This window comes from Ochotona curzoniae, unplaced genomic scaffold (genome assembly GCF_017591425.1).
Source record: "Ochotona curzoniae isolate NIBS_2020 unplaced genomic scaffold, NIBS_Ocur_1.0 scaffold_1852, whole genome shotgun sequence".
In the NCBI taxonomy this organism is placed as follows: Eukaryota; Metazoa; Chordata; class Mammalia; order Lagomorpha; family Ochotonidae; genus Ochotona; species Ochotona curzoniae.
Genome location: NW_024467087.1, coordinates 36,875,957 through 36,996,920, shown reverse-complemented (window position 1 = coordinate 36,996,920; position 120,964 = coordinate 36,875,957). Strand labels below are relative to the sequence as shown.

At 42.1% G+C, this 120,964-nt stretch overlaps 2 protein-coding genes and 2 pseudogenes across 2 annotated transcripts; 2 read left to right on the top strand and 2 right to left on the bottom strand.

The window, feature by feature from the left end:
• Positions 1-46,478: 46,478 nt before the first annotated feature.
• XKRX (XK related X-linked) lies at positions 46,479-61,570 on the bottom strand. The gene is made up of 3 exons (XM_040999908.1): positions 59,836-61,570; positions 53,981-54,249; positions 46,479-48,080 (listed from the first exon to the last, which is right to left on the bottom strand). Exons 1-3 carry the CDS (start codon positions 60,168-60,170, stop codon positions 47,335-47,337), a joined length of 1,350 nt encoding a protein of 449 aa, XP_040855842.1. The 5' UTR covers positions 60,171-61,570; the 3' UTR covers positions 46,479-47,334.
• Positions 61,571-65,844: 4,274 nt separating this feature from the next.
• On the bottom strand, positions 65,845-67,447 carry LOC121169085 (annotated as a pseudogene).
• Positions 67,448-82,806: 15,359 nt separating this feature from the next.
• Positions 82,807-83,280, top strand: LOC121169084 (annotated as a pseudogene).
• Positions 83,281-91,236: 7,956 nt separating this feature from the next.
• ARL13A (ADP ribosylation factor like GTPase 13A) lies at positions 91,237-106,872 on the top strand. Its single transcript, XM_040999966.1, has 10 exons — positions 91,237-91,339; positions 93,255-93,327; positions 93,758-93,828; positions 98,970-99,219; positions 100,049-100,154; positions 100,537-100,724; positions 102,047-102,134; positions 102,229-102,301; positions 104,056-104,142; positions 106,692-106,872. The coding sequence occupies exons 2-10, from the start codon at positions 93,269-93,271 to the stop codon at positions 106,829-106,831; spliced, it is 1,062 nt and encodes a 353-aa protein (XP_040855900.1). The 5' UTR covers positions 91,237-91,339; positions 93,255-93,268; the 3' UTR covers positions 106,832-106,872.
• Positions 106,873-120,964: the final 14,092 nt, after the last annotated feature.

Below are 120,964 nucleotides of genomic sequence, written 5' to 3'. Positions count from 1 at the left end.
GTTACAGAAGATGCTTGGAAGTGGACTTTCCAAGGAGCTGTCAAATCTGCTCCTTGCCTCTGGGACTTCAACCACCTAGCTTAGAAGTTTCAATGTAGCAGTGCCCCTAGCACAGGACTCCAGCTGGTGGATGGCAGCTATAGGGAGAGCTTGGCTAGCTGCAGACATGTGGAAACAAAGGTCAAATAGGATAAAGGCAAAAGTAACAAGTATAAAATGTGAGGGTCTTCAAAAACTTAATAGGCAATGTGTATTCCAAAAAAAAAAAAATCTATGTAGGGATCTCAATATTTTAACAACAAAATAGATTAATCTTCTAATTTCATTTTCCATGAAGCTTGTAAAATACTCTCATACACTTTGATTCAAAATAATCAGGGCAGAACACTTAAAACTAGAGAGGTAATTGTCTTCCATTATGATGGACTGGCTATAATTATGTATTCAATTCTGGGCCCTGGTTTTTACATCCCTTTTCTGAGGTGGTGAAACATCCAGAGCAATGCACAGAGCATTTACATGCAACTTGAAGAATAATTTTAAGGAATGAATATGTATCTGCTCACTACCCAGGTAAGCTCCTCCATTACCACATCCCTCTTTTCCCCTACCAGTTACAGCAATTATCATGAAAGTTTGGTAATCATCACTTGCTTTTTTTTCTATAGTTTTATAAATTTTAAGTGCATCTCTAAGCAACAAATTGTCTAGCTTTTCCTATTTTTTTGAGCTTTTTATAAATGGCATGTACCTGTACATATGTGTGCTTGTGTAAATTTCTTCTTCCAGCATTGGATTTTTCAGATTCATACACATTGTTATGTAGTAGTAGGTCATTTACACTGCTATATGCTCTTACACTGAATATATGCTTATTCATTCTACTGTTGACAGATATGATGGTGGAGCAATGTTAATGGAATGACACACATATGTTACCAATTCATTAAACTAGGGCCCAGCACTGAGTTCAGTGGTTAAGCTATTGCTTAGGATACTTGCATTTCACCCTTATCAGATTGCCTGAATCTCATCTGTTGGAACCACGTCTGTTGATGAACTCTCTGAATGCTTACAACAGGCAAGGCTGGACTAGGCCTTAGGAGCAGGAACCAGGAGCCAAGAACTATCTAGGTATCGCACATGGATGACAGGTGCCCAAGTATTTGGGACATCATCTGTTGCCTCTCAGGTACATTAGCAGGGAGCTTGATCAAAGCGAGAGGAGCTGGGACTTGATTTAGGTACTCTGGAACAGGCTACAGGTGGCCCAAGCAGTGGCTTACTTGCTACACCACAACACCTGCTCACACTTGAATGTCTTTTATTTCAACTATTGGTCATTTAATTTTCACTTCTGAGATGAACATATTTTAGATTTGGGCCCTTGTTCCTGGCATTTTATTTTCTCTTCCTGGCAGATTCTCAGGATTTTCTTTGTAATCCGATACTAGTTCTTTATTAATTACAATTCTAGCTTTTCTGTTAGCTCATTTAATAGCATTTTCTGGTAAATGGAAGTTTTACATTTTAGTGTTCTCTGATTATCAGCTTTTAAAATATATAATTTATACATTTTTAGTGTGTTTCTTAAGGAATCTGTCACTATTCAGAGATGAGGATACTTTCTTCTAAAAATCTTATATTTTTGCCTTTCACATTTAATATTTTGAATCCACCTGGAGTTGCTTTTTTATGTATACTGTAAGCTAGGGATTCCATTTACTATTGCTACATATGGAAAACAAATTATTCCAGTACCAATTTTGAAATGTACACCACTTTCTTCTCTAATCTAGAATGTGAGCCTCTAGCCTATATTGACTGTTTGTATACATGTCACCTCCCTATGCTTTTCTGTCATGCCACTGCCTTCTTTACTGTGATTTTATAATACGTTTTGCCATCTAATAAGTAAGAATTTCCCCATTTATTTCTTCAAGAGCACATTGGCTGTTTTTGACCTTTGTAATTTCATGTCAATTTTGCAATCGACCTCCTACATTTTCTTTGCTTCAGATATTGCTAAGCACTAGATATATTTATATGGGATTATAAATTATGTATTTTATTTTAAATTACTACTATAATATGAAGATAGAACTGGGTTTTGCATACTAAATTTTGTATCCAGAAACTGCTGAATTCTTGTTCTAATCTTGGTTTTATTGCTTCCTTCCTGATTTGTATATCCTTTGCTTCTTATTGACTCTACTCTCACTGTAACTTCTAACACAATGTTTAACAAAGGTCAAAACAGTGATACTGTGTTTAAATCCCAATCTCAAAGAAGATTCTTTCAATTTACCCTGAAGTGGAATATTTGTTGTAAGTTTTTGTAGCTATTCAGCTATGTAATTTTTTCTCATTTTACTTTAGACATAAAAGAGTATTTAACAAGAGAAAAGAACTTGCAGCACATTTTAAGTTTATTGAAGTATAATTATGCACAATAATGTTTATTGTAAGTACAATTCAGTGTACAGCACATTTGTATTCATTTTAAAAAGCTACATTTTATTTATTTTTATTGGAAAGTCAGATTTATAAAGAGAAGGAGAGGCAGAGAAAGATCTTCCATACACTAGATCACTCCCCAAGTGGCTCCAATGGCCAGAGCTGAGCCAGTCCAGAGCCAGGAGCCAGGAGCCAGGAGGTTCTTCTGTGTCTTCCACATTGGTACAGGATCCCAAGGTTTTGAGCCATCATCTGCTGCTTTCCCAGGCCGCCAACAGAAGCTGGAAGGGAAGTAGAGCAGCCAGGACACGAACCAATGCCCATATGGGATTCCAGCACTTATAAGGCGAGGACTTAACCACCTGGCTACCGTACTGGGCTCATTAAAAATCTTTTAAACATCAGAAAACTCATAAAAATAACATTTTCACTAGCTGTCTTAACATGCCTACAACTTATTATTATGATACTGTGCAATGGGCACAGAGGAGGTAGGAGTTTTCCTAGAAGCTGTTCCTATACCCTAGCACCTAGCAATCCGTTAACCACACATGGAAACGGTAGAATAATATATATTTTCCTAAATCCAAACTAGATATAGTACAGGTTCAGCTTCTTCTAAGCTCTGTTCCAGAAGTGCTCATAATCATTCCACTATCACCTCATGGGAGGGGAAATGGAAAGTCGGAGTGGAAAGAAACAATCATCTTAGATCTTTCTCCCTTTCTCTCCTCTCTATAAATCTGCCTCTCCAATAAAAAGGAATAATAATTATAAATAAAGATTTTTTAAAAGTCACCTTAATTCCTTGGTATGAAAGTATTTTGAAAACTGCACAAAAGCACTTGACATGCTCAGGGCCACACACACCTTAGAAATAAAACTGAAGTCTTTCTGTGGGAGGGTGACCAGGATGGCATAATGACTCGAAAGCAACTTATATTAGGCAGAGCTGAAGAATTTAAAGAATTTGATCAGGAGAAGAGATTAATTGAGGATGAAAATTTATCTTAATGTTTCAGAGCAGGTTTAGATCATTTTCTATGTAGATCCAAAAAGGCAAGCTAGGAATGAAGGGTCTAGAATCAAGAAACAGAATAGGGTAAGGACGTATTTAAAACTGACAGAGAAACACTAGCCAGGGTGAAGCAGAGAGGGCACATTCCAAGAAATATGAAAGGACAGACTAATGGCAGAGGGGTACATGGTGACTAATGAACATGGGAAAGCAGCGAACATAATGGAGTGGTGTTGCCACATACCACAATGGCGGTCAGTGAGCAGTGAACTGAGCTCCACTGGTGACCAAAGCTCCACTGGCAGCCAGAGCTCCACCAGCAGCCATGTGGGAAGGGGAATTCACCAAGAGATCAGCAGATGAACTCAGGCAATGAACTGCAGGTCCTGCTGATTTGTTTAGTTTTACCAGGAGCAGAGACACAGCAGCAAACCTCAAACAAGTAGTGTAGGAACAGGGTGGATTGCACAGCCCAGATCCCCACCAGAGCTACATGGGGCAATATTTTGTGTAGGAAGGCAAAGGTTATGGGACAGGACAGTGCATGCACTAAGCTGGGAGCAAACTCATTTCTAGCTTAGTGCTTTGCACCGACATGGCACCCTAACAGGCAGATCAACAACTCCATCAATGATCAGGTGTCATTTTATATAGTGTTGCAAAAGCTTTGATAATGCAGGGATAATAGTGAGCTGTGCATAAACGAAGCTTAGAGCAAATTCACTTGCAGCTCAATGCATTCCACTGGTCCCACAAGGAAAATAATATTGACGTTGACAGACCTAACAGCGAATAGCTTCCTGCAAAATCAGCACCAGCAATAACCTCATTATTTGGGACTCCTGATGTCTCCATTATCCTGAGAACTGTTCCAACTGGGAGTGGGAGAAAGGTTGTATAGACAATGGTGCAGCTACTACACAAGATCACAGGCAGTGGAAAGTGGTGACCCAGGGGTTGGGGTTACGGAGATCATGGTGGAAATCTAACAGAAGAACCCAGATCTGAAAGTCGTTGGAGGGAATGTCACAAGTGACCACAAACAGCTGTGTGCCAAATGGCATAAGTATAATTGAACCATAGACCTGAGGGTGACACAGCTTAGAGACCTGTTCTAAGGAGAAGAATCTGCTACCCAGAAGTACAATGACCAAAAGCAAAAGAAGAGACAAAGGCACAATAAATACGACTGAAGACACCCCTGCAAAGAAGCAAAAGCCTTCACCAACCTCAGTGATAACTGAAGAACTCATTGGAAAGATGAGGGATAAAGAATTCAAAACACTTACTATTAAGCTTCTTATCAACAGCGAGAATCATATACAAGAGTTCAAGGAGTTTAAGGAATCTGCCACACAGGAAATTGCAACACTGAAACAAAATCAAGAAGAATTATTAGAAATGAAGGACACAATGGAGCAAATTAAAAATTCAATGGAAAGTCTCAATAATAGAGTGAATGATTCAAGGCAGAAGAAAGAAGTGGAATTGGAAGATACTTCTTGTCACATTGGGGAAATAATCAAAAAGCTGGAAGCAGAGTTGGGTCAAGCCAAAAGAACTATTCAAGAATTAAGAGACACTATTAAAAGGCCAAATATAAGAGTTATGGAAGTTCCAGAAGGTGCAGAAAGAGAAGCTGGTTGAGAAAATATATTTACTGAAATAAAGAAAAATTTCCCTAATATGGAGAAAGAATTGGGAACCAGCATCCAGGAGGGGCAGAGAACTCCCAACAGGGGTGACACATGATAATCATGTTCTCTTTAGTTGAACAATAGGAAGGATCTTTAATGTGCTTGAGAAAAAAAATTAATTGATATATGAGGATTGGCAATCAGACGCATACCTAACCTCTCACAGGAAGCTACAGGCCAGAAGAGAATGGAACAACAGATTCTAAAGAGAAAATATTGTCAGCCCAGAATAAAATACCCAGCAAAACTTTCCTTTGTCTTTGAAAATGAAATAAAATTCATTCACAGCAAAGAAAATCTTAAAAAATACATCTCTTCCACACCTGCCCTACGAATTGTACTTAAAGATGTTCTCTTTGATAGAGGGGAGGAATTAGCACCCACCAAAACCAAAGGCAAATGTGAAGAACATTCCAGTAAAATAACAACAGAAGACTAAGTCAAAAAATGAACAACTCACTGCTAAATGACAGGAACAAATTACTACCCATTCATATTAACCCTGAATGTAAATGGATTAAACTCATCAATCAAATGGCATAGATTAGTAGACCAGATCAAAAGAAACAAAGCCCATCTATCTGCTGCCTACAGGAGACATATTTCACCAACTAAGAACAGCAGAAACCATGTCTCATAGGTTTTTATGGTTTTTTTTTTATTATATTCTCATTTCTTCAAAACAGTGTATTTTACTCATATTAAGTTCCTTACTGACTTATAGGTCATGGAGTAGCACCATTTTCTTCAAGAAGTTTCTTGAGTTTTTTCATTTCTTCAGTGACACAATAATCATTCGATAGCATGCTATTTAACAACATGGAACTGTAAATTTCTATTTTCTTTCCTGTTGTTGATTTTGTTTTGTGGCTTCTCATTTAAGGGCATGTATGGTAACTATGTAATGGAGACTATCATATCCAGAAGTAAGGATACAAAGCAGTATGCATCTGTACTTCCAGATCAAAGATAGACTCCCAATGAACTTTTAAAATATATCTTGACATAGCATGCTGGCTTCTCTGCCATTGTCAATGCCCACAATGATGGACTTAAGACTGCTTATGAAGAACTATGCTATTGTAATAATATACAGGAATCAGTGTGTGGGAAGAGGGATATGGGGAGGGAGCGAAGGGAAATCTCAGAGCCTATGGAAGTGTATCATAAAGTCATCATCATCATCATCAAAATGGAGAGAATTTTTAAAAAGGAATGAGGACTCTAAAATGACCATAGTTTAGTCAATTTCCAAAGAAACAACAAAGTGATGAGTTTGTTTTTACTTGAGATCATCAGAAAACTGACAACCCCTTTCCAACTATTTTATAGGGAAAATGTCAGCACCAAATGTATGGTTAGCTAAATTTATTTTGAGGGTCCTCTAACCTTGCTATGCTATGATTCCTAAGAAAATGATCTACGTAGATGAAAATATGTATTGGCCAATGGACCATATGTATCATCTTGACTGGATCCTGAATCTGTAGATAGAGATACTTCCACTATTGGAGAACTAGGGAATCAACTGGTAAATTGATGGGGGCAGAATCTGGGCTAAGATAGTCAAATAATTTTAATGGAATGTTGGTATGAAGCTGCAGCAGAAGGATCAGTTGACTCTTCAAAATCAGAGTAAACCAGCTAATTCAACTAAAATTCCCATGCCTCAAATCAGGGACTCCTCACTTAGGCAAGTATTGATCCCTCTTTAAAAAAAATTTTTTTACCATGAGTTTCTAGAGTTTTTTTTTCTTCAGGTGGCTCTAGACACCATAATAGCCCCCTCCACCCTACATTGTTTCATAGGACTATCTTACTGTTTGCATTTCCCAGGCTTATAGATTACTTGAGATGGGTTAAATCTGAGGTTCACTGCTTCCTGGAGATCTCTGGGGGAGTATTTAAATACCATTACAAACATATCCACAGTCATAACACAGTCTGCTCTCTTTTGGACATACTTCCTGTAGACCGTTGATCTCACCCAAAGTGGGTGGATTCTGGTAAGCTGTAAACACAATGCCCTTCCCTGACGTGTGTATTATGTCTTCTTCCTCATCTTTTGTGTTCATCACCATGTGTCCCTGACTTACCTTAACAGTTTCAACTCTCACACACCTTTTCCAGGAATTAATAAGTAACAGACGATGTTGAATTACTTAGCAGTTTAAACATGTCCTCAGGACACCAGAAAAACATTCTTTGAGGAACTTTTTAAACCCTTTGATGGTTGGTATTTTAACAACAAACAATTAAGAAAGCATTATGGGTGAAAATGGTACTTTGTTGCATTTACTGTTTATAGCCTTTTTAAAAACTGAATCAATAGAGGATGGTGTTGAGAAAAATCTCTTTTTGGAGCTTAGATATTTTGAAGGTATCATTCTGGTATCGATCACAGTGTTCAAATCTGAAGCATGACATAATGATAAAAGAGACTGGTACATGAGGAACTAGTTGAAGTAAATTCTCTTCACTATATTAGAACAGATCCAGACTTCACCAAAGTAACTCTGTTAAAGACAACGTGGTATGTTGGCATTAGATTTGCCCCAGGAACCCAAATTGCTACTCACTGCTGTCTTCATGAAGTTTAAACCTCTGTTTGTTCATTTATAACTTAGTGTCCTGGTTCCTCACTGGTTCCACCTGGTTCAGAGTAGCCTATATTTACCGGCAGAATGAAGGGAGTTGGTGGGGAAGAGACAGTAAGGCAATATGGAAAGATTAATTTGAAAGGCACAGGAAAGAGAGACAGAAACAGAGAGAGGTATTCCATCTGCTGGTTCATTCCCCAAATGCCCATAACATTCAGGATTCCCATGTAAGTGCAAACAATCCAAATACTTGGGTTATCCTCCACTGCCTTCCAGGTGCATTAGCAGGAAGCTGAATAGGAAGCACAGAATAGCAGGGTCTCTAACCAAGCATTCCAATATGGGATGCAGGATGCTTAACCTACTACACCACAAATCCCATGCCTCGGATAGTGGTTAGAAACATGTATCCCACCCACATTTGAAGTCTGACTTACTATAGTAATCCACAAAAGGTATTGTGATAATTGAGCTAAGATATGTAAAACTATTAAAACAGTACATGACATATCAAAAGAACTCCATCAAGGTTTACTACAGTAAGAATAATGATCCCTAGAATACACAAAGGACCTGAACCAAATGAGATCTTTTGCCATTGAAAAGGGGAGCCAAACCTATAGATTAGAGACTATAATTATGTAAACTTTGTAAAATTTTGAAAACATTGTCACCCCCTTACATTTGACACTTTCATATCATTTTTCTCTAGAGTTCAGTAGGTAACTGTTAAAATTTGTATGCTTCAATGGCAATATAAAGTGGATAGGGTGACGAGACTCTTCTCACACTACAGCTAGGCTTCTGGGGACACTGGAAATGTAAAGAAAGCAAGTTGTGCCCCTAAGGTTCCAAGGGATAAAGGAGGCTGGGGACTCACTAGGGGCTCATGTGGCTCCCTGTCCTCCCTGCTTTACTCACAGCACTATGGTGAATATCAACTGAGCAAATGTATGTAGTGGTGCTCATTCAGCTGTGAAGTGTTACGGCAACCTCATTTAAATAGCAGTGAGTGTGTTTGTGCTGTGATTGCTACACAGGAAGTCTTCACTCCAGTTTATAGGATTGAATCATCTCAGGAACAATATGCAGGTTTTGCCCTTTAAGACTGTTCAAGTTCTGCCCTAAAGATAAAAATAAACAAAATATTTTATATGAAAGGCAGAATTACAGAGATAAGGAAACACACATGCACACACACAGAGAATGAGACAGAGAGAGAGAGAGAGAGAGAGAGAGAGAGAGAGAGAGAGATCATAAATCCACTGATTCACTCTCCAAATGGCTGCAGCAGCCTGGAGTTAAGTCAACCCATAGACGGGAAAGCCAGGAGCTTCTTCTCAGTCTCCCATGTAGATGCAGAGGCCCAAGGACTTGAGCCATCCTCCATTGCTTTCCCAGGTCATAAGCAGGAAATTGGATCAGAAATGGAGCAGCCAAAATACAAAATGCGGTGCAAGCAGTGACTTATACTACTATACCACAACACTAGTCCCTAAACTTATCTTTAAATACATTTTCCACTACCTTTTTGAAGTTGCCTCATATGCATGGGTCTAATTTAACACAAATACTCTTACAGATTGAAGAAGCGGGCAGGTGGAAGGCCAAGACACTGACTACTGAGAATACAAGCTGCAGTGTTGGCTTTGAATAAAGAGAATGGAAACTAGCAGTTGTTTAAAAGGGAGAAAACAGACTCCTCTCCTTGGATCTGCAGAGAGGAATACAATTTAGTCAATATTGCAATTTTTGTTTTAGTGAGGCCAGCTGCAGATTTCTCACACTTAAAACTGTAAAATAACAAGTTTGTATTGTTGGGGCCAGCATGCAAGTGTATAGGCTAATCCTCCACCTGTGGCACCAGAGTCCCAAATGGGTGCTGACTTAAGTTCCAGTTGCTCCACTTCTGATCCAGCTCCTTGTTAATGGCTTGGGAGGACAGCAGAGGATGGCTCAAGTGCTTGGACTCTTTTTTTTAATTTCATTTTATGACACAGTTCCATAGGCTCTGGATTCCCTGATCCGCTCCCCAAACCCTCCCCCCATATTGATTTCCTCCATATTATTACAGCAGTGCAGTTCATAACCAGTCATAATTCCATCATCGTGGGCATGGACCATGCAGGGGGTCCAGCATCTTATTGTCCTCTTGCACCCACATGGAAGCCCCAGAAGAATCTCCTGGCTTCCAGTTTCGAACCAGCCCACTTCTGGCCCTTGAGCCATTTGAGGAGGAAACTAGTGGATGAAAGATCTCTCTTTCTGGGCCCGGCGCGGTGGCGCAAGTGGTTAAGTCCTCACCTTGCACGCCCGGGATCCCATATGGGCGCCGGTTCTATCCCGGCAGCCCCGCTTCCCTTCCAGCTCCCTGCCTGTGGCCCGGGAAAGCAGTTGAGGACGGCCCAAAGCTTTGGGACCCTGCACCCGTGTGGGAGACCCGGAAGAGGCTCCTGGCTTCGGATCGTTGGGCTCACTTGGGGAGTGAATCATCGGACGGAAGATCTTCCTCTCTGTATATCCGCCTTTCCAATGAAAAAATAATAAAAATAAATCTTTAAAGAAAAAAAGATCTCTCTTTCTCTCTAAAATAAATAAATTCATTTTTATTTAAGCCACCACATCTGTGGTAATTTGTTACAAAAGAAAGTTAATTCAGATGGTAAGAAAGACCTTTCCTGGTTAAGGAAATGAACAGACATTTTTCAAAAGAACAGATTCAAATGGCTGACAGACATTTGAAATGATGCTCAGGCTCCCTAGCCAACCAGGAAGATACAAATCAAAACCACACTGAGGTACCACCTAACTATACTGAGTTTGGCCCACATTCAGAACTTTACAAACGACACTTGCTGGCGTGAATGTGGAGAGAAAGGTACCCTCCTTCGCTGCTAGTGGGAGTGCAGGCTACAACCACTATGGAAATCAGTATGGAGTGTGTTTGGATAATTACAAATAAGCCTGCCATTTGACCCAGCTATCCTGCTCCTAGGAATATATCCAAAGGAAATGAAAATTGCATATGAGAAGGGGATCTGTAATCCTACATTTACAGCAGCACAATCTACAATAGCAAAGACATGGAAACAATCCAGATGCCTGTCCAATCAGGAGTGGTTAAAGAAACTCTGGTACATCTACTTCATGGAATATTATTCAGCCATTAAGAAAAAATGGAATGATACCATGTGCAACTAGATGGTCCCAATTAGAGACCACTAGGCTAAGTGAAATAAGTCAATCCCAAAAGGACAAATGCCTATGTTCTCTCTAACATAGGAAGCCATCATGAAAATTTTAAGTTCAGTTACTCTTTCCATACTGTTTTTGCTGCATTCCATGTGTTTTAATGTTTTTGTTTTATTTTCATTTCCTCTAAATACTTTCTTTTCTATTTTCAAATTCATCGCTGGCTCATGGATCACACAGTGGCATCCTTTTATCCAAGAGGCTTTTGTGTTTTCTTTTTGTCATCCATGCACTGGTTATTCAGTGGCACACTTTTCAACTCCATGGTGCTGTAATTTGTTGTTACTGTTACTGTCTTAACTTCATACCTCTGGTTGACCTAGTTTCATGGCTCCTCATTTAAGGGAATGTATAGTGATAGCGTAGTAGAGACTATCATATCCAGATGTGAAGATACAATGCAATATACATCCCGACTTCCAAATCAAACATGGGCTCTCAATGAAACTGTTGGGCATATCTAGACAATGGGGTGCTGGACTGTCTTGCATTGTCTGTACCAACAATGTCGGGCATGCTTAAATAAGAGACTGATGAAATCATGACTCCTTATGAAGGACTATACTATTTAATAATATGGGGAAAATCAGTCGGAGGGTGGGAATTGGTGGGTTGGGGAGGTAAATCCCAGATCCTATGGAATTGTACCATAAAATTCAAAATAAAAAATAAATAAATAAAGCCTGACGTGGAAAAAAAAAAGAGGAAAGACCAATCATATTTACTAGCTGCACTTCCTGTTCTGCCTGGGAAACAATATAAAGCCATAAGCTTTCAGAGCTAAAAGTCACCATTTGATATTCCTATCATTACCCTAGCACATGCTTGAAGTAAACAAGCTAGATCTATTTTGGCTGCAAGCATACATTATCTACTCTTACTACAAGGAAATGCAACCAGTTCTTAAACATCTTTATTGCTTTAGAAGGATTCAGTTTGTGTTTACGAGAGGGACTTCTCCGAGAACAGAACGCAGATATTTGCCTTCCCTTCTAGAGAGTAAAAGATGAGAACACTAGACTTCTGATAATACATTCTTGTTGTAGTCAAGAAAAAGATTTTTGTCTCTTGAGGATTTGAACTCTGGTTTGAAGCTCTTGACAAGGAAAATGCTTAGTATGAAAAAGGCTATGAATAGACTTCAAAATTTTATTTATACAACAAATAAGCTTCTTTTCAAATTCCCATTTTTCTGCAAACACTTTGAAATGTTCTCATATATAACCACAATCCTTTGGTATCTGGCTTCTTTCTTTTAGCATAAAACTTTCAAGGTTCATTGATAAATCTCATTGTATATGTTGAGATTTTATTTCTTTTCCTTGCTGAATAATATTCCATATTGTGGATATACCATTTTTCTTTACAAATTTATCCACTGATCAAATATAGTTAGGCTGCTTCCACCTTTCACAGCTGCTTCCATGAACAGAGCTGCTATTAACATTTTACTTGCTTTTATTTGAACATTTCTAAAAGATTTATTTACTTTTATTGGAAAGTCAGATATACAGAGAAGAGGAGAGACAGAGAGGAAGATCTTCTGTCCAATGGTTCACTCCCCAAGAGGCCGCAAAGGCTGGAGGAGCCAATCTGAAGCCAGGAGTCAGGAACCTCTTCCAGGTCTCCCATGCGGGTGCAGGGTCCCAAAACGTTGGGCCGTCCTCCACTGCCTTCCCAGGCCACAGGCAGGGAGCTGGAAGGGAAGCGGGGCTGCCGGGATTAGAACTGGTGACCATATGAGATCTCAGAGCGTTCAAGACGAGGACTTTAACCACTATGCTGTCATGCCAGGCCCTTGAACACTTTTTTTTTAATCCATTAGATATATACCCAGGAATGAAACTGCTGATCACAGTAATTCTATGTTTCACTTATTGGGAGAGCCATATGAAGTTCTGAGCTCTTGGTGTTGTTCTGGTCCAGACCTGGCTATTAAGGGTCTTTGAAAGTGAATCAAAGGATGAATCATCTCTTTCTCCTTCTGTCATCATGATTTTCAAATACATAAATGCATCTTTTAAAAAATACTGTATTACTATTTAACCATAGGAGCTTTACATTTTTCTGTAGATTCGTTTCTCATTTTCTATGTTTATTATTGTCTGACACTTTGAAGGATATTTTAATTTCAGATGTGTCTATTTTCCAAATATGATTCCATTAATATATTTATTTTGCATCAGAAACTTAGTTCAGTCCTTTTTAATTCTTTCATCATGACCATTCTTTTGGACTTTACAATTTGAAAATTAATGAAGTTAATGGACCCTATTCTAAAAAATATTACTTAATTTTAATTAAATAATACTTTTCAAAATATTTTCTAAGTTTAGTGCAAAAGGAGAATATGAAAAGACTGTGGTCTAGGTATGACATGGGCATATCTCTTGAGGAGCCCAGTTCTGTGGACTCATAGACTCACGTGACATTTGAACAAGATCATCAACTGATTTATGGGCACCTTAATTTGAGATTAATTGCTTTAAAAGGTGTGCAATCTACAAGGGTCTAAAGGTACACTGACTTCAACGGAAAAAAAAGTTTGGAATTGATTCTATGAAATGGTCTAATAAAAGTTCTTCCTTCATTCAAAAAAGATTTGTCTAAGAAACAGTTTTTTTAAAATCAACTTTCCTACTTCCCCTTGCTTTAATCTTCTCAAATTACGAGCAATCCCCCATTTTTTTTATTATAGGAAAAACCCAGTTTGAGTTAGATAAACATCAAAGGTTCTGGCTGGAGTTCTCTTTTGATCTTTAAGGCAATATGAAAATAAGCAATAAAAAAAAATCCCCAAAGACTGTTTACATTTCCAATTGTCTTAGCACCTGTCAGTTCACCCCTCTACTTTAAGGTAGGTCAGAACTTCAAAGTGAGCAAGTCTTACTTACTTACTTATTTATTTATTTATTTATTTTTATTGGATGCCAGGGAAACTGAGAGAGACAGTTTTCTGACCTGTTCGTTTACTCCCAACTGCTCACAATATCCAGAGCTGGGCCAACCTAAAGCTGGAATCCAAAAACTCAGTTGAAGTCTTCTACATGGTGGCAGGACTTGAGCCATCCTTATTGCCTCTCAGTTGTACACTATCAGGAATTGAGTTTGATAGTGGAGTGGTGACTCAAACCCAGATACTCCAATATAAAATCTGGGTGCTTTTAGAAATTATTTATTTATCTGAAAGGCAGAGTGTCAGATGGGCAGGAGAGGAGAAAACAGAAAGAGAAATCTTATGGTGTTCTCATCTGAAAACAGGAGCTCCATGCTGATCTCCCGTGTCAGTGGCAAAGCCCTGGGTACTTGTGCCATCATTGCTCCTTCCCAGGATCCAATATGAGAAAGCTGGATAGAAAGCAGAGTAGCCAGCCCTTGAACCCTAATATTGTGATATGGAAGGTGGACATCCCAAGTGACAGTTTAAGCTGTTGTATCACTGCCCCAATGTGTCTTAACTGCTATGCCAAATCTCTCTCCTGGCTTCCCAACCGGACCCCCCACAACTTCTGAGGAACAAAATATAGCCATTGCTCTGAGTTAAATCATTCATATTTAGAAATCGCAGTTGGACATCAACTCTGTTTCATCAACTGAGCCAGTTGATCTAAGAGTATCTTTTGCCTGCCTAAGAGGCTGGAGAGACCACAAATGATGGATACTCTTTGAGTAAAGATTGAAAATGTGTATCTGTATGGAAAAAGATCCCTCTTCAGTTGCTGCCATCATCTGGCTTCCTGGTAGTACAAGTAGAAGAAAAACAGATAACTTTGGGAGGAAGGAGTAATGTAATTTTATTGTTTTATAATTGGTCTCTTAGATAAGAGAAGTTCATTCAAAGGGGAAAGAAAATGATTTCAGAGTTTGAGATAAGCTCCACTCTTTTGGGAAAAATGTGGATTCACTGGACTTTGCAGAGACTGAATCAGAGAACAAAGCATGCACTCATTTAATGTTCATTCAACAAACAGTTATGAAATATTTACTCTTGAACAGGTACTGTCTTTGGGGCTGATGATATAGAAGTAATAAGATAGGCAGGCTTCCTGTCTGTGAAATTTATATCCTGGGGCAGTTAGGTAAGAATAAGTAAAAAGAAGCAAATTTTTAGGTATGAAGCAAGTAGGGGCTATTTTAAATAGAGTGATTAGTGCGGACCTCATCGAGCAAGTAACATAGGCAATGACATTTTTATAGTGAGAAGAGAATAATTATGTTTCTTTGGCTTCTGGACAGAAGGACTGCCATGAAGAGAAGACCTAAGGTGAAAGTCAGCTTGGTGTACTGAAAGAGCAGCAGGAAGGCCAATACTACAGGTTGAACTGTGCCCCATAAAAATGAATATGTTAAAGGAATAACCCCAATACCCTAGAATGTGTAAAATGTACACTTATTTGGAAACAGGGTCATTGTAGATGTAAGTAGTGAAGACAATGTCTTGCTGGAATAAGGTGGGATTATAATGCAATATGAAGGGACTTCAAAAGATTCGTGGAAAGTGGAATTCAAAGATAAGATTATTTTGATTGCAAAAACATGAGGTCCAACATTTTGGCACATCAGGTTAAGCTGTTCCCCAAAATTCTGGCATCCCATATCAGCGTGTTGGTTTGCCTCACTTCTGACACAATTCCCTGAAGCAGTGGACTTGAGAATGACTCAAGTACTTGGGCCCCTGCCATCTGTGTGGAAGACCTGGATGGAATTCTAGACTCTTTGCTTCAACCTAATTCAGATCTAATTGCTATGGTCATATGGGGAATGAACCAGCAAAGGGAAGACCTCTTTCTGTCACTCTGTCTTTCAAATAAATAAAGCAGATCTCTTAAAAGTTTAAATATGTGCATATTGTTTTACATAATGTGCATTTCCTACAAGCTATTAGAGTACTTCTCTTACATTTGGATTTCAAAATCTCTTGTATCCCCCCACCCACAAAAAAACCCTTTCAATACAATTTTTCTCTGAGCATTTTGAAGTGCCCTTGCATAACTGACATCCTTATGTAAAGGAAGAAGTTCAAATATAAGCACACAAGGAAACACCCAGACAGAGATGAAGGTCAGGATCAGGGTGGCGCTTCTACAACCCGAATGAATGCTTGTGATTTCCAATAAGCAGCAAAAGCTAGGGGGCAGGCATACAGGATTTTCTTCCTCATAGCCCTCAGAGGCATGAGATAACTCATTTCTGTTATTTGAACTACTAAGTTTGTGATACATTGCTATGGCAGCATAACAAAGTAATACACTCAGGATTACTGGAGACAAGTGAAAGTAGATGGGAGGAGAAGCCCCAGGGAAGTACGTAGGCCATGGAATGTGGGAATTCCAAATGGCACCTTCACTGTTATTTCATAACACCTACCTCAGATTTTGTATTCTAATCAGACACCCGAACAATATTTCCAGCCATTCAATATACTTCAAACACAAGTCATTTCACCAATGAAATATTTTTTAAAAGATTTATTTGTATTTGAAAGGTAGATTTACAGAGAAAAAATTCTATCCTTTGGTTTACTCCCTAAGTGGTCATAACAGCTGGAGACAACCCAATCCAGAGTCAGGAAACTCTTCAGGGACTCCCATGCAGATGCAGGGTCCTAAGGTTTTGGGCCATTCTCTACTGCTTTCCCAGGTCATAAGCAGGGAGCTGGGTGGGAAGTGGAGCAGCTAGAGTATGAATTGGCGCGCATATGGGATGCTGGAGTTTGGAGGTGGAGGATTAGCCAAGTGAGTCATTATGTCAGGCTCCTGTTTCTTTTTTGAATGATTTTTTTTATTTGAAAGACAGAGAGGTAAATAGAGGGAGGGAAACAGACACACACACACACACACACACACACACACACACACACACACACACACACACAGATTAATTTTATGTCGGTTGGTTCCCACAATGGTTTCAACAGTTAGGGCTGACCAGTCCAAAGCTGCAAAACAGGAGCTTCCTCCTGGTCTTCCACATAGGTTCAGTGGCCCAAGAACTATTGCCATTTTTCCCCCAGGCCATTAGCAGAGAGCTGAATTGAATGTGGAGCAGCCAGGATGAACTGATGATCAAAAGAGATGCTGGCGTCACAGGTGGTGAATTAAATCACTACCCATTCACATCTGCCCCGAAATAGTATTTCTTATAACTCTTACACTAATTCATGTACTCTATAGTGTTACATTTCTTAAAATTCAGGTTTAATGAATAGAATTCGGGTGGGGGTGGAGTTCTCCGCACTTTAGCCGAAAAATAACACTTCTTTTTTTTTTATCTGAATATATGCAACAAATCAATCTCACTAGACAACTGTTTTATTTATTGGTGATATGTTTCTCCATCACACATTGAAGGTATTTTTACATGACATTGTAGCTCTTGCCAGAACTTAAAGAGATGGCTTATTTAGGAGGCCAGCATGGCAGCATTGTGTGGCAATTCTCTACCTGCAGTGACAGCGTGCTACATGGGCACTGATTCTAGTCATGGCTACTCCACTTCCCATCCAGCTCTCCATTTTTGCTCTGGAAAAGCAGTGAAGGATAACCAAGGTCCCTGGGCCCCTGTATCCATGTGGGAGACCCAGAAGAAGCTCTTGGCTATTGCTTTCAGACCAGCCCAGCTCTGGCAGTTGTGGCCAGTGGGGAGTGAACCAGCAGATGGGCTTTCTTGCTCTTTCCCTCTTTCTATCTCTATAACTCTTTCATGTAAAATAAATAAATAATTTTTTAAGAAAAGATGGCTTATTCCTATCACTATTTCAAAATTGTGGCAATTACTGTACTTTCAGCTGAATCCTTAATCAAGAAGTTCATATGCTGTTACTAAAATGTCTGCACTAGTGACTGAATCAATACACTTAATGTAATCCCCACCAAAATTCAAAATGGGATTTTTCATAGAAATAGAGGAAGCAACCTTAAAATTCATATGCTACTAAAAAAATTCCAAATAGCCAAAACAACCTTGAGCAAAAAGAACAAAGCCTGGAGATATTACACTACTTAATTTTGAAAGATAGTATAAAGCTAATAATAAAAATAGCATAGTTATGACATAAAATAGACATATAGACTAATGGAACATATTAGAGATCCCAAAGTTAAATCACATTTTAATTGACCTTTGAAAAACTGTCAGGACACAAGGGAAAGGGATAGTGTCTTCGACAAAGGGTTCTGGGAAAACTGGATAGTCATATGCAGAAAAATGAAATTTGTCCCTATCTAACAGCATGTAAAACAATCAACTAAGATTGAATTAAAGATTCAAAAATAGGGGCCAGCACCGTGGCTAATCAGGCTAAGCCTCTGCCTGTGACACCAACACTCCAGGACCAGTTTGAGTCCTGGCTGCTCCACTTCTGATACAGCTCTTAGTTAATGTTTTGAGAAAGCAGTGGAAATTGGCCCAGGTGCTTGAGATCTGGTACACATGTGGGAGACCCAGAAGAATCTCCTGGCTTCTAGCTACAGATTGACCAAGCTCTGGCCTTAAAAAGATTTTGAGGTAAGATATATGGCTGACCATTTAGCCCAGTGATTAAGATCCCAGTTATGAGGCTCATGTCTTACATCGGAGCACCTGAATTGCATTCTCAGATCTGGCTCTTCATTCCAGCTTGCTGCTAATGCAGATCCTGGAAGGCAGCAGTGAGGGCTTAAATAACTGTGCTCCTGCCACCTGGGAGACTTGGATTGCATTCTTGGCTCCTGATTTGGACCCTCAGCCAGCCACAGCTGTTGTGGGCACGTGCGGAGTGAACCAATGAATGAAAATTCTCTCTCTTTCTCTGCCTCTCAAATAAATATTTAAAAGGCAGGTGTGGTACTCGCGATGGTGGCGGCTGGCACAATGGCTCAACTGGTTAACCCTCCACCTGTAAGCACTGATATCCCATGTGGGTACCACTTCATGTACTGGCTGCTCTACTTCCCATCCAGCTCCCTGCTTGTGGCCTGGGAACGCAGGCCTTGGGACCCTGCACCCATGTGGGAAATCTGAAAGAAACTCCTGGCTCCTTGCTTCAGATCAGCTTGGCTCCAGCCATTGCAGGCACTTCAATAGTGAATCAGCAGATGGAAGATCTTTGTCTTTTCTCCACTTAATAAATTTGCCTTCCCAACAAAAATAAATGAATCTTGGAAAGAAAAATAAGGCCAGAAACCGCAAAATAACTGGAAGAAAACAGGGGGAAAAAAGCCTCTTTATATTGGTCTCAGCAATATATTTTTTAAATTTAGTTATTTTTACTGAAAAGGCAGGTACAGAATAAAGGAAAGACAGAAAGATCTTCCACACACTGATTCATTCCCCAAGTGGACACAAAGACCTGAGCTAAGCCGATCTGAAACCAGTACCATGAAGCCTCTTCCGGGTCTCCCATGCAGGTGCAGGATCCCAAAGCTTTGGCCCATCATCACTGCTTTCTAAGGCAACTAGTAGGGAGCTGACTGGGAAGTGAAGCAGGCAGGATATGAACTGACTTCCACATGTGATCCCAGTACATGCAAAGCGAGGATTTAGCCACCAGGCTATCGCATTGGGCACAGCAATGTATTTTCAAATATGAACCCAAAGGCAGAGGAGACAAAAACAAAAATAGACAAATAGAATTAGACCAGATTAAAGCTTCTGCACAGCAAAGGAAACAAACAATGAAAAGACAATCTATAGAAGACAATGTTACAAAACATCTGATAAGGGGTTAATATTCAAAATATATCAAGAACTCATCTCGGGCCCGGCGCGGTGGCACAAGTGGTTAAGGTCCTCGCCTTGCACGCCCGGGATCCCATATGGGAGCCAGTTCTATCCCAGTAGCCCCGCTTCCCTTCCAGCTCCCCGCCTGTGGCCTGGGAAAGCAGTCGAGGACAGCTCAAAGCTTTGGGACCCTGCACCCGCGTGGGAGACCCAGAAGAGGCTCCTGGCTTCGGACCGGCATAGCATCGGCCGTTGCGCTCACTTGGGGAGTGAATCATCAGACGGAAGATCTTCCTCTCTGTCTCTCCTCTCTGTATATCTGCCTTTCCAATAAAAAAATAATAATAATAGTAAAAATAAATCTTTAAAAAAAAAAAGAACTCATCTCAATAGCTAGACAACAGATAACCCAGTTGTAAAAATGAGCAAATGACCCAAATAGATGAATCTCAAAAGAAAGCATACAAGAGGCCAACAGTTGTGTGAAAAGATGTGCGCTATCACTAAGCATCAAGGAAACAGAAGTTAAAGTCACCCCGGATAGCATCTCACAGTTGGTAGAATGACTATTATCAGGAAGAAAGCAGAGTGCCTGGCTTCTGTTGGTGTAGATGGACTCATTGAGGCCTGGAGGCTGGTTCCACATGAAGGGACCTGGGACCTCAGGCCCAGGCAGACATAGCCATCCTGCAGATTTCTGCAGTTGCTTGATTCTGGGTGAATGGGGATGGGGTAATGGAAGAGCCCTAGATTGGCATGCTGGTGTGCTGTGCTGGTGGACCAGATTTGGGAACTTTGAATGTGCTTGGATCATGGCTGGGTGGAGGGGTAGGGTCCAAGTCCAGCACACATCCCAGGACCTTGGGTCATTGGTGGGTGGGAAGAGCTCCAGGCCAGTATATCACCCCAAAAAAGATTGAGTTTAGAAAGACCAGGCTGGGCAACCTATGTGCTCTCAGGATCAGGGACTGTAGATTGCTCAGGCAAGGAGGTATGATGATCTGTTGGAACAGTGACAGGTAAGGGAATATGTTACAGCTGAAAAATGACTTCTGGGGGACTTAAACTGACAAGGTCACTGTACTTTCAGATAAGTGAGGAGGAGGAGATTGAACAGTTTGGAGGCAAGACTGGAAGACCATGCTGAGTGAGACCGACGCACCAGTCCATGTGGGAGAACTGAGCTGGGCTAGTTAGCATCGGCCACCGCTGAATACCATTCACTGGTACACACTAAAGCTAGGGTTGGGGGCCTTCCTGGCAGGGCTAGATCACAGTGCCCACCAGTGAGAGTCAGAACAGGGGATGGGTGATGTTAGGATGAGCCATGACACTAACTTGCATGCAAGAGAACCAGTTGGAGGCAGAGTCTGTGGAGGATATGTGGATTCAGCCTGTGGGACTACAATTCCTGCTGATTTGCTCAAGAGCTGGGGGTAGTGACAGGCTGAGCTAGGGATGACCATGGAATCCTTAGACACTCCTGGATACTGGGGTTGGGAGCAGGCCAGGCTAGTCCAGGCTATAGCACCCGTAAGTGCACTCAAGAATAGGGTGTGGGGTGGGCTGGCCATAACATCCACCAGCTCACACAAAAGCCTAGACACAAGGGGCAGACTGTGCTGGGTAAGGGCCTGGCACCTGCTGGCATGCATGAGATCTGGGCCTGGGAGTGGACCTAGTGGGGGAACTTAGGAAACACTTCTGAAGAGCCATAGCTCCCACTGGTAAGCATATGATCCAGCCCTGGGTGTTGGTCAGGCTGGGCAAGGCAGCTCCATTTGTCAGCAAGTGTGTGGGTTGGTTCAGAAGGCAGGAGTGGATAGGGCAGGATCGGGACAACCATGTCATGTGCCAGAGCCAGGATGAAGTGTGGGCCATGCTGGGCTAGGCTATCACACCTATGTGCTTCAAAGCCAGGGATGGGAGCAGACTAGGCAGGGCTAGGTGACAGCACCCACAAGTGAAAGTTGAGACTGAAGGCAAGACTGGCCAGGCTGAAACATCTGATGGCAAAAACCAGGATGGGGAACGCGTGTAAACTGGGTCTGAAGTATTCTAGACTGGGCTAGGCTTGAGCACCTGTTATGGCTTGTGAATGCCAGAGTTGGGTGTAGGATGGACTGGACTAGGTCTATGAACCTACTGAACCATGTGAGAACTGGGTGTCAGGGTGGTCCATGCATGGCTGGGCTGTAGCACCCAACAGAAGAACTGGATTGGGTGTGGGCCAGTCAGGCAAGTTCACTGTTCCTGCCAGACAGGAGGTGGACTGAGTCAGTCTGGGTACTGCACAAGAACTGCCACTGGGAAGACACCTGATAGGGGAGCTTGGGGAATTGGTTTGTAAGGAAGCAGTCCCTGCAGGTGAGTTCATGAATCAAAACTGGGAGCAACCTAGACCAGACCAGGTTACAGTGTCCACTATCATATGTGTGGGTCAGTTATGGAGGCAGGCTAGCTGGACCAATTCATAGCACCACTGGCAGATTTGAGAACCTGGATGGGTGGTTTCAGGATAGGCCGGGTTGGGCCACAATGCATTAGGGCCGGGATTGGAGGCTGGCAGGCTTGGGCTAGACTGCAGCACCCACTAGCATGAGCTGCAACTGTGGACAGGTTGGGTCAGGCCAGGCTACAGTTAACTCTCCCAGCCAAGTTTTGAGAGCAAGTATCTGGGCAAATGGAGATACTAAAGTGGACTATGTCAGCCAACAGCACTTGGAAGGATTTCCTCATCCTTAGAGCAATGAAATCAACATTATTTTAGAACCATCAAAACCACTTAAGCAATATCCTCACAGCATGCTCCACATCATGGAACCTGGGATGACATCAGGTAGCTGTCCTGCATCACCGGGTACTGATGCAGTGAGGAAGCTGGATACAGCTTCTCCACTTGTCTCCCCTGTTCGCCAGATATAGGAAGAAGAATAAGGAAATTGGAAACAATGGTTTCATCCACTTTCCCCTATTCCTTGATTCTTTCCACCCTAATCAGTGGTCTACATGAGCATGCATCCTTCTCAACTATGTAGATATCATCAAAATAAAATTTAAGAAAAATAAGATGATGTAATTGGGGGACAAAAAGAAAGAATACAGATAACCAATGTGGGAAAGGATGTGGAGAAAAAAAGGAAATCTAAACTACTACATTCATTGTCAAAAACGGCATGAGGTACCTCAACAAAATGTTATTTTTACCACAAAATTTTTTTAACTTATTATTACTATCCTTTTATGATACAGTTCCATAGGTTCCTGGAATTTCCCTTATCTCCTTTCTAATTCTCCCCCTTCCCCATCTATTTCCTCTATATCATTACTAAAGTATAGTTCTTCATACACAGTCCATCATTGTGGGCATGGACAATGGCAGGGAGTCCAGCATCCTATTGTGAAGATATAGTAAACAGTTTCATTGTAAGTCCATCTTTGTCTGGAAGTAGAGATGCATACTACATTGTATCCTCACATCTGGATATGTTAGTCTCCATTTCACAGTTACTGTACATCCCCTTAAATGAAGTCACAATACAGAATCAACAATAGGGAGAAAAATAGAAGTTTACAATGCCATGAAGTTAAATAACATGTTACTAGATATGACAGTCTCCATTACACAGCTATTATACATCCCCTTAAATGAAAAGCCACAGATCAACATCAACAACAGGAAGCAAAAGAAATTAACAACATCATGAAGTTAAATAATATGCTACTGAATGCATAATGTGTTGCTGAAGAAATTTGAAAATGAAAATCAAGAACCTTCTCGCAGAAAATGATGCTACTGTATGATCTATGAGTCACTGAATACTTTAATCAGAAGAAACAGTTTTGAAGAGATAAAACTAACAAACACAAAAACAACAAAATCCATGAGATGTAGCTTCCACTGATTTTTGTTGGTGAAATGTGTCTCTTCTAGACAACAAATAGATGTGTTTTCTTTTTTAATCCAGTCTACCAATCTATGACGTTTGATTGAGCTTAAGCCAATTACTTTCAGGGTTAATATGTATGGGTGGCAATTTGGTCCTGCCATTTTGGTAATGGTTGTTCATTGGTTTAGTCTTCTATTGTCTCTTTATTAGGTTCGATTGACAAGAGCTTGATTATCATGTGCTGTGGTGAGGATAACTTTTGGTCGGCCCTGTTGGGAGTTCTGTGTCCTTCCTGAATGCTGGTTCCCAATTCTTTCTCCATATTAGGGAAATTTTTCTTTATTATTTCAGTAAATACATTTTCTCAACCAGCTTCTCTTTCTGCACCTTCTGGAACTTCCATAACTCTTATATTTGGCCTTAATAGTGTCTCTTAATTCTTGAATAGTTCTTTTGGCTTGACCCAACTCTGCTTCCAGCTTTTTGATTATTTCCCCAATGTGACAAGAAGTATCTTCCAATTCCACTTCTTTCTTCTGCCTTGAATCATTCACTCTATTATTGAGACTTTCCACTGAATTTTTAATTTGCTCCATTGTGTCCTTCATTTCTAATAATTCTTCTTGATTTTGTTTCAGTGTTGCAATTTCCTGTGTGGCAGATTCCTTAAACTTCTTGAACTCTTGTATATGATTCTCGCTGTTGATAAGAAGCTTAATAGTAAGTAATAGTTTTGAATTCTTTATCCCTCATCTTTCCAATGAGTTCTTCAGTTATCACTGAGGTTGGAGAAGGCTTTTGCTTCTTTGCAGGGATGTCTTCAGTCGTATTCATTGTGCCTTTGTCTCTTCTTTTGCTTTTGGTCATTGTACTTCTGGGTAGCAGATTCTCCTCCTTAGAACAGGTCTCTATGCTGTGTCACCCACAGCTCTTTGGTTCGATTATACTGATTGAGGTTGGTTCTTTTTTTGTAGTCATTTGTGGCACTCCCTACAGCAAACTTCAGATCTAGGCTCTTATGTTGGACTTCCACCATGATCTCCATAACCCCAACCCCTGGGTCACCACTTTCCACCTCCGGTGATCCTGTGTAGTAGCTGCATCACTGCCTATACAACTTTCTCCCACTTCTGGTTGGAGCAGGTCCCTGGATTAGGGAGACACCAAGTGTCCTAAATAGCTAGGTTATCAGCAGTGCTGATCTTGCTGGATTCTGCTGGACTTTACATCTGAGGACCACCTGGACCTATTTTGAGTCATAAGATGTCAATATAGATATTATTTTCCCTGTGGGAACAGTACAATGCACTGAGCTCAGTGAGTTTACTCCCAGCTTAGTTTATGCACAGCCCACTATTGTCCCTGCAGTCTCAAAGCCTTTGCCACACTGCACAAAATGGGAGATACCCAAACCTGTTTTGGGTGTAACCTGTAGGATACCATGTTGTTGCAATCACTGAGCTAGAAATGAGTTTGCTCCCAGCTTAGTTCATGCGCAGTCTTGTCCCATAGCTTTAACCTCCCTACACAAAATGTCCCCTGATTCAGCTTTGTGGGAGTCTGTGCTGCACAACATGTCCTGTTCCTGCGCTGACTGTTGGGATCTGCTGCTCTGTCTCTGCTCCTGGTCAAATCAAACAAACCATCAGGATGGGCAGTTCTTTGCCTCAGTTTACCTCCTGAGTTCCTGGTGAACTCTACTTCCCACCTGTTGCTGGTGGAGTTTTGGCCATTGGTGGAGTTCAGATCACCCTCACTGAATGCCAACGGGATATCTGGTCACTGCAACACCACGCTGTTGTCTCCACTGATTTCCTGTGTCCATTGGTCTACAGGTGCCTTCTCTGCCATCATTTTGTCCCCTCCTATTTTCTGGAATGTGTCCACTCTGCTTCACCTTGATTAATATTTCTCCATCTGTTAAAATGTGTCCTTTCCCTATTCTGCCATCTTGATTCTCCCAAATTATCTCCTCAATATTTTAATGACTTTGTGCCCTAAAAATATAATTGAAAAGGGTTTACTAGTTGGCCAAAGGGGCTCACAACATAAAGAAACACTATGAACCTCCTGAGTGCATTTTCAGATAGGAAAGCACAGAATTCTGAGCCATAGGAAGGTACCTGAGGTTCTGAAACTGGTGTAGGAGCTTTCAGTGCTAAGAAATCACTTCTGAGTATATACTTATGATTAAAATAATTCAGGATAATTCAGCTACTAACTCACCACCCCAAGAGTATACACTCAAACTAATTTAAAATAAATTTTAAAACACCATTTTTAGTATAACAAACATTGCTGGTTCCTCCACCACTTCAAAATGCACACTGAATTCACTTATTCCCCATTGTGCCTACACTGCATCAGTATTTTAAAAGACTTCTTACACAGATGCAATATTTCATTGAATAATTGATTCCATAAATCTAAAATGTTACATGCTATAAGACAAATCATTATTTTATGCACCAAGAAAGGGAAATTGCTGTCAATTAGACTATGAAATAATTTGAATGATAAAATTTAACTCCAATTTCACAGGTGATAAGTGAAAAAATATGTATCTTAGAATAGATGAAATATGGTACATTAGACAGTTGATGCTGAAACGTTTTGAAGTAAATTACTGATGTAATAAAACATGTCACAGACACCATATAACATGGTAAGGAGTCTGGATTTTATACCCTTCCCTTATGAAAAGTTTTTCAGTTTCCCAAAAAAAAAAGAAGAAGAAGAAGAAGCTGCTGAGCTGCCACAAGGTGGCGAGAGCGCCAAAGAAACAGGGGAAAGCCATGTGAAGGCAAGCAACAGCCTGGTTGAAAAAATCAAAGGCTGAAGAGATGGTGGACATGTCTTTTGAGTCTCCAAGGGCTCATTTCAAAGTTGATAATAATGAACGAAACAGTACGTCAGGGAAGAGACTATAGCATTCTGTTCTGTCTGTGTGTACTGGGCCTTGCCCTCCAGACACAGGTACATAGACAAGATCACATGCTTCAGAATATCTAGCCTCCTTTAGCCAGGCAGCTGGAGAGTTTGAGACATGGTTCATAACAAGACAAGGCTTGCAACAATGCATTCCTCATGACTGCCAGGTAATCCAGTTGTTACCAGCACATGGTACATTGTAAGGAAAGTAGTAAGGTTGTAAGTTCTAGAGTATTTCTGTGGGTTGAGTTGTGAGGCGAGTTCTCTCATGCTGTTAAGGTCAGAGTGCACCACCTCAATCCCCACTGACTCTCTCATGAGACATAAATTGGTCTGAACTCTTATATGTTGCCACTGGGAATGCAGAATGGTATAATCTCTATGGAGGGCAATTTGTCAACATTTTAGTAAAATGACACATATACAGACCTGTCACTTTCTAGAGGCTATTCCAAGATAGAAAAATGTGAAAAGTGACAAATTCCCATTGCTATTATTTATTGTATCCAAAGACTGATTGAAATCCTATACATGTATATGTTAAGTAATATGCAGTTTTAAGAAATGTGGCTAATCTTTATTTATTGACACAGGATGATCACCAGTGGCAGCGGGAGCAGGTAGAGAGGAAGCCATCTTGGGTATAAAAATGCAGAGAAATACACATGTGCACACACATACATTTGCTTATATTTTTAAGGAAGAAATATCCACAATACAAAGCAAAAATTTAACAAAATCGAAGAAAGGAGGAACTAGGATTAATGAGAGGATTAGAAGCAAAACTTCTCTGAATGTACCATGTTATCTAGCTTTAAATTGACATGCATAACTAAAAATCAACTTAAGGCCCAAGCCATGACTTACTATGTTAAACCTCAGCCTTCAGCGCTGTCATCCCATATGTGTGCTGGATAAAGTCCTGGCTGCTTCACCTCCAATCCAGTTCCCCATTAATGGCCTGGGAAAGCAGCAGAAGATGGCTTAAGTCCTTGCGTCCTTGTGCCCCATGGGAGACCTCGAAAAAGCTCCTAGTTCCTGGCTTCAGATCAGCTCAGCTTCAGACACGGAAGCCATTTGTGGAGTAAACCAGTATACAGAAAATATCTCTGTCTCTATTTTTCTCTCTTTGTAACTCTGCCTTTCAAATTAAAAAAATAAATATTTTAAAAATAGGTTAAATAAAAAAGCAACATCTAAGAATTGAAAACAAACTGAAACAAATGAACCTAGATATAGATCAAGAAAGTAGCATAATCATGCAGAGAATACCTTGAAATATCTTTAAAGCACAGTACTGTCATGAGTGTCTGGTACATTGGTTATGGTGTCACGAGGGATGTCAGTGTACCATAACAGAGTTCTGGTTCCCTTTCCGCTTCCAGCTTTCTTCTAATGTGCACCCTGGGAGGCAGCAGATAGCTCAAGGACTTGAGTCCCTGCTACTCAAATGGCAGATCTAGATTGTGTTCCAGGAACCTGGTTTTGGTCTGGTTCAGTCCTGTCTATTAGAGACACTGGGAAGTAAACCAGGAGATAGAAGATCTATCTCTGCCTCTCAAATACAACGAAAAAAAAATTTTAGCAGATTATTTTGTGGCTATACACTCCTAGCGACATTGTCCAAGGGTAAAGTGAACCACAAGAAATCAGACTGCTTTTCATAGTCTTGATGGTTACAGTAATATTGGCATTCAAATATGAAATTATTATCTTATTTAGAGTTAATAAAGAGAAATGAGATTAATGGCAGATCTAGGAAACAGGAAGGGATGCAAGACAGACCAGATCAGGCCGCAATACTGGAAGTCATGTAAGGCTGGAATTGGAGGCTGGCAGGCTTGGGCTAGGCTGCAGCACTCACCAGCATGAGCTGGAACTGTAGGCAGGTTAGATCAGGCCAGGCTACAGCACCCACTGGCAAACTCCAAGGTGAGGTGAGCCATGCCAGACTGGACTGCAACAGTCACCAGCACACATGAGACCCGGGTGGAGTAGTGTAAGCCCAGTAAGGGGGCAACACGGGCTCCCCTGCTGGGCCACTGCTCCCATTAGTGAGAATGAGAACTGGGACTGGCTGCTGATCAGGCAAGGCAGGGCTACAACACCTGTTGGACTCCATGTAAACTGGGTTAGGGGAAGAGCCAGGCTGGGCTAATCATCTGTATCCACTGGTGCATGCATGAGTCAGAGTGAGTGCTGGCTGACTAGGTTTTGCCACAGCATCAGCTGGCAAGTGCTGAGAATGGGGGAATGTTCTGAAAACTAGACAGCAGAACCACCTGGAGAGTGCAAGATTCAGGACTGGGAGCGGGCCTAGTAGGGAAACTATGGCACCTCTCTCATAGGCTGCAACTCCCACCAGTGAGCATGGAAACCAGGGCTGGGAATGGGCTTGGCTAGACAGGTAATAACACCCACGGGCATGCATGTGAGCCTGATAGTGGAGTTGATTGAATTGAACTAGGCTCCAACACCCATTGATGTGTATGAAAGCTGAGTGGGATGTGGGACAAACTGGACCAGTCTGCTATACATAGTGGCAAGCACAAGAACAAGGGCTGAGGGTGGACCTGGTGGGGTTTATTTAGGGTTGCTCCAACTAGGCTGCAGCTCCCTCTTGAGTGCATGGGGGCCAAGTGGGTAGTGAGCAGAGATGGACTGGGCTTCAGCATCCATTGGCTTATGTAAGAGATGTGGTTGGAGACAGAATTGACCCAGCAATTGCAATTACCAGTGTCCGTGTTGGCTGATATGGATGACACACTAAGTCAGACCTCATACTGACAAGCATACACAAGTCAGGTCTGAGATCACCTCAAATGATGCCTCTTTGGGAAACCCCTCAACTGAACCACTGACTCAAACTTCTAACCATTTTGAGAATTACAGGATCTGTGGACTGACTGTGGAGTTGCATATGTCAGAACTAGCCTTCCCCAGTGGCTTAGATGGAGCCGTGCATGGCATGCCCAGATGCACATGGAGTATATGGCAGTCTATTGGGGCCTGCAGACGCCATCTGGTATCATAACAGAGAAAGGAAGACAGAACAAATTGATCAACTACCTTAGCCAAGTATTGACAGGAAATTTCTAGGTGACTGGAGACTCTAATTTGGATTATATTATCCAATGGACCTTGGAAGAATTTCCTGATTTTCGGGTCAGCAAGATTGACATCATTTCAGAACTATTGAAATCACTTAAGTAGAACCCTCAAAGCATGCTTCACATCAGAGACCCTGGCATGATATCAATTGCCTGTTCCTTATTCCTGTGTCCTGAGGCAGTTGGGAAACTGGGTGTAGCTTCTCCCCCATCTCCACCTTTCCCCAAGATGCAGGAGGAGGAAAAAGAAAATTTGGGAACAATAGTCTCATCCACTTTTTCCTAATCCTTGAACCATTCCTACCTGATCAACTATGTAAACATCATAAAAAATAAAAAAGTTAAAAACCAAAATAAATCACTAAATTGTTTTAAAAATCCATAACAAGTAGCAACAAGGTTGGGAGAGGGCAGTAGCCTAGTTCCTGAGTTCTAACTTTCAATATTCAAAATATCCAGTAAATATCCAGTTTTTAATAAAAGTTATGGAGCATGAAAACAAGCAGGAAAGAATGACTTATGCAAAAAAACTTACATAATACAAATTGCACCTAAGGAAGTTTGGGCAGGGAGCTTACTGAACTTTAGGACCTACTCTGCTAGGCTGCAGCAACTGCTGTGGAGCATGAGAGCCAGGGCTAGTGTTGGGGCAGGACAGGCAAGGCTACAGCACTCTTTGGCATGTGTGTGTGTGTGCCAAATATGGGGTCCGGACAGACTGGGGTAGGCTGCAATACCCAATGACAGCAGGTTAGACTGGTGGCAGGTTGTGCCAGGCTGAGTCAAAACACCCACCAGCATGTACAAGATCTGGGGTTGGGAGAGAGCCTCATAAAACTATGGGGACTACCCTGCTAGGCTTCAGTGCCCACTGGTAGTAAGTGCAAAAGCCTGTACTAAGGGTGGACTGGCTGAGCAAATCTGCAGCACCTGTTAGATATGTGTGGGCTGTCTGGAGGAAAGCCGGGCTGGGCTAGGCCCAGCTTCTATTGGCACTTGTGAGAGCCAGGATAGGTGTGGGACTGACAGGAGCTGGAATGGGTCAGTGCTAATTAGGCTAGGCCACAATACCTGCTGATAAGGGCCAGGGATATGGAGTAGGCCATGTCAGGCTGGGCTGCAGAGCCTGCTGGCAAATGTAAGATCCATTGCTTGGAGCAGGCCAGGTAGAACTTGGGGAACTCTGCTAGGTTGCAGTTCCTGCTGGAGAGCACAAAACTTGGAAGCAACCAAAATGCCCATCAACAGAAGACTGGATAAGAAAGCTATGGTTCATTTTCTCCATGGAATACCTTCTCAGCTATTTAAAAAAATGAAATGCAGTTCTTTGTGGCCAAATGGGCCCAACTGGAAACCATCATGCTAAGGGAAATAAGCCAATCCCAAGTTAGATACCACATGCTTGCTTTAGTTTAAGATGAAATAATGTCAATTCGAAAAATAGTATTTGTAAAATGTAATATTATTTCAACCTCAAACAGCCTGTATCTCATGCAATAAGACATTGTGATGTAACCAATGAACCAACAACCAATGTGAGTCAGACTGCTTATGATCTACATCAAAGAATTGTAAAACCTAACATACTTTTAAGACCCTATGTCACTCAGTAATGGGGTGGGAGAGCAGAGAAATCTTCCATCTCCTTAGAAGGTGTGAGGAAGATGTGAAATATAACCTATCAAGAATATAACAGGTAACTTATACACAACAGACTTGAATCAGCATTAGACATTAGTAAAACAACAAAGACATATGGGGGAATCAAGGGCAATCCTGACAACCTCTTAACAGGAGGTCATGTGCTCAGGTCAGCAGAGGGGACCCCAGAGTGGAGCGGGTGGACAGGAGGAGGCTTGTATCCCAACCCTGAAGACTCTCGGGTCCTCACCAAGGACTATCAGTACGGGCACCAAGGACTACATCCCAAATGCCAAGGAGATCACAGGGAATTGGAGTGCCTTCGGAGGCCAAGGACTCTGAGGTCATCCATTCCTATTTGGATCTACCACATGGGAAGGAAGAAGCCCAAATCCTTCCTTGCAGGATCCAAGGTCATCGGAACAACAGCCAGGATCCCCGAGCAGTCCTCAGGAACAGAAAAACAGTAAACTTCCTTCGGGACTCAGAAGAGGAGCTTTCTCTGGTCCTTACTTAGCTCCATCTTTGGAACCCCAGCCTCTCCTGCAAGGACCATCAGGGTCGCTCCAGAGCCGCCCACCCCCCAAAATAAAATAAAATTAAAATTAAATTAAATTAAATTAAAATAATTAGAATAGATAAAGAACAACAAGGAAAGCTTAGAACCAGACAGGAAACAGTCAGCATGGACCCACATATACCTTACTAGGTAGGACACAAAGATCAGTTACTCCCCACTAAGGCATTGAAGATTTCTCTGCAAACTCCTCCTAAAACTGTCCTGTGCCTCAGCTGTTGACATATGCCTTGTTAGAGTTATAAGCCAGTTTAGACTACCCTAAAATCTGCCAAGTTCAGTAAAAATTATGCTTCAGTACTATAAAATGCTAAATACTAAAATGATAATAGACACGAGACAGTTGAATAGTACCCTATAGCCATTTTAAGGTGGATAGAAGCCGGTTGTGTATAAACTAAAATTGAAATGTCAATGAAGCAGTCACAGGATGTGGTTAAGAACCTGCATATTTTTTAACATATTGGTTACTCAATACCATGTCAATTAACTCCATAATGTTGTAAATTGTTGTGGATGTTATGTTGTGGCTTTTAATTGATCAGGATGATATTCTGCCAGCTCTACCCTTAGACCAGAGATGCTCTCCCCCAAGAAACTGTTGAATTTATCTGGACAGTAAGATCCTGGACCCTATGCTTGGTATATGCCTGCAATGAAAGAATCTTGACTGCATTTGAACTGTAATATTGCAACAAGCTGAGGAATCCACAAGGGGGGGGGGGGAGGGCATGGGGAGGGCATGGGGGAACCCCAGAGCCTGTGAAACTGTGTCACAAAATGAAATGTAATAATAAAAAAAAGATCTTGTGCCCAGCATGGTGGCTCAACAGGCTAATTATCTACCTGCAAGTGCCAGTATTGCATGTAGGTGCCAGTTTGTAGCCCAGCTGCTCCACTTCCCATCCGGCTCCCTGCTTGTGGCTTGGATAAGTAGTGGATGACAGCCCAAAGTCTTGGGACCCTGCACCCTTGTGGGAGAAATGAAAGAAGCTCCTGGCTCCTGGTTTCTGAACCGCTCAGCCCAGTCCATTGCAGCCACTTGGGGAGTGAGGCAGTGAATGGAGGATCCTTCTTTCTGTCTTGCCTTTTATCTGTAAATCTCCCTTTCCAATAAAAACAAATAAATGGTTTTTTCTCAAAGATTTGATGTATATATCTTCCAGAAACTTTAGTATAACTACAACATATTATGTCTTCTATGACAAAATAAAATTTAGATGAGTTTTTTTGTGTGTACTAGGATGTCCTCTGGGTAATCATATTTAAATATATAAAAGCATTGTAGCTATGTAAACATGACCTAGTTTAGTGTCATCATCTTCCCACAGCTGATACATTAAGTACAACCAGCCTTTCAATGATTATGGAATGGCCAGCTCTGGTTTGAACTCCTTTACTCACCTCTAATCTATCTTCCACACAAATACCAGAGCAATCTTCCTAAATTAGTCACAGCCAAGTCATCTTGACTACTCCAGATCTTTCAGTACAAGAGGATGTGTACTGTATGATCCCGTCTGTAAGCGATCTCAAAGAAACCAAATTGTAAGAACAGAGAATGGGAAGCGTGGTGTCAGGGGTTAGGAGTATGAAGAGGCTGTGACTTTCAATGACTAGCCCAAGGGAATTGTATAAGACACTGGAATTGCTTTGTGATCTGATTGCAGTGGTAGCTACATAAATTTATACATTGTGGCATATCAGGTGAAACCACCGCCTGTTGATGCCAGCATCCCACAAGGGTGCCAACTGAAGTTCTGGCTGCTACACTTCTGACCCAGCTCCTAGCTAATGTGCCTGGGAGAGAGGCAGAGGATGGCCTGAGTACTTGCATTCCTGAACCCAAATGGGAGACCTGGAAGAAGGTCCTCTTAGAGGTGCACACACGCACACACACACATGTGCGCTCTCTCAAATAAACACATTTTGAAAAAAATCATAAAATGATGTATTACCTGAAATTATAATTATTTTCTGCATGTTATTGTCTAGTTTTAAATGATCCTCCTATTGCTAAATTTGAATTCAGGATTCTTAGCCAGTACATTTAAAGATCTCCACTACTCTCCCACCCTCCAGTCTATCTTTCAATCCTCATCTCCAACTGTGCCTTACTTCTAATGCATACTATGTTCAAGACCTTGTAATACCTTGCTGCTCTGTGAACATAAATGTCATGAACCTGTGTGCCATGTGTCATATAACATTTCCTCCACTAAACTACACCTGCCACTCACCTCAACCACTAGAAACCCCACTTCTCTTTTAAAGCTTGTTTCTATTCTCACATCCACTATATATCTCTCCTTATCTCTTCAGTCAGATTGAAATCTATTTCCCCAGTACTCCTATAACACTTTACTTATAGCTCATTGTCTGTCATTGCTTGAATGATTATACAATAAATCTCCAACCCTCACTATTCACTGAAAAGGCTGCATTCCTTTCATTCCTGTCTCAGTATCCAATGTGTCACTGGTTTCCAGCCCAAGCTATATTCATGAACTTCAGATTTGTCCTGTAATTTACCTCATGATCCTTCAAACTTCACTTTTCAATTCATTCTTAATTAAAGTTTTCACATTTCTCTCCGGTGCTGAATTCTTCACTAGGGCACCTACGCAATATTATTCCATGTCAGTTCCATGGAAGTTCTAGGCTTGTGATCTGGCTATGTCTGTTCAATCTCACTCTTCCAGTTTGGACAAAGACACTGAAACTTATCTAGCAGGTGCAGGTACCTGGGTGTTGGGGCTGGTGGGAGGGCTGTTTCATTGGCATATGAGTCAATTAGAAGGGAAGACCAAGCTGTAAGGCAGGCAGAAGTAGTGAAAACAAAGAAGAAGAGCCAAATGGGTCAGAGAATCAAGGAACATTGGAGCCTAAAGCCAAGATAGTGAGCACTGGGAGAGAAGGGAAGCCCTGTGCAGCAGCCGGAACAATTAGCCGGTTCAGGCAAAGAGTAGACAAAGCTGCCTTCTGCCTGCTTTCTCCTGGGTGATGTATGAATGGATCTGCCCCCATTTAAAGAACCACAGATGAAAATAATATTAATCATAATAAAATAAAATTTAAGAAAAATTAAAACTAAGAGGCCAGTGCTGTGGAGTAGTGTGCTAAGCTTCTGCCTGTGGTGCCAGTATCCCATATGGGCTCCAGTTCCTGTCCTAGCTACTCCACTTCCCATCCAGTTCTCAGCTTATTGCCTGGGAAAGCAGTGGATGATGGCCCAAGTCCATGGGACCCTGCATCATGTGGAAGACTCAGAAGGTGCTTCTGGCTCCTGATCAGCTCAGCTTTGGCCTTTAAGACATTGTGGGGAGTGAACCAGCAAATGGAAGGTCTCTTTGTCTCTTCTTCTCTCTGTAATTCTGCCTTTCTAAAGTGGATCTTGCAAAAAAGAAAAAAAAAGAATCACAGGTGAGTATAAAAATACTGACTTGAGTCATACCCAGCCCAGACCATGAGATCCAACAGGAAGAGGCACTGCAGCTGAAAGAAAAGAACAGCTTTGCAATCAGAAAGATAAGGCTTTAAGTTTTGGATCTTTGTCTTTGTAGTTGTTGACTTTGGACAAGTCACTCTCAAGTTTAGCTCCTTCCTGTGAGAAATAGAAATCTATAGCATCAACCTCCCAAGGCTCCTGTGAGAAAATGATGCCATGTAATCCAACATGGGCTTTTATATCTAATCAGCACTCAACAGATGATAACTCCCTTTATTCAAGGGTGCCTATCGTAATTGACCTTGTGTTTCTAGTTAGTCGCATGAGATCATGTGCTTCTCAGTCAAATCCTAAACTTGTGGAGGGCATAAATGGTATATGCATCATTTTCATTGTTTTCCTACGAACATTTACTTATTTTTACTTTAAAGGCAGAATTGGAGAGAGAGAAAGAGACAGATGGTTGCGTTGGCTGGAGCTGGGACACTCTGAAGTCAGGAACCAGGAGATTCTTCTGGATCTTCTACCTGAGTCCTGAGGTGCAAGCACTTCAGCCATCCTCTGCTGCTTTCCTAGGCCATTAGCCAGGAGCTGAATCAGAAGTGGAGCCGCTAAAACTCAAGCCAGTGCCCATATGGGAGGCTGGTGCCACAAGTGGAAGTTTAGCATACTATACCATGGCACTGGCTCCATACATTTTTCATATTAAAAATCACATGTGAAATAATCCAAATTCAAGTATTGAAAAATACTCACCATGATAAAAACTCCCAGTAATTTCTTCCATGCCTCCTCAAACAAATACTTAGAGTTTGGAGCATTTTCTTCCAACCACCCCACTCTTCCCACAAAATTTAGGCATTGTTTTTTAAGCATTGTAAAAGTTTAATTCTAAAATTGTAAAAACAAATAAAAAACAAAACCACAAGTTTCATACCAATAGAGAGTGAGCACGTGTTAAAATTTCGTTTTACTTGTTGAAGAGGACATGAGTAGGATGGCAAAGTCAACTCAAAAGAGGATATGAAACCAGTGTTTTATAAATAGTAACACACACACAAAGAAAAACCTCATGCAAAGGAATGTCAAAATAAGATTTCTAAGTTAAAATCAAGGCTTTTCAAGTCTTACAGGTCAATAAAGACCAAAATCAGGTATCTTTCCCTTTTTTATGTTTTTCTATTGTATTTGTGGTTTAATATGTAAGTTTATTTCTATAAAGGTTCATTTAAAATTATAATTCTGGAACTGTGACAGTCCTATTCAATAAATTCAATAAATGATTATATTTTGTTTAATGATCTTAGGCTCAATAATTTTTTTAAAAAAAATTTTATTTTCATAGAACAGTTCTAGATTCACACCAAAATTGAGAGTATGATACAGAGATTTCTCACTTACCTGCAGCCCCTACACAAACACAGGTTCCACACTAACAAAATCCCACACCAAAGCGGTCCATTTGCTATAACTGATGAACCTACATTGATACACCATCCTCAACTATAATCCTTAGATTAAGTCCTCAACCACAGTCTTTAGTTTAACTTTCACTCTTTTTTTAATTTGCATTTTTTGGGTTTACCTTTTATTTTTATTTGAAATGCAAAGTTACAGAGAAGAGACAAAGGTCTTCCATCTTCTGGTTTACTCCCCAAATGGCTGCAATGGCCAGTGCTGAGCCGATCCAAAGTCAGGAGCCAGAAGCCTCTTCTGGATCTCCCATATGGGTGCAGGGATCCAAGGACTCAAACCATCCTCCACTTCTTTCCCAGACCATCAACAGAGATTTGGATCAGAAGTAGAGCATCTGGGACTCAAATAGGTGCTCAAATGAGGCCAATGGAGCAGACAATGACACTCCCCCTATGTCACAGAAACCCCTTGTTTATAGTTAAGGATACACACTTTTCAACAGTTACTTTCAAAATTCATAAATTTTTCCATTTTTCTTGTGAGAGTTGATAATTTTTCTGAATGAGCATCTGGGCTCATTTATGTTTTCCAGAAACTAATTCTTTATAGGTTATAAAACATCTTATTGATACCTCTTCCCATCTTCTTGATTGTTGTCTTTTAATCTTGCATTTTTTAATATTTTTAAATTATTTTATGATACAGTCCATAGGCTCTGGGATTTCGTTTCCTCCTCCTCAAATTCCCTCCCCACTCACTGATTTCTTTTATACTGTTGCAATAGTATAGTTCTTCATAAACAGTCATGAGTCCATCATTCTTTTTAAGTGTATCCTGACATTGTGGGTATGGATAATGGCAGAGTCCAGCATTTGTCAAGATAATATTTAATTGGGAATCCATTGGGATATTTGGAAGTCCATCTTTGATCTGGAAGTACAGATGCATGCTGCATTGTATCTTCACATCTGGATATGATAGTGTCCACCACAGAGTTACTGTACATTCCCTTAAGTGAAAAGCCACAAAACAAAATCAACAACAGGAAGAAAAATGGAAATTTATAATACCATAAAGTTAAATAACATGCTACTGAATGACTAATGTGTCACTGCAGAAATGAAAAACAAAATCAAGAACCTTCTTGAAGAAAATGGTGCTACTGTATGACCTATGAATCAGTGCAGATTTTAATAGGAAAAAAAAACTGTCTGAAGAAATGAAACAAAAAAACCCCATCAAAATCCATGATACAGTTTCTTTGTTGGTGACCTGTGTTTCCTGTAGGCAACAGATAGATGGGTTTTGTATTTTTAATCCAGTCTACTAATCCATGACTTTTGATTGATGCGTTTAAGCACTTACATTCAGTGTTACTATAAATAGGTGGTAATTTGGTTCTGTCATTTTAGCAATGGGATGTTCATTGTTTGTTTTAGCCTTCTGTTGTCATTTTACTGGGATGTTCTTCACATTTGCCTTTGGTGGTGGTGGGCGTTATTCCTTTTCTCTGTCAAGAAAATATCTTTAAGTATCATTTGTAGGCAGGTCTGGAAGAGGCATATTCATTGAGTTTTACTGTGGGAGAATTTCATTCATTTCAAAGACAAAGGAGAGCTTTACTGAGTACATTATTCTGGGCCAACTATTTTTTGCTTTTAAAATCTGGAATAAGTCACTCCAGTCTCTTCTAGGCTGTAGAGTTTCCTGTGAGATATTTCATGTGAATTTATTTGGCATTCCTTTATATGTGTCAATTGCTTGCTTGGGGTCTGCTGCTCTGTCTCTGCTGGTGGTGGTATGAAACATATCAGCAGGATTTGCAGTTTTTTGCCTGGATTCACCTCCTGAGTTCCCAGTGGACTCCCCTTCTCACCTGGCTGCTCATGAACTCTGGTCACTGGTGAAGCTCAGATCGTCACTCACTGACTGCTGCTGGCTTATCTAGTCACTGCAACACCACTACTCTGTTGTCGCTAGTGCTTCCCCATGTCTGTCAGTCTCTAGATGCCCCCTCTACCATTGGCGTGTCCTCTCCTATTTCCTGGAATGTGCCCTCTCTGCTTCACGCTGGATAATGATTCTCCATCTGTTTAAACGGTCCTCACCCCATTCTACCATCTTGATTTTCCCTGGAGTTCACTATTGATATTATACGTTTTATAGATTAAGACAAATGGTTAATGATAGGTATCCACCAATATAGTATAACATTGCAGCTTTCCACAGCCATATTGTTTCTTTACTCCACCTATTCATCCTTCACCTATCGGCCATGGCATCTTCTTCAGGTAGATACAAAATATCACTGCATCTTATAATTTTAGAATTGTGAAATTCTTAGTAGAATAGAATTCTAAACAGAATTGTGTAATGACTAAGTCTAAATCAGTTGAGCTAACAATTTTCTAGCTCAAAGCCTTGGATGATTTTTAAATAAGATGTATTATTTTGTTTTTTGAAATTCAGAAAAAAAAGGGAAGGAGAGAGAACAAAATCTTCCATCCATTGATATGCTCCCCAAATAGCTGTGACAGCCAACACTGGGCCACGCCAAAGTTAGGAGCCAGAAACTTTATCTAGGTCTCTCATGTGGGTAGTAGGGACCCAAACACTTGAGTCATCATTTGCTGTTTTTCCCAGGTCAAGAGCAGAGAGCTGGATCAGAAGTAGAGTAACTGGAGCTTAAATCAGCATCCATATAGGATGTCAGTACTTCAGGCAGCAGCTTTATCCATTGTGACACAACACTACCCCTAAGTCATTAAAAGACTTTAAAACACCAAAATAATTATCTTCCATTTTCTGTTAGTTTCTTAATGTTTCTGTAACAGGCTACCACCAACTTAGAGGTTTAAAATTACATATGCTTATCCCCTTACAGTTCTGGAGGTAAGACACTGGAAACCAATTTCACTGAGTCAAAACTGAGGTGTCAAAAGTCCACACTCCTTCTGGCATCTCTATAGGAGAATCTATTTCCTTACTTTTTACAGCATCTAGAGCTGCATCCTTGAAATTATGGGCTTATGACTTCTTCCTCTATCTCCAAAACTGAGAGTATAGCTATTTCACATCATCTTCTCTTTTAGAATGACCTTTATGATTACCTCAAGCATACACAGAAAATCCACTGCAAACTCCTAGTTAACTTTTTTATTATATGAAACAGGTTAGCCTTTTTAAAAAATCATTTAATTTTATTGGAGAAAGAGATTTATGGAGAGAAGGTGATGCAGAGAAATATCTTCCATCTGCTGGTTCACTCCCCAAGTGGCTACAATGGCTAGAGCTAAGCCAGTTTGAAGTCAGGAGCCAGGATCGTCTTCTACGTCTGCCACAGGGGTGCAGTGTCCCAAAGTGTTGGCCCATCCATACTGCTTTCCCCTGCCACAAGCAGGGAGCTTAGTAGGAAGTGGAGCAGTCAGGAAATGAACCAAACCAGTGCCTTTATGGTATGCCTGTGCTTGCAGGGAGAGGATTAGCCAATTGAGCCATTGAACAAAACATGTTAACTTAGCACAGTGTTTGGGGCAGTGGAAACCAAATGGCATGGCATAGCCTCTTTTTGAGTTTGTCAGTACAGGGCCCCTGGAAATGGTGAGAACACGTGTGAGAAGGAAAAGGGGGCAAAAATCACACCTCAAACAAGGAAAGCAGAGAAGCAAGGAGGGGATGTCATCTTAGGGTTTTCTAACAATTTGCTCTTGTAAGAACTCACCCCAAGCACAGACCCTCAGTGATGTAGCTGTCTTCCACTGGGTCCCACCATCAAGTCCCATCATTTTGCTATACCAGCACCCTGGTGAACAAGCCTCCCATCTCTGAACATTTGTGGGGGGTCAAACAACATCCAAACCATAGCATGCCCCATTTAAAAGTCAACTGATTACCTACCTTAATTTCCCCAGCCATATAACAGGACAATTTCACATTTTCCAAGGAGTAGGATGTGGATATATTTTTGAGGAGGGTGGATGGTTCAGTGGGTCCTATAATATCCCTGTTTCCAAATATTGATTGACTTCTTATGAAATCATCTACACATTTTGTTCCTCCATCTGCTTTCGTCATTTACATTTTTACTTAGCATATATTATGTGCATCTCCCTTCTATTATTAATGGCCACATAGCGTTATACTCATAGGCTTGCCTGAGCTTAATCATTTCCCCATAAATGGAAATTTCTTCCCAATTTTTCACCATTATAAACAATAGTACAATAAATATCCCTGACTACATCTCTTTGCGTAATTGTGACCATGTTTCCATAAAAAACAATCCTAGAGATTAAAACTCAACAGCAAAATGTGTGCCTATTTTTACAAGCACTAACAAATCGTCTCCCAAAAGGTGTGCCAGCATTTTATACTCATATTAGCAATGTGTTAGAGTGCGTGTTCATTTCTAACATCACTTACATTAGATATGCAGGATTCAGTTTTGACTCTTTAAGCATGTCTGTAGCACTTTGAGATATTCATACAGATTTTCCTGGCACAAAATAAAAGCCTGATAATGTTTGGTGAGTTCAGGTTAGAACCATGTAACTCCATGTGTACAACTCACACAGATGGTCTAACACTGACATATTGGTAACAAATATTATATATATATATATAAAACACTATACTAACAGGTTGTAAAGATGCACCTTGTATATTGAAAGGTGCTATTTCAGATATCATTTCCACATATGCAATGCATTCTTTTCAATTTAGCTCTCATATCCGACACAGGTTGGCCTCATTATTTAGTGGTTTCACATGACGTATACATTGTGAGCAAGGCCTGTGGCATATTTTCATCATGCCCTCCAGAAACTGCAGGGGTCTAATGTGTGTGACAGGTTAGTGCAACCCTTCAGGCAGAACAGCATCATGAGATCTAGGAGGTGGTGAGAAAGCCCAATAGCAAAAATCTTTGGGAAATGAGGATTTCCACATTGATGCATATAAATACCTTGGAGGGTTCTGAGGCAACTGATTTTGTATGAAGGAGTTTCTTAGAGACAGAGCCCACTGTGTGCTAGTACATATACATATCTGTCTCACTCCAGGACGTGGTAAAAGCTCTCTGATGCCAAACATCACAATCTTGGAGGTGCAGGCCTCAGGGGCTTAGCTGAAAGGGCCTGGAGTTTGAAGCTTCCAAAGCTGTGATAGCTGGGATGTGTGTGTGTTGGGGTTTGTTGCTCTCTACCATCCACCTCCATGGCCTGCTCTACAATGCAGAGTCAGTTTCTCCATGAGAGAAACAACAGTTTTGCCAAGAGGAAGTGAAAGAGAATGAGCTTCCACATCACTCTGTTTGGTTGTTTCTGGGATCAGAGTTCATACTAGCCTGAGTAAAAACTTCTCCTTCTAGTTTTCTTCCCACAAGCAGAATTAGGAAGGAAGGTGGTGTTTGGGAGCATCAGGAGCCAAAGTCATGAAGCTAAAAAGGAAATGGGATCTTTTAGTATACCACCTGCTAAATCCAATAAACCTACAGGAACATCTGAACACACACTTAAGTTTTGACCCAATATTTTAGGATTTGACTCTTCTCACTCTAGAAGGATTTGAGAATTTCCTGATGAATAGTGTTTGTGGGAAGAAATATTTAACACAAACCTAGCCATGATTCAGAAAAAGACTTGTGAAATTAATAATGTCAAATAATTTCATGAAGGTCCTACAAAGACTAGAAGGCTCGTACCATGATTAAGATTAAGGGCATAAGGTTTATAATGTAAGGTTCTAAGATGAGTCCTGAGTTCTAATAGTAGCTGTGTTCATGGACTAATATCACCCTTTCTGAGCTTCACAGCCATCGTCTCTAGAGGCAGGCACTAGGCATAATGATTAGGGTGTTGCTTGGTATGTCTGTATTCTGTATTGGATACTTAGGTTTGAGTTCTAACTATCCTATCCGATCTAGCTTCCTACTAATACATGCTTTGGAAGGCAGCAGGTGATGAGTAAATCAGTCAGATTCCTGCTGCCCAAATGGGAGACCCAGAATGAATTTCCCCCAATTCCTGGTTTTGTACTGATCTATATCTGCTTGTCCTAGGCATTTGGGGAATGAACCAGAGGATAGGAGACATGTGTGTCTCTCTTGTTGTCTCTCTGCCTTTCAAACAAAGGAAAAATAAAAAGATTCTTGGGCCTTGTGTGATGACTCAATCACTAAATCCTCACCTTGCAAGCATCAGGATGCCATATGGATGCCAATTCATGTCCAGGCACCTCCACTTCCAACTCCCTGCTTATGGCCTGGGAAAGCAGTAGAGCATGGCCCAAAGCCTTGGGACCCTGCACCCACGTGGGAGACCTGGGAGAAGCCCCTCCCCCTTGCTCCTGGCTTCGGATCAGCTCAGCTCTGGTCATTGAGGCCATTTGGGGAGTGAACCAGTGGATGGAAGAACTTTCTCTCTGTCTTTCCTTCTCTGTAAATCTGCTTTTCCAATAAAAATAAATAAATCTTTTTTAAAAAAAAAAAAGATTCTTAATCTGTGCAATAGCTAATTACAATATTTGTTTCATCAGTGTTGTGAGAATTGAGTCAAATAACCCATTAAAAATCCTAGTGCTGTGTCAGACTTATAGTATGCACTCATAAATACAAACTTTATTTATCTAAGTGCTTTATTTAAATATTTAACATTTAGTTCACCCACAGTGTTTCACAACTCCATGCCAGCAGTTTGAAACTATTTGCGGAACAAGTAAACATGATAGTTTTTAGTTTATTTAATGCATTTCCATAACATAATCGTTTTTCCATACTTAGGCTACCAAATTTCCAGTAATATGACAACAGATATAACTTTGGCCTAATTTGTTTCCCTAGACTTCATGGTGTGCTGATCTCATCTTTGCCTCATCCTCTACTCAGCAAAACTGGCCCATACACAGGTACTCTATATTGCTCTATGATTCAGAAGATGGGCTCCAGTATTGTAGCACAGCATATTAAGCCACCACCAGCAGCCTTTCCGTATTGGACAATCAGCCCAAGACTTGGCTGCTCTGCTTCTAATCAAGATAACTACTAATGTATTAGGGGAAAAGAAGAAAATGGCCCAAATATTTGATCCCCTGCCACTGATGTAATAAACCCAAAGGTGAATCTAAGTTCCTGGCTTAAGCCAGGCCTAGACATAGTTCATTCCCCTTCAGCTGCTTCAGGAATGAACCAATGGAGGGATGATTTCTCTCTCTCTCTCTGTCTTTCTCTCTCTCTCTCTCTCCACCACTAGTTTTTAACTCTGTAACTCTGATTTTCAAATAAATAAGTCTTTTAAAAAATATTTTCGAGCATAGGGCTCAGCGTGGTAGCCCAGTGGCTAAAGTCCTCGCCTTGCACGCCCGGAATCCCATATGGTTCCCGGTTCTAATTCCGACAGCCCTGCTTCCCATCCAGCTCCCTGCCTGTGGCCTGGGAAAGCAGTCGAGAATCACACAAAGCTTTGTGACCCTGCACCCATATGGGAGACCCGGAAGAGGCTCCTAGCTCCTGGCTTTGAATTGGCTCAGTTCCAGACATTGCGGCTGCTTGGGGATTGAATCAACAGATGGAAGATCTTCCTCTCTGTATATCTGACTATTCAATAAAAACAAATCTTTTTTAAAAATGTTTTTGAGCATAAAGAGAGTAGTCAATTGAAGAATTGTTTGCAAATATGAGAGTAGTTCAAGGAGCTCATGGAAAATGAAAAGATAAGTGTATTTTGATGTGACATCTTAAAAAAAACACATGTATTTTTACGTGGTATATGCATTTCCCCTGTTCCTTAATTTCACCACCATATTTCACAATTCCTTCCCCTCCAGTGTATCTGCAGAATTTCTGTGCAACAGAAAGGACAGTAACTACAGGTAGTTCCAAAAATTCATTTGCATAATATATCACTAGAATCCTTCTCTTTGGATGAAGGAACAGGTTTTTCTGGTTGGAAACTGCTCCACACCCTTCTCCCTAAACTGCCTGCATTCCCATAATATTAAATCACCCAGGCTGGAGAGGAAATGGGAGGTTTGATGTTGCTTAGTCTGCCCTGTGCATCTCCACTCCAGCTATAATTGGCCTGCCCCACTTGATGTGTCTCTATATTTCCATAGCACTCATCCCTTAAGTAGCTGATTCACATGCTTTTATGAACCAAATTATTGTTCCTTGATGTTCCCGGTCTTAATTAAGGGCATGTTGACCACTGGGGAGAAATTCCTGCTTCAATTCTAAAGAGGCAATGTGTTCTTTTGGACTTCTCATAGATTATTTATTTCAAACTCACCATGAAAACACCAACCAAACATCAGTGGGAGGTTTATATGACAACAATCTTAGTCTCTTCTTCATCATGTGAAAATGTAAGGCTGGAGTTGGATTTGAAAAAGGAAATCTCTGTTGCTCTAAATCAAGTTGCTACAGTCTCCCCCAATTTAATTATCCAATTCTTTACCTCCAAATAGCATTTGAAGTTGGGAAAACTGCTCTAGCCATGCCAAGGAAAAGCCTAATTCTGGTTAATAACCCCACTACTTAAAAGGAGCTCTCGCAACATCATGTCCTGGTATTGAATAAGAAATGGGAGTTGGCTAACGATATTCCAAGAGTAAAATTGATCAGGAAGTCTTAGGTCAGATTGTTTAGAACTTTCTGAAGCAATGTGGGGACCACAACTGGCACACATGACTAAGAGTTCTCATTTTCAAGCTCTGTGATGGGCAAGAATTATTCAGGTAAATTCTGAAATATTTGGTCCCAGCAGGTAGGGTTCATAATATTCTCAATTCGTTGGCTGCCATACAGGCATATGGGGGTGAGTCCCATCAAAACATCAACTTCAATGAGACACAGACATTGAAATATGTAAAAAAAAGGATACATGCACTCACCCACAGGGAAGTTATGAATGAGCAGTTGACAAACATTCGCTCTTTGTTAGAAAGTAAAATGGACCCGGTGTGATAGCGTAGTGGTTAAGTCCTCGCCTTGCACGTGCCGGGACCCCATATGGGCGCCGGTTCTAATCCTGGGGGCCCTGCTTCCCATCCAGCCACAAGCTCCAGCAGTTGTGGTCACTTGGGGAGTGAACCATCGGATGGAAGATCTTCCTCTCTGTCTCTCCTCTCTGTATATCCACCTTTCCCATAAAAATAAATAAATCTTTAAAAAAAGAAATAAAGTATGAAAAATTCTTTGGAGAAAAAAAGAACTGATGATGACTTAATGTGATCTGGTTTCCTTCCTCTGCCTTCACCTCAGGGTGTTGGGCACCCATCCTACTCCCAAATAGCATGAAAGAGATGTCCCAGCAATAATTTTCTCTCCCCTAGAAAGAAAACAGCAAAATAATAAGGGTAGTAGCAGACAATGAGCAGTCTTTATTTCCATCCATCAGAAACATTTCCAATTGCAGTTCAGCCTCTCTGAGGTCTACACCAAGTAGTATCATGGCAAGAGCACTGAAAAACTAAGTGGGGAGCCCAGCACGGTGGCCTAGTGGCTAAAGTCCTCGCCTTGAACGCTCCGGGATCCCATATGGGTAGCAGTTCTCATCCCAGATGCTCTAGTTCCCATCCAACTCCCTGCTTGTGGCCTGGGAAAGCAGTTGAGGATGGCCCAAAGCCTTGGGACCCTGCACCCAAGTGGGAGACCTGGAGGAAGTTCCTGGATCCTGGCTTGGGATTGACTGAGCTCCAGCTCTTGTGGCCACTTGGGGAGTGAATCATCGGACGGAAGATCTTCCTCTCTGTCTCTCCTCCTCTCTGTATATCTGACTTTGCAATAAAAATAAATAAATCTTTGAAAAAAAAAAAAAACGACGTGGGAATGAATCCCTGATAATGAGGCACTAAAAGGGAGATTTCACTCATCTGTTCAACTGGACAAGCTGGAGGTCCATGCAGGTCCCTGAAGGGGAAAATTTGTCCTTATGACACGAAGGAATCCTATTCTGTACTGCCTCCTCAGAGTATGCTTACCAAGGGCCATTGAAAAGAGAGGCCCTTGTAGAATGATCACCAGTAAAATCCTAATAGAGAGCTAACTCATTTAGGGAAACAACTGTTTTATTACTGAGTCTTCTTCTTAGCCAGTATTTCTCATTAGAATGAAAATACTTCACCCACACTAACAAATTGCAGGTTCCACATTAGTCACACTATTTCCTGGGATGCACCCATAGCCAGTAAACTGTCACATCCTCTGATCAGTCGTGATAAATTGTCATAGAATTCTAGGCCTTCTTCTTGATCTAGGGAAGCCAAGTAATGACTCAAGCATGTGAGCAGAGCTGGAAGGTCAAAGAGAGCCCAAGATGCTTGGAAGTAAGTTATCTGAATTGACCTGGGTAGAAAGGATTTCAGTGGTATTTCTGACACTTCCATCTAGGTCATGGTTACCCCTAGTATTCAAACATAGCAGTAAATCTGGAGAAAATCAAATAAAACCTCTTTTGGAGTTGCTCTTTCTTCACATAGACTTACCAACAAAAAACTAGAAAATGTGCTGGTGGGTGTTCACCCATGAGCCTCATTCTCTCCTTAAATTTCACAATTGCTATAGCAACTTCTATCCCATCCCCCAAATACTCAGAAGGTAGAATCAGACAACGTTTTGCCTTATTTCAGCTTCAAAGGATGGCTCTGAGTTCTCAGCCCTGTCCTGAGACTGCCGGTGGCAACAGACACAGTGGAGGTAATCTACAACGTTATGGGTGAACAGTGAGCGCAAAGGATGCAAGTATTGGAAGAAAAGGAGCATGAAGCCAATGGAAATGACATATGCAATAATGAGTTGCAAGGCAATCAAAGAATGGCAATAATTCAGTAACACTTTCACTCCCAAGAACTTAAAAACCAAGACCATGATCACATTCTCTACCAACCTCACACTATAGTGCAGAGCCATGTGACCCCAGTTCTGACCTTTGTCAACAAGATCTCTATCTGCCAACTTCAACTGCAAGGCTGACCAGCAAGAGAAGTTGATGCCAGCATAGAGGACAGTGACTGAAATTAGTACTACCAGAGTACCAACCCGGCTGAAGTTTTTTTCAATGTTATTGGGCATCTGGGCACCACTCCTCCAGAACTTAACCCAAGGCTCAAAAAGGATGATCAGAAAATTGAGCACTAAGAAGGGCACAGCCTTCAGTTTCAAAGTGGCTGAGAAGAGCACCAGGATCATGAGGCGGGAAGTGATCTCCAATGTCCTCCAGATGGTGATGCAGAGGACTTCTAGTGGTCCCAGGCGAATCTTGTAGTCATCATACTTGATCTGGATAGCCAACATATTGCAGAGGGTGGCCCCATAGGTGACAGATATCAGAGAGAAGACCATTAATACAACTGTAAAAAAAAAAAAAAAAAAAAAAGGCAATCAGTAAATGTTGGTGGTGACACCTGTACTGGAACCCAGAGGTCCCAAAACACAATATGTGGGAATATAGAGTCCCAGTTAAGGGTCAATACACTTATGGTCACAGCTATATAAACAAATAGCATGTACTTGAATAGGCATTGTTCCAAAGAAAATAGGCATGTAAAAAAAAAAAAGCCATACATCGTTAGTCATCAGGGAAATGTAAATCACAACCACAATGAGATATCATTTAATACCTGTTAGGATGCCTATTAGGGAAAACAGGTGTTTGGATAGGCATCTGGTACAGCATCTTAAATAACCTCCTAGGATGCCTGTAATCCACATTGAAGTGCCTAACTCAGTACTCCATTTCCAACCCAGCTTCCTGCTACTCCAGTGGGAGACCTGGATGGAGTTCCAGGATCCTGATTTGGCCTGGCCCAGTTTTGGTTGTTGCAGGCATTTGGGAAGTCAACCAGTAGACTAAATATCTTTCTGTTTGTGTCTTTCAGATAAAATGAAAATAAATAATAAAAAGGAAAATTAAGTGTTAGCAAGGATGTGGGGGAAAAATAGATCTCTGTATACCGCTGGTTGGGAATGTCAATTGCTTTAGCCATCACAGAAAACAGTATGGAAATTCTTTCAAAAACTAAGATTGGACTCTGTATAATGCAACAATCCCAATTCTGGGAAATAAAATCAGTATTCAAAGAGATAGTTGTACTGTTACATCATTGTAGCATTATTTACAATGATATGGAAATCAATTTATAATATATGGAAACAACCTAAGTGTTTGTAGATGAATGTGTGAAGGAAATGTACACACACATACACAAATATACAAGAAAATGTCATCGAACCACAAAATGAAATCTTCCCATTTGTAACATGGATGAACCTAGAAAACATTATGCTAATACAACATTGTGCTAAGTGAAATAAACCAAAAACAGAAAAACAAATACTGCATGGTCTCACTTACATGTGGAATGTAGAAAAGTAGGTCTCAGAAACAAGGTAAGCTAAATGGTTACTAGAGGCTAGGGATTGGGGTAAATAGAAAGATTTTGGTCAAAATGTATATACTGTAAATGATCAGATAAAGAAGTTTTAATATCTAATGTACAGCACTGTGATCATACTGAGAATGCATAATTAAATTTCTTTTAGATTTTATTTATTTGAAAGACAGAGTCACAGTTGAAAGAGAGAGAGAGAGAGAAGGGCTTCCTCACACTGCTTCACTCCTCAAAAGGCCACACTTGCAGGAACTGGGTTGGTCCAAAACCAGGAGCCTGGAGCTTCTTCCCAGTCTACTATGTGGGTACAGAATCCTAAGGATCTGGGCCATCTTCCACTGCTTTCCCATGCTATTAGCAGGGAACTGAATCAGAAATGGAGCAGCTGGAACTTGAGCCAGAATGCATACGGGATATAAAAGCTACAGGCTTAAAGGGTTATGCCATAGTGCTGACCCTGTAACTGAAATTTTCTAAGAAAGTAGATCATGCAATGAGGTGGACCTGGTCAGCCCATAGACCTTGCAAAGATTTTATCAACCCTGGTGCAGTGAAGCTGACATTGCAGAACTATCTAAATCACTCACATAAGACCCTCAGACATTCTTCCCTATACCAGGGTTTCTAAGGTCTCATCAAATGACCATCCCCTATTCCTGGATGCTTATGCAATTTGACAGTAACAAGCGGTTTCCTCCCCTTCTTCCCATTGCAGATACAGGAGGGGAAAAAAGAACTGAACTATTTATCTCACCCACAGGCTTCTACACCTTGACCTTCACCACCCTAATCCGAGGCCCACATGGATATACATCCCTCTCAACTATGTAATCATTTTTAAGATTTTTTAATAAATAAAGAAAAAAAGAAAGTAGAGGGCCTGTTGTATCCCATATGGATGCCAATCTGTTTCCTAGCTGCTCCATTTCCCATTCTGCTTCCTGTTTATGGCCTGGGAAAGTAGTGGAGGATGGCACAAAGCCTTAAGACCCTGTATACCCATGGGAGATCCAGAAGATGCTCCTGGTTCCTGGCTTCAGATTCACTCAGTTCTGGCCGTTGTCACCATTTGGGCATTTAGGGAATGAACCAGTGGATGCACAATCTTTCTCTGTCTCTCCATCTCTCTAAATCTTTTTTTTTTAATTTTAAAAGAAAAGAAAAGAAAAAAGAAAGTAGATCATAAGCATGTTTACTGCACAAGCATTCAAAAAATGGTAACTTTAAGAGATGATGGATGCATTAATTAGCTAGGTTGTGGTAATCATTTCGCAATGTGTGCATTTATTGAAATATATCATATAACCTAAATCTATACAACAAAGTGGCATTGCAAGGAGAATATGTAGAAAAGTAAAAAATACTTTGGTGTGTGTGAGAGAGAGAGAGAGAGAAAGAGGAAGACAGAGGGAAGAGAGACAGAGTTGGGGGTTCCATTAGATTTGGAATTTGCTTTCTACATTTCCTTACTCTTTAAATTTCCCTTAACACAATATGCTGTACTGCTTTCACAAGCACATAAATATATGACATCAACTTTTGAAAGAGTGGGTCTTAGAACTGACATGAACGGAGCCAGAGTTGGAGATCAAAGCCAGGATCAAACTAAGGCACTGGCATAAAAGATGTAGGCATCTCAGTTGCTAAGCCAAACTTAACTCCAAATTGTATACTTTATATGGGCAAGGGGCCAACGCCATGGTACAGTAGGCTAAGCTTCCACCTTGATCACTGATGGGAGCACCAGTTTGAGTCCTGTCTGCTCCATTTCCTTTCCAGTTCCTGGCTAATGGCCTAAATGCTTGGACCTGTGCACCTGCATAGCAGACACAGAGGAACCTCCTGGCTCCTGGCTTTGTCTTGGCCCACAGTGGGCTACTGCAGCCATTTGGGAAGTGATCCAGAGGATGGAAGATTCTCTCTCACTCTCTGTTCCACCCTCTTTTCTGTAACACTTTCAAATAAATAAATGAAAACTTCCATTTTTTTTTAAAAGAAAGAAATCCTTGCTTAAGCTGTGTAGGATCTTGTGGAAGTCATTACATATAGGTATGGTTCAGTTTCCCATTCATTTAGAGACTTTAGAGTTGCTTGTGTTTGCCATCAACATCAGTTAATCATCTCCATGCTTTAGTGTATTTTGGGAATCTCCAAACTTGCAGCAGAGTGGTTCCAAAATGTACATAACTTGTCTCCTAACCCATCGCATCCATAGCACTCTATGCTAGTCAAGAGAGCCAGAAGAGTCACAATGCTTCCCAACCTGCTTTCCTCAGTCTCAACTCTAGATCATACATATGACATTTCCATTCCTCCCTTCAGGAAAAAATAAAAGCTAGTGTTCTCAAGAAAAACATGAGGGCTCAAGGAAGCTCATTCAAAAGCAAAAAGGGACCATTCTGCTCCTACAAAAACACAGAATCTAGGGAAACCACAGCCATGTAGGTGTTAATGCAATCTGAAAGATGATAAGGAAACCCAAAAGGAAGTGCTGCTCTGGATCTGATATCTTTAGCTGAAAGTGGACAGCTAGCATCCCAAAGGCTGATGTGGGAGATGTTCATCATGGCAACTCTGAGCTTTCTAAATCCCTCCTGGACCCTTCTTTAAGAGCTGAGGCTCTTGAAAGAGCTGGGAACATCAGAGCTCACATCTAGCCAAGTGTGCCAGTGCTTTCCCTTAAATAAGAATTCATTTATTGCCAGTAGTTTATTAGAAGAAAACCTGATGTTTCCAATAAATACAAAGACATTTCCTATCTGTCTCCATTCAAATAGTCATATCACAAGAGATCAAAGTGCTATTATAGTTAGAAACATGGACTGTGGAGGCAGACTGCCTGGATTCCAATCTGATTTTTGCCATCTACTACTTGTGAGATCTTAATGGAATTTACTTGAGATTTCAGCGCCTCTGTTTTCTCATTTGTAAAATGACCACCCTCCGTTGCTTTTCTAAGCAAATTAACAGGGAACTGGTTCAGAAATGAAATACCAGTAACTTCAATCACTGCTTATATGGGATACTGGTGGTTGCAAGTGATGGCTTAACCTGCCATGTCACAGTGTTAGTCCCTTTACTAATCCTTTATTCCATTTTGCACAGACATTTTGAAGTATGCTTGTCTTTGAAAAAAATACATGCTGCTGACTAGAATGTTTCATACAGGTTTTTCTGGGTAAAAAATATACAAACACACAAGGATACTTCAAGTCATACACGAAAAATGGGATTAAGAGATTAGTTCATTTCTGACACAATTTTTTGAAATCCACATGTAAGTTTTCACAATACACATTTTCTATGACTTTTTTGAAGCACATTCATAGGTGTATCATTTGTATGTTTATGTCCTCATGTTACAAAGGTCTCAAAGGATTTATACTGAATAGTTGATAGATTATCTCTAGAGAGCAAGATGATGGTTCTTATTTTATCCGTCTTCTGTATGGCTTTCAACTTTAATCACTACTCTTTCTGGTTTTTATACTTTAAAAAAAAGACCAAAATAGTAATACATGGTTATGCTAAAAATTTTTAAATACATTAGGATTTAAAACAAGATGCAAAAATCTGCTGAATTCTCATTTCCATTCCTCCTGGGTAGTTTCTTCAATAACTTTCCAGGAATTTCAATGGCAAGTAAGTTGTGGATTAATCAGTTTGTATATATAATATTTTTCAGATTGTCTCCATACAACTAATTTAATTAGATGAACTGATGACTTGCAGTGTGGCTACTTTGACTAAAAAAGAAAAGCATCATAATTTATAGAGTGCTTTTCCCCTCAAACCACTAGCAATTCTACACCATGAAAAGCTGGAAGACCAGCAGAACTTCATGAAAATTCTCAGAGGAGTAAAAGGAGGCACACTTCCAGATTACGTTTATTTGTGACCCTTCCATTCAGGGTCAGCACCTAATGATAAGATGTGGTGGGGAGCTGTACTCACCTGTCCATCAGCCCCCGCCCTAACAGAGGCCTAAGCCAGCTGTTAAAGCTCATCAGCAGCATTGTATCTCAACTTTGGAAACACTGACTCACATTTTATCCTTTGCTGGAGGTCTTACTCATCTCAGGTTCACTCTTTTACAAGTGGGAAATTGAGGTAGTGACAGCTTTGTAACTTCCTCCAGAAATTTTAGCAAAGGTCAGAACTTAGACCATCAGCATTCAGTGCACACCTGTTTCTCTCCTCTGGCATTGGGAGAATTGATGAGGTTCCCCAATGTAGCAGATCAGAACCAACTGGGGAACCTTTAAGAGATACAGATTCCAGGCCTCCCCACATGCCATGGCTGATTCATGTCTAGGGAGGGGCTGTAATTTTATAAAAAAGCATGCCACATGATTTAGATGATTAGTAACATGTGGGAACCTCTTATTTAAAGACCATCATTCCTAGACAAACAAAACAACTAAGAACATAACTTAAATACTGTGGGCAAGGGAAAATATCCTACTGGCTGCATGTATTGCTAGCATCCTTTGGACCCACAGGGTGTGTGTCTGTGGCATATTTGGTCTAAGTGGTACCTCAGTTTAAGAAATGTGGCAGGTCTGTGATGTCTGACTCCCCAAGTTATTCAATGATATCCAATGGTATCCAATAGGACTTTTGACAGCAACTGAAATGTTCTATGTCTATGCTGTCTAATACAGAACTCATTAGTCCCATGAGCCAATTGAGTTCTTGCAATGTGGCTATTATGACTAAGGAAGTGGTGATTTTATATTATGTTAATTAAAATAGCCACATGAAGCTAGTGGCCAGTTTACTGGATGCCTTGAGTGTAGCCTTCTGAGACCCTTGGCGTAAGTGGAACACCCGCCCCGTTTTCCTGACCCCCCACTCACCTCTCCCCAGGGGGACCTCTGTAGAGATCAGAGTCACATAGAGCTGGTAGGTCAGCTGTGGCACTGAGCCCAGGAAAGCTTGAATCTGTGACATACGTTTGTAGGCATTGCGGTGCATAGCCAAGGTCCGGATGGAGTGGCCCACCTCCCATTCTATCAGCACCTCCTCGCCATCTATTAGCATCTTCTTTCGGGTGAGGCTGACATAAGGCTCCTCCTGCCCCTCCTTCTTGCACAGTGTGAGGTATTTAATCATGGCCTCCAAACATCTGCAGAAGCAAAGCATCATGGTAACTGTCTTGGAAGGGGAGGTTTAATGATAAGGGGGGAAAAATAACTTGGAGGTTATACTTCTAGCCATTCTCTCGCTTCTGTTCTGCTCATTTCTCATGAGTAAGAGGGTTGGCCAGGCCTTCTAAAAATTAGCTAAGCCTAGATCCTTTTTTGTTCAGTCATCAATGGACCTAAAAATACCATTTCAGAAGTATTTCCCTGAGAATGGAGGGAATGGTTTTGTCTCTCGAAGAACAAACCTGTAATAGGAAACTGCCTCCAACTCAAAGGTGTTAGTAAATACTGTGTTTAATAAAGAAGGTTCCTCAAAGCCTTTGTCTTAATAACACCTCAACTTTCTGAAGTAAAGCATCCCTTTATCAAAAGCATTTATCTCCACAATTGAAAATCATAGGGTATGCATATTCCAGTATTTCTCACCCCCTGCCCTGTCCCCTACCCTCACAAACACCTGTTTTTGCATCCCTTGACTTATTTAGAGACTACAATCTTTTCAACTTGATTCTTTACAAAGAGAAAAGCAATCTCTCGAGAGTCTATCCATCCTTAAAATTGTGAACTTCTGGGGATACCTCTCGTATCTCCCCAATGTTAATCAGAGGACTTCAGCTGTTCTGATGCAGTGAATAAATGAAAAGCAGCTAGAACATCTTGGTTTGGAAAAACCTGAGCTACCACTTCCCACTACTCACCCAAAAGTGAAAGAAAAATGTGGACATGACAAGAACAGAACAGTCACATCTGGGGTGGAAATTAAAACATCTACCCTGGTCAACTCAAAACAGGGAATGTGTTCATCTTGCTTATAACCTTATCACATGGTGGAAATTTGATAAACATTTGCAGAGTGAGTGAAAGACTGAGAAGGAAGAAAAGAATGCAGGATGAGAAGTGATGGAAGGAGGGATCATAACAGCTGTGTAATTTAACACACTAGAAAAGCTCCTCAGACAAGACTATGCTCTCTAGGCATAGGATCCCAAGAGAAAGGCACGGACAATGAGCTACAGCGCTCTGCCAGATCCCCTGGGATCACCTCCATCACCACTTGAAGCGTGCCTTAGAACTTGCTTTCTTAGAGACAAACTTAAATACCTGGGAGAGGAAGAGACAAGAGGAAAGAATAAAAAAGAGAAAAATGACATTTCTTCCTACTTGTGAAAAATGCAAAACTGCATTTTAAACAGAATAATTTAGATTTTTAGAAGACTTATTTGAAAGGCAGAGTGACAGAGAAAGAGGGTGGAGATAGCAAAATAGATGAGAAAGAGAGAGAGCTAGCGGGAGAGAGAAAGAGAGAGAGAATGAATCTTGTATCTACTGATTCATTCCCCAAATGGCTACAATGGCTACAACAGGCTCAGGTGAAGCAAGGAACTCCATCTGGGTCTTGCACATATGCGGCCAGACCCAGGTACTGGGGCTATCTTCTACTGCCTTGCCAGGAACATTAGCAAAAGTCTAGATTAAAAGTCAGCAGTTGGGGCCCAGTGCAGTAGCCTAACAGCTAAAGTCCTTCCCTTGACAGTGCCAGGGTCCCATATGGGCACCAGTTCGGATCCTGGCAGCTCCACTTCCCATCCAGCCCCCTGCTTGTGGCCTGGGAAAGCAGTCGAGGAAAACCCAAGGCCTTGGGACCCTGCACCCATGCGGGAGACCCAAAGAAGGCTCCTGGCTCCTGGATTCAGATTGGCACAGCTCCAGTCATTGTGGCTGCTTGAGGAGTGAATCAATAAACAGAACATCTTCCTCTCTGTTTCTTCTCTCTGTAAATCTGACTTTCCAATAAGATAAATAAATCTTTTTTAAAACGTCAGCAGCTGGGACTAGAACATGAGCTAAAATGGGATGCTGCTGTTACAGGCAGTGGCTTAAGTGCTGCAAGATTTTACAATGTTTTAAAAAGATTTACTTACTTTTATTTCAAAGGCAGAGTTACAGAGAGAGGGATTCCATTTGTTGATTCAGTCCCCAAATAGCCGTAACAGCCAGAGCTGAGCCAATCTAAAGTCAGAGACCACTTCTTGGTCTCCCAGACAGGTGAAGTGATCCAATCACTTGAACCATCCTCTGCTGCTATCCCAGGCCATTACCAGGGAGCTGGATTGGACATGGAGCAGCTAAGATTCAAACTGGCATGCATAAAGGATGCCAGCGCCACAGGCAAAGGCTTGACTTGCTATGCCCTGGAGCCAGTCCCAAGATTTCAGATTTTAACCCAAGCCCATAAATGCCATTGCTGTATAAAATACTGATGCACATTATGGTATAAAGTGTTCTGTTTGTGCTTCCATTCTTAAGGCTATTTATTCATTCAAGTAGTGGTGATTACCTTGTTTATAGGCTTCGGTAAATCAGAATATTTCCAGAGATATGCTTCCATTTCATGTAAGAGAGACAAACCCTACAAACATCTTCCTATGCCTACTAACACTGAGAAAGCGCTTACCTAAACTAAAGAATAACTGAAAATAAGCATAGGGGCCTGGAGCAATAGCCTAACGGCTAAAGTCCTCACCTTGAATGCTCCGGGATTCCATATGGGTGCCAGTTCATATCCCAGTGGCCCTGCTTCTCATCCAGGTCCCTGTTTGTGGCCTGGGAAAGCAGTCAAAGACAGCCCAAAGCCTTGGGACCCTTTACCCACATGGGAGACCCAGAAGAGGCTCTGGGCTCCTGGCTTCAAATTGGCTCAGCTCCAGCTATTGTGGCTGTTTGGGGAGAGAATCAACAGACAGGAGATCTGTCTCTCCTCCTCTTTGTATATCTGACTTTCCAACAAATCTAAATCTTTAAAAAAATGAAAATAAGCATATCAAAATTATAATTTGCAGTTTCAAATTAGTTTTTTTTTTTCTGCTAGAGCTTTAGTTGATTCGTGTTAGGAATGCTTTCTAATTGTTTCTGGGGAAACCTAACAACAGAAGTGAGAAACATGACTCAACATTCCATATATAGTGTACAAAGAGCCTGGGAAAAGCATGAGAAGTCAAAACTCAGGACTGGGTACTTCTTCTAAGTTTCCTCTTGAAGATTCTTAATCTGTTAATTCAATACATCACATTTGAAAAGAGGCAAAATAGTTTCCTTACTGCTCTAGTGACATATTTATATTTCTGGGTTCTAAGTTCAAGATGAGGTCTTACTCTTACAGCTTAACTTCAAAGCTTTAGAACTGGAAAGGAGTATTTGATCATCCACTCCAAAAACTGCATGGAATTGAGTCACACCTGACCAACACATGTGGTTTGACCCATCATGTGTTTTTTCTTCTAAGTCATCTGCTAAAGTTTTAAATTATAATATTTTATATTTTTATAAAAATAATCTTGGGGCCGGTGGAGTGGCTCAATAGCCTAATCCTCCACCCTGTGGCACTAACATCTTATATGGACACTGATTCATGCTGCTCCACTTCCCATCCAGCTCCCTGCCTGTGGCCTGGGAAAGCAGTGGAGGACGGCCCAGAGCTTTGGGATTCTGCACCGTGGGAGATCTGGAAGAGGCTCCTAGCTCCTGGATTCAGATAAGCTCAGCTCTGGTCATGCAACCATTTTGGAAGTGAAGCAACAGCTGGAAGACCTTCTCTCTCTGTGTCTCTCCTCCTTTAATGTAAACCTGATTTTCAAATAAAAATTTTTAAAAAATTAAATTTTCGTCTTAAGAACTTTTCTGGAAAGTAGGAGGATCTGGCAATACTTCTGAATTACAACATTGACACAATGGGCTGAGATTATTGAATGGTCATCTCCTTTGGGTAGGTCATAGTCATGGTACTCACTACTCATCATCATTTCCGTAACACTGAGATATTTTTGGCCTTCTATCCTCATATAAGAAGTGACTGTTTTTCTTTTCTTTTTTGTGTTTATCTTATTTTTGATGTTTTTACATAGTTGGGAAGGGTAGAGGTACAAGGGAATGTGTGAACATTTTTTTGTTTTGTTTTGGTTTGGTTTGGTTTTTTGTATTTGACCTATTTCACTCATTTGTGACACCTGCCTGATCTCTGCAAGTGTTTAACTCTCAGATCTATTTATTTCACAAAGAAGATAACTGAGATCCAAGACATCTTTAAGGGACTTCAGCAAGGCTACCCAGGTAGTCAATGACAGAGGAAGGACTAGATCACAGGTCACCTGAATTCCAGGTTGCTGTTTCTGTTCATATTCCAGATTTTCTCAAATGGGACCTATTCAACTCCTCCCCATTTTAAAATATAATCATTAAAAAATGAAGTAACCTAGGGTTGATGTTGTGGCATGGCACGTTAAGCTGCTGTTTGTGATGCCAGCATCTCACATAAGTACCAGTTCTAGTCCCAAATGCTTCACTTCCAATTCAGCTTATTGCTGATGTGCGTGGAAAGCAGCAAAAAGTGATGCTGCGTTCCCTGCCAACCATGCGGGGTGGAGTGCCAGATCCTGGCTTCAGTATGGCCCAGCTTCATCCATCGCAGCAATTTCAGAAATGAACCAATAGATGGAAGATCTCTGTCTCCCCCTCACTCTCTGTAGCTCCATCTTTTAAATAAATAAAATCTTTTACAAATAATAAATCCTAGAAAACCACAGGTTTACTGAGGTATAAGTGACAAAAATTATATGTACACCTGCAGATTAAAAAAAAAAGTTCCTAAGGAGGGAGGAGCTCCATCCTTAAGCAGTTTCAGTTTTTAGTTCTCTCCTGTTGAGTTATCTTCCCATCGTCATTACATCAACACTCTGACCTACATTCCTCAGCTGACTGCAGGTGTCTGTCTCTTGAATTAATGACAAACTTGATCCATTCCTTCCTCCTGATCTCATAAGTTTTGCAATGTGTCTCTACCTTGAAAATGTCAAATCATCCAGGTCACAATGTTAACACCGATACTATCTCCCTATGATTACACACATTCTTATTCCTTCAAGGCAATCTGCATGGGAACATTTGACACTATTATATGTGCTGCTATATCCATATGGTGTGATGGAGCACATTCCCCACATACCTTTAGTGCAGAAATATATTGAGAGACAAAAATACAAAAAGAAACTATATTGGGTTGGCAAGCCAGATTACCACACATAGCTTAAAATATTTTCCAGATGTCAAATAACACTGGGAAACTTGAAAATGGTATTTGCACTAGCCCAAGAAACTCAAAATAAGGCAACTGAACAGGGGATGGGATGGAAAGGGATGAAACAAGGAAGGAACTCATGTAAAAAGTTGGTCAAATTTAATCTGCAGCTGTGGCCGTGTGCACGAAATGACAACATCTGCGAGTTCCATACCACTTGTCACAGTCCAAACCAAGAGAGCAAATAGTAATGAAATTTTGTTGATGGTATCATCTGTAGTTGTAGAATGCAAATACATACCACATGTTCATCATGGTGGCATTTTAAAGATTTCAGATACTTTTTTATGGTAGACAAAGAAACCAAGAGTGGTGGGAATGGGCAAAACCATTTGATTAGAAGCACAAGTATATCTTTCAAATATTACTTTCACTTTTCTCTGGTCAACTGTGGGGTGGGGAGGAGAAGGGGAAATTTATAAAAAAAGACGCTCACCTGATAACAGGTCCCAAGAGGATTAGATGCATGAATAATGATAGTGGTTTATCTTTGGCCAGATCTCTGTGTACAAAAATGAGGGTCAGCTGGACCATAATAGATGAAAACATAAAGAAGGAAAAGGTGTATGCCATCCAGTAGGTTTCATTACTCTTTCGGTAAATTCTAACCATGTACAAGGCAGATGCTGCCTCCCCACAGTACAAAAAGGTGGAGAAGAGGATACCAAAAGGAAAGGTAAAACGGGGGTTGGCCCCACGCATCACATCTTCCTCCAGAGACGAAACCCTATCCACATTGGGCTCCTCAGGAATTTCATAAACTCTATCCATCGTCACTGTCCTTGGTGCTGTGGTCTGGGGTTCAACGCGCCCAGCCACCCATCCCCAAGAGAAGCTTGTAGCCACAACAGTTCAAGCCCAGCAAACACTGCTCTAAAAATTCCAATGCCAGCACGGAGACTCACTAGTTGGAGCAGAAAAGTCCTCTCTTCTAGACTCAAGTTCAACTTTGAGTCTGGGATGCAGAACCCAGGAGTACCACTTTGAACTTGACTCTTGATTGGCCCAAGATTCTAATCATCAACACACATGCTGTGAAACTGGAACAAGGCAAAGACAAACATCGCAGCGCCCAGCCTGGATCCCGGTTTCAGGTGCCTGGAGAGCCATGGGAAGAGTTGTTTCAGTAGCACCTCCTTTCGCAGGATCCTAGGCAGAGGATAGCCACCTGTCGGGCCGCGAACCCTTCGCAGCTTCTCGCAAGGAATCTCAAATCAACGGAGAACTAAATCCGGGCTGGAGAGCAGGGGCAGTCAGAGCGTCCAGTCAGAGATCAGCTCAGCGCCCAGGACTCCTAACTACTAGATTGTGGCTATCAGCTCGCCCACTCGCCGGCGTGGGTCGAGGGTTCTCAGGATGGCTCTTCCGTCCCCCAAGCCCCGCCCCCTAGACAGGTGGGCTGGGGGCAGGAGCAAAGCCACATCCCTAGCAAAGCCACGCAGTCTCGCAGTCTCGGAGGAGCTTGTAGTAGAGCGCGCTCCAGCGTGCCCCAGAATCAAGAAAAGGAGAGAGGGGCTTCACCACTGAGAAACTTCGCTTGGCAAGAGGCACAACGTGTGGAATGTCAACCCAGCCGGGCAGATGTCGCCAAACTCCTGGGAGCCTTCTGCTACCTGCCGTGGTTTCGCCCGACCTGTGGTTCCAGCCGCGACAGATTGGCGGCTTCAGAAACGAAGGGCGTGTGAGAAGGGAGGGACAGCTTGGGACCAAACGAAACCAGGTTTCAGGGCAGCAAGGAGAAGGATGCTGCTTATGGAGGGACACGACCACAAAGGACTTGGATCAGTCTTCAGAAACGCTGCTCACCACGACCCCCGTGTCCAGAAGAGAGCTATTGCTCTCCTCTTCCCCAATTTCTTCTTTCTCAGGCTCCCACTTCTACCCCGCCCTCACTAACTAGCTATGTGTCTCGCTCCCACACTCACTCAACCCACGCAGTAAGGCAGGTGTGTCTACCTTGGCCGCAGGGTTGCACTTCCCTAGGTCCTATTGCCCTCCAGATAATAGCATGCAGTGGGAGCCTAGGAGGCAACAGCTCTAGAGTTTTCTTCCCACGCAAGATTATATGCAGCAAAAGGAAGATAGAACAGGATAGAGATCAAGATTCAAGGTCAGCCCACTGTCACTGAAAGCCTTGGCTTCTCCATTTGGAAAATGAGGTCACGACCGAAGCTTTAGAATGAACTTTCACATCTTCAGCTGAAATGTTCTTAAATGCCAAATTTTAAGTAGATTGGCAAGGAGCCAGAAGAGCTGTTAGTAAAAGCTGAGAAGGATGTTTTAAGGAGTTCTGGCAACTGTCTGCATTCTTAAGAGCAATCCTCCCCCACCTCTATGAGCTTTTGTTTTCATGCTCTCATCCGCATCATTCTAAACTCCCCCAAAAACATGTGCCTCCCGGTAATAACAAACACAGCAGAGCCTACTGCCAATCTCCTTTTTGCTACAGGAAGTCAGTAAAAAGAATCTATGTGAGGTGTGGCCAAAATCTGCCACCACAATGATGATTTCAAGATAGACTGAGTCTTGTCATGATGTTGTTTTTCTGAGGTTCTCACAACTGCCATCTCCTTTCCCCGGGGCTGACTCAGAGAGTCAACATAGAAAGGCTGCTGTCTTCTGAAACAGACTCCCAGCTTTGTCCGCACCTGCACTTGCAGCTGCGCTAGGAGGATGAGCCTTCCTCCTTTCTGTTTCACCAGGGAAGTCAACAGTGGCAAGCATGATTTCAGAAATGTTGATTGCTCAGTGTTCAAGTGTACAGAGTCTCCCCCCTTAGTATATGGTGCAGAGCATCTCAGGGCCACTGTAGGGCTCTGTTTGTAAAATGCATCTCAGATAGGCTTGATCAACTCATCCCATTTCTCTCTCTCTCTTTTTAAAAAATGATTTATTTATTTTTATTGGAAAGTCAGATATACGGGGGGGGGGGAGAGAAAGAGAGAGAGGAAGATCTTCTGTCTGTTGATTCACTCCCTAAATGGCCAGAGCTGAGCCAATCTGCAACCAGAAACCAGGAGCTTGTTCCAGGTCTCCCACGTGGGTGCAGAGTCCCAAGGCTTTGGGCCGTCCTTGACTGCTTTCCCAGGCCACAAGCAGGGAGCTGAATGGGAAACAGGCCGCAGGGTTATGAACCAAAACTCATATGGGAGAGTGCAAGGCGAGGACTTTAGCTGCTAGGCTACTGCGTCAGTACCCATTCCATTTCTTTTTAAGGGAGTGAGTCAATCACCCCACTTGGGAGAGTGAAGCTCAGAATAATGTACAGTCCTGACATTGTTGTTTTAGCCATTCTTTCATTTCTCCACGTTCTTGTCACTCTTCTAATATGCAAACCCATGATGCCTTCCTAGTTTGTTTCAGAGTGACTGAGGTTCTCTGTACTCATTGTAATATATGTGTGCGCATATTTGTCTCTCCCACTTAAAAAAAATAAAGGAAAAAATAAAGAAATGTATTTATTTATTCCAAAGGCAAACTTACAGAAAGAGGGAGAAACAGATCTTCCATTCTTCCACTGGTTCATTTCTCAAATGACTACCACAGTCATCGTTGGGACAGGCCAAAGCCAGGAGCCTCAACCTCTATCTGAATCTCCCACGTGCATGTCAGGGGCCCTGGACCATCATCTTCCACTGCTTTCCCAGGTGCATTAACAGGGAGCTTGGTCCAAAGTGCAGCAGCCAGGACTTTGACTGGTGCTCGTCTGGGATTCTGACTTCATAGGTGGTGGCTTAACCTACTTTGCCACACCACTGACCCCTTCTCTCCAACTTTGTCACTCACATCACCCTACTATTCTGTAGTCCAGCAAATTTTCTCTTACTATAACCACCTTGTTCACCCCCGTTTTATGTGTCTTGTTGCTGCCATCTATGGTTCCTTTTACCCTCCCTCCTTTAGTCAAAATTCTAACCTTCGTCAAGGATCGGCTCAAGTACCACCTCCTCCAGGAAGCCTACTCTCACCCTGGTACCCCTCACTTTTGTCTTTATACTCCTCGCACCTATTCTTTTTAGAAGAGAATATAGTCTCTCAATTCTTTCTGTGTGTGCTCTGTCGCAACACAAGTGTAAATTTAAGGAGGGAAATTCAGTGAATGTTTACCATAATTCTTGTTGATGGCAATGGTGGTTAATAAAGGTTGATGAAACCTCCTCCCACATGCTTCCTGATGATGCCATTCAAAACTAGGACACACTCATCTCTACAAGCTGCAGCCACTGTAGCAGGGCATAAAAACCTTTGGCTGAATGAATACCACCTTTTTTAGCCATTCTGCTCGCAGAGCATGCCAGTCCCCATGATGTGTCCCTTTGCAGAATTCCCAGAGCATGTTCTCACTGATGCCAACATCTTAGCTTACAAATTACAAGTCACAATTGATTTTCAAGTGTATTAATTTCTTCTAACTTAATTATCATATGCTGAGGGCACAGCCCCTATTCCTACACTGCTATTAGATTTCTTCATAGCTGATGTAGATCTGTAAGTTTCCTACGATCTGATCTCCTTCACCCACCAGATTCTCTATTTCCAGCCTGAGGATTCTCCAGTGCTTTAGATAACTAAACCCCTGGGCTCCTATTTCCCCGTTCCTTTCCCTTGCTGGAAGAAGCTGGGAATTTTCCCTCTTCCCATCCAGGATTCTTGGCTCGTTCAGGCACTCTGTAATTTCCAGCTCATGACTCTTCTTAAGAGTAGACATGCTGAAAAATTGTGTCAGTCAGATTGAGGCCCTAGGAATGACTCCCAATATAAGCACTTAGCTCCTAGACTCCTCACCTAAGGGGCCACACCTGGGTTGCTCCCTGAACATGAGACAGTGTTGAAGGGCCAATTTCATTCTCTATGAGTTGTCAGAATTCTGCAAGGAAGGGGGGCACAGGTTCTGACCCCTTATCCACCCCCAACCCCCAATTCAGGAGGAAAAAGGAATGGTCTTTTAGAAAGCTCTTGGCAGCTATGAGCATGCTTCAAAACATCTGTGGAAAAATTAAAAGACAACTTAATTTTTATGCAAAAAGATTCATATGAAGAATGCTGTGAAAGCTCATGGAAACTTCATATTGTGGGGAAAAAAAAAACTAGACATGAGTTTAAAAGTTGTTTGCACCAAAATCAGTTTATTTTTTAATGCCAGTTTCCATGAACTTTTGGGAATAGCCATAAATCAGCATTTAGAACCCTACTGAACAAATATGTAATGCCTTCCTGATGTCAGCTAGGGGTTAGTACTAGCAAAAGTTGATGAGACTTGACAGTATTGCCTGGTTGCTCTTGCATTGCACAGCAGTCACCACCCCATCCTGCTCAAACCACTGCCCTTCTGGGTTGTGCCCCAACCTCCATTTCCATGTACTGCCTTACCACCCCTTTTCTGTGCAGGGGAAAACCACAACTTCTCCAATTCTGCCACTTAGAAAAAAACATCAACTAAAATATCAAATATAGTTGCAGGCTGTGTTTCTGTTGTGACCTTTATTCCATTAGAATGTCATAGTCACATTACTAGCCTGATACTCCCATCATACATCTGATACAAGGATATTGGAAACTGCCAGAAAAGGGCAAGGAAATGGGCAGTACTTGGGCCACGCAACCGCAAGCACCACCCTGTTAGACTATTGAATTAAGCTCCATCCAAGACACTAGCCATTAAGTCTCCAAACTTAAAGGGATAACCCTGAAACTTTTTTTAATAAAAAGATTTATTTATCTATTTGAAGGAGAGACAGAGAAAGAGAAGACAGCCAGGACCAGGCCAAAGCCAGAAGCTGAGAACTCCATATGGGTCTTCCAAGTGGGTGACAGGGTCGTAAGCACTTGGGCCATCTTCTGCAGCTTTCTCAAGTACATTAGTAAAGAGTTGGATCAGAAATGGAGCAGCTGGGACTCAAACCAGTGCTCTGATACGGGATGTTGGTGTGACAAGTAGCAGCTTAAACCATGAGTACAACTCTCTCCTCGGTTTGCCTACTCTCTTTCCTGCATGTGAATTTTTGCTTTGCAGTTAAACGCACCTTGTTTTTCTGCTGATTTTTAGCTACTACATCTGCTTCTTTTGATTGAGACAAGAGCCTAAACTAAGCCTACATCAGGGGTCACCACGCAGTTGTATGTTGTAAGGCTCATGGGTTGAATTTTTCAAGACTCTACAGCTTCCAGAAGACTTCTTCTAGGCCTCCCAGGAGCTGATGTGTAAGAAGTTACCGCAACCATGATGGAAGAGGTGAGAAAAAGAAGATAGGCAGCAAGCAACTGATAGTCTTAGCATGTAATGCTCATAGGTACACGGTAATAGGCTTTGCTCAAAAAATCAGTAGTTAGGACAGAAGGATAGTCTCCTTTCTATGGAATGCTTGCTCAGTTCAGGCCATTAGAGTCTTTATCTAATGGATGGTCAGTCACACATTTTCTGAACCTTTTGTTTTTCCTTCCCGAGCCAAAGGCTGTTTATTGGGGCTCACTCCTTGAAGCAAAAGTGCATCTTGTCATTGATGCACTAACGCTCAGGGTTCAGCTGCTTCAGGATCCAGGCCAGCACACCGACCCTCAGCCCCGACTTCTTGGTCTGGAACTTCTTTAGCAGGTCCTTGGTGGTCATGGGTTTACAGGTCAGGTAGGGGGCACGGCCTCCTTAGTCACCTGCATGTCCCCACCGCTGGGCGTGAACTTCCTGGATGGCGGCTGAGGGGTGGACTTCCCGGAAAGACTGTCCATCCTCGAGCGCTTGGCCGCTGGTGCCTTGCCGGCATTGCTCTAGTTTGCCGGCCACAGCAAGCAGCAGCACCGGCACCCGGCACCCAGCACCCTCGGTGCTGGGTGTACCTGGCCAGCTGTTGCCATGGGAGCTGTCTCCGGAGGGCCTCCGCTCCCTCTTGGGGGTGTTTTCTTCTTCGCTATGAAGAGGGCCGAGGTGGGTTCACTGTCAGTGTCTCTCCTCGCTGCTGTCTTTTGTGTGCTTCTTTTTCTGCGGCATGGGGGCCTTCTCTTCCTCCTCCTCCTCCTTGTCCTCCTCCTGCGGCTTCTCTTCCTCGCTCTCTTCGCTGCTCTCGCTCTGCTCATTCACTCCTTTGGGCCCTTCCTCCTTCTGTGGCACTTTGGGCTTGGCCTCCTCCCTGGAGCCGCTCAAGCCTTTGGACATGTAGTCCACCTCCTGGCCCTCGAAGTGGCCATCGTCACTGTCCTCAAAGTCCTCATCTTTTGAGCCCTTCTTCTTCTTCCTGCTGCCCTTGCTCAGGGTCCCTTCTTCTTGGCCTTGGGCGCTCTGCTGCCCTCCTCTGTGTCACATAATGCAATACAATTAATAAAATTAGGGGGAAAAAAGATGTGTTTATTTTAATTGGAATGCTAAATTTACAGAGAGAAGGATCTCTGTCTAGAGAAAGATCTCCAGTGGTTTGCTCCCCAAATAGCTGCAGCAGCCTGAGTCCAGCAGCTAGGGGCCTCTTCTGGTTCTCCTATGTGGGTGCAGGGGTCCCAAGGCTTTGGGCCATCCTCTGCTTCTTGCCCAGGCCATAAACAGGGAGCTAGATGGGAAGTGGAACAACCAAGACATGATTCGGTGCCCATATTGTATTCCGGTGCATGCAAATCAAGGATTTAGCCATTGAGTCATCACACCAGCCACTTATCCTTAGTTTTAAGCCACTCCTTCATCAGTATCATTCATAGGTGGAGCCTGGAGTACATACACAAAATGAATTCCCTGTGGCCCTCACATTTAACATCCTTCTTCAGAAAATCTGGGTAAAATACACATGTAAATTAGCCTTAAAGAGAAAGAAGTGCTGCCACAAAATGCAGCATGTGGTTTAGAGATAATGGATGTTTTGCTAGGGAGCGGACTAGCTTTGTTTACCCTGCCTAGCGGGTCATGGGAAGGAGGATGCTATAAAAATTGTTTATGTCAAGCGATAGCTTTATTGTGATATAATTCACCCATTTAAAGCATTCAGTTTAGTGGTTTAGTAAAAACAGTCATGTAGCCATCTAATAGCAATTCAGTTTCACAACATTCCATTACCTCCAAAAGAAACCCACATCTGTTCGCATTCATTTCACATTCCCCTTTCCTCAGTCCTAGACAACTATTAATCTACTTTGCACCTCAATGGAAGTCTCTATTATAGACATTTCATATAAATGGAATTATACACTATGTGACCATGTTTGACCTTTTGTATCTATAGCCTTTCACTTAACAAAAGGTTTTAAGGTTCACTCATGCATAGCATGTATTGGCACTTTATTCTTTTCATTATGTTCATATACACTATGTGTATATACCACCGAGAAATAGAACCAACAAGGCCCTAGGAGGGATGGGAATTGACTTATGCAATTGTAGAGACTGGCAGATCTGAAATTTAGGGCAGGCTGGAAATTTAGGAAAGAACTGATGTCATAATCTTGAGTTCAAAGACTAAGAACTCAGGTAGAACTCCAACTTCTTCAGCCTTTGTGCTTAAGGTCTTCAAGGGATTAAGTACATATCACCACATTATGGAGGTGTCTAAATAATGTCTAAACTCTGTGTCTACATACTCTAATAACGATCACATCCAAAAAATACCTTCACAGCAACGTCTAGACCCGTGTTTAACCAAATATCTGGGCATCATAGCCTAGCCAAGTTGGTACATAAAATTAACCACTTTGAGGTTGTTTCCATTCTTTGCATCTTTTGAATAAAGAAGGTAGAAACATCTGTTATACAACTGTTTATATGAGTATGTGTTTTCAATTCACTCGGGTACACAACTAGCTAGGTAATTTTAAGATTTATTTTTAATTATTTGAAAGGCAGAGAAAGAGGGAATGAGAGAGAGAGATCCTTTATCCATTAGTTCACTCCCCAAATGGCACAATGTCTGAGACTGGGCCACACTAAAGCCAGGATTCAGGATCCAGAATCTTCATTTTGGGTGTTCCATGTGGATGGTAAGGGTTACCTTTCATTACCTTCCCAGTCACACTAGCAGAGACCTGGATCAGAGGAAGAGCACTAGGGACTGATACTTTGTTATATAATGTCTGTGTCACAGGTGGCAGCTTCACCTGTTGTGCCACATTTCCAGTGCTGCTGGAACATTTTTAAGAGATGATTTTTTTTTATATATAAATGTGTATTTATTTCCTTATACTTGAAAGACACACACACACAGATCTTCCATCTACTGGTTTATTGCTCAAATGCTCACAACTTCCAGGGTTACACCAGGCTAAAGCTAGGATCCTGGAACTCCACCTAGGTTTCCCACACTGATGGCAGGAATCCAAGCACTTTAACCATCATCTGTTATCTCCCAGGAACATTAGCAGAGACCCGGACCAAAAGCAGAACAGCCAGACTCAGACTAGCACTCTGATAAGTAATGTGTGTCTCCCAAGCAGTAGTTTAAGCCACTGTGCCACAATGGCTAGGCATTGTAGTAATTTGGGGAGTGAACCAGTGGATGTAAAATCTCTGTGTCTCATCCTCTCTTTCCGTTTCCAGGCTGAAGCCAGCAGCCAGGAGATTCATCTGGGTCTTCCATGTACATAGCAGGAGCCCAAACACTTGAGCCATCTTTTTCAGGTTGTTAGTAAGGAGCTAGGTCCAAAGTGGAGTAGCTGAGACTCAAACCATTGTCCAAGTGAGATACTGATGTCACAGTTAGCCATATAACTTGCCACATCATAATGTCAGTCCCAGTTTTTTGTCTTTTTAATTAGAGTTGTTCTAAGTGGATTTTGATTTGCATCTCCTTGATGGCTGAAATACTGAACAGGTAGATTTTGTGAGGACAATTTAAGGATCCATCCTGTGAATCAGCAGCGAATGTCCCAACAGTGAAAATCATCTCTGCTGAGACAGACATGAAAATGTGCTCTTCAGTTCTCCCAATGTGGAAAATAAAACTGATCTTGGCCCAAGATGCTATGCTTTAAATGCATCTCAATATTTGCTGCTTTATTGTGAAGTCAACCACCCCAAACAATGGCTGAACAGAGCAGTTTCATTTCATAGAGCTATAAGTGCCAATGCCTATAAGACTCCTCACTACCCTGTCCACATTTTATTAGAACCCCACTTCAATCAATACTCTTCCTACCCAACCTTCTTCTTGCCTTCTCTTATCCATAAAGGTCAGATTAATGGTAAAGTCCAACAGCCTCTCTAAATTCTCATCTGATTTTCTGCTCCAGACATTCCATTCAACAAATTTCTTGCATGTTTAACTCTTGCTTTCTGCTCCTCAAGGGACTTGAGCTAACTCACTGACGATGGTGATAGTGACAGCAGCAGCTGTGATGTTGACTGTGTAGCCCGCCACTCTAATTGGTGATGCTATAAGCTACTTAATGTGCTTATAATACATAATTGCTGCCAAAGTCAGCCGGTCAATTCCTGTTGCTGGTAACTAAGAGCCCTCTGTATTATACAAGGAAAGAACAAAAGCCTTTAACACAGTGCAGCATCGGAAGGGTTAGGATCTGCCAGAGCACACAGAGAGCTTCTAACCCAGCCTTTATGCCTTCTCAATGAAATAAATGCATACTACTTGGAACTGGTAGTTAGCTTGTCACTAACTGTATAGGCCACTCCAAACTGAAAGGGTCATGATTGCTTCCCCAGTTTAGTATTTCTTCTGCAGTAGCTCTCACACTTAAGTCCATCTAAGAATGACCTGAGGGCAGGGAAGCCTAATGCAGAGTCCAGAACCCAAACCTGGGAGCAATGCAGGTTCTCAGATTAACTATGAGACAGACTGTCCTAGGGATAGTTCTGTTCATTTGTTTTAAAGATTAGTCTATTTGTAAAGCAGAGTTAAAGAAACAAAGAAAGGCAAAAATAGATACTTCCATACACTTCCCAAATGGCCACAACAGCCAGGGCTAGACCACATCAAATTTAGGAGCCTGGAACTCCATCTAGATCTCCCACATGAATTCAGGGACCTAAGGTCTTGGATAATCCTCTGCTGCTTTCTTAGGTGCATTAGCAGGGAGCTGGGTCAGAAGATTTTCTTTACAAGAGATAATCATATGTTAAATTAAGTGAAGCATTATGCTTTAAATACAAGTCATTAAGTAAACAGTTTAGGACTCAGTTTTAATATGTTGAATGGGCTAATTTAATACAAATATAACTTACTGCCTATTTTATGTAAATGTGAATGAATTAAAAGGCTCTTTAGATAATATCAATACCATATTAATTGAGTGCTTCCTAAGTGCCAGGTACTGTTGTAAGCCTTTTATGATGTAATTTAATGCTTGAAATGCCCTTATAAGATAGGCTCTTTGATCATCTCCAGGTATTAAGAAGCACAGAACAGTTACAGAGACTTATAGACACTAGAGCTGGAATTTGGATTCAAGAAGTCATGCAAACAAACCAAATGGGCTGGCCTAAATAGCATCACCCTTCACTCACTGGCACTCATAAAAGTTGGGGCTAGGGAGCATGTCCAGCTGGACTAGGCCACAATATCCATCCACGAATGTCAGAGTAGGGGGTAGACCTTGTTGCCTAGGCTACAGCACCCAGCAGAAAGTAAAAGAACCAGATCTGGGTGTAGATTCTGCAGGGGACTTGTGGGCTCATCTCTGTGGGACTGCAGCACCCAACAGTTTCGGTTTATGCAGAGTTGTGGGCAGAGATGGGCTGAGCCAGGCTGGACCACAGAACTCACCTGACAGGAAAAAACACCTGATATTTGCAGGGATTGGGGTTGGGAGAAGCCCAGGTGAGGCCAGAATGTGACACCCACTGGTACATGCAAGGACCACATGAGGGCAGGCCAAGCCAAGGAGGGCTGTTGTCCTGCTAGCACATGTGAGATCCAGGGCTGGTAGCAGGTCAGGTAGAGGAAGTTGGGAAACTTGCCTGCTAGTCCTCAGCTCCCTCCGAGGAGCATGGGAGTCAGTGTTGGGGGAGGACCAGGACAGGCAAGGCTGCAGCACCTGTCAGCATTTGTGTGGGACAGGTCTGGGTACAGTACAGGCTGAACCAGGTCTTAGCACCCGCTGGCAAGCATAAGAGTCATGACAGGATATAGGCCACACATAGCTGGGCTGAGCTGCAACACCCACCATCAAGAGCTGAGACTGTGGGTGGGCCATGCCAGGCTGGGTCAAAGCACCTACCAGTACAGCTAAGACCTGAGGACGGGAACGGACCTGGTAGGGGAAACTCTGGGGACTCCTCTGCTGGGGTGCAGCTCCCACTGGTGATTATTAGAGGTGGGGCTGTTTGCAGACCAGGCTGGTCAAAGCTGAAGTATCCATCAGCCTGAGAGTGGGCTGGATCTGGAGGCAGGCCAAACTACACAGGGCTACAGCATCTGCTAGTGCTCGCAAGAGGCAGAATGGTTATAGGACAAGTCTGCTAGGCCATTGCACCCACTGTGTCACATGAAAGCTGAATCTGGGGGTGGGCCAGGCTAGGCTAGGCCGCAGTACCCATTGGTGAGTGCCAGGACTAGGATGTTAGGCTGGGCAGCAACACCCACCAGTACATGCAAGACTGGGTCTCCTCAGTTGCTAATGCCTCAGTGGACAGCATGCGCAGATACACACAGGGACATGACAGCCAGTTCATCAAGGTCAGCAAAGGATGAAGAGTGCCTTGTCAGAGGATGGAAAGAACATATTGGACAACTCTCCTGGCTAAACTTTGCAGCATGTTCCTGGGTCTGTGGATGAACTAAGGTGGGCTTTGTCAACTAGTAGACCTTGGAAGATTTTTCTCATTCCTAGAGTGATGAAACCGACAACATCTCAGGACTATTGAAACCACTGAAGTAACATCCTCGTAACACTCTTCTTCACATCAGGCTCTCTAGGGCATCATCAAAGGACTGTCCCCCGTCCCTGGGTGCTGACATAGTTTGATAGCAAGGAGCAGCTCTCTCCCCATCTTCCCCTATGGACAAAGAAGAAAAAAAAAAAACAAAAGACTGAAATATGTGCCCCACTCACGTTCCTCTATATCTGAACTACCCCAACCTAATAACTGGCCCACATGGGCATACCTCCCTCTTATCTATATAAACAATATTAAAAATAAAGTTTAAAACAAAACAAAACAAACAGTGCTGGCATTCAAAGTTGCCCAAGATCTGGCCCAAACTTATCTAACTCTCAAGATGAATGCTCCATTTTGGAATGGCTGTTGTCCTCAAACTTTCATGTATGAGGCATTTCCAACTCAGAATCATTCCTTACACCTTCCAATCCATCTGGAATATTTGGTGCCTTCTTTTTCCTGTCCAAACACCTTTACCTGCTCTACAACACTCTTTTTTAAGTTCTCCAGCCTACAGGATACTAAGATTTTTGTTTTGTTTTGTTTTCTGAACAACCAACTTTCGACTGTCTGATGGGGTTTTACTGGTCTCATAGTATATGCTGTGCATTCCTAGTTAGACCAATGGATTTTCCAGGGCACCCAGAGTTGCACTGTCCATTTTGGTAACCACATGTGGCTATTGAAATGTGAGCCAATTAAGATTCACTAAAATTAAAGTTTCGGTTGTTCAGTCACACTAACTGCATTTCAAGTATTCAACAGCCACAAATGTATTGGATAGTGCAAAGAGAAAATATTTGCATATCACAGAAAGTAAAAAGCAGAAAGTCTGTTTTGGGCTGTCACAGCTGCAGGTCCTGTATTGCTCACTCTCTGAAATGAAAGTAAATATGTATCCTGAGCACAAAACGTGATGGAATTGCTTTTTAAACCGATTCCCATTTTCAGTAAAAATAAGAACTGCAGAAGGTATGTCTCAAATGTAAATATCACTCAGAATTTTTAATCGACTTTCAAAGCCTTGCCTTTTATCATTTTCCATCCTCTTTGACCTCTGTCCTGTATTTGACATTACGTAAAACAGACTTCTCTTTCCTAAACAAAAGCCACCCCCCACCACCACTTTGCTCCATGACACTGTTAACATAACAAGTACAATCATTAGCTTATAACTTAGCTTTGGTCATGCATCAAGCTAAACACTTTACATATTTCAACAACCAAAATATGTAAATACTATCACAGTCATCCCTGGGAATCAGCAGGAGACTGAGTCCTGAGCCCTAAACCGTGAACTATCATAGATGTTTGAGTTCCTGTCATAAAATGGTACAATGTTTGTGTATAATCTATACACATTCTCCTGTGTATTTCAAGTCATCTCTAGACTACTTTTAATATCTAATACAACATAAATTCTGCATAATAGTTGTTATACTGTTTATTTAAAGAATAAAAACAAGATAAAACTTCATATATGTTCAACTCAGGAGCTATTTTATTTTTTTAATAATTTTTATTTTATTGATTTGAAAGGCAGAGTTGACAAGGATATAGCGAGAGATAGAGATCTTTGATCTGCTAGTTTACTTTCCAAATGGCTGCAAAAGCTAGGGCTGGGTCAGACTGGAGCCAAGAATCTGGAATTCCATCGGGTCTCCCATGTGGGTGGCAGGAGTCTAATGATTTGAGCCATCTTCTGCTTTCCCAGGTGCATTGGTAGAGAGCTAGCATGTAAGTGAAGCATGCAGGATTGAAACTAGTATTCTGATATAGGATGTCTGCCACAGGTGGCAGCTTAACCTGCTGTGATATAATGCCGGCCCCCACAGCAATTATTTTAAAATATGTTCTAGGGCCTGGAGTGATGGTCCAGTGGCAAAAGCCTTACCTTGCACATACTGGGATCCCATATGGGTGCTGGTTCATGTTCTGGTTGCTCCACTTTGCATCTAGCTTCTTGCTTGTGGCCTAGAAGAGCAGTAGAGAATAGTCTAAAGCCTTGGACACTGCACCCATGTGAGAGACCTGGAAGTAGCTCCTGGCTCCTTGCCTTGGATTGACTCAGTTCTGACCTTTGTGGCCACTTGGGAAGTGAACCATCAGATGGTAGATCTTTCTTTGTCTCCCCTTCTTTCTGTAAATCTTCCTTTCTAATAAAAATAAATAAATCTTAAAATAAAAATATATTCTATCAGAGGTCAGTAGAATCTGTGGATTTAGAGCCTGTGAATATAGGCAGCAGACTGTATCATCTCCGTTTTATGGATGAGGTGTTTTAAGTTAATAAAGGATAATTAATTTGAACAAGGTCATTGAGCTAATAGTGCCAGGACTAGAACCCCAAAGCCTCTTTAAGGCTCTTTCGTGAAGCTCAAATGCCCAAGATAGGTTGATCACACCATCATTTCCAACCATCAAAGAACAGAAACAACTCATTCAGGAGAGTCTTTTCTTTTCTCAAATATTTATTTTGAAAGGTAATTACAGAGAGAGAGAACTTTTCCATCTCTGGTTCACTCCTCCAGGATTGGCATAAGCCATAGCCTACCTTAACTCCATCTGCATCTTCCATGTGGGTGGCAGGGGCCCAAGGACAAAAGCCATCTTTTGCTGCTTTCCCAGGCACATCAGCAGGGAGCTAGATTGGATGTGGAGTAGCCAGGACTCAAAGAGGCACTCACAGGGGATGCTGGCATCACAGATGACGGCCTAACCCACTGAACCACAGTGCTGGGCCTTGTCTCCTGTTTATTCTTCCTTCCTTTCCCTGCTTTTCTAAAACCTCTTATTCTCTCTACTACCTATACTCCTGTGGTAGCTTTTCAAGGTCTTTAACTTTGGGAGTTTAAAGGCAATTAGAAAGAAACTGCATGAAAGTAGCTACAGTAGCTTCAGGAGAACAAAGACCATTCACTTTCCTTTCACTTTCCAGGGTTCTGTTTCTACCTAAATATCCCATAGTCCCTCTACATTGCAACTGGTAAGGGTTAGAATTTCTAATTGTGATCCTAACACTTTGCCACTGGTCCATTGTAATTACATAAGAGATTATTTGTAGCTTTTTGGTTCTTTGCCTTGGGTTTGGGATCTGGCAGTAGCTGTCAGAGCTAATTAAAGATATCTGAGAAGTGCTGAGGGAGTTGGGCTTTAGGTGGCAAGAGTTACCTGCTGACTAGTGCTTCACATTGTCCTGCTCATTGATATCCTAAAACAGGTTAGACTTGGCATTCCTGGCTAGGAGACAGTGACGATGTGGAAAAAAAAAATTACACCAATCTCTTCCTGCCTGCATGTGAAAGTGATGACTAATTTTACATATCCCCCAAATTCAGCAGGTTTCTACAACACGCTCTGACATACAGGCCTAACAACCACACACAGGGAGCTAACTAATTACTGTGCGAACCCTTTACATTGTGACACTTCTCTGACTTACTGAGGTGAAAGAAGCATAAGGGAATCTGGATTCTTCTAGCTCTGCCACTGACTGCATGTGTGTCTGATCTGTGAGATTGTCTTTCCTTTTATTATTTATGCATGTTCCATAAACACTTTCACGGAATACAGTAAGCTATGTCTTTATGTTTCTAATTGAGTAGTTCAAAAAGTTCGTGAAAAATTGAATTGAAAAGTAAGATTATTAAAATGAAGCCCACAAATGCTTTTTCCATAACTGAGTTTCCCCATGAACTTTTTTAAGATCCTTTGTATGCTTGTGTATCCTATGCTTAAATATCTAGGAACAGAATGACTTGGTGCTTAAGTAAATTCAGCTTTAGGAGATATAGCTAACTAGCCTTCCAGAGCAGTTGTACCAATTTACATTACCATCAGCAGTATATAAATGTACTAACACAGGGTCCTTCGTTGTGGCACAGCAAGTCAAGCTGCCACTTGCTACATGGGATCCCATGTGAGTACAGGTTTGTGTCCCAGCTGCTCCATTTCTGATCCAGCTGCCTTATAATTTGCCTGTTAGGGCAGTGGAGATTAGACCATGGACTCGTCCCCTGCAGTAGGAGAACCAACCAAGGTTTCTGGATCTAGCTTTGGCCTGGCCCAGCCCTACCCATTTTGGCCATTTGGTAAATGAACTAGTGAATAGAATCTCTGTGTGTGTCATTTCTTCACAGGTGGTGGTTCAGTCTGCTGCAGCACAATGCCAGGGCAATCTGAGGATCTGGAGAGATGGATTCAATCTGTGTGAGATGGAGCCAATGATTCTACAATTTTTTTGTTTGTTTGTTTTTTGCGGGTCGCTCCAACTAGGCTGCAGCTCCCACTGGTTTATGCGAGGGCCGAGTATGTGCTGAGCAGAACCAGGCTGGACTGCAATACCCATTGGTTCCAGTGGAAGTCGGCAGTGAAAACAGAACCAACCCAGTAATTGCAACCACCATCTGATCGGGGCGATGGACTGTGCCGGGCCCTGTACTTGCTAGCACATACAAGAATCTGGTTTGAGCACACCTCAGACAGAGTTTCTTTGGAGATCTCCCCAATCAAAATGCTGGACTTAGAACACTAACCGAGAAAAGAGAGAAGACAGAATAGGTCAACCAATCATCTCAGCTATATGTTGGCAGCAAAATACGGGGCAAACAGAGACTCTGTGAGGGACTATGTCAATCAGTGGATTCTTCAAGGACCTCATAGTGCTTGTAGTGGCAAGATTGGCAGCAATTCATAACTGTTGAACTATCAAATCCACTTGAGCAAGAACCTCAGAGCATACCCTACATCCGGGACCTGGGGAGGGTGGGAAACTAGGTGGGCCTTCGCCTTCTCCCTTAATATCCCCCTTAAACATGAAGGAAACAATATGGAAAAAAATCTGTTTATTTGAAAAGCAGAGCAACAAAGAAAAGGAGAAACAAAGATCTTCCACCTGCTGCTTTACTTGCCAGCAGCTGCAACAATGATGTCTGAGCTACACTGAAGCCAGGAGCCTGGAAACCTATCCTGGCCTCCCACATAAGTGCAGAGGTCAAAGTACCAAGGCAATTTTCTGCAGCTTTCCAAGGTGCATTAGCAGGGAGCTGGATGACTGACTTCAATCAGTGCTACTATGGCCAGGACTTTAACACCAACATCTCAGACAGCAGTTTCATATGCAGAGCTACCATGATAGTTCTGAGTAAGCTTGTAGATACTACCGATGTAAAGAATGCATTTTGGATTTAGAACATAAACTATGGGGTCACATTTCAATCTTAGTTCCAACTCTGCTATTTCTTTGCTGTCAAATCTCTGGCAGGATATTTAATTTCTCTGAGCCTTAGTTTCCTTGCCTATACAAATCAGATTTTTTAAAAAAGAAATTACCTACTTCATACGGTTACTGAGGTTAAGTGAAATAACACAAACAAAGCATTCTTTGGGGCCCGGAGCAACAGCCTAGTGGCTGAAGTCCTCACCTTGCATGCATATAGGTGCTTGTTTGTGTCCCAGCGGTCCTGTTTCCCATCCAGATCCCTGCTTGCGGCCTGGGATGGAGTCGAGGACAGCCTAAAGCCTTGGGACCCTACACCCATGTGGGAGACCTGGAGGAAGTTCCTGGCTCCTGGTTTCACATCAGCTCAGCTCTGGCTGTTGCAGCCACTTAGGGAGTGAAATCAGTGGAGGGAAGTTCTTTCCTCACTGTCTCTCCTCCTCTCTGTATATCTAACTTTCCAATAAAAATAAATAGATCTTTTTTTAAAAAAAAAATTCTTAGTACAGTGCATGGAAAAGGTAATTAATGAATGCAAGCTATTATAAATATTCCATGAACTCACACTCCCCCACATGTACAGTTCTCTGAAGAGTGAAGTTCAGAATGATTATCTGAAAGAACTGCAAGAGCCTACATTAATCAGAGAGACAGATTGAAGCATATTTAGACATATTTTGTTCAGCTTATTTAATTGTATTGTAATTCTTTGAAAATTGAAAGCTCATCTGTATCACTCTGGGTCCCAGCAGCAAACAGATGGTGCCCTCAAGTTAGCATAACTGGTGGAAAGTTTAACAAAAGGACTCTCTACAAAGGTGTGGGCAAGGAGTTAGGATCCAAGAGTGAGACAGAGTGCAGTAAGTATCTTGGAAATCTTACCCTTCCTCCACCCAAAAGGATGAGAGGAAGGACTAGATGACATGTTATTTATTTATTTATTTATTTATTTATTCAAGAGCATAAAGTATACAGAGAAACTCCTTAAGAGGAGCCTATGATTTTTAGTTAAGGGACAGTTCTCGACTGGTGTATTCCTGAAGGAAGAAACCAAAAATAAACACTCTGACATGTGTCTTTTCCTTCCTTTGTTGATCTGCCAGGGATTTCCATTGCTCAAACCCTTTCAGAAGCCAAGAAGGGAAAGGGACTTACTGATGGAATCCATACAGTTTAGCCTCGTAGGGCATAGAACAAAGTATAAACCAGTACGAATTAGGAAGGGTAGCTAGAAGCTAATTGGAATACCACCTGACACATATACCCAACCAAAACCTATCCAGACAAGAATAGTGTATTCCTCTTATCAAAACAAGAGAGAAGAGACTACTGTTTTGGACAATGCTAAACTTAACTTGCTTATTTCTAAATAAAGAACAATACCTTCCAGGATATCTTCCGTTTGGATATCCTATAATCATCCAAAATCCAACACAACTGAAACTGCATTCCTCTTCCTCTAGTGCCAAAACACATCTTTTCTATTTCTAGCCATAGTAAACTTTTGGTTATGCCAATCTTTTGGCCTTCAAGATCCTTCCATTTTTTCTCTTTATATTTTTAAGCCCTAGTTATCTTAAATTATCTTAAATTTATCTATTAAGATCCAATTCATGCAGCTAGCACTGTGACAGTGGGTAAAGATGCCACCTGTGATGCCAGCATCCCATATGGACACCAGTTTGTGTCCCTTCTGTTCCATTTATAATCTGGCACCCTGCTAACAGCCCTGAAAGGTACCAGAAAATGGCCCAAGCACCTGGTCCTCTATCATGTATGACACCTGGATGAGACTGCTGGCTCCTTGTTTCAGCCTGACCCAGCTCTGGCTGGTATGGCCATCAAATGAAAGATATCTTTCTCCCCCCCACCTCCATTTCTCTCCATCTCTCTCTGTAACTCTGACTTCCAAAATAAATGTATTTAAAAATATTCAACTCAAAGATCTTCCCCTCCTCTAAAAGCTTTTCCCCAACTGCTTTTGTCTATATTTATTTCCCTTGTCCCTGAATGCCCACTGCACATAATTTATTCACTGCTGACATATTACTACTAAATTGATTTGTAAAAACATCACTACACCAACTAAATACTCTAGTTCCAAAAGACTAAAATCGTGTTCCAACTTTCTTTTTCTCCTTGTCAGCACCAAACACCCTGAGATTTACTGCATACACAAGTATACAATCAATAGCTAAAGAATGAAGATATGGAAAGGAAAATAGGGGCTCAAATTTCTAATTTCATTGTTTCATGGTAGCTTGTCCAAAGAGGCACAGTTCCCTAAGGGACTTTTTGGCATTATGTAGAAATATGTTGGTGAAAAGGACAGTTCTGCTTCCCATCTATCCACCTGGCATTTTCAAAACCTCTTCTAAATAACCCTTGAGTTAAATAAAGAATCACAACAGAAATTACAAACTGTTTAGAGATGATCAGCAGGAAAATTGGCACCCATCTAAACCCATGATACACAATCAAAGTAGCATTCATAAGAAAGGTAAAGTATTGCACGCACATTTTTATTCCAACACATTTCTACAGATAATGCATGAATTATTCTGACTGACAATAAATAAACTAAGCAGACAACTCAATAACACAAGAAAAGAAAAACTGTAACTAAAAAAAGAAGAAAGTAGTGGCACTGTCGTGCAACCAGTTAAACCACCACTTAGAATGCCAGCATCTCACATGAGCACTAGTTCAAGCCCCGGTTCCTCCACTTCTGATCCAATTCCTTGCTAATATGCCTAGAGAAGCAATGGAAGATGGCCAGAATGCTCGGGTCCCTGCTGTCCATGTGGTAGGCTTTGAATGAAGCACCTGGCTTGTGGATTTGGCCTGGTCCAGACTTTGCTGTTGCAGCCTTTTGGGGAGTAAGCCAGCACATAGAACATCTTTCTCTCTTTCTCTAACTTTCTCTCATTTTCTGTCACTATGCATTACAAATGAGTCAGTCTTATTTAAAAAGTAGATGAACAGAAATAAGAAGCAAATTTTAAGGCCAGTTTCCCACTAATGCTCCCTCTTAAAATTTAGAAGCAAGCAAACAAAAAATTCCATGTCATAGCAGAAATGTGGAAGGTGAGAATAACATGGTAGTTTGCCTAGGGACCTAAATAACACTATGGTGGTGAGTAGCCGGGGTTTCTTTTTATCTCTCATACATTCCAGAGAATGCAGAATGCAGGAGAAGCTTACATCCTGAAACTACCAAAAGGTTCAGACCCCAAAAAAGAGTCCTAAGAAACACTTGTTTGCTAAGTGGCTGTAGAAAGTGGGGCCTAAACAGACTAGAAGGCCATTCTGATAATATACACCATACTCTAATCAAACAGCAAAGAAAAATATGCCTCTTCCCAGTGGCGTCAGAGATACCCACATATGGTTCCACAGGGGTGGTAACAGTAGCATCAATGAGAATGAACTTGTACCCCACTTCTCAAGTACTCATTTGTCCAGCTGAAATAATGTGAGAGGAGCCATCTTCACTTAGCAGCAATGAATCAGCCTTCCATTCCCAGCTCTCCTGTCTGGTATTGATAGGTGGCCAGCAAGGCGATACAGTCCCACAACACACCATTCGGCAGCAACAAGGTGGAACAAGACAGGCACAAGAACAATTTTCTCTCTAAGCCTTTGTCAACAAGGAGGTCCAGCAAGCAGCAAAACTTCCAAATCGACCCAGCAAAAAGAAAGTGATGTAAGTCAGGCAAGATGGTCTTTCAGTTTTGTCAAAATCAACTTCATCCGTACCACATTGTCATAGGGCGATTGCTGGTAGAAAAGAAAAGAAAAGAAAAGAAAAGAAAAGAAAAGAAAAGAAAAGAAAAGAAAAGAAAAGAAAAGAAAAGAAAAGAAAAGAAAAGAAAAGAAAAGAAAAGAAAAGAAAAGAAGAGAAGAGAAAAGAAAAGAAGAGAAAAGAAGAGAAGAGAAAAGAAAAGAAAATAGAATGCATTGTCTCACAACTTAGTATTCAAAATATGCAAAATATCTAAAATACACTAAAATACAACATAAAATCACTTGCTCTATGAAGAACGAGAAAACTCAAAACTTGAATGAGAGAACAAAATCAACACATGCCAATGCTGAGTTGATAAATATGTGAAATTTTCTGACAAGTGTTTTAAAGCAAATATTACAAAAAATGCTTCAACAAATAATTAGAAGCATGCTGGAAACAAAAGTCTCAACAAAACAATTGCATGCATAAAAAGCAAACTGAAACTTTAAAATTTAAAAAAAAATCTTAGAAAATAGGACGGAACATTTCAATCATTGGAATGCCGAAGAAAGAGAAGAAATTTGGGGGCTGAAAAGGTATTTGAGGACCTTTTCAAAGGTAAACACTGATACTAGTTGATTATGACAAGTTTCTTTTTTTTTTTATGTATAATGTGAAATCACTAAAAACAGAAGAGGGGAAAAAAAAGAGGATGGCCCAAAGCCTCAGGACCCTGCACCCATATGGGAGATCTGGAAGAAGCTCCTGGCTCCTGGCTTTGTGTCGGCTCAATTCTGGGCATTGCAGACACTTAGAAAGTGAACCAGTGGAGAAGACCTTTTTGTCTTTCCTTCTCTCTATAAATCTGCCTTTCAAATAAAAAAAATAATAAAATCTTTTTTAAAAGAACAAGAAAAGCATATTTTTAAAATAAGATTTATTTTATCTTACTTGAAAGAGTAATGGAAAGAGAGGGAGAGACAGAGACCATTTCCATTCACTGGTTCACTCCCCATATAGCCAAAACAGTCAGAGCTGGGTTTGTCTGAAACGAGGATCCTGGAGTTTTTTTTTTTTTTTTCTGAGTATTCCACATGGGTGCAGGGGCCCAAGGCTTTGGGCCACCTTTGCTACTTTCCCAGGCCATCAGTGGGGATTTGGATCAGAAGTGGAGCAGCCAGGGCTAGAACCAGCACCTATATGGGATGCTGGCACTGCAAGTGGAGGAGTAGCTTGAAATACCACCATACCGACCTTGGAAAATATCTCTTTTTCAGAGGGTTGTTATTGAAGATTCTTAATAGGCAACCCAGACTGGGTTGAGAGGAGTGTGTTATATCATGGTCAGATCAACACGTGATCCTATAACCAACTGTCCTAGTAAAAACTGGCTCCACTGGGAGAAATGTTGGTGGCGTTCCTTGAACTCATATTTCTTCTTCTTTTTTTTTTAAACTTATATTTCAAAGCTGAAAAGGTGAGATTTAACTCTGATGACACAGAACACAAACTGCCAGTCACTCTTCACTAATGCCATCTCTACTGACTATAAAAATGATAATCGGCAGTTTGAATTGCGTGCGATGGAGTAGGTGGTTGGGGGTCTTGGTGGGGCGGAGGGGGCGGGGGCTTGCTTGGCTGAGCTTCGGCAGAATTTGAAATGGCTGGCGGTAAGGCTAGGAAGGACTCCGGAAAGGCATAGATAAAGGCAGCTTCCTGCTCGCAGAGAGCCGGCTTGCAGTTCCTGGTGGGCCGCATTCATCAACACCCGAAATCCAGGACGACCAGCAGGGATGTGTGGGTGCGACCGCGCTGCGTACAGCGCAGCCGTGGTGAGGTACTTGAGCTGACTGGAAATGCATCTAAAGACTTAAAGCTTATTACCCCGTGTCACTTGCAACTGGCTATTCCTGGAGATGAAGGAGTGGACTCTCTTATCAAGGCTACAATTGCTGTTGCTGGTCTCATCCCGCACATTCACAAGTCTCCAACTGGGAAGAAGGACAGGAGAAGACTGTCTAAAGGATGCCTGGATTCCTTGATATCTCAGGACTCTAAATACTCTAACCACTGTCCAGTGTTGGTGATTCCAGTGGAGTGTATCCCTCAAAAACACAATTTTGCTTTTTTGTAATTCTATTTGAGCACGTCGGAAGTTTAATTAGCTTTCCAACCAACCAAATTTCTGCATTCAAGTCTTTATCATATTATGATTGTGGCTTCAAAGAAGCTATTGATTCTGAAGTAGTGGGTTTTGATTGAGTTGACTTTTTAAAAAACTGGATTTCAATTGTGATGCAGAAGTTATAACAACAAACATTTGGTTTTGTACAGACATTATGTCCACCCAGGTGGATAAGCTCAATATCGGTCATCTTCCCCCCCCGCCAAAAAAATAACCAATATTTTTAAAATACCATATGTGTGTACCTAGTTAGATCCAATATAATCAAAAGCCTGCTCTTTTCCAGAGCTGAAGCGGGCAAATCGAGGCTAGCCATGTAGTCGCAAGTAAGTGATCACAGCTATTTCTAAGATTTGACTTTGTAAGAGATCCAATTAGGGTAGGGTATGGCTCAAGCACATTTCCTCATTCATCTTTTCCAATCCAAACCTTTACTTCTGTTATGAAATTCTTTAACATGCATCTTGGGAAGAGATCAGGTATTATCATATACAGTTTATAGGTCTAAAAGTAGGGGCTCGAGGAAGCAAAATCACTTGTCAGTGGTCATATATCTACACAATAAATGAAAGAGATAGGACTTAGCTATGTTTTTATACTTTCTAAGAGCATACCTGAAGTAGAGGGGGTTTCTCATCATAGCTGTATTGGTAAGCCTATCTGTTTTAATAGTCTATTTTTTTATGTTTCTAAATCCTACACAAAATAATCAAATAATGAAACAAGATGGGGGCAGCAGGCAGAAATGTGTTTCCTCTGCCTAACTCATTTCTGAGCATGATAGAAACATGTGGCATATCTCCTTAAAGGATAACATACAAGATCTCAGCTGTACAAACCTCCTTTTGGATGCTGCATCTTGGGGGAAAGATGTGGGAAATGGAACCTCAAGTGGGTCAAAAAGCCAACCTATTTAGAACATGTGTTGAACCTACCAAAAGGACAGTAAGGTCCCGCCTACCTATAAAGATAAGTGTTCGTTTAGTGCATCATACGAACCAGAAAACGTTGGAAAACAAAAGCAGGCCCTGAGAGTAATTATTGTGTGATGGGGATTGGAGATATTCTTCTAAAAAAGAACCTGCTAGTAAATATTTTCTGCTTAGGAGGTCACATACAGTGTCTATCACATGTTCTTGTTCTTTTTCTTTTCAACTCTCTAAAAGTACATGCTATTATCGGCCTAAATGCTGTAAGAAAACAGGTCATGGGCTGCAGAAACAACAGTCATCAAGTCTGTTTCAGTCATACAGGCACAGTCACGTGAGCTAAAAGCCCACCCTATGAGCTCATTAAAAATTTGGAATTAACAGTAAGCATAGGGCCCAGTGCAGTAGCCTAGTAGCTCAAGTTCTCACCTTGAACTCGCCAGGATCCCATATGGATGCCGGTTCTAATCCCAGCGGCCCTGCTTCCCATCCAGATCCCTGGGAAGGCAGTCAAGGACGGTCCAAAGCCTTGGGACCCTGCACCCGCTTTGCAGACCCAGAAGAGGCTCTGGGCTCCTGGCTTTGGATTGGTAGTGAATCAGCAGATGAAGATCTTCCTCTCTGTCTCTCCTTTTCTGTATATCTAACATTCCAGTCAAAAATAAAATAAATCTTAACAAAAAAAAAAAGAGTAAGCATATGTATTCATCAAGCTTCTCTACATACCTACAATCAATAAATGAGAAGACAGGGACAGAAAGCACAGACACATCCAAGAGATTTATTAACTGCATTGGCTCACGTGCTTATGGGAGTCTCGCAAGTCCCAAGATGTCCAGGCCCAACCAGTAAGCTGGAGACCCAGAAAAGCTACTGATTGACTTCTGGTTCCAGAAATGCCTGAAAATTAAACAGGTTTAGCTGTCAAAAATCTGGTAGGCTCAAGACTCAGAAAAGCTTATGCTTCAATTTCCTTCTGCCATCAAGACAAAGACTGATATCCCAGATCAAAGATGGTCACCCAAGAATTCCCTCTTACTTAGGGGGAACATCAGACTTTCTGTTCTATTTAGGCCTTGAACTAATTGGAGGAGGCAACTGACACTATAGGTGGAAATATGCTTCACTCTACTGATGTAAATGTTAATCTTTAAGACAGAAGAGAGGATTTTTTAAAGAATCAATTTATTTTTGGACCTCAGGGTTTGGGTAGTGGGAACTTATAGCATCCTAGTGGCTGCTGGGGGTACCTGATCCAGGACAGACTCAATCCTTGGAGCCCTAACCACAGCCACCGCTAGCAAGCAATGAGTGACTCCTGGGCTCGCCTGGGCCTGAGAAGCTTCTCCCTTTGTGCTAAGTATGCTGTGAAGGGATTTCTTAGAAGCTAGGTTCAGTGCCTGGCTCCATCCACAGCCACCAACTTGTGGTGGGAGGGGCCTAGGGGAGTTCAGCCTTGGGGCTTGGGTGGTGGGAGCTTCCAGCAGCACTGTGAGTGAGTCCCGGGCTTTTGGGCAGCCAGCACGGCAAGTGCCGCAGGGCTCCATCCGCTGGCCAATCATCTGCAAGCTCTGGGGTCTTGCAGGTGTGGAATTGCTATCTAGAGATATCCATGGATAAGGCCGCTGTGTGTGTAGGTGAGGAATGAATCATGAGGGTCTCCCAACAACAGGGTCACTGTACTTACAAGTAAGTGAGGGGACTGAGACCTTGTGGTTTGGAGAGGAGAGACCAGAAGATCTACATGGGTCAGACTGATACACCAGCCTGCATGGGAGTCTTGAGTAGGACTTGTTATCATGGAACACTGCTGACCTCCACACACCAGTCAATGCAAAGCTAGGGCTGGGGACTTGTCTAGCAAGGCTAGAGCCTAGTACCTGACTAAATGTCAGAACAGGGGAGGGGTCACATTAGAAAGGGCCATGACACTAACCAGCACGTGTGAGAACCAGATCTGGGGGCAGATTTTATGGGGGATGTGTGGGCCCAACCCTGTGGAAACACAAGTCCCTCTGGTTAGCTCAAGAGTTGGGAATGATGGGCCCAGCACCGTGGCCTAGGTCACAGGTCATGCCTGACTAGGCTGCCACACCTACTGGTACGCAGCTAAAGTCCTCTCCTTGAATGTGCCAGGATTCCATATGGGCACCAGTTTTCATCCCGGCAGCCCCACTTCCCATCCAGCTCCCTGCTTGTGGCCTGGGAAAGCAGTCAAGGCACCAAAGCCTTGGGACCCTGCACCTGCATAGCAGACCTGGAAGAACTTTTGGCTCCTGGCTTTGGATCGGCGCAGCACCAGCAGTTGTGGTCACTTGGGGAGTGAATCATCGGACAGATGATATTTCTCTCTGCCTCTCCTCCTCTCTGTATATATCTAACTTTGCAATAAAAATAAATAAGTTTTAAAAAATTGGGAGATTAAATAAAAAAGAGAGAGTTGGGGATGGGCTGAGCTAGGTGTGACCATGGAACCTGCTGACATTCATGAGTGCAAGGACTGATAACAGTCTAGGCAGATCCAGGCAGCAGCACCTGCATGTGTATCCTAAAACAGGGTGTGGGAGCAGGCCAGGCCACAACTTTCACCAGCTCATACAAAGCCAAGACGGGGGGGCAGGATATGCTGGGCAAGGGCCTAACACTCGCTGGCATGCATGAAATCTGGGTCTGGGAGTGGGCCAGGTGGGGGAATATGGGGAAATCCCCTAGTGGGACACAGCTCAAGCTGGTGATCACATGATCCAAGCCTGGGGTTCAGGCAAGCTGGGCAAGTTAGCTCCAACTGTTGGCTAATGTGTGGGTTGGTTTGGGAAGGGGGCAGACTGGGCAAGGCCAAGCAAACCTTAGCTCACCAGTAAGAGCAGAAACTAGGCTGGAGCACAGGTCATGCCGGACTAGGCTGCCACACCTACTGGTATGCATGAGCCAGGGATGGGAGCAGACTGAGTAGGGCCAGGTTCTAGCACCTGCCAGCGAGAGTCAGGACTGGGGGCAGGCCAAGTCAGGCCAGGCTACATTATACAAAGACAAGGATTATGACAGGTGATGGACTATGCCAAGCTGGGTCAGAGCAACCATTGGCACATACAAGAGCTATAGCTGGGAACAGGCCAGGTTGGGGAGCTAAGAGGACATACTGGCTGGGTTGTGGTTCCCGCTGGTGAGTGCAGGGAGTGGAGTGGAGGCTATGTTCTGTTCTGGATATACCTGCAGTATCCCTCGGCACAAGTGTGGACCAAGGCTGGGCATGCCAGACTGGGCTAGACTCCAGCACCAATTGGTGCTCATGAGGACCAGGGTAGGTGTAGGACAGGTTAGGCTAGGTTTACATCCCTGCTGAGCCAGCTGTGAGGTATGTCTGGATGTGGATCTGGCTTGGCTGGATTGTATCACCCAATATTAAAAACTGGAATGGGTGAAAGGCTGGTCAGGAAAGGCCATTGTTCCTGCTAAGACAGGAGGTGGACTGAGTAGGACTGACCCATGGACCCATTGGTGTGTATGAGATCTGGCATTGGGAGAGGTTCTGATAGAGGAGCTTGGGGAACTCCTCTGTAGGGACACAGTCCCTGCAGGAGAGCACAAGATAGGGAGCAGCCCAGACCAGGTCAGAGAACCATACCCACCAGTATACATTTGGTGCAGGCCGGGGATGGACCAGGCTGGGCCAGTTCACATCACCTGCTGGCGAACCCAAGCACCAAAATGCAGTGAGTCAGGCTGAGCTTGGTCACAACATATGCCAGTATACATACTGGCTGGGACTGGGTGCTGGCTGAGCTTGACTAGGCTGTAGCCCCCACCAGCATGAGCTGGAATTGGGGGTGGGCTGGGCCAAGCCAGGCCACAGCACCCACTGGCAAATGCCGAGGTGAAGCGGGCCATGCTAGACCAGTTCGTAGCACCCAACTGGCACAAATGAGAACCAGGGGAGCAGGGGACAAAGCTTGTAGTGGGGCTGCATGGGGTTCTCTGCTGGGCCACGAGTCCCACTGGAGCGCATGAGTTGGAATGGGGGCAGACCAGACCAGGCAGGGGTGCAATACCTGTTTGTCTCATGTGAGCCTGATCAACGAAAAGCCAGGCTGGGTTGACTGTTCCTACTGGTGCAAGCATAAGTCAGAGCGGATGTGGGTTGGTTGGGCTTTGCTGCAGCATCAGCAGTCAAATGCTGGCACTGGGGGCTAATTCTGTCAAGTTAAACTGCAGCACCACCTGGAGAGTGCAAGATCCAGGAGTGGAATGGGCCTGGCAGGAAAAAGTGGGCACCTCCCTCTTGGGTTGCCACTTTGACTGGTGAACATGAGAACCAAGACTGGGGCAGGCATGGTTAGATGGAGTACGGCTGGATAATGAGACTAGTTGGCTTGAACTAGGCTTCAATGCCCATTGACTTGTATAAGAACTGAATGGGATGTGGGACAGACTGGACCAGTCTGCTGTACATACTGGTAAATAAGGAGCCAGAGCACGGAGCGGCCCTGGTGAGGGTTACTGAAGGTCACTGTGACTAGGTTGCAGCTCCCACTGGTTTGCATGAGGGCCAAGTGTGCAGTGGAAAGGAATGGGATGGGATCCAACACATATTGATTTGCATAGAAGACAAGGATGGAGACAAAACTGATCCAGCAATAGCAACTACCAGTGTGTGCAAGACTGTGCCAGACCCTGTATTGGCAAGGACACACAAGAATCAGGTTTTGGATGGCCTCAGATGAAGTTTCTTTGGGAATACCCCCAACTGAACTGCTGAACTCAGAACCCCAACCATGAAGAGAAATGCAAGTTTTGACCATGGAGTGCATGTGTCAAAGCTCACCCTCCTCAGTGGCTTAGATGGAGCAGTAGCCAGCATATCCAAGTGAGCATGGAGGATATGGCAGTACATTGGAGCCTATAAAGGACACCTGGTACCATGACAGAGGACAGAAAAAATGAATCAACTACCCCAGACATGTGTTGGCAGTGAAAATCTGGGCAAACTGAAACTCTAAGGTGGACTATGTCAGTCAGTGGATTCTGAAAATATTTCATCATGCTTGGAATGGTGAGACTGGCAGCAACACTATCGAAACCACTTTAGCAGAGCCCTTGGAGCATGCCCCACATCGGGGACCCTGGGATGGTTGGGAGGCTGGGTGTGGCTTTTCCTTTATCTCCCTTCTTCCCCACATACAGGTTGGAAAAAGGAGAATGTGGAAACAATGGTCCCAGCCACTTTCCTGTAGCTCTTGGCCCTTTGAGTTCTAATCAACTATGTAAAAATCATTTAAAAATAAAACATTTAATTAATTTATTTTTTAAAGATTTATTTATTTTTATTGGAAAATCAGATATACAGAGAAGAGGAGAGACAGAGAGAAAGAAAGATCTTCCGTCCGATGATTCACTCCCCAAGTGAGCGCAATGGCCGATGCTACGTCGATCCGAAGCCAGGATCCAGGAACCTCTTCCAGGTCTCCCACACGGGTGCAGGGTCCCAAGGCTTTGCGCTGTCCTTGACTGCTTTCCCAGGCCACAAGCAGGGAGCTGCATGGGAAGTGGAGCTGCGGGGGTAAGAACCAACACCCATATGGGATCCCGGCATGTTCAAGGCGAGGACTTTTAGGCGCTAGGCCACGCCGCCAGGCCCCATTTAATTTATTTTTATTGGAAAGGCAGATTCACAGAGAGGAGGAGAGACAGAGAGCAGAATGTCCATTGTGTTTCACTCCCCAAGTGACCACAATGACCACAGCTAAGCCGATCCAAAACCAGGAGCCAGGAGCTTCTTCTGGGTCTCCCACACAGGTGCAGGGTTACAAGGTTTTCAGCTATCCTCCAGTGCTTTCCCAGGCCATAAGCATGGAGCTGGATAGGACGTGGAACAGCTGGGACATGAACTGGCACCTATATGAGATCCCAGTGCACTCAGGGCAAGGATTTAGCCATCACTCCTAGCCCAGAAGAAAGGATTTTTAATGTATTCACCAAAAAGAATTGATAAAAGTTTGAGGCGATGGATAGGATAATTACATTGAGTTGATCAGTAGACATGCATCAAAATATCAAATGGAGGCATGAATTTGGCACAATGCTTAAATTGCTGTTTGGAATGTCAATGGTCCATGTCTCAACACTGGTTTGAATCCTTGGCTTTTCCATTTCTAACCCAGCTCCCTGCTAACGCACCTAGGAAAGCAGTAGCAGATGGCTCAAGTAGTTGGACCCCATAATGCATGTGGAAGACCCAGAGGGAGTTCCTGATTCCTGGCTTTGGCAGGGCCCCACTGTTGCAGGCACTTAGGGAGTAAACCAGCAGATGAGATCTCTGTCTCCCTGTCTCTCGAATAAGTGATTTTAAATGGTCCAGCACAGTGTCTCAACAGTCTAATCTTCCACTTGGGCACTAATTTCTGTCCCAGCTGCCTCACTTGATTCAACTCTCCGCTAATGACCTGGGAAAACAGCAGAGAATGACCCAAGTTCTTGGGCCCTTGTACCCACACGGGAGACCTGGAAGAAACTCCTGGCTACTGGCTTGAGATCAGCTTAGCTCAGTATGTTGGGGTCATTTGGGGAGTGAACCAGCAGGTGGAAGATCGTTCTGTCTCTCCTTCTCTCTGAAAATCTCTCTTTCCCATAAAAATAAATAAATCTTTTTAAAAAATAGTAATGATCACTAATTTTTCATAATAAGGATTAAATTCGCTATATATAATATATAATAAGAATTAAATAAAAGAATATGTGTGTATGTGTTAGTTATATGAGCACTGGTATAGAGTAAATTCTACATAAATATTTTTAATTAAGTAAAAATTATAATGATATACAATTCACTTAATAATAAGCCATAATCACACAAGGTAAGGAGATGTGAGTCTGGCTGCTTTGAGCCAAGCACAGGTTGCTATAGGTATGTCAGTATTGTGATGTCCATTATTACAACACTGCTATTCCCTTTATAAGTGGCCACTGAGCTGTGTTCATCTGGCACCGAAGCCAGAAAGGCTAATGTACCTCATTTGTCTATACATCTTATGTCTTTAATACAGAAAGAACAAACTTCTTGTTATATACATCATTATCTCAAGGTAAGCAAAATTTATCTCATTCATTTTCCAAGTAAGCAGTGTGACTGTGGTAGGTTTAAACGGAGGTGATTTCACTTCAGGACAGGCATGAGAAATCAGATAGGGCTTGTGGAATTTACTGATTACTTTTTCTGATTATTCAAATGAACATTAGTTTGTAATTTTTATTATTTTATACATATTTATATGGACCTTACTGCATATCAGTGCTCATTTCAATACTCTAAATATAAACTCATTTAATGTTTATTGTACTCAGACGAAGTGGCGATGATCACTCTTACGTTTAGGAGATGAGGCTCAAAAAGAGGTTAAGGGACTTAGTGACCCTTAATTCAATCATTTTCCCAATTGGTCATTCTACCTACCCTTTCTCCTAAACAAAGAGCTTGTGTGGGGGCCCGGTATGAAAGCCTAGTGGCTAATCCTTACCTTGCATATAGTGGGATCCCATATGGGTGCCAGTTCGTTTTCTGGCTGCTTCACTTCCTATCCAGCTCCCTGTTTGTGGCCTGGGAAAGAAGTGGAGAATTGCCCATGGCCTTGGAACCCTGTACCCATGTGGGAGACTCAGAAGAAGCTCCTGGCTATTGCCTTAAGATCAGCTCAGCTCCAGCCATTGCAGCCACTTGGGGAGTGAACCATAAGACAGATCTTCCTTTCCTTCTCTCTGTAAATCTGACTTTCCAATAAAAATAAATAAATCTTTTAAGAGAGAGAGCTTATGTGGTATATATTTGGTTCTTTTTGGTAACCTTGGGAAGTTCAGAGAGCCTGAGTTTAAGGTAGGAAGCTCTGCCAATGATCAAGAAATAGACTGAAGCTGTTCCTGGTTTCATCTCATGGGAAATGGCTACTGTGGAACCCAGTTGCATCGGGTCTTATCAGCTTCATGGGCAAAGCTGGAATTGGGCTGGTTTTTACAACAGGTCATTTATAAAGTTCCCCTTTTACTCTGACTTAAGCCAGTATCATTATACAGGAGTCCTTATGGAAGCCAAGTGGTCTCTTAGGGAGTAAGCTGTGCTGTGAGAAATGCTATGAAATATGAATCTCTATTTAGTAGATTCGCCCACTGTTTGGGGGAAACTGTAGAATCCTGCTAAGTTACCCATTAATAAGCAACCACATAAACTGAATTGATCAGTTAGCTAAGTAAAGCCCATGCAGACGCTCAAGTACTTTGCTAACCCAACCAGGGCTGCCTTCAACTCTGGATTACAGCATGAGTCATTAGTGTGATGTAAATAAAATCACAATGAGACACCTCCTGATACCAGCCAAGACAGCTGTAAACAAAAAGGTGGCAACAACATGAGAGGACATGAGCAAGAATAACCCTTTAACATTGCTGGCAGCAATGTAGAATCTTGTCCTGGGTTTGTAAAACTGTCTAGCACTTCCTCAAAAGGCTAAACACAGATTCATCATGACCCAGTGACTATACTCCTGGGTGATATATCCAAAAGAACTGAAAACATGGGGTCACCCAGAGATCTACACACACATGTGTATAGATGTTAAAACAGCTTTATTCATAAGAACCAACTGATGAAATGGGAAATGATGAATGAATGAATGAATGAATGAATGAAATGTGGTATATCTATTCAATGGAATATTATTCAACCATAAAAAGGAATGAAGTACTGATACTTGCTATAGCACAGATGGACTGCGAACTACCTGCCTAAATTTTCCTTTTGACTTACAGCATCACTTCCAAAATTTGTCACTAGACTTGAGGAAATCTGTCCCTCTTTCTGTGACATTTATAGACAAGGTTGGATAGACAGAATCTAACAGTTCTATACTTCCTGTTCAGTCGGCACCTATGTAATCATAAGTTGATTTAACTTTCAGTGTTAATAATGGGACTGATTTCTTCTTTATTTTTGTTCTTTGAATCTTTAAGAATCAGGCTGAATTATGTTCCGCCTATTGACCTCCTGCTGGGCATGGCTAAAGGAAACTGGAGCAACACGAAGGTAATATTACAATCATTTATTTAAATTGATTCCACCATTTCCTCCCAATTGTCTGCCCACAGTCCCGCAAGGGACAAAGCATTACACATACAAGTATGTTTTTAAGATTTTTGTGGAAAGATGGAATTTAAAGGTAAGTATATTTTGGCACAAAATTTTCTGAATTCATGCATTGTTTTTTAATGATATGCAATTTTCCATGAACTTCTTGAAAACCTCTCCAGAGTAAAGGAAGCTGGGTGACTGCACACAGTAAGTGAATTTGGAAAGTGCCCTTCAAGGTCTTTAGGAGAGGTTCTCATACTACGCTCTACCACCTTAGCAGTCAAACTACTGCAGGCAGAATTCCAAATACTAAGGAAGATCTGAATTCTTGTATTTACTAAAAACTACCTTTTTAAGACTGGCTAACTTTTCTTTCCATTTCCAGGAATGTGACTGTTATTATCGTCGGCCTGGACAACTCAGGCAAGACTGTCCTTATGCAAGCCTTCCAACGATGTAAGGAACTAAGAGTATTAGACAGTTATATAGGTCTCCTATGAAGAAACGATCATCTTTCCTAGCTTTGCTTCACGGCACTCAGTTGCCCTCTTTTTGAGGATAAACATCTCTCAGTACACACACACACACACACACACACACACACACACACACATTCTCTCACCCTCTTCCTACTCCTCAGGTATTTATGTTTCCTTCTCCCTTTCCAAGCTATCCTAATGGCATGTCCTCTCCTAGCGTCAATATGAATGAGCTCAAACTATGTAAAGAATGGCAGCCGATTAAGAAGGCCGTAATGTTTGAAATGGTGTCAAGTTTCAATTAAAAGTGGACTTCTGTCTAGATAAGAGACACAAATGTAAGAAAAAGAAGTTTAACAACATGACATTCTATGTGACAATGAATATATAGGGAGCTGGGGCTTGAAGAATGTTGCCCATTTAAAGATGTGCATGCATAATATTAGACCTTCAGTTTAATATGATGACATTTCAAGAAGTGATCACACACAGTTTCAGGGAGCTATCATAGCACTTGTGAAGACCCAGCTCACTGTTAGGTAACTGAAGAGGTCAACACCATGTCTGGCATAGACTGTCCTCCATCAGTACTCATTGAATGAATAAAAACATGCATGCATGAATAGGTATGATGATTGAGTTTTATATAACCTGGCAGCCCACAGTAAAGTACTTAGGCTATAGCAACAGCCTTCTGGCTGACCTTTCCATCTCTAGTTATTTATCCAGTGATTGATCCACACATTTACCAAGACTTAACACAACAATGTGATCATGTCAATTCCATGATTAGAACTGTTCAATGCTTCCCATTCTCTTCAACATAAATCATACCAAAAAACTGATTTTTCCATTGTTTATCCTTGTCTTAGAGCCCACCTGCTCTTTTCCAGTTCCTAGTATTACATGATACATCGCATTCAGTCTTAGTCGTTCCACTGTGCTACAAAGGACCAGAACCCATTACATCCACCTTTCATGTTTTGGTACCCATTATGCATGCCCATTGGCACCTTGTACCCTCAACTATTCACTGATTCTTTTAACTTTCTAACAATATTTTAAGATAATTTTTTTAAACTTTTAAATCTTACATATGAGACAAAATGTAATATTTGCTTTTCTGGGTCTGGTTTATTTCACTTAGCATAATGTTCTCTAGTTACATCTATTTTGTTGCAAATGGCAGGATTTCATTATTTATAGCTGAATACTATCCCGGGATGTATATAACCTATATTTTATTTACCTAGTCATCAGCTGATGGACATATATAGGTTGATGCCTTTTCTTTGCTATTGTGAATAGTGTTGCAATAAATCTGGAAGTGCAGGCATCTCCTTCCTCTATTGACTTTGTTTCCTTTAGAAAAAGCCCCAGATGAGGGATAGCTGTATTATATGATAGATTTGTTTTTAATTTTTTAAGGAACCTCTATCATGGTTATAGTAATTAAGCATCCCTCCCCCAACAAACAGTATATACGAGTTCCCTTTTCTCAACATCATTACCAGACTTTTTTTTTTTTTGTAATCATTCTAACTGGAATAAAATGATAACTTCATTATGGTTTTGTTTTGCACTTCATTGATATCCAGTGATTCTGAGCATTTTTTCATATATTAGTTGGCCACTTATATTCCTCTTTGGAGAATACCTTGTCCATCTCTTAATTGGAGTGTCTGCTATTTTATTTTTTAGTTTTTTTAAAAGTCTTGAAATACTCTAGCTATCAATCCTATGTCGGATGAATAGTTTGCAAATACATTCTTCGGGTCTTTAAGTTGTCTGTTCATTCTGTTAATTGTTTTCTTTCCTGTTTAGAAGCTTCTTAGTTTTATACAACCTCATTTGTCTATTTTTGTTTTTGTTATCTGTGATTGGGGGCTTTTTAAAAAAAGTTATCGGTCACACTGATGAAATATTTCTCATGGTTTCTTCTAACACTTTTAGGCCTCACATTTACATCTTTGGTCTGTTTTTAGTGGATTTTTTTAAATAGGGTGGTTAACTTTGGGGGTCTTGGTTTAATCCTGTGCACATGCCTATATAATTTCTCCAGGATTACTTATTGAAGAGACCATCTCTTCTCCAGGGTATCTTTTTAGATCCTTTGTTAAAGATCAGTTGACCGTGGCTATGTGGATTCATTTCTGGGGTTCTGCTCCTGTCCAACTGGGGTTCTGGTCCTGCTCTATTGGACTCTGTGTCCACTTTTCCTGTGAGTGTCATGCCATTCTAGTTACAACAGCTGTATTGTGTGTCTTGAACACTGGTAGGGTGATGCTTTCAGCTTTCTTCTTATTTTCAGGTCTGTTATGGCTATTCGGGCTCTCTTGTGTTTTCATATGAATTTTAGGATTCTTTCTCCTGTGAAAAATGTCATTGGTATTTTGATGAGGACACAAGTGAGCTTCTTGCTTGCTTTTGGTAGCATGGGCACTTTAATAAAATGTTTTCCAATCTGTGAACCTAGCAAATGTTTTCATTTTGTGTGTGCATGTCTTGTTCAATTTCTTTAACAAGTGTTTTGTAAATTATACTGTAGAGTCATAATTAAATTTATTTAAAGGTATTTTTGGTAGCTATCACAAATAGAATCATTCCTATAATTTCTTTTTCAGCAAGTTCATTAGTATAAAAAAATGCTACTGATTTTTGTGTGTTGATTTTGTATATTGCAGCTTTACTGAATTTAGCAGTTCTAATACCTTCTTGGAATCTTTCAGTTTCTCTCTATATAGAATCCTGCCATCCACAAAACAGAGATAATTTAACATCTTTCTCTCCTTCCTATCTCTATGCCTTTTCTTTTTTCCTCTTGCATAATTGCTCTGGCTAAAACTTCCAATACCAAATGAAGTAAGAGTAGTGAGAATAGACAGCATTGCCCAGGCTGCATGTTGTGCAACACTCCACTAGGGATATAGAGAAGAATGAGACTCGGAACCTGTTCTTGGAGGGAATTTATAAGTTAATGGAACAAAGAAGAGAAATGTGACTCATTTGGAAAAACCACTTGTGGCATCCAGGTTTCTCCAACAATAGACTGCATTATTGAAGGAATTGTTAAGGCTTCAAGTAAAAATTTTAAAAACTAGGGAAAATATTACTTTGCATTGACAGGGAGAAATAATATGAAACTTGTCTCAATGCAGGGAACAGTATTTTAAAGCTACTTTTCCAATTATAACCTGTTCATTTACTTTTTAAGTGGTTGAATATAGACATAGTGAATATCACATCAAAGTTATGATAGATGATTATATGTTATCTGAGAACTATAATTAGAAAGATCTCTGAGTAGCATGAAGGCTCATTAAAACATGATAATGTATACATACACACATATCTATAGACACACACATATGCTCATAAATGAGTATGTTATCATTAATTTCCAGCAAGCTGAAGGCATATTACTACCTTCTCGAAGGTGATGACTCTCATTCTGACAATCCTATGGCAAATATCATAGGTAGAACTGAGAATACAAATAAGTTACTGATTCTGGTCTTAGCACAGCTAGGTATAAAGAATCCACACAATCATTTTGCTGCTAACATGCAGAGACCTAAGCCAGATAGCCAGTTACATAGACTGCAATGCATATACACAGTCACTGTGGATTGAGGTGTGGAATTACCTTGAGGGTTTTATGCCTTAGCCTTGAAAGGAAAAATGTGTCTGCAGTGGGCACCATTTTTGCAAGAGATATACAGAAGACTTCATATTCTCATTCACAGTAACCACCCCAGAAGCATTCACTGAATACAGGCCACCTCCTTCCCTAATAGAGCTTCTATTTACTTGAGACAGGTCAGAAAAGAGGTGAAGCACCAGTTAAACATAGCATTGTGGCATGGTGTGTTAGTGTTTAGGAGGAATGAAAAGACAGAGTCAGGGAGAAGGAGAGAAGTGGGAAGAGGGAGATGCAGGAACTAGGAGAAGAAGAAGAAAAAGTGAAGGAAGATGGAAAAGGGAGTGAAGAAGGAAGGGAACAAGACTGGGGAGGGCAGTAGTGAAGAGGGAAAGATGGAGGAATGGGAAAAAGAAAGAGAGAAGAGTGGAGGGGAAAACTGAGGGGAGCAAGGGAGGGAAAACAAAGAGGAAGAGAGGAAAGGAGAATGATGGCAGGAGGGAGAGGGGAGTGCAAGATAGAGGGAAGGAGTGGGAGAAGGGAAGGGGAGGGGGAAAGGGTGAAAGGGAAAAGGGGAAATGATGGGAAAGGGAGAACAGAGGGGGAGAGGAGGGAGCAAGAGGGAGAGAGAACGAAGGAGAGAAGGGGGAAGGCAGAAAGATGGGTTGAGAGAGGGAGAGGAAGGGAAGGGGAGAAGGTGCAGGTCAAAGAAAGTGAGAGCGGATTGGAAGGGGGAGAAGTGTAGATGAGAGGTAGTGAGGGGTTGGGGGAGGAGTCTAGGGAAGAGGAAGGGAGGGAAGAAGAGAGAAGGGGGAGGGAAACAGGAAGAGGAAGATTGGGTGCAGGAGAAAAAGAAGAATAAGGGAAATGGAGAGGGAGAAGGAGGAATTGGGGGGAAAAGAGGGGCACTAGGAGAGACAGAGACTCAGGTTAGAGTGCTGAGAGATAGGTCTGCCACCTTGGAAGAGGAGGGGTCTGGATTTGTCTCTCCTGGGAGACAAATCACTCACTGAAGATGAATGAGCCAAAAGAGGGTAGCATGCCTAGGCCAAACAGGTTTTCCTTCGTATGTAAACAGTATATTGTAATGCATGCATTCTGTTTTTGCTTTTATTGTTTTAAGTAGTGGTGAGTACAGAGATCTCATGTACAGGATTCATAACAAAGATCATAAAATGAGGACATCATTACTTAAGGGATAGAATCCAATGAAGACACTTATAAACATATACATATCTTGTAATATGACATCCAATCATTGTTTTGACTATGCCTATATTAACTTTCACACGTGAGAAAAAGCAGGTGGCATTTGTGTTTTTATGGCTGGCTTTTTCGTTCAGCATAATGATCTCTAAATCATGCCTTTTGTTGCAAATATCAAGATGTAATTCTTTTTGATGACTAATATTCATTGCATTGATTTAACTCTATGTCTCTGCTTTGTGGTTGCTTCTCCTCTCTCGGCCTATGTACAGTACTTCCAAGCAGAATTAGCAGCAGCATGAAGTCCGAATTGACCACACTTATATTAGATGAATACGAAGTTTCTATCTATGACCTAAATGGAGACATGAAGGGCCGAGAAACATGGCCAAACTACTATACACGTGCACAGGGGCTGGTTTTCGTCCTGGATTCCAGTGATTTAGCACGCATGCAGGAAGTGAAGATCATCTTGAGACGCCTACTGACTGATAAAAGAGTAGCAGGGAAACCCATCTTACTGTAAGACTATGCTTTTGTGTTCTACTTTTCCCTTCCTAATTGGTACTGAAAGTAGGGCTAAAGTACTGGGTGGTCCTTTTGTCACACTTAGCAAGAGTTTCCATTTCTGTCAGCTCAGTGGGGTAGAATGGCCCAGTCCACTGGCGGGGGGGGGGGGGGGGGTGTTTGCAGGAGCCACTCTATGACACACACTACCCCAAGAAACAGGAAGCACCAAAGGAAACTCAGAGGTGATATTTGAATCTACCACTGCCATCCTGCAGCTAGATTAGCCTCCCTGAATTTGCTTCACATCCTTTCTGGTTGCAGTCTCCAATCTTAGCATCACACGGTGGCAGACAACAGCCCCTGTTTTGTATGCTAGATCCTAATGTCTGCTCCCTTTGCAGATTGCCCCTGAGACATATAACCAGTGTTTATTGCAGGGAATAACTCGAAGGTGGGGGGGAGGGAGGCAATCCTTTCCCCTCTCACACATACAATGACTTCCTTTCTGCAGCTTTCAATCCTTATTAGTAACCCCAATTAGAGCATGACCAAAGTTGGGAGAGGATTTTCAAAACTCCAAACTTGTTCACATCCCGTTAATAATTCCAATTCAACTTTGATGCCATTAAGTAGGGGAAATGAGAAATGAATCCTGGGAATTATCTTGGATTCAAATTATTTGTGCCATTCTCTCCTTCTCTGAGAATGGAGAAGAACAATCTTTAAATCCAATACCCAAATACGATGCAGTTGTACCAGAATTAGTTCTCTCCCTTCCTTTCCTATCTTTTTCCTCTATTCAATTTCACTCTTCCTTCTTCTTTTTTGTACCCTGTTCTAGCCTGGCAAACAAACAAGACAAGAAGGATGCCCTTTCACCATGCGTTATCATCAAAAATCTCCTTCTGGAAAGGCTAATGAAAGAGACCAAGTCCCTGTGCCGAGTGGTAAGTGTCCACCCCCACTCCTTCCATCTTTCCTCTTCCTGTAAAACCCAGCTGAGAATGTCCTTGATCCAGTCCACGATCAGTCTCATATGGGGTTTAGGGCAAAATAGCCCATTCTAAATTGCTGGCAGTAATCAATATTACTTTCTGCCCTCAAACTAGTTTTCTAAAGTCAGAAATGCTAATATCCTTATCTGATGATTAAGAAAGCTGAGGCCTGCAGACTCCTAAGTGACTTGTTCAAGGTTAACACATCTAAGACAAAAAACACTTCACGTGAAGACGGCAGCTTTTGTGTCTTTCATTTACCTTCTCAGATGTGAATGCTGAGGATCTCTGGTCTCAAATTTCAAATTTGCTCCCCAACCCCTCTCTGCCACAGGAACCATGTTCAGTCACCAAAACTTTCCAAAAGAAGAACCATCAGCACATAATTGAAGGGCTGCGCTGGCTGCTAGATGCCACAGCAGATAAAGATGAAGAAATTTGTATTTCCCAGCAGCTACCTACCTCAAGTGCCACAGTCCCCAAAAGAACCAGATGTCCTAGGGAAATATGCTCATCAGAAAGGTATTGAGTTGTCTCTAATAGCTTTTTTTTTAAGATTTATTTATTATTTATTGAAAAGTCAGATATACAGAGAGGAGGAGAGACAGAGAGGAAGATCTTCTGTCCAATGATTCACTCCCCAAGTGAGCACAATGGCCGATGCTATGCCGATCCGAAGCCGGGAACCAGGAACCTCTTCCAGGTCTCCCACATGAGTACAGGGTCCCAAAGCTTTGTGCCATCCTCGACTGCTTTCCCAGGCCACAGGCAGGGAACTGCATGGGAAGTGGAGCTGCCAGGATTAGAACCGGCGCCCATATGGAATCCTGGCACATTCAAGACCAGGACTTCAGCTGCTAGGCCACGCCACCGGGCCCCTGTCTCTAATAGCTTTACTGATAATACAAGCAGGACTCAATCTTAGACATGAGTATTTAGATTTTCAGCCATGCTGGTCAAGGCACTCAAAATCAGCCAGCCCCACTGAGTCAGGGCCGTGTCCACTGACATTGCAGGAGTGTTAGGTGCACTCCCATCCCTGCATACCTTCAGTGGCCATGGCAATATATATGCAATATAGGGTGAGGGTTAGGGTTAGGGTTGCATATATATGCAATATATAGGTAAAGCCAAACTATTAGTATTAGAGTGTTTTCAAAGCAGGATCTCTATTCTCTGATTCTCCACATGGAAGAGAAAAGCAACAGGATCCCTCCCTTAAAGAGTCCATTTGATGGCTTTCATGGAGCTGCTCCAGACTCTCAACCTCCAGTTCTCTGATCCTCCCCATAATGAGGAATAGGAGAGGAGAGACATGTTGAAAAGAGGAACAAGAAGGACAAGGAGAAGGCTGACATCTGGTTCAGTGTTTGTTAAGATGCTCCTTGGAATGTCTGCATCTCATAACCAAGTGTCTGGGTCCAAGCCCTTGCTCTGTTTCTGATTCCAGCTTCTTGTTCACAAATATCCTGGGAGGTCATAGTGAGAGCTCCAGTACTTGAGTCCGTGTCACCCTTATAAGAAACTCAGAGAGATTACTAGGCTCCTGGCTTTGCTCCTATGGTGGGCATCTGAAGACTAACCAAGCGAATAATAGATCTCTCTCTTTCTCTGTCTCTGTGTTTTCTGTGTTTAAAAAAAAAAAAAACAGAAAAAAGTTAAAAGAAAGAAAACAGAAGGTGAGCAATGACTTAAGCAGTAAAAGATCTAAATGTTCTCGTATTCTGCTATCATTTTCATGGCATAAAGGCAAATTGCAGGTATGGGGGTAGTACCTGCAGCAGACAAACAAGACTGCAATGTGTTAGTCTCTACTGGTGCTTCATCCTTTCCATGTTCCCCAGCTTTTCTACCAGAACTGGTATGTCCAAAGAGAAAAAACCACCCTTAGAACACGCAGAAGAACCTAGACCCCTCAAATCGATCCTCCAGGTAAATGGTTCTTTACAAATTAATGCCCAAAGACCAATCTCTAAACTCCTGTGCACCAACTGACTTTTTAAACCCCTATCTTCTTACTTTACAGAAGGAAGGCTTAAGATTAAGATCTAAGAAGAATATCTCAGTAACATTTGCTTTGGATGAACCCATGAAAGAAGGTGAATACTCTGGTACAAAAGGAGCTTTGATCACTACCAAACTTTATTCTATTCTGAGTGATGATTTAAAGACTTTCCTACCAAGCATTGCTGAGAACTTACTAGATGGTAATCCCAGTTCAGTCAACAAAGAGGAAAATTGTGTAGATCTTTACTCACAATTTCTACAATAGTATTCCTGTTTTGACTCTGATCCTCTTCTTACACTATAGTTGGTGGTTAGGAAAAGAGAAATGGAAGAAATACAGAGACAGTGCTTGGAGACTACATCCTGGCAGCCTAGCATGAAACCCTTTGCACTGGCTAACACAAGATTTATGGATAGATGCAGGTTTAAGATTTATTTTATTCTTACTGGGAAGCCAGATACACAAAGGGGAGGAGAGACAAAGAGAAAGATCTCATGTCCGTTGATTCACTCCCCAAGCGGCTACAACAGCCGGAGCTGAGCCGATCTGAAGCCAGGAACCAAGAGCCTCTTCTGGGTCTCCCACACAGGTGCAAGGTCCCAAGGCTTTGGGCCGTTCTCAAGATGCAGGGTTGTCTTAAAAGCCATGACTGTCAATGACAGAAGTAAAAATTGGTACAACCTTTATGGAGGGTAGATTGGCTGTCTCCATATATATTTTAAAAAAATTTTTAAATGTAGATATCCTTTGAGCCAATAATGTAATTCCTTGAGCTGTATTCAAAGATTTTTTTTCTAACATGTACCAAAATAAAGGTATGCTTAAGGGCCTGGCATGAAGACGCAGTGGCTAAATCCTCACCTTGCATACGCTGGAATTCTGTATGAGTGTGGGTTCATGTCCTGGCTGTTCCACTCCCCATCCAGCTCCCTGCTTATGGCCTGGGAAAGCAGTAGAGGACAGCCCAAAGCCTTGGGACCCTGCACCTGCATGGGACACCTATAAGAGGCTACAGGCCTTTGGATCAGTACCTACTTGGGGAGTGAACCAGTGGATGGAAGATCTTTGTCTTTGTCTCCTCCCTTCTCTGTATAAATCTTGCCTTTCCAATAAAATTTAAATAAATCTTAAAAAAGAAAAGAAAGGTATGCTTAAGGAGATCAATCGCAGCATTGTCCATAACTAAAGTTCAAAGCATCCTAAAGTCCAACAGTGGAATAAGGCTAAATAAATGATGAACAGTCACCGAAAGGAACACTATTCATATATAACAATGGCTGATGTTGACTTACCAAATGTCTTTAGAAAGTGTGTAGAAAATACTTATTATGAAAAACTATGCATGGATTTTAAAACTTTTTTTGCATCAAGAAAACTTATTAAATTCACTTTTCCATGAGCTCTCTAAAGTACCTTCCTGTTTACTGAAGTAGGAAGTTTTCCACGGGCTCACACATTTATTAGGGAAAACAGCAAGTTTGTATACAGTGTATATCACAGTATGTACACATGCTTGGAGATATCACCAAAATATATTCCCTTTTCAATTTCCATTTTACTGGGGATTTTCTTTTTTTATGATAAGCAGATATTACAACAAGCAAAGGCATTTTTAAGCTACAAGGGACCTGGAGTCTTTAATGCCTACAGCTCCATGGAAGGTCTTAGATGTGGCCAGGGCCACTAATGAGGAAGCAGGCACTGCTGTGGGGATGAGGAAGAGCTGAGGATAACTCCATAGGAATCTGGTAGAAGAGAAAAGCAAATGTTTTCGTAGATGTCTGCAAGTGCCCCTGCATTTTCATTTAACATTGCAGTAATCTCTTTTCATTTCTATCATGTCAGAGCCTATGGCAAGGAAGAAAATGAACACCTGGAACATAGGGGAGAGGTTCCTGGAAAGTCCCAGTGGAAGAGCTTTTGATTTCTACGGTTAGTACTCCTTAAATGAAGGGCATAGTGGCCAGAGCACAAGTGAGAGGCAGTGGGAGGTTGGCAGAGAACGGTGGTGGGAGATGTGGTGGGAATCTTGTGGGGTGCGGTCTATACCTCCTGGAAACTGACCAACACCCTGCTACCGTGAAATAGTCTGGAAGGACAAAAAAACCTAGCACTTTGTTTCACTTGCAGTAACTGGCTATTTTCTTTCTCTTGCTAGACTTTTGACAGATTACTACAGAATGAAGGGAAATGAAAAAAGACATCTAATATTCCTTCCTCAGCAAATAATTTAAGTTTCAACATCATCAGGACCTACTCAATTTTTTGTTCCTTTTTGTTTGATATACTTTTAATTCAATTAACTCTGAGGTCACCTTCCTGAGATCCACCCTCATTCCTCAATCTCTATATTCTAGCCAGTGTAGTAATCCTACACTCCCCAAGACACTCAGGAAATACTAGGTGGCATCCATTTGTGAATAAAGATCATCTTGCCAAAGAAGAGCAAGAGACTTTACATCTTTATACCCAAATACTCCCACCATGGATGACCAACCAACATGAACCCTTAGAACGACAGGATTACTTTTACAGTAACATCTTTTAAAGTCTGGATTATAAAATGGCTGGAGTATAAAATGGCTGGCAAAAAAAAAAAAACACACATGGAAATACTTCACTGAAAATTATATGCCACTGAATCCTTTTCTGACATCAACTCATTGTAAAATCCCAGCCACTGTCGCTGAAGCCCCTCAAAAGCTGCTTTGCTGTTCCCTTCAGAGCAGCAACTGCTACCTCTTGGAACACTTGGTTGAGATTCGCAAACAGTGCAGCAGCTTACACAAACTTGACCTTCTTTCTGTATCCTAAGTGTAGTAGTGGCAGTGGTAGTAGGTGTTTATCAGGGATTGAGTGTCTCTAACCCAAAATGTTTGAGACTAAAATTGTTTCATATTCCAGAGGGTTTTTAAAGTTTTATGATAGGCTATTTGCATAGAACTCGCTATTTGAGCCTCCTGACTCCAAAGTTCTAAGACAATCAGGAAAAATAGTGCCAAAGCATATTTATGTTCACATGAGGAGAATGAATTCAATATCACTAGTTGCACCAATACCACAGAGGTGGCAGATAACCTGCCGAATGCTGGGCAAAGTGTTTGGTGGATATTACTGCTTTTCACCCCCACCCAATTGATAAAGTTGGTCCGAGTATACCACCTTACAGAGGCAGAAAGTCATATTAAGTAAGAGAAATAGTTCATCACAGGTTACCCACTAGGAGGTGACAGAAATGTGGTGTTTTTTTTTTTAATTTCTTAAGTGCAAATATTATTTATTGGAGAGGGAGAGAGTGAAGCAGAGAAAGTTCACACAACCGAGAGAGTGCTCCCACCACTGGCACATTATGTGTCTCTGATAGGATCCCCACAGGCTCAGCTTATTAGTCACTCCCCCAATGCCTGTATCAGTCGGAGTTGAAGCTGGGAGCCCAGAACACAGTCCAGGTCTCCCTTGTGGGTAACAGAAACCCAATTACTTGAGCAATTAGCACTACTTTCCTGGGCCTTCATTAACAGGAATCTAGTCAGGAGCTGAAGTTGGGAATCAAACCCAGGTACTCCAATGTGGGACATGTAGCACATTTTAACCAGTAGTGTTTCCTTTTAAAGTTTAATTTTATGTATTTGAAAGGCAGACTACTGGGAGGGGACGGGGGAAGGGGGAAATCAGGCAGCATGGTGGATTAATAGGTTAATCCTCCGCCTGCAGTATCAGCATTCCGTTTAAGTGCCAGTTGCTCACTTCTGATCCAGTTCCCTGCTTATGGCTTAGGAAAGCAGAGGAGGCTGGCTCAAGTCCTCAGGCCCCTGTACTCACATTGGAGAACTGGAAAAAGCTCCTGGCTCCCACCTTCAGACCAGCCTAGTTCTGGCCGTTGTCGCCATCTGGGGAGTAAACCAGTGGATGGAAGATCTCGTCCCCCCTTGCCTCTCTCTCTCTTTCCCCCTCTCTCCCTCCCTCCCTTCTTCTATCTCTGTAAAGCTGTCTCTCAGATAAAAATAAATAAATTGTTTAAAAAGAGAAAGAGAGAAACAGACATCTTTCATCTACTGGTTCAATCCACAAATGATGTCACATATATTCAAATGGCCCATAGCAGAAAAAAAGGTTTCCCATCCTTGTTCTAGCCCAACTCCAAGGAACCCAGGAAAAGGAGAAGTTAAGCGACTTGTTCAAGATGCTACAGTACAAAACTGGCAGATTTGCTCCTAAAATCCAGATCTCTTGTGTGCCCAAGTCAGCAATATATCCTGGCCAAAGATAAGAGTAGCCTCCCCAGGTCTTCCGACAATACTCCACCCATCTACTATCCTCTGATTTGCCTGCAAACATGGCTGGAAAACTTTGTTGATAGTCATTCTCACATGGGGAAACAGCAAATCTCTTTGCTCAAAAATAGTTTTATCAGACAAAAGGCCACATTTCAACAAGCCGTGGTTCTTACGAAAACTGTATCACTCTTGTTTCTCTTTCAGGAGACAGAGAATTTCCTCAGTTTCCAGGGCATGAGACGTGGAAGAGCACATGGATTGGTTATGCACCACGTCAACCTGAGCAGAGAAGAGGTTTTAGGCAGAGCAACCGCCAAGGAAAAAAAGGGAGAAAAGAACTCTAAATTTCAGGAATAAAAGTGTACCTCTTCTTGTGAAATGAATACATTCCTGGGTGTCAACCAAGATTTATTTATTTATTTATTTATTTTAAAATCAAAGAGAGCTGTTTCACTTGCTGATTCAATCCCCCAGATGACTGAGATGGCCAGAATTGGGAGAGGTTAAAGCCAGGAGCAGAGCTTCATTTGGGTCTCCCACATGAATGCAGGAATCCAAGTACCTGGGCCATCTTCCATTGGTTTTCCAGGCCACTAGTAGGGACCTGGATTGGAATTGGAGCAGCCAGGGCATAAACCAGCACCCATATCGGATGCCAGCATCATAGGCAGTGGCTTTGCTAGCTATGCCATACTGTTGGCCCCCCAACTAGTATTATTTTTTAAGATTTATTATTTGTTTTTATTGGAAAGGCAGATCTATAGAGAGCAGGAGAGACCGAAAGATCTTCCATCCACTGGTTCATTCTCCAAGTGGCTGTAATGACTGGAACAGAGCCAATCCAAAGCCAGAAGCCACAAGCTTCTTCTGCATCTCCCATGGGGTTACAAGGTCCCAAAGCTTTGGGCCATCTCTAGGCCATAAGCAGGGAGCTGTATCAGAAATGCAGTATCTAGGACATGAACTGGTGCTCATATGTGATCCTGGCACTTTAAGGGGAAGGATTAGTCAATTGAGCCACTGCACTGGGCCTCCCAACTAGTATTACTAACCATGTAATCAGTTATAGCTGGGATAGAGGTCAAGCATGGACTCCCCGTTTTGTTTTGTTTTATTTTAATCTATGTATCTTTATTGGAAAGGCAGTTACACAAGGAAAAGGAAAGAGAGACCTTCAGTTCATTGGTTCACTCCCCAAATGGCCACAACACCCAAAGCTGGACCAATCTAACACCAGGAACCAGAAACTTCTTCTGAGTCTTCCATGTGGATGCAGGGTTCCAAGCATTTGGGCCATCATCTACTACTACATTCCTAGGTCCTAAGCAGGGAGTTGATTAGAATAGAGCAGCTGGGGCTTGAATCAGTGCCTGTATAGGATACCAGCGCCACAGGCGGTGACTTAGCTTGCTATGACACTGTACTAGCCCTGAACTCCATTTTGTTATTCAATCCTATACAGCGTTATTACCTACTGAGGATAATTTGATGAAAAAAGATACTTAACATGTGAGGGACAGATAGAGGGAATGGTCTGAGAAAAAAATCCCATGTCCATGAGGAGCGAGGGAGAGCTCCCTCTGTTTAGCAGGCCCCTTTATGGGGTGTAGGGTGGTACCCCAACTTAATATTCAAATGAAGTTGAGTCTGTGTGTGGTTTATGTCCTGCGACATTTTGTGTTATGTCCACATGGAACTCAACATGCATAGGGTTACAGTGCTGGAGGATACTCTGGCACATCATGAGAAATTGAGTCTGCTAGATTGGCACATACAGCAGGAAAGGTTGGCATTCAGGACTAGAGACAGAAACTGCAGAAAAATTTTCAGCTCTTTTATTCACAGACTGCTTGCCAGTCTCCACACCTGTAGCCTCACCTCGCTTTATCTTCCCAGCTACACCTAGAGCTACAGCTGTGGCACCCCTGACCTGCGCCTTATCCCTTCAGCTGCACTAAACCACCCTCCCATTCTTGTTGCCTTCTTCTGGCAAGCTCTGTTGGGAAACACAGGTGACATTTTCATTCTGGGGGAGAGAAAGCAGCAGAAATGTCCTACTGTGGGTATGTACAGAACTTCTGCTTAGGGTTGGGACTATGAGAGTCAAGGGGCTTATCGTCTGCCCTTGTGCCTAGAAATACCCAGCTCAGTTCCAGACCAAGAGGCTCTGCTGCTGTATTGTGGGCCGAGTAATGTTAACAAAGCACTCAGACTATGCTGTGTACTGATGACTCAGGAATCCCACACGATCCCACGCCCGTGCTAGTCACCATTTCCAGAAACTAAAATAGACTTCTGGTATTAAGAGACAGCAGGCCTTTAGGTCTGCTCACAAACAATAAGCCCAGTCCTAAGAACTGGCATGCCAGACAATACAAAGGAACGGTACACAGTCATTAAAGGTGGCAATCATGTGCACTATGTGGGTGGGAATGAGAATGTGAAATAATGTTACGTGAAGCTGACAGACTTGGAAAGAGCAGGTATACCTGCTGATCACTACTGGGTGAAGCACACATTGGAGGGAGCACTGCTAGATATCTTAGAAGGATGAAGAACCACACAATGCTTTAGATCCTGTGTACTTTCCCTTCAATGTGATTTTAATAATACATTTTTTTTAAAAAAAATTGTTATGGTACTCATACTAGGTGACAGAAACACCTGTCTTTTAGCTGTCACAGTAGGAAACTGACAGATGACTGGATACCAGGGCCAGAGATCTGAATGCTAAGGAGGCTGTGGCTTTCACTTGGGCCGGGCATCTTACATTGAAGGCATCCTACTAGAACCCAATTTCTAGATTTAATGCCACAGTGAGAAATTCCTTCCAAATCCCATGGTGGTCAAATAACATTAACACGGCAGTTTAAGAGAATAGACCTGAACAGGCTATGTGGATTTTATTTGATTGCTTTAAACTCGGCTTGGCTCACTTACACTGAAAGAAAGACACTGCTTTGTGGATAGGTTGCTAGAAGTAACTTATTTGCAAAAGAATCACAATACATGCTATTCCTCTTGTCGTGCTGTCATGGGTACAACACACAGTCAAATCTATTTACATATCTGGGTACCTGGCTAAGGTAAGTAAAGTTCCCACTCTGGAGCCCTGGCCTCAACTTGTTTCTTTCTTTCCTTTTTCTTTCTTTTCTTTCTCTCTCTCTCTTCCTTCCTTCCTTTCTTCTGTCCTTCCTTCCTTCCTTCCTTCTTTCCTTCCTTCCTCTGTCTGTCTTTGTCTCTTTCTCTCTTGCTCCTTCTTTTAAGATTTATTTATTTGGGGCTCAGCATGGTAGCCTCATGGCTATAAAGTCTTCACCTTGCACGTGCTGGGATCCCAAATGGGCGCTGGTTCGTGACCTGACTGTTCCACTTCCATTCCAAACTCCTTGCTGTGGCCTGGGAAAGTACACAAAGATGGCCCAAAGCCTTGGGACCCTGCACCTGTGTGGCAGACCTGGAAGAAGCTCCTGGCTCTTGGCTTCAAGTCGGTTCAGCTCCGGTCATTGCAGCCATTTGAGAAGTGAACCAGCAAATGGAAGATCATTCTGTCTCTCCTTCTTCCTATAAACCTGCCTTTCCAATAAAGAAAAATAAATCTTTTTTTTAATTTTTATTTTATTTTATTTTATTTATTTGAAAGGCATGGAGAGGGAGAGAGAGAATCTTCCATGTGCTGGTTCATTTTCCAAATGCTACATCAGTCAATGAGCTGAGCCAGTCCAAAGTCAGTAACCAGGAGCTTCTTCTGTGTCTTCCACACAGGCCCAGGGTCCCAAAGATTTGGGCCATCCTCTGCTGCTTTCCCAGACCATTTGCCAGGAGCTGGATGGGAAGTGGAGCAGACAGAACTTGAACCAGTACCAATATGGAACTCTAGTAACACAGGCTTCACCCACAACACAACAGCACTGGCTCCAACATGGTTTTCCTAGAATTAGCTTTTATTCAGTCTGCTTAGTTTCAAGAGGACTATATTTAATATTTTTTATTTAAATAAATAAACAAATAAATAGGGTGCCAGCACTGTGGCGCAAAAGGTTAAACCATGATCTGCAGTGCAGGGCATCCAGTATGAGTGCCAGTTCCAGTCTCAACTGCTACACTTCCAATCCAGTTCCCTGTAAAAGACCTGGGAAAACAGCAGAAGACATCTCAAGTCTCTGGACCCTGGGACCTACACGGAAGACAAAAAAGACAATCCTGGCTCCTGGCTTCTGGCTTCAACCTGGCCCAATCCCAGTCATTCTGGCTATTTGGGGAGTAGATCACCAAATCTAAGTTTTTTCCATCCCTCCCTTTAATTCTGCCTTTCAAATGAACAAATCTTTTGGAATAAATAGGGGCTAGGTCCAGCACAAAGGTTCAATTGGCTAATCTTCCATGCTAAAAGCACTGGGATCCCATATGGGCACTGGTTCATGTCCCAGATACTGCACTTCCCATCCAACTCCTTGCTTGTGGCCTGGAAAAGCAGAAGAGGACAACTCAAATCATTGAGACCCTACACCCATGTGGGAGACCTGGAAGAAGCTCCTGGCTCCTGGCTCCTGGCTTTGGATCAGCTCATCTCCGGCCATTGTGGCCATTTAAGGAGTAAATCAGTAGATGGGAATATATTTCTGTCTCTCATTCTCTCTAAAAATCTGACTTTCCAAAAAAATATAAGTGCAACTTTAATAAACAAGTAGAACCCCATGCTCTGTTGTACTAGGTTAAACTATTACTTGCAACACCAACATTCCATTTGGGCCCCTGGCTCCTGGCTTTGGTCTGGCCCAGTTCTAGCCATTGCAGCCATTTGGGGAGTGAACCATCAGAGTGAAGATTCTCTCTTTCCCCCTCTTTTTTTTTTTTGCCTTTCAAACCTTCACATTGGTGTGAAAGTAATACACATTCAGCAGAAACTGATCAGCATTTTGATCATTTCTTTGACTTGGTAGGCAGCAAGCATAATCATTCATGTGATCATGAGGACGAATAATGGAGACCCCACAGTGTGCTGTGTCTAGGATGTTTGCTAAGTGAAATGTATTAAAATACATTTTTAAAGTTTACTTTGATATTTGAAAAGCAGAGTGACATTAAGATCTTCTATTAGCTGATTCTCTCTCCAGATCACCATAAGTCAGGGGCCAGGAATTCCATCTGGGTTACCCACATGGGTTGTAGCATCCCAGGTAGCTGAGGTACCTTTCACTACTTAACCAGGTGCTTAGCAGGGAACTGGATTAGAAGTGGAGTAGCTGGGACTCCAAATGGGCACTCTGACATAGGATGATGAATTGTAGGTAGCATCTTAATCTGATGCACCAACAGCTTTGGCTTAGGATATTTTCGAGTCACCATTGATTTATCAGGACCCATCTCCAAGGTAAGCTGAGAACCTTCTGTGTCACTGTTATCCTTATTTTATGGGGACAAGGGTGGGAAACAGGTTTGGAGATGTCACATAGCACGTAAGCGATGGAGACAGGATCCAAGTTCAGATGAGTCTGGTCCCAAAGCTGCTCCTCTTGGTCAGTATATGATATTGCTTTCCTGAGCAGTTATCAGATGTCAGACACTTCTAGTGACCAATATAGAGCCCTGAGTCTCTGAAATCTTACAGCCTAGTTGGAGGAGGAGACTGACAATTAAATGGCTCAGTATAATACAACTCTCTCTTCTCAGATTGTTCTTGGCTTGGTTACCAGTAAAGGCAATCAGCGAATGCAAATGATGCAATATCCGTACTTTGAAACATTTAAATTCCTTTGTTAGATACTCAGAGCCAAGGTCTCTGTCCTTTGTACAGCCTCATGATACCTGATGATCATGCATGGATGTCAGGTATTTATATGTTCCCTCATTGCATGGCTCTGGACCCGAGAGGGGCAATGCCACTCAATTTGGTCTTCTTAGAGGACAAGCAATGAAAAGCATAATCTGGAAATAGTGGAAGAGAAGCAGCTGATTGGAAACTTCCAAGTCTCAGGCAAAACAGTCACATGCTATCTCAGCTGTCCCTCTGCACTATCATTGCAGAGTTCCAGGGAGCCTCGTCTGCTTGCAACTGCACTCTATAGGCATGCCATTTTGAAATACATTCCTCAGAAAAATGAAAAGCATGACCCTGCCAAGTAATAAATTTGCAATGTGATTTTGAAGGTAAGGATTGGAAGATTTAAATCTCAGGAAATGACAATTATTTTCTTCTCCCATCCAGCCCTGGAACAATCAAAGAGTATCATCAAATACTCCAAGTCTGTGCTTGTCAATACCGCCTGCACACTGTGATCAACAACAACAAAAAATGCTCAAAATTGTCAGTGCCTGTGTCCTTATCCACAGACTGTCACTATTAAATTAGTCTGGGTGTAACCTGGGCTTTGGAATTTTAAAAAGATCCCTGGGGCATTTTAATGTGCAGATTAAGTCTGGAGCCATGAACCTAATGAGGATCACAACTCTGGCTACACTATAAAATCACCTGGGGGATCTTTTAAACATCCAGACACTTGGGCCACACCTCAGACCAATTAAATCAAAGGATCTGGGGTGGAGGAATAAGGCTCAAGCCCCAAGAATGAGGAGCACATTTAAAAAGTTTCTGGGATGACTGATATTGTGGCAGAGAAGCTGCCCACCTGCAGTGCTGACATCCCATATGGGCACCAGTTTGAGTCCCTGCTACTCCACTTTCAATCCAGAAGGTGGCTCAAGTCCCTGAACCCATGTGGGAGATTCAGAAAAAGCTCCTGGCTCCTGGGTGTTGGCTTCAGACCATTCCACATCCAGTCATAGTGGCCATTTGAGGAGTGAACCAGCAGGTGGCAGACCTCTCTCTGTGTGTCTCTCCCTCTATCTCTCTCTGTCTTCAAATAAATAAATATATATTTTTAAAGCACACTGTTCCTAGTGTGCACTTGAGATTGTGATAAGTGAAATTCTAAACCTGAGACAACCAATAGCATTGCCAAAATCTGCACTCATTGATTCTGTGACATGAGAAAATGCAAGATCTGGAAGACAGATTGGAAGGAGGTTGAGGTCAAACCCTTAAACCACTGTCCTGCTTTAATATCACTGGGGACAGACAGGAAACGGTCAGCTTGGACTCACATATACCTTACTATGTAGGTCACAAGGATTAGTTACTCCTCAATAAGGCATTGAAGATTTCTCTGCACAGCCCTCCTAAAACTGTTCTGCGCCTCAACTGTTGACATATGCCTTGTTAGAGTTACAAGCCATAACTTGTTAGAGTTATTTGGACTATCTTAAAATTCACCAAGTTCAGTAAAAATAATGCTTCAATACTATAAACTGCTGAACATAAAAATGAAAATAGACACGAGACAGCTGAATAGTACCCTATAGCCATTTTAAGGTGTATAGCAGCCAGTTCTGTATATAAACTAAAATTGAAATGTCAATGAAGTAGTCACAGGATGTGGTTAAGAACTTGCATTCTCTAACATATTGGTCACTCAGTACCATGTCAATTAACTCCATAGTGTTGTAAATTGTTGTGGATGTTATGTTGTGGCTTTTAATTGATCAGGATGATATTTGGCCAGCTCTGCTTTCAGACCAGAGATGTTCCCCCAAAAAACTGTTGAATTTATCTGGACAATAAGATAATGGACCCTATGCATGGTACATGCTTGCAATGAAGGAATCATAACTGGATTTGAACTGTAATACTGCAACAAGGTGGAAGAACTCACCTTGGGGGGAGGGCATGGGGAGCGGTTGGAGGAATCCCAGAGCCTATGACACTGTGTCATAAAATGAAATGAAATGAAATAAATAAATAAATAAAATATCATTGGGGATAGTACCATGGTATTGTAGGCTAAGTCTCTGCCTGCAGCACTGGCATCCCTTACAGGTGCTGGTTTCATGACTCAGCTGCTCCAGTTTTCATTCAGCTCCCTGCTAACGACCTGAGAAATTAGTGGGAGACAGCTCAAGTCTTTGGGAGCTTGCACCTTTGTGGGAAACCTGCAGGAAGCTCCTGACCTCCAATTGGCTCAGCTCCAGCCATTGTGACCATCTGAGGAATGAACCAGCAGACGGAGGATCTGTCTCTTTTTCTCTCTGTAAATCTGCCTTTCCAATTAAAAAAAAGGAATTTTTTAAAAAAAAAAAAAGCTCATCTGTCCCTCCCATATATGAAGGCTAACTTCGTTAGGCTTACTGGTAAGTAATGCTGTCAAATACCTACTTTCTACCACACCCACCAAAATAACTGCAGGAGCAATGCAAAAAGAAGTGCTTTAAAGGATTGAAAAAAATTGCAAAGGGCTGAAAGCCAATGCTAAGAACATCTGAGAAGGTCTAGCTAAGAAAGAAACAGGAAAGCAAGCTATTAGGCTTCTGTGTTACCCCACTGGTTAGTGTTTATCTATAATTCAATGCATTTTTCCTCATCACGCCAACTCCCAGCCTTGGAGACAAAAATCCTAGACAGTAATTTTCATCCCTGGCTACTCTTCAGAGTCATCGGCGGAGCCTGAAATAGAATAATGATACTAGAGACACACCCGAAACAAATTAAATCAGAATCTCTGAGGGGGATGACGCCCATGAAACTGTTGGTACAAGTTCTTCAGGTGATTATAACTAACATGCAACCAGTTGTCCTGAATCAGTGGCTCACAAACTTTAAGTATACATTGGAATCACCTGGAGGGAGTATTAAACCACAGGTGGCCGGTCCTACCTGCAAGGTTTCTAATTCATGTAGCAGGGCGTCTGTAAACTTGGATTTCTAACAAACACCCAGATAATACCTGGCTCAGGGACCACACTGCTGCTTGCTGTTGCTGCAGGAACTATATTTTAGTAGAAAAAGCTTGACACAGGCTACTGGTTCTCAACTTTGGTCACACATCAGAATCACAAGCAGGGATTTAAAAATAACTGTGCCTGACTCTCCTTATAACTAATTAAATTGGAATGAATGGGGTCCAAGCATTTATAGTTTTAATTGCTCTCCAGATGATACTGATGTGCAATCAACTTTGCAATCCACAGTCACACTCTATTTTTTAAGTATCCTGGAAATCCAGTTACTTCAGTTACAAGCAGCCCTCCTGTCCCAACTCTAATCTCCACCGTTCTTTACTATTCAACAATATGACCAATTTAGGGTCACTAACTTGTCCCAGTTTGCCTGAGATTCTCCCAGATTTAGCACTGAAATGTTCCAAGTCCCAGGAAAATCAGGACAGTTGGTCACTCTATGAGTGTTGCAGAGGTCAGACTGAAATAGAGTCACAAAAGGTGTTTCTGCCAGTCAGCACTGAGATGCTGGCTTTTAAATACCATGCTTCATTAGAAGAAACCAGGGCTCACTAGGAAACATCTGATTCCAGGACTGAGGTAAAGAAAATGTGCAGTGAGGCTGGGATTCTTTACCAGCGTGTAACAAAAAGTTCAAAGACTAATGGAGTGCTATGCGAAAGACATGGGAACCAATCTGACTCACTGGCTGAACCGGAGAAAACTTGAGCATCTTCAAGAAAACAACTGAACAGAATGTAAAACACTGAATTCCAACAAGAAAAAAAAATAATGAATCCAGTTACATTTTTTAAAAAAAGGTATTTTGCCCCAACTGGAAATAACTATTATTTCAATTTCTTTCTCTGAAACTTTGGTATTAAGGAAAATGGAGGAGGCATTGTCTTGTGTTTCTACAGGAACTCTAGTTTACACCTAGTTCATAGATGAGGAAAAGCTCACCTTTACAAAAGAATGCCAACTAATAAACAATCAAATGACAGAATCAGGAGATCACCATTTTGTCATCCGTAATTAAATTACTGAATTGGAAAATAAAGTTAAAGAACTAGAACAAAAATCAAGTCAGGGAACAGTAACTGATGGATACTAAAAGCTTTAGGTGAGAGGTTGCTAGGAAACAAAACTGTCACATGGCACCAAAATAGTACCCCATGATGCCTTGATAATCACAAAAGGAAAAATTACAAGGCAAGTTGAGGGCCATAACCTTAACCATCACCTTTACTAAGATTGGACAACAGACATTATGCCCTCCCTGATGGAAGGTGGCATGAAGTACACACTTGCACACAAGAAGCATCCTTTTCAATAGTGTTCTCTCCTCAACCCCAATCATGCCACTGTATTGAAGTCCCATTTCTAAGAAATTCAGGGACAGGAAGAAGGAGTTAAAGACTGCCATAAGAAAATAAACCGTCCTGGTTTGTCAGGGACTGGCAGGTTGCCCAGGATGCAGGATCAGCGCTCAAATCAGAAGAGTCCCAAGCAAATCAGGGAAATTGGTCACCTGCAACCAGACAAATTCATGAGATGGGACAGATCACTGGTGTTCAAAAAATCAGTGCCATGAAAACAAAAGAAAGAGACTGCCCTGCATTATATGAGATGAAAAGGACAGAACCACTGAATATAGCATATGAATTGGCTATACAAGACATTTTGAGAATTGCTTGGGAAATTGAAAATAGAACAGTTAGTCAGTCCACAGATGTCCATGAACTACGTCACTAAGCACACTGCTTAATTCAGCTGCCATTGGTGTGTTTATGCTGATACATACTCTGACATACTCTCTGGGGGCAAATTCCTTATCTTCCTTATGAACATCAGGCTGCTTGCAGACCATATTTCTGAAAGTACTAGACTACATATATCACATTAGCAAAGACTGGTCAGGTATTCTTCACTTTCTTAGCTAGGTTTATAGTGTTATTGTTACGCAGAAAAATGACCTCTGCTTAGATGTAGGCTGAGTTGCTTAAAAGGCGAAGGGTCAAGATGCCTGCAACATAATTTTCAAACAGTTTATTAAAGAACATACACACATAGATGAAGCAAATGTTATCATCTGTTGAATCCTGGTGGATATAAGACTAATTGTGTTCACTACACCATTCTTCCAACATGTTTATTTTTTGAAGACTTCCATAGTAAAAAAGAATGACCCCTAACCATCTCGCAGGATAGAAAAGACTAACCAAACTGTCAGCAAACTGATTGTCCACAGACAATTCTATATTTATTTATTATTACTTCTTTCTTGAGGGAGGAAATCTAAGCTAAAAACAGAAAGATAAGTAGATTAACCAGAAGCGGTAGAGAAAAGAGCAAACCAAATGGAGGGAATGAAATGTGAAAAGAACTAGAACATAAGAAGTATGTCCTTTGTAGGGAAAGGAATGTGAAGTGTACAAAGAATTGGGACAGCTCAAATTATGAAGTAGCTTTCAAGCTTCATCAACAGTTTGGGGGTTCATTTTAAAAGTCATAAGAAGTGAATGACAGCTTTTAAACAATGGAGAGATATGATGAGATCTGCATTTTAGAAACATCACTGTGGCTGCAGACTCTGAATTGGAGGAAAACAGCATCAAGGGGGACTCACAGTAATAATCTGGTGAGAGACCATGGTAGCCCGCAGGGATGGCAATTTGGTGACAAATTAGATGGGAACAACAGGACAAGGTAACTCGAAAATCATTTCCAGCCTTCTGTCTATGATAACTGTGCAGGCCAGTATATTAATCTAGATGGGAGACAGAGGAGAAAGAACAAGTTTATGGGAAAGACGTGAAACATTCAGCATTAAATATATTGAACTGGGAACATCTAGAAGATTGGACAAAATCTGCCTTGAGGTAATTGGATATGAGGATGGGAATGAGAACTCTCTGGGTTTCTAATTGGGATAGAGGAACAAGGGAGGGGAAAATACAGTTGCTTTCTTAAATGTTTTAGCTATAATAATAAAAAAAAACAATATTAGACATACTACCCATTATGTGCAAGCCTGGTGTGAGGAGAGGGGCCATGGTGCAGCTCTTTGAGATCTCCCAGTCACAGACGATTTCCCTGGGTGATCGGCGCTAAGGAGTTTAAACTGAAGGGTTCCAGGAAGTCTGCTGAAGCAAACACAGACATCTAGAGGATGAGTCACTGGCCAGGCACCCCTACCGTACCCCCGCAGCCAGTCAAGGAGTCAGCTCCTCAGAGACTGTAGGGTCGATGTCAATCTGCTGGAAATGCTGCTGGAGCTACAACAGTCTGTGCAGGATCACTTCACGCACCGGAGCACCTTGCAGGAGCAAGAGGCACCCTGGAGCCATTTGAGAGCACGAAGACCAGCTGAACAACCTGATACCGTAATGATCAACCTCATGTGGCCCAAAGCCATGAGCGGCCTGGGGCTGCAGGAGACTCTCCCAGTCCTGAATTCCAAGGCTGCTGTTGGGGGTGTACAGAAGGTGAACTTGTCCTCTCAGCCCGACCGGCCAACTCCCTAACAGAGTGAATCTGGAACTACATTTGTCAGCCAGGATCTCTCCAGCCATGGATTTGAGATCACTGTCTCTTTCCACTCGGGATTCCAGAACTACCAGGCCTACCAAAGAGACAAATACAAGGACAAGAACACCAAGGGTTTCATTAACCTTGGCACCAGTGAGAACAAACTTTGCATCAATCCAATGATTAAGAGGTTGTGCCAGAATGACATGAACTGCATCAAAGATGTCCTGCTGCAATATCCTGATTGGAGACGGCATCCCTTCCTGCTGGAAGAAGTGGCTCAGTTCCTGACCTACTACTACAAGGCACCTGCCAGCCTTACTCCAGACAATGTGGTTGTTCTTCATGGCTGCTGCTCTGTCTCCTCTGCATTAGAACCTCAGCCTTCTCACGAGGTTGAGGTTCTGTGTGAACCAGGGGATGCCTTTCTCATCCCCACTCCCTTCTATGGTGACTTCATCTTTAGCTCCTATGTGTATGCCAAAGTTGAACTGATTTGCGTCCACCTAGAGAGTGAGATCATCAAGGATAACACCCGTCCTTTCCAGCTCACCGTGAAAAAGCTGGAGCGAGCCCTGGTTGAAGCTAGGCTTGAGGGGAAAAGGATCAACGGCCTCGTTTGGTTCTTATGTTGATTATCTAATAAATTCCATATTCTCTCAAATCCCCCCCAAAAAAGAAATACTACCCATTACATAAAATAAGAGGAAAAAAAACTTATCTGATTTCCATAAACCAACATTTTAATCATTTTGGATTATTTCCATCTAGTTTTGTAATAATTATTTACTATACTGCATATTATGCATATGTAAATATGCATGTATATAATGCTGTTTGCCATCCTTCCGTTATTTGAAAGGCAGAAGGAAAGAGAGGGAGTGACATATCTTCTATCCACTAGTTTACTGCTCAAATGGCCACAAATAACCAGGCTGAATTCAGGTACCTGGAAATCCACTGTTTCCCAGATGGGTGGCAAGGATCCAAGTTCTTGGGTCATTTTCCACTGCCTTCCCAGGCTGTGCCTTAGGAAGAATATGGAAATGGGAGCTGGAGTAGTTAAGACTTGAACCACAGCAACCTACTGTGCTACAGTACACACAATCACTGTTTTTTTGATATCTTAAAACCTTTCTGGGGGCTGGCATAGTAGCTCAACAGACTAATTCCCTACATGCAAATTCTGGCATCCCATATGGGCACCAATTTGTGTCCCAGCTACAAATCCAGCTCCCTAATTATGACCTAAGAAAGCAGGGGAGGACTGCCAAAAGCCTTGGGACACAGACGCATGTGAGAGACCCAGAAGAAGTTCCTGGTTCCTGGATTCAGATCAGCCTAGCTTTAGCCATAGCAGCCACTTGGGGACTGAACCAGCGGAAAAAAGATCTTGCTATCTCGATCTCTCCTTCTCTCTGTATATATGTCTTTCAACTTAAAATAACCAAATCTCAAAAAATGCCTCTCTAGCTGCCAGAGAGGTCTTTCATATGGGAGCTAACCAACTCAGACCATCACTTACTCCATCTGACACTTCAAACCCAGGAGACAACATTCCTGTGCCTTAATCATACAGGGTCAGGCACCAGATGAGTAGGGAATCACCCATCCAGCTTACAGCTCACAGGAATTATTCAAACCAGTCAATCTGAAACTGTTCTCACTGTCCTATCTGGCCTTTCCCAGGAAATCCTAATAATGCAATAGCCTAAGTCTTGCTCATGTACACGTCCTCTGCCTTCTGAATACCCTGGGAGGTCTTCACGTACAGTTCTGAGTGGTACACCATGCCACCTGGCCGTAGGAGCTGCGAGCTTCATTTCCTGGGCCTCTCTACTGCCTCCTTCTGATGTTGTAGCTGACTAACCAGCTCATAAATGAATATAAAGCATTATAGAGAGGGCCTGGCATGAAAGCTTAGTAGCTAACCCCTCAACTTGTATGCAGCTGGATCCCATAAGGGCACTGGTTCATGTCCTGGCTGCCCTACTTCCCATCCAGCTTCCTGCTCGTAGCCTTGGAAAGCAATGGAGGATGGCCTGAAGCCTTGGGACCGTCCACCCACATGGGAAACATGGGAGAAGCTCCTGGCTCCTGGCTTTGGAATGGCTCAGCTCCACTCATTGTGGCCACTTGGGGAATAAACCAATGGATGAAAGATCTTTCCTTCT

What these genes read in the sequence shown, in the direction of transcription:
- XKRX (XM_040999908.1), bottom strand. Translation starts at nt 60,170, where the DNA reads ATGGATAGAGTTTATGAAATTCCTGAGGAGCCCAATGTGGATAGGGTT. An exon ending in CTCTTGGGACCTGTTATCAG is followed by an intron (nt 54,250 to 59,835) that starts GTGAGCGTCTTT and finishes TTGCTTCTGCAG; the next exon opens with ATGTTTGGAGGCCATGATTA. An exon ending in AGAGGTCCCCCTGGGGAGAG is followed by an intron (nt 48,081 to 53,980) that starts GTGAGTGGGGGG and finishes TTTTTTTTACAG; the next exon opens with TTGTATTAATGGTCTTCTCT.
- ARL13A (XM_040999966.1), top strand. Translation starts at nt 93,269, where the DNA reads ATGTTCCGCCTATTGACCTCCTGCTGGGCATGGCTAAAGGAAACTGGA. An exon ending in CCAAGTCCCTGTGCCGAGTG is followed by an intron (nt 100,155 to 100,536) that starts GTAAGTGTCCAC and finishes TCTCTGCCACAG; the next exon opens with GAACCATGTTCAGTCACCAA. An exon ending in AAGAGCTTTTGATTTCTACG is followed by an intron (nt 104,143 to 106,691) that starts GTTAGTACTCCT and finishes TTTCTCTTTCAG; the next exon opens with GAGACAGAGAATTTCCTCAG.